The sequence below is a fragment of the Atractosteus spatula genome, chromosome 4 (assembly GCF_055471065.1).
Source record: "Atractosteus spatula isolate fAtrSpa1 chromosome 4, fAtrSpa1.hap1, whole genome shotgun sequence".
In the NCBI taxonomy this organism is placed as follows: domain Eukaryota; kingdom Metazoa; phylum Chordata; class Actinopteri; order Semionotiformes; family Lepisosteidae; genus Atractosteus; species Atractosteus spatula.
In genome coordinates this window covers 67,109,509-67,226,887 of record NC_142709.1, presented here as the reverse complement: position 1 = coordinate 67,226,887, position 117,379 = coordinate 67,109,509, and the positions used below count along the sequence as shown (strand labels likewise).

Here is a 117,379-nt window from a genome sequence, read left to right as displayed (position 1 = left end):
GACAGTGAGCGTCTTTAGCTGACTTGTGGCTCTCACTGTCAGTTGTTTATATACTTCTCCATATAATGTACATGTCAGAAAGGGGTCATTTATTCTCGCAGTACTAAGTCATAACTATGCCACTAACCTAAGATTGTTTCAGGCATTGTGGTCATTATTTCCAACTATTTTATTCAATGTTTAACCTTCTTGTTACCAGTAAGGATTTTCTTTTTTGGAAACATCTCCATTGTGCTCCATCTTTGCGGTGTGGCCATATACGATAGTACAGGTCAGCTCCAGTTTTCAAATTCCCACTCCAGCCTTGTCTAATTTTGTTTCATTTACCTGTCTTGGTAAGAATTAATTATTAAGTTACCCCATGTTTCAATTATTTCGCTGCTCTACTATGATTTCAATATTTGTCGCATCTGCTACTCATCCAGTCAGAAGGGCAACTTGTTAAAGTCCATGTGATGTAAAAAGATGATAAACATTATCAGCATTAAAAACACAAATCAATGCACATTTGCATAATCAGAAACTATACAGAGGTAGTGCTGACATGCTCTCATGGACACCATAGACATTGTATATAAAACTCAAGTTCATCATTTGGAGTATACTGGATAAAATGGCTTGTTGACTCCAGTCATCCATAAGACCAGAAATGAATTATTGATGTCTTTGCTCTGGCTTTTTAAAGCTGCTGGTGTTGTTTTGATATAGCAGGCAATTGCCTGCTTTGATTTCAGTCAGGTTTTTTTCGGCTCCAGCATGTCACAAATCACAAATGATACCGGAGTCGCGCATGTTATTGTTCTGCTTCCATGCTTATCCGACCCACAGTTCTCTTGCTGTATCTTTCTGTTTAATGCAGAGACAGAAGCAAGAATGAATGTTTGGAAATTGCTTGTGTGGGCTAACTTACATTTCCTTCAAAAGCAGCTTATTCCTTTTGCGTTGAACACATCTGTGGATAAACCTGGAATTAAATTTTGTAGTTTGAAATGTATTTCTTTAAAGGACTGGCTATACTATAGATTGAAACAAAATGTAAGGATTCTGCTGAGAAACCGAGTCTGTTCAGGAATGATTCTATGTAGTGTGTGTATTCTGTTTGGTTGTCATAGCAACTGAAATGGGTGGACACACAGGTAACCAGGCAGCACATCTTGTAGGCCTCTTTAACATGAGGATTATATTTGGAGATTAATTAACAAAGTAAACCATCATAATTAAAGCTGACAAATACGTATATCTACACAGGCCAACTATACCTGCAATAAACCTTGAAAAAAAGATTAATTTGTAAAAGATGTGAAAATGATGAGATGTAAAAACAGACATACTAAAAATTCAATTAAAAAATAACTTCCTTGCTTTTGGCATTAATTGGAAAGTAGAGAATGAAAACAGAAAATACCCTTACTGAATACACAGCGTTCCTCTGTGAATGCAGATTTCATATTTACTCTTTTTGAGCTTTTATCACCACTGTTATATTATTATATTCTAGAGAAACTCAGCAGATGAAAGGAGAGACATCAGTACATCAGGAATAAAAATAAATCAGAAAGCATACATTGTATTTTTCCTTCCTGTTCAACACTGGCAATGCACGTCTGAGATCGAGATATTTATTTACTGAATCATTCTGACTGCCATTTATTCATCTGTGTCTGAGCTGTTGAAATGCAGATTGCCCTCAGTCTCAGTATCCTGAAACAGATGTTTTCTTCCAGGAGCAGAGGGCTCTCCTTTGACTGGTACAGGACCAGGTTGTCTCAGTAGTTTTGCTAAACCCCCTGACTGTTTATGGTTGGGGCGGTGCAGTGGCTCTGTGACTCAGGATCTGCGCCTATGGCTGGAAGGTTGCTGGTTCATATCCCGTGGCTGGGAGAGGAATCCTGTTCCGTTGGGCCCCTGAGCAAGGCCCTTAACCCCAACTGCTCCAGGAGCACTGAATAAATGACTGACCCTGCGCTCTGACCCCAAGCTTCTCTCCCTGTCTGTGTGTCTCATGGAGAGTAAGCTGGGGTATGCGAAAAAAAGACATATTCCCAATACAAGAAATTGTATATGGCCAATAAAGTGATCTAAATAAAATCTAAAAATGGTGGTCCACACAGGGTTTGGAGGCCTTGGCCATTCTGTTTGTTTCACTGCTCTGGTCAAGGCCTTCTCCATGAGCTATAAGGGCAAGCTACAGGTGAACTTTCAAACAACATAAATGAATGTGGTTGATGATCCAGTTAGAGTAACGGACAAGCTTCTGTTATGGAAATGATCATCTATGATTGCAACTTTACATTTTTCAATTTGAGTGCTACTTAGAGGGTTTCCAGCCCACACTCTTGTTCTGCTTATTGTTGTTGGTCTTATGCTTGTCAACTCTTTAGATGGTGATGGATAAAATGTGAAATTACAATCTGATAGAAAATTAAAACAGTGTTTTATTTTAAAGGTACTGTATGTGCCTTTGCATTGGTAATTATTGTATATGGTTAATTTATACGAAATGGAACAATAGAATATAAATAGTTTTAATCTATGTACTAGTTACAGAGCAGTACTTCATTCATGTATGTATGAAGCATAGATAAGGATAACCACAAAGCCAGACATATTTCATATCAGGCGCTTTTGGCAATATGTGTTCAGAGCTCGAGCCACACCGGAATTATTTCCTTCAGATACAAAACAAATTGGAAAAGACATTGTTGTCTGATTTTATTACAGTACATTATGAGACTTTATTATTATGAAACCCACCACTCTTCTCTTCCTAGAGTTAGTGTAAATACATGCTTAACTGCCCTTAATGTACAGGACATATTAAAATTGAGTCAAGAAGACAAGAATAGAGATCATCCTCCGCGTCTTCCAAATATAAGTCCTGCTGTAGGGATTGACTGACACTACTCCCGCTTCAGCATTCTTTAAATCTTTATAGGTTCCAGACAGGTAAGAGAATACAGGACGTTTTTTATTTAAAGATGATCTATAGTGGCTTCCCAGAACATTCAAGATATCTTCCATTTATTATACCTGCCAAGTTAAACAATGATTGTGAAGATCAATAGGCTTTAAATTCCAGAGGCTGCAGTCCTGGATAGTACAAGTAACAGTGAAAGGCATTCCCCTGGCAGTACAGATAAGAATCTGTCAAACCAGGTTGAATGATGCCCAGGATGGAATTACTTGCCAGGACAGTGTGTAGCACTGTCCACTACAGATCACCCAGCCTCTTCTGAAGCACTGGCATGTATAGATTTTTCTATGCACAGGTTCTTGCCAGTGCATGCCAGAAAAATCCTTAATTATTAAAATTAAGAAAATCTTAATATTTTATTTCCTTTACCTCATAAATCTTTATACAAAGTCTGTAGAAATCCATTTTCTACCTGCTTTATCCAATACAGGGTCATGGGTGAGCCAAAGCCCATCCCAGCATGCAATAATAATAATAATAATAATAATAATAATAATAATAATAATAATAATAATTGCTTACACTTATGATGAATGATGCAACAACAGCCATAGTGCACCAGAATGCTCACCACACACTAGCTATCAGTGAGGAGGAGAACAGAGTGATGAAGCCATTCATAGATGGGGATTATTAGGAGGCCATGATTGGTAAGGACAAATGGGAAATTTGGCCAGGACGCCGGGGTTACACCCTTACTCTTTTCAAGAAACACCCTGGGATTTTTAATGACCACAGAGTCAGGACCTCGGGCTGCCAGTTGTGAGTTGCAAGGTGATGTGGCTGCTGGCTAAATATAGGCACAAAGCAGGACACACCCCAGTTGGGACACCAGTCCGTCTCCAGGCACACTCAGACACACACACACTTACACCAGAAGCCGATTAACCTACCAGTACGTCTTTGGACCGTGGGCGGAAAACAGAGCACCGAGAGGAATTCCATGTGAACATGGGGAGACCATACAAACTCCACACACAAATGCAGTAATTGAACCCAGGGGCACAGTGCAGCGAGGCAGCAATGCTAACAACTGCACCACCCTGCCACCCGTCCCCATCTCCACAGTGCAAATGTTTCCCAGGAGTATCACTGTTCTGTGACATAGCTGGGACCCATAGCTCCATTATTACAGGTGTCTGACTTTTGACAAGACAACCAGTATCTTCATAATAAACCTGCTAATGAGCATGACAGATCTTTCAGCTGGGTGTGAAGCTATGCTTCCCAGTCTCTCTTGTTCGGATCTATCAGACGGACTGTTTTAGACTGTTCAATTTATCCTGTATGAGCATAAATTTACGGAAACAGTACCTGTACTTCTTTCAGTTTTCCAAGGAATCTAATACTTCATGCCCTACCTACATATAAACACAAGGATAACTGTTGATTTGATGCAAATGGTATTATGGAATAAATTTGGATACTAAAGCTTGATAAAGCACTGCTTTATATCACCTGTCATCTCTCTGTATTGTATCAAAGATTAAAATCTAAAACTTCCCTATTATACATACTTCCATCCTTGCTGACAGGAATACTCTGGAATACAGGAATATTCTGTTGCTTGCTTTCAAGAGCTGTTATTATCATTGTATAAACTGGCAAAATTATTAAACCCATCAGGACAGCAAGGTGGCCACTCACAAATGTTGCATTTAAAACAGTTTTATATTCGTGACCATGGCAATATCACTGAAAATACACTGCACGTTTTTTACTGTCTTTCGATTTGATCGGCATTTTATTCATCTCTTTTTCTGAGGAGCTGTTGCTTTTAGAAAAGATACCCTATATTTTTTTCTTCCTTATTTTTTCTTTTCCTAAAAAATGGAAAAATATTGCAGTGTTGGTTTCAACTTTAAGAAAGCATTTAGTCCTAAGTGCGGAAGTAAGCTTATGAAGTCATCAGAGGTGTCATTTTGCCTACAGTTGTGGTTTCAATTACATACAGCTTTTTCTTTAGCAATAATTCTGCAAAACTTATGTTTAAAGAAATTCTGTATCAACGTGGCAAGGCATACAATCATGTTTTTTATAGGTTGTATGTTTCTGAGAGATATCATTTTGTGTCAAATGTTAATGAGTAATTGTCAAGAGTAGACCTTTGTCGATTTATTTGATTCTTGTTTCTCGCAACAATCTCTTCAGGAACAGCTACAGACAAAGTAATTGCCTCTACGAGCTTCCGTCACCATAGAAACACTCATTAGAAAACAAGACGAAGGAAGTAAGGCTTTTCATTGTTGTTACATGAAAAGCAGGCCGCCCTGCGTTCTAGAATGTACATTTTTACAAAAATCCTTATTGAAATAACGTGTTTTAAACTGACTTACCTATGTGTTTTCATGAATCAATATCAATCAAAACATACTGTAAAAGGCTGAAATGAAAGGAATTACGAATCATCGAAAAAGAGGGACCTTTTCATATCATGTATAGTAACAAAATTAGTTCATTCTGAAGTCAGCCCTGGCTTCTCATTTCTCAGTTGGCTTTTAGATTATCTACCCATAAATGCTGTCTGCTGTTAATTTACACCTAAAATGGAAACCATTGATCAGAACTGGCATTACAGTATACGAGTGAAATCAATACTTTGTTTAGGGAGCTGTTGTCATTTGTGGGGAATATACAGGAACAACAGAGCTTGCACACAATTACTATTGGCCAAGACAAACAGAAAGGGGAAGATAACCAGATTATTAAAATTGTAATGTGATTAGAATAAGAATGATGCTGCCATGTGGTTCTAGGCCTTGTGCTGGGAATGTTTCTCTCTTCCCCTGCTCCGGCTACACTGAAGCTGAGCAAACCTGGTCACCATGTTTTATTATGGCTTGAGTCTGACAGATTCATGAATATTTCATGAGAAAAAGAGCCCGTCAGTCTTTCAAGTGCTAAGAAACATCATAAACATCGTCAGTGTAATTAGTTCGCAGGCAGAGAATGACAGAATCTTTTACTGCTCTGGCAGGGCAATTAACCAGTGGTGTCTTCAACACCTACAGTGCAACAACGGGAGTCTTTTATACCTGGGTGTCATAAATCAAAAGACATTTTAGGATCCTGCAATGACAGAACATTAAAATGGGGTTGGTATATTTAACTAACTACTGATTTTTTAAAATTGTGCTGATGATATTAAAAATGACCTGGAAATGCACTTTTCCCAGGAACTCGGTTATTAGAGGGGGGATAACTTTCCTCTTGTGATTTTTTTTGCTTTGTCGATTTACATCATTTTCACAGGTCAGTTCTATGCACAGTTACATGTCTATGACTTCATGTTTTGAAAATTATTTTTAACTGTTTCATTCTAAAGAATACTGGCTACATTAGCAGCACCATGAAATACATTTTTACTAAAACAAGACCATTATTGTGGCTACAAGGAGGTTCATCCATTTTTAAAAATGATCTTTAAAAAATCTTTTTCCTTCACAACAGTAATGGCCACTCCTGTTGTCATGGAAACCCAAGGCGAAGACATGCTTTCCTTGTCTGATAAACATCCACATGTGTACACATTCTTGCCTGGACATCACTGAAGATTAAAATACAAGAGCAGTTATGATTTAAAAAGAACGTATTACTGGTATGAAACCTTGAATCAACAAGCCTGAATAGTAGTATGGCTTTATGAAAAAAATGAAACACCTGTGAGAAGACATGCTACAATACTGTTACAAATGGGGGGATACAGGAATGGAGAAAATCAGTTACTGACAGAGCGGATTAGTCAACAATAAAATGAAACTTGTGAGTTATTTCTGCTCGGATATACCAGAGCAGCTGATATAGTTAGAGCAGTGTGAATTCTTTGTTCTCTGGCACAATTTTGGTGAAAAGATTGATAATCCAGCAACATTTGGTTCAACAAATATTTATTAACGATGACAACACAAACACTACACTAAATGCAATAAACATACAGCACACAAGTTACCTACACATACAGTATGTACAAGACAAGGCATTTCAGAGGCCTACGTCTAAATCTCCCAGACAACACCAGGCTGCTAACAAGCATTATATTCTTGAATAATGCCAACAGAGGCCAAAATAAGAGATAAGCTGATTTATCAACTAAATACAATACAACCTGCAGTTAAATCCCTCTCCCTGCAAACATGGATGCCACAAAATAAATGGCAGCCTATCTCCCTATTCTCATCTATGCACCCACAAAGCAGGAAAGCCCATCTTTAACCCAGGTTTTACTCAGTAAACCCAAGCTCCCTTAAAACAGCTATATAGCAAGCTCTCTCTGGCAAAGTCCAGATAGCTCCATAAAGTAAGGGCTCTCCCCTGGTGCAAGCTTCAAGTTCGAACTCCTCCTGTCTCCTCTCTCTTGTCGTCAGACTTTCTCTTCTTTTTCTCCTGCCTGTGTGGTCTTGATCTGATATTATATGGTGTTTTTCTGGACTGCTGACACTTAATCATTTACCCAGAACTCAATTAACTAAGTTAAACCAAGGTCAACTTTATGAGTGCTTTTGATCACAGGATCTGGACCCCCTACATCTCAGCAAACATCCCCTGTGCTTTGAAGCTGGAAGTGTTTACACTGCCAGGAGTCACACACTTGATCTAAACTCTTAGAGACACTTCCTGTCTCTGTAACAAGTTTGAAATTGAAAACGGATTAAGATATCTCTATGATTTATCACTGAAAAAAATAGTTGGACTTTTCTTGTGTCAGTTAGGGGTTAAAAAGAAACTTGTCATTTCCTATGGAAAAGAGTGAAGTTAATTGCTATCTTAAATTTCAAGATACACTAAGCACCTTCTAACACCTTTCCTTAGTTGTCAAAGAGGTGACTCATTCTGTGTCATGCACTTCCTGGCTCACAAAGTTTCTCTTGTATTACAGTGTAGAGACAGGTGTGGCAATGTACACTGATGTATATTTGAATTTCATTGAATATTTATGTTTTGGATACAGCCATGGTAGTTCTCCTTATAATATAATAAGTAACCATTTCCTTCCTCGGTTCTGGATATTTTATACTGTGTCGTTCCCTTTGCATTTTGGATTGCTGAGTTTTGCTCCAAGTATGTTCACAGGAAATGTCATTATGTATGTGTTTCCTATCCAGGAAGATGCACCACATGAAGCATTCATAAGCCTTAGCTGGAAAAAATGTGTCCTTATCATGAGATTTCTTTAACCCATTTCACCACTTTCCCTTTTGGACTCTAACATGAAGAGAATGCTGCATAATACCCTATGATAAAAATACACCGCATTTTGTTGAAATGCTGCTGAGATGTCCAAGTGTCTTGGAGAAGCTTCTGGGTGACTGAAAGAATGATAAACCCATTATTTTCTCTCCTTTCTACCCAATTGTGTTTCTGAGAAAAATGTATTCCAGTCTTTCAGTCTGTATTCCAGGGCTTATGACTTCAGCACACTAAGAGATGTGAGTACAGATTTAATCATGTCTGAGAGCCTCAATAAGCTCCTTTGCCTTACTACCTATTGTACTCCTGCTCTCTAAGTGTTGATGAAAACAACATTAAAGATATACAATAATTCTGTATGTTGCTAAATTTTACTTACAGGTTCATATCCAACAGAGTTAGATATGTTAATGTTCACTATACTGTATATTTCTATACATATTCCAATGTACTTAGTTTTGACAGAACTAGCATGTTTATTTTGTGTATATTGCACATTTTGTATTTTAAGATAATTCTTTTTTTTTAAAGGAGGACTTTGATAGCTTTTCACCCTGTAATTTCACCACCAAAAGTAAGGCTTAAGAATTCACCCTGACCTTGGCGCACAGCTGAGCTGACATCACTCTGTAATACATGAATCGGTAATTGTTTGCATTCTGCTATCTTTCAATAAAGGCCCTCTTTCATTTTATTTCATTATTTTTTTATTTGCCATCAAAAGTAATTATCTCCTTCTTTGGTCTTTACACTGAGTGGGAGTCTGAAAAGTGATAATGTCTTTCAGTTTGAGGAAAAGAACATGACATTTGCAGTCAATGTCAAGCGGTTTCTTTAAACAAAAGAAAAATTATAAAGTAATTGAAAGGACATGTTGTCTCACTGATGCGTGCGGGTATAAGCCTGGATAACTACAGTATAGACCTGGAAGTGTTGTCCATCTTCCCTAGCACAGAATACCTCAAGCTTTAGAGCCTTCAGTTAGTATCTCTTAAAGTAGTTTAATTTCTGTCATAACAATGGACTGTATTGCCAAAGTATAACTCATTTACTGGCTCATTTCAACAGTACATGAAAAGGGATTCAATGCATCATTGCTGAAGCTGTGTGGTTCAAGGGCCTACAAAGCTAAAAAAGCCTTTTTATGAACAGTATTTGAGTCAGCGTCAGTGACGATAAAATCAAAAACCTCCTGCTTTCGCACGAGTGACAATGGGCAAAATACATTAGAATGCATGAGAATGTAAGTTTTAAGCAAACCTAGTCTTTCACCAGGAATATGTGTGACCTTTTTTGATATCTATATTCCTTTTACATGTTTAGATATTCCACCCTGATGTGGGCTAGGCTTGACCGATTTAGAAACGTAAGTCTTGGCATCTCTTGATTATAGAGGGAACAACAGAATGAAATGATACTTAACTATCATCCAATGATGTTTTCTACGTTTGTTACTCTACATTATTACAAATCTGCAAAAAAATAAGATTTATATTAAAATAATGGCAACTTGCCATTTAGAGAAATACACCTCTTTTTAAGAGGTGGACATTTGTATATTTTATATTTTATAGTAAATCCATGTAATCACAGGAGAATCACAGAACAGAATGGCAAGATACCGAATTTCATCTTCATTTGGTTGAGGTACTGTACCCTGGCAAACACCTGTAGACAAGAAATGTTGTAAGAAAAAAAGACCTAGAAATATATTTTGCACACAGTTGACAGTTGACATTGTGGATGGACGCCCAAACATCTGAGCTACTGTATCCTTTCAATACTTTTCAATACAATTCAACTTATTTTAGTCTGCAGTATTAAAAATTCAAGTATAAGTCATAGAAGTTTAACAAGCTCACTTTTTTTTTTCAGTGAATGCTGAATTCAAGGGAAATGGCATGTGAAAAATGAAATTCTTAACGAAGGTTGTTGGGGAGAAACAGGAAATGTAACAAAAAAGGTTTCCGGTTCTCTGGATTTTAGTACCAGTAAAATTCTTCATGATCAAATTGGTTTAACTGTAGCAGGCTAACAGATTTACAACAGTGTTGAGATGCTGCTGATTCAAAGAAACCAATATATATATTTCAAGATGGTGGCTGTCCAGGACTGGAGTTAGGAACCAATAGTTTAGGATACATTTTTGCAACAAGAAATAATGACTTTTAATTTTATCTGTACTTTGTTTGGCATCAGTGTCCAACATTTGTTCTGTTATGGCCAATGTTTGTTATGTTAGTTTTTCAGTTTCCATTCAGGGATATTTGTAACATTCTTTTTACCATCACAGTTTATTTTGTTCCACATACATTGTTTTATTTGGGAACCAAAAGGAAGCAGAACAATGCAGCTAACTTTTCAACTTCCTTGTCTATGGCATATGCTTAAAAACAAAATGTTTTTTAAACACATACAGTACAGTAGTTCACATTACAAACTTTTTCAGCACTGATGGGTGTTCCTTCAATATCACTACAACATAACACCTCAAACTGAAATTGCTTCACAATAGTTTCCCGTTTAATCGTCTCTTCCCATACAATACTTTTTTAACTTTTCTATTTATTCTGTTACAATTTTACGATCTTACATTAATTAAGGGTATGGAATGAGAAACTCTGCAAGGCTTATTTTTTATTAATAGTTATTAATAATAATATTAGTCATTTAGTGTTTGCCTAAAACTTTATCAGAACTTTAGTAAACTAACCTGAACCTACAGTACATATTCTACATATAACTAGATTATTTCCACCTGGTCCTATTCCATTTCTAACAGTGATGTTTCAAAGGATCTGAAAGCCTTTCTAAGTTCTGAACTACAACATGTATTGTATATACAGTAGAAGTGTGCTTCTAACTTCAGATTTTAAGAGCTCAAGGTAGGGAATGAATGAATCCTGGTAGACAATGGAGTGAAATCTCATCCTTAACGTTGACAATTTTAAAGACTTTCTTTGCTGACACTTATAAAACATAAGACAAGTTACAAACTAGATAAGACCATTCAACCCATCTAGCTTGTTGCGTCGTTGTAGCGAATTAATTTAGGGATCTCATCCAGCCCTTGTTGAAAGAAGCCAGGGCATCGGCTTCAACACCATGTTTGCGCAGCTTGTTCCATACTTTCGCAGCCCTGTGGGTATAGAAATGCCTCTTGTCCTGGGTTAAAAGCACTGCTGTGTAGTTTTCACTTACAACTTCTGGTTCATGTTTCACTGTTCATTCTGTGGAAGTATGTAGGGTTGACTTTTGCCAGTTGCCTTTGAGGATTGTGAATATGTAGATCAGGCTGCCTTGTACAGTGTTTTTTTCTGTTCAACAATAAAAAAGGTTCAGTTCCTTCAGCCTGTCAGGGCAGGAGTTTGTAGGTCCTGCAGGTAAGTGACTGGTACAGTGATCCGACAATTGTGTTTGTATGAAAAAGGCTGACTGACTTGTTGTGCTTCTTTGTTTGCAAAAACATATTAATGTACTAGTCAGTTCTGAAAACTATTCCTTATATAGGTTTTACTTTCCTCATAACATATTTGACAAATTGTGTAATTATATTATATTATTACTCCTAAATTGTCAGAAAGTATAGCTTCATACAGTAGCTCTTAAAGAGAACTGATGAACCTAACTTATAGCGAGCATAATCTCCTCTTGTGATACCAATGTGCAGTGAATGAAGTGAAAAAGACTATTTTGTCCTCCAGTATACAGGATCAACATTTATACATCTATTAACTATAATCATTTAATGCCAGCTAACCTAAAATGAATAAAACTCAAACTACAATTTCAAAACCTGAAGCAGCCTCTTCAGGCATAAAAACCTTAAGAAGCATTTTTAAGAATAAATGTTCAGGTGGGTAGCTGCATCAGCATGCGTAGGCTGCAAAGGAACAAGTAATAGGTTTATTCCATGCTGAAAAAAAGAAGAAAGAGAACACAACGTTTCGGCCGTGGAGCCTTCTTCAGGTGTGAGAGAGACAGCTACCCACCTGAACTACTACCGCCTACAGCTGCTGCGACACACTATGCCTTCCACCAAATCTTTTTCTAGATCTCTTCCAGCTACTTTACCTTTGCCTACTGCCCTGTCTCTCTCACACCTGAAGAAGGCTCCACGGCCGAAACGTTGTGTTCTCTTTCTTCTTTTTTTCAGCATGGAATAAACCTATTACTTGTTCCTTTAAGAATAAATGTTTAACATATTGCAACCTTATGTCTGCATTCTTAAAAAAGCTTTAAGAATATATAATACATAACTAAATTTTATAGATATTCTTTTCTTATTGGAAATGAAATTTATAGTAACTTTTAAAAAAGTTAAAACTGCACCAAATCACAAAGAGCCAATCTGCACATATTAAGGCATTTTTATATGGTTTTACTGAGATGTGTAACATCAAGCATTCAGAACTGTTTTATAAAGGTTTTTAAGTCCCTGTTTTCACTGACTTTGTGTCATTAAGCATCTCTACTTTCTGTTTTATTCTACAATAAATAAATGTGCAATTTTGATGCAATGTAGTGGATTGTCAAAGTACTGGTAGTACAAATTTGTACCTTCTCTAGTTAAATAATCTTTCTGCTTTTAATATGTTTTCAAACAGAAAGGTTAAAAGCCCTTAAAGGGGGGAATATGCAGAAAAAAGTCCGGCAATTAAAAATAAAGACCTCACACTGAATGGAAATGAAGGGTGAAGTCAAAAAAAGCAGTCAGAAAGGCCAGTCTGACTGTGCTTTCAAGTGTAAATCAGTTATATGCAAAAGGATGTAAATACACAATGCTGTTTGAAGCAAAGCAGATGACACAGGATGACTCATTCTGTTTGGCAAGGCTTTTAACTGGAAAATGTGACCATTTCTTTGACTGCAGAAGCTATCCTGTGAGAAGGAGGACAGTTAATTAATCAAGGAAAAGGGTAACCAAAAAATGAAAAGTGTAAAAATGTTTAAAATAAATAAATCTCTACAAACTATACTCTTAACACCCAAAGAGAGGCAAATGTATTTAATGCTTTGCTAAACAATAGCCCAGACTAAACTGAATGTATTGTATATCCTTTTTGTGAAAGTTAACTTTGACCTCAAAACATAATTATAGATCAGAAAATAGTACTTTGTGTATAAGATAAGCTACTATTGGATTTCAGAAAACCTAATGCCTCTAAGAAACAGGTTTAGGAAATACAACTCATAAAATGTGCATCTTGTATAAAACAAAACCAATCCTAGGAAAATGATCTAATGCAAAGATTTATGAATGTTTTTTTTAAATAACTTCTGCAACATGGTGGGAAACTCAGATATTGTAACAACATTCTTATTTTTTCACATATTGGAGAAGAAATATCTTGTGAATTTACAAACAGAAAATAAAACTTGAGATAAGAATTTGACCTTAGTATGAAGCATTTTAATATTGAAACTGGACTCAGTTTCCAAGGTAACCCCTGCAGATCCGTCAATTCCAGTTTTTATTGTGAAGTTTCTAGCAACATATTAAAAGTCTCTTGGAGACAATTTAAATAGAAATTTCAGAAAAAGATCTCCTTGTACTTTAGCTGATTCTGAGACTAGGATGTATTTCCTGTGTGTTTTTATGTTTCTGACAAAGTGAGCCCAGATCAATTACAAGTCTCCCCCAGGAGTCATAAAGCGTTTAAATGCAGTTTAACATTCCTCTCCTTGTCGTCCTCACAATACTATCATTTTCATCCATGCAAATTATTGGTGTATATGTTTGCTCTTTACTTCTCTTCATATGTTCCTCATCAGTTCAGCTCTACAGGTAATAATTTCAAAAGACCCAGGAAGACCTTACAGATCACAGCCTCTGAACGACTGGTCCATTGAGTTCAAAGGCAGAGATGTATTCTGGAGGGTAACATTCCCATGTTCCCTAAGCTTCCTGAGGTGTACATTTCTTATAGTTACTTGCTAGTTAGACAAACCATTATTTCAATTAAATAACTGAGTGCAAAGTGGGAACAATAAAACTCTTCTGACCTTGAGCAAGACCTTGAAGTCCTGAGGGTATCTGGTCACGCATTCTGTAAAAAGAGCAGCTCCCTGCATTCTTTATTCTCTCTTGTGAATGACTTTGCCCATATCTTTTGTTTGTTGCCCATTTATCAGTTGTTTCAGAATAATCCTAATTTTAACTTGACACTTGAAAATGTGATAAAATGTAGCTTTGTTCACCCTCTTAGGGCTTGCCTCCGCTCTGTGGCTCAGGATCTGCGCCTGTGGCTGGAAGGTTGCCGGTTCGTATTCCACGGCCGGGAGAGGAATCCTACTCTGCTGGGCCCCTGGGCAAGGCCCTTAACCCCAACTGCTCCAGGGGCGCCGTATAAATGCCTGACCCTGCGCTCTGACCCCCAGCTTCTCTCCCTGTCTGTGTATCTCACGGAGAGCAAGTTGGGGCATGCGAAAAAGACAAATTCCTAATACAAGAAACTGTATATGGCCAATAAAGTGATCTCTCTTATAACTCTTATAATGTTCAAACTCTTATAACCTAAAAGCAATCATTCAGCTGCCACTTGCTCTACTAGAAGAAAAGGGGAAGACTTGGTAAATTCTCATTATTCATTACAACACTTTATTCAATTCCTGCAGCTATCTAACAACTTACAGTACATGTCTTTGAGCTCTCTGCATGAGCAACTAGCGCTACAAATCTACCCCTTGTGGCGCACAAACGTTTCAGCAGTCTCTAGTAAAAGCACCGACAACACTTACAAGTTTGCATTTTCCTTAAAAAAAAGCTTTTATTTCACTTGGCAAAAGTGAAAGTAAAATACATTTTAAATAATGATTTTCAATATATATATATACACAGCCCATAATTTCAAAATATTTACACAATGAAAACAAAGTATAACTATGCGTGGACATCAGCACAGCACAATTGACACTTTTTTTTTAAATTACACTTTTTTTTATTCAAGTGATTCCAGGCTAACTGTTATGCGTTTCAACTGCTAAAAGCTACAAAGAAAACAGCGGGGTTTTCCCGAAGACGTTTATTACGCTGTCCAACGGTATCAACACCAGTTCTCTCCTGGAGCAGTCCTGCGCCTTGGTATGGGAAGGCCCGGAGTGGAGCCCTCTCACCCTGCGCCTTGGGTTTTCTTTCGAGTGCCGTTCCTAGTTACCCGGGGTATCACGAGGATTCATCGAGAATCTTCAAAGACTCGTCGCTGTTCTCCTTTTCCACCTCGGAGGCCTCCCCCTTCCCGCTGTCCGACTCCTCTTCGATGGCGAAGTGGACGTCCGCGGAGGAGCACAGGGAGCTGACGCTGCTCTGCTCCATGGAGCACGCGGCGCACGAGAACGCCGCGGCCACTCTCCTGTCCGCCAGGACGCTGAAGGGCGGCGGCACCTGGACAGCTCTCAGTCCTGAAATGGTGGGCAGCGGCAGGCTGTGCTTCTTCGCCATAGCTCCCCATTCCCTCTGCTCTTCCTCGTAGAGCAAGTGCGTGAAGACGTTGGATCTCTTCTCCCTCTTCTTCGACCTCACGTAGCCAAACATAATCCCCAGCAGGAAGATCCCGTAGAAGCACATGACGATTAAAATGTACAGATACTCGTTGCCGTCTTCCTTGGACTTGACGGCAGTGGCAGGCTCTAGCTTTCCTGGAAGGTGGGCTGTGGTGGCGTTTGCTCCGTCCATATTTAGCATTTGCTCCGGACTTCAAATATATCCCTAAAAAAGAAATGTATTTTTTTTCCCATTAGGAGAGGAGGTGCAAAGCTAACATCTGACACGAGGCTTCAAATGCAGTGCATGACTTTTTTTCCCCCCAATGAAGAAAGAATGCTTATACTTACTTGAGAGTTGTAGTAGAAAGTTAACGGTAATCTCCTGTGAAGAACGATCTCACACACTGCTGGAGCCGAGCAACTCTGTTCAAATCCAAGCTGTCTCCAGTTTAAATAGGCCCGCATCCTTGGAATGTTCTGGGTCACGTGTGGGATATGTGCCGGAAAACTTCGTCTGGAATCTTTCCAGCTGTAAGTTGATGCTTCATAGAAAACGAGAGTGCGAAACGACTTTCAGGCTTCTCTTGCTGTATCTTAAGCCAGCTGGCCATGTGCAGAAGAAAACCGCCACTTTTGAGTACTTAATTTCCCTGCGGAATGATGTACCCCGATGAAAAACTCAAATCCGAGCAAAAAAAAAACTAATTGGCAACCAGTATATTGTACTTTGGCACAGACCTTAAAGCTCTCGCGAACAGCGTCGCAGGCAGACTTAACTTTTTTTTATAATGATTGATTGAAAACGTTCGAAAGGTTTACTCGTTAATTCTAAGTTTGGTGTGGCAGTGTAAAAAACAGCTGCAATACGACTTCTTGATGCAGCAAGGCGGGACAGAAGAAACAGGTCAGTTTTATGAATGTGTGTGTGTTTGAATTTACTGGAAAAGAAACTCGCCGGTTTTGGTTAAAGCAGTACAGTTTGTAAGCTGTAGAGATTGTTCCTTTTTCGAGCAGCTTCTAACCTGCATATTAACTTACAGTAAATAGTACAGCAGCCTCACACTTCTCAGCGGGCAGCGCCAGCAAATCAAATCCAAATACGTACCAGCACTACAACGTCAAACTGTTGTGTTCTGGGTGCATTACGAGTGTAAATCAAGTGACCGAAGTACGGAGCCTCCACACAAGCTCATTGCAAAACATCGAGCTTCGTCCTCGCAATGGAAAGTGCGGTGAAATCATTTACCGCACTCCAGTTGCGCACAACCTTAACATAAACGACAACCATACAGTCTGTTTAATGTCTCCCAAATCGTGATCAAAGGCCAGCGCCAAATGTTTTTGCCAGCTTTAAGGGCAAACAGGTTTGAATCTTACAAGGCAAAACTTTTAAAATGCTATAACACGTACAGTGGCAGCGTCCCCCCCTACACCTCAGCCTAGAAGCGGCGGATGATGAATAAGGCAGGTCGCTTCAGTTTAATACCAACTTGAAACCCGTTGATGCTGGGAACAAACTAACCGGTTCTGGTGTATTCATTTTTTTAAGTTTTAGTCATCTGATTTAGTGGTTATTAGCTCAATCGCGTGTTTATGGGAATTACAGAGGTTTATGTAAAAACCATGATGTCCGAGCACATTCAGAAAGGTCTACAGCACCACTACAATTCAAAAGCCTTACACATCCCAAAAAGATGCATTCCAGCACAAACTTGTCTATGCTGAAGCAGTCTTTCCTCATAGATGCAGCTGCAGTAGTATCATATAAAAGGATTCATAAGCATTTACTGTAGGTTTAAGATGGAACACTCGTTTTTATTTTTTTTCCCCATTATCAAGGCCAATTACAAATAAATAAGTCGGATACACTTGCAATAACCTATGTTACAGATCAGTTTCCCCATAAGAAACGTGGAGGAAAACCTTAAAATGCTCATCATAACAAAGATTAAATAGATTTAAAATAGATATTATACATCTGGTCATGAACTTTGATCACTGCCCTCACTTATTTACAGTAAAAGAAAAAGAGCTTTAAACATTTCAAAGGCGCAATCTATACATTTTCCCTACATATCTTCAGTAGTTCAAATGCACATTAATATTGGAAAATGTACAACATACTTCAATTGGATCTGGCTACCCTTTTTTACACATTTGCAGTAGATTTTAATATTCCTATTAACCATTGAAAACAACATAAAAGGCAATCCAAACTCATTAACCATGTATAGCAACAGAAAGACCTCTCAACTTTTCACATCATTTGGGAAGATGTTGGTGTTGGTTTTTCTGATGGAAAAACGAAGCTCCTTCAGGGTTGGTCTTAGTTCTTTTAGTTATGGTGTGTACAGATAACATTGAACGGTTTCAAGCCATTTAAAAACTGTGAATGGAAACGGTATAAAACTGGGTTGAAAATATTCCCACAAAACATACACACTCATTGCAACATGAATATCTCTCTATAGCAGGACAATAAAACACCAGTTACATCACCAGATCAATTTTCAACCACATAACACAAAATGAATGAAAGAATTAAAGCAAAACTTAAAAAAAACTTCCAGTTTCTAAAAGACTGATCTGGATTTCTACTTTTTAAATCATGCAACATAAACTTTTAAACTTATCAAAATACAAAGTACAAATGATACCTTTTATTATTGTTACAAACACAGAATGAAAACAGTTGCAATAAATAGTTTAAACCTGTGAGTGCTAAGCATATCATTTTGCACATTTCCTTTTCAAAAACTTGCCAAGTAAACATTCATGCACTGTGGGGAAATATGTGTCCATTTCAGAATGAAGAAATGGTATATATTGCACATTCAGCTTATATTACTATTGGATCAGAAGATTACAAAACTTAAGTGTATTACAAGCACAGACTGTTTTCTTAAATGTTGATGTATTACAGAATAATGCCTTAAGATCGTTTCTGTGTAACAAGCATTTAACATCTATGCTAGGTATCTGCTTTCCCTCAGATCTCCTTATAATTATTATGGTCATCCATGTGTGGTGATGGGTTAAGTTTTTGGAAATCTGTAACAAGCAAAACTGATTTTAAAGATCTTACAATTTAACATTTTCTAAGGGACCAATCTTTTGTAACGTATACCTCAGGGAACCGGGTCAGTACCTGATTAGGTTAGAAAGTTCGAAAACTAAATCATACCAATGAACACAAGATTTTGTTTCCCAGTTGTTTCCTGTCCTGCAGGCTATGTGGATTTTGTGGAAATAAGACCAGCTTATGCAAGAATAATCAAATATTGAAAATATTTAAGAGGCAACTAACTATAGTTTCTGGACAATAGATACTGAAATTGTATGAGGTATTTGTTGCCAAATTACTTATATGAAGTACATTTAATATTTTACTTAAACCCATCACTATTGCATTATGCATTCAATCTTGCTTAGTTTTCACATCAATGCAACATAAACCAATTCAGCTAATACCTACATTACAGGTATACTATAGGGTAATTCTTTGCATTAGGCACATTAAACATTAGGGTAAAAAAAACATTATGTTGATTTTTTAAGATAGTAAACCATAAAACCTGGAGACATTATTTTGGACACACAAACCCACAACACAAAGAAACATTTATCGGGTTTTTTTTTAAATAAAAAGAATATCAGCATTCGATCTCATGGCTTAAATACTGATGTTCAAACAGACATTCAGGGAGGGGTTCAAAATGAGCTAAAACCTAATGTATAATTCACCCCTGCTAATAACCAGCACCCAAAGACTTTACAGATTGCACTATATGTCGCACGTGATCCAATTTCATGTCCTACAACAATGACGACTGTGGAAATCGTTTCGTGGGGCAAATGCAGACATGACAGCTCCTTTTCAAATTCTTGGGACCAATTATGCCTTGAACCTGCCCACCCAGGAGTGTGTGAATCTGTTTTCTCTGAAGGTTCTGTATGAAAATCCTGTGTGATGTATCTGATGTATCTGATGAGGAAAAATTGAAACACTGCCCTTGTTTTTGGTCTCAAGTGAAGGAAGGCGATTCAAGTAAATTCCTGTTTGATCTGAGCTTGTCACTGCAGGGTAAAACTTTAGGCAGTTATTTTCCACCATACATCCGCTCAATGTCATCTTGGTAGTGAGTCTTGAGCTCTTTTCTTTTCAGTTTGAAGGCATCTGTGACCAGGCCAGTCTCGGGCGTCCAAGGCTCAGCACTCAGGCGAATTTTCATTGGAATTTCAAACTTCTCCAATTTGGCTGCAAGTCAGACAAGCATATTCAGTGTTTTCTGGCTATTTGCAAATTTAGAAAACCTAATTACATAAACATTATTTATGTAATAAATTATGTAAATAATTTTGCTACAAAAAAAATATTTCTATTGACTTTAAACGGAAATTGCGATTATATTTGTAAAACATTCAAAATGTATATGCAAATATAAGTAACATTGAAATGCCATGAGGGACATAATGTTCAGAGACATTAGTTCAATTAATCAAATAACTGCTTGTCAGAAAAGTTTTGTACTTATGTCATAAATATATAGCACTACTGTACAAAGATAGTAGTTCATCCTACAATAAGACTGAACTGGGAATGGAGTACAGTAGTGATGTTTAGAGAAGGGATAAACAAAAGAAAACATTGAGTCTTAGTAATTCCTTCCAGTGCAAGCACGGATTCTTAAACATAATTTAGTAGCACACTTCTTAATCATAAAGTACTGAAAATATTGGGATTTAAAATCAAACTTGAAAATGGAAACGTTTCAAAGTATTTAGTCAAAGTTATTTGGAAAATTTGCTTGAAAGGCAGCTTACTTATTTAAAAGCCTTTTTATTACGTAACATTCATGGTTTTACATTCCAGCCACTACCTTCAAATTACTGGTTCTACTGTAAAGTGACTGGATAAGCCCTGTGCAGAGGCTGAAGAGACATGAAGTACTATATCTCACTTTCCCCAGAAACAGTTAGCTCTGATTAATTCATTTTAAAACTTCAGAATTCGCATTATCAGAATGTGCTCGTAGGTGGCATCTGAAGTTGTTTAAAGTGGCTTGTGAATTAAATTAATGTGTAATGTCAATATAACAGAGAACCAGCTTTAGAATTAAAAGTTGCTCCTTGAGATTTGCACAAGTTTGTGTTAAAATGAACGATTGCTGCATGAAAAATAAATTCCAGGGAAATAAGACTCAGCACGGAGTAGTGGTCAGGGCTCTGGACTGGAAGGTTGTGGGGTCACTTTCTTAAATTTAGATGCTGCACATTGCTAGTGGTGGAGGGGAGTCCCCATTACCTGTAAAGTGCTTTGAGTGGAGTGTGGAGAAAAGCGCTATATAAGTGTAAGCAACTATTATTATTATTAAATAAGGAACTACTGTTGCGCTTTATTCAAACTAGTTTAAAAGGCTTTGGAAAGAAGCAACAATCAAATAAGTTAATAATAATATAAAATGGTAGCTTGGAGAATCATTTTTGGTTGAACTGGGAAATCAGAGTAAAGAACTGATTCCAATAGTTAATCAAAGACTTTAAGAGTTGTGTCCTGAAGACGAGATCACTGACTCTGTGTAACGTCTAACTACAGTACCAATGCTTTCCAATATGCTACTCAGTGAGTGGTTTCTTACCTCCGCTAGCTGCTTCAGCCATAACTCTTAAGACCTCCTTTTCCATCTCTGAGTTATTGCAAATCTCCTCCCATGTTCCTCCTACTTTCTTATGTTCTGCAAGTGCCATTAGCTGCTTCTGATTGGGTACCACAAAGCCAATCACATAGGACTGATCGCTACGATGAAAAGTGGAAGAAACTCAGGACATTTACTAAAGTACACTACGCAATAACCATGTCAAAGAGAACCTTTATCCTTTAAACTTTATTTTGCTAAACCAAGTGTTTATCAAACCTTTTGCCGAGTCATTCAAGATGCATTCAAGCTAAACAGGTCACACCAACCTGACGCTGACATTTTTGACTCTTAAATGCATTTTCAGCAAAGCTGTGACAACACAGAAAACCATTAAAGTATCTATAAAACTTACAAGTCAATAAGCAAGTGGGAAACACTTAAGTAACATTTTAGAATACAACTGTCTTACATCCCTTCCTATAATGAGACAAAAGTGCAAACTTCTGTTGATAAAGTGTCTGCAGTCTTGTATGTAGGCATTAATTGGCAGGGTAGTTTACCTGTTGGCATACGCACAAATGTTATCTATTAATGGGCAGTTCTTCAAAACAGCTTCTACTTTTCCAAGAGAGACGTATTCTCCTGCTTGAAGTTTTACCAAGTCCTTCTTTCGGTCTGTGAAAGAAGTAAGAGACTAATTTAATCATACAGTTTATTTAGGAACTTCTGTCTCATAAGAGACAAAATTAATGGGGGAAAAAAACCCCAGAAAAACGCACATTTAACTTCATAACTTCACGGGTTAAAAAATATCTTTACAGTTACAGCAATCATTTTCTGATGGGTCTTTAATAAAGCAGACAGGGGGTGGCTTTTTTGCTACTTCAAAAGGCAATCATGAGTAGTGTGCCAAGGAAAAAGAACTGAAAGAATAAAACTGTTTGGGAGAAGTTCAAGAATAAAGCAGGATAAAGCAATGTGACGTTTTTCGATTTAATGGCTCTACTCCAGATGTAATAAAAAATCACATAAATGACAATTCTAAGTTGAATAAATATGAACAAAACCATAAGGTTTAATTACGGGGTAAAAGACCAGACATTCATAAATTGTATACTGACCAATAATTTTAAGGCATCCATCTGGGTGAAATTCTCCTATGTCTCCTGTGCAAAACCATCGTTGTCCTTTTTCATCCACAAAGAAATCATCTTTATTTTTGGCTTCATTCTTATAGTATCCCATTGTGACATTAGGTCCACCAACAAGAATCTCCCCTCTTGGGTTTGGTTTGTCAGTGCAATAATAGCCCCCTAAGAAAGGAAAAGGTGAGATTCAACATTCTGTAGTAATTAACAGGAAGGTTCTTTAATTACCACTGATAACAGCATTTGGGTATTAAAATCAATAAAACTTTAAATTCTCGCACTGCAGGTAGGCAGTACCGTGTTATTAAATTTCAGATTTCAGAACAGAGTCACAGGACTTCATTGGTTTTTTAAAGACTTATTTTATTTTTTAAAAAATATTTTAAGAAACATGATCGATTTTCTTGTATTTGTGTATGAGCTCTTGGATAGATGTTTCTTGATGCTTTAAAGGACTTTTCCTTCCAATAAAATAAACTGTTTATCATAAATATTAAAAACAAATGAAAAACTCAGAAAGATATCTAAACACAGCTCTGCAACACAAGCAATAAAATCATAAATGTAGACAAAAAATGGCTTTAACTTTGAATAAAAGGATTATTGGAATTTTCATGGTACATTTGACAGTATACAACAGCAGCATAGAGCTGTTGAAGTATTACATGTTAGAAAAGTTTCTGCAGCCTAGAACCTACTTGGATCCTGCATGAAGTTCTGAAAATTCCTCTTTTGTTACCATTTAAAAGGCCAAGCAGATTTAGTGAGTATTTATATAATTGCACAGCCACTGAATATTTTTAAACCAACAGCTGATGTCAAGTTCTGATTTTATTAGGAAGCCTACAGTAATGTTTAAAAAAAGCAGGTGGACTATAACATTGCTGATATGGTCTTATCAAATAAACACAGTTAGTACAGAAACCTTTAAAGCCTCCGTTTTTTCAGGAAGAATGTAGCAGAACCTTTTTAGGGAGTGCACACAAATAAACTAAATGAAAGATTTTTGTTTGACAAAAGCAACAGTCATACATCCCCTTACATGATTAGTAACGCTTCAAATAAACATGATTTGTCTTTCAATATCTGTTGAAAACTACTCATTTTTTTCAGTTTTCTTGGAACAACAAACACCTGTCCTGTTTCCGCAAACAATCCAAAAAAAGTACTGTTTCTGTTTCCATTTTTGTTGTGCCAGACATAAGGAGCAGTTAATTATTAAAAGCTCAAATCAAAGTCGAAGATTATCAAACTGCACTGCCAGATGAGTGAAAAACTAATGAACAAGTAAAAACATTCATGCACTGAATGAGAAGAACACCTGAAACAACAAAAAACACCTAATATTTAATCTGGCTTAGCTTCTAAAGACCCATATTTTATATTTTCATCATATGAATCCTAAAGGGAAAATGTGGCACAAAAGGATATATAAATGCAATTGTATGACAAGTGGATGCTTCAAAACATCTCCATATATACCATATTGCTATCTTAGAAATAAAAGGATATAAAAAGAGGAGGCACTTGAAATGACATTTTGGCATGTCGCATACATCAGCAGACACACTAAAATATCTCGGTAGTAACACTATAATAATGCTGGTCGACCAGTAGGTGGCACTCTATCCTCTGGACCGGAATTTCCATTCCAGTGTCACAGTATGGTGACCGAGGACAGTGTACTGCAGAAGGTGATGTTCTTCTGATAAAGCATTAAACTGATGTCCTGAAAACGTGGTCAGTCCAAAGGCCCTGGTTGAGAGTAGGGTTCTTAACCCTGCTGCCCTGGCTGAATTCCACTCTGGGCCTGAACATTCCTAGCTAAAGTTCTGTAACTTGATCTGTTGTGTTACAGGTCTGCTGGTCGGCTACCATTCTTCACATTATCCAGGTGGATGCTATATGTATAAACCACTTCAGGATCCTTCTGGGATGAAACTAGCCATGTGAATGCAATTCTTATTGTAAATTAAACATGGAAGTACTGTTTTTCTCCGTAAAGCTGTAAAGTAAAACTTCTTAACAGCATCTGTTGTTCTGAGATGAGATCACATTTTGGTGTATTTATGACGAAGACGAGATTCATATTGTACAATCAGATGTGTATATCTTATATTAATAGGCTATTTATTAAACTATTTTCTTAGCACTCCTCTTAACTACACTTTAATATATATTGTACCTATCCTGCTAGTTAAAGGTAGATATACAGAATTTAACAATCACGGACAAATGACCCGAGATAAAATTTATGAATGAAGAATTCTGCCAGCCACTGATTTATGAGACCAAGCTTTCAAGTTGAAAGTATTTCAATACAGACCTTTTCCCCAATCCACATAAAGTGTGGTGAGTGTGGTTGGTTTTTTTAGACCGAGAGTGTTGTATTATGGAGCTACTGTGGTTCAAACAAGTATCATACAATGACATGATACATTCTGAACTAAAGCTTGGCAGAGTTTGCACTGATTTTGCCTTTAAAAGTCATATAGCACTGTACAGCTTACCCTCTTCCCAGCTCTTTAGCTTGATTTCAGAGCACACCAGTGGAGCTCCTACACGGCCTGTACTGTAGTCCCACACTGCAAAGAAATTACAAAGAATAACAGTTACCTGGCATTGTACCAGCAAAACCAGCCAAAACATATTCAACTTTCAGTTTTCCAAGGAAACCAAACTTCAACATATTTACAAATCCTCCGAGATAAGAGTGGAAATGTACTACAAACTAAATCCGCTATGAAAAAGGAGATGTTACACAACACACTTTTTTAGAATGTCACTTTAAAATGTTACAGCAACAGCAGTTTGACGGTACCCCTATAAATACGATTATAAAAGTGAAACTCGAATATACAGACGTTAACCGAAAATGTATTTTGTCATCCAAAAAACAAATGAGATTATTATTGGGGGGAACATATTCATTGTGTCTTTTTTTTGTGCCTGACAATCAGTTCACAGGAACAAGACCCCGTACTGTCTGGTTCACAAAGCGCCGTTAGGCTGGACCAACTGCAACCTGATCTGTATGGCTACTCAGATGACCAGCACCGAGACTTATTATGAACGCTCCTCCTTCCACAGCGAGCTCACTTTCGCTGATTGTGCCTGCGCCGCAGGTCTCCGTGAGCCCGTAGCCCTGTCCCACCGGGCAGCAGAAGCAGATGTTCATGAATCGCTGGGTGGCGGCGGACAGGGGGGCGCCCCCAGAAAGGAGAACTCGGGTCCTGCCCCCCAGCAAGGACCTCACTTTTCGGAAGACAATACTGCAACACGAAGGAATTCAAAATGAGCAACAACAGGCGAAACTCGATTTCAATTTGAGTCACGGCGGTCGGATTGCCTTTTTGTTCATTCAAGGGTTTTATTAAGTGCGGATTACCTGTCACAGAGCGGAGTGCTGTAGCCTTTGGAAATCTGCTCCATTTTATAATTGTAGGCCAAGACAAACAGAGTTCGCTGTACACTATTCATCTCCTCTACTTTTCTCATAACATTTTTGTAGATGCGGTCCATGATTTCCTAGAAGGCGAGGGAAAACCTATTACGACACATATCTCAGGAAATCATGGTGAAGGGCAGTAAAGGGGAAAGTGGGATAACATCTCTTTCCTGTCATTTCCCAATATAACAGTACTAGCTGTTGGCAAAAAACACAATGTGATTATCTATTTTGTACATCTAAAAAAAAAATACAAACAGAAAGGATGTAAACATCATAGTGGATTCGTTTGCAAAACATCTCTTATGAGCCATCAGTAAAACGCTAATATAATAAATGGAATTTTACAATGTATCACAAGACTTTATTCTAGCGTTTTTCAGAAAAGGGTCCCAATTAAAGCATATACCTTCTTGCGATTGTTAATAGGAAACAGATTTTAAGAAGTATAGGATTTGTAGTTTTCGGGAAAGAGCATAACCCATGGAAAATGTGACGGTCCATTTTCCCTTGAAACACTTGCATGGCTTTTAAGCTGAAACTGTGATCCTGTGTGAGAGAATTATAACTATATCACTGAATGATAAACCAGCGCAATCCAGATTCCCCTGAAGGCACTTTTTTTGTTTTGTTTAAACAATGCTAGTTCTGTAATTGACCTGGTGCATTTTTAGGAACATCTGTTGAACACTTTTTTTTAAAAAAAATTCTAAATTCACATGAAAACCACAAAAATACAACTGAATCTTCTTACATTAATATATTACAATGGGGGTTGTTAACATTATAAAGGAGGGAGTGTGCTTATCCGCATAGCACGCTAACAGAATGCTTCTTCAAACCACAGAAAGTATTCTCACGTTAAATGACATCAGCGTATTATTGAACCAATTAAGAGTCCTGAAGAACTTTCTCAACAGGGGATTCAAAATCATTTGTGCTCATTAGAAATCCGGATTCCCACTACGAACAGAGATGACTCACAAAACTAGTCAGGACAAAACTGGGTAGAAGAAATTAAACTGCAAATATTAACATTAGATGAGCTTACTGGCACAGCTGCCATCAGCGTGGGCTTCAGTACACTGGTGTCTCCTCTGCTTCCTTTCTTGATTTTTGTAGACTACATTCAGAAAAAGTAAAAAAAAAAATTACTGATGGAAAACCGTGCAGACCGATAATCTGCAAAACTCTACCAACATAAGAGGGTTCAAAACCCAAAACCAACAAAATGAAATGCCACATACAGCTTAATTTTACACTCCTAAAGATTCTTAGGGGGCTATTTGCAAAATTGCTGTTAGAACAAACTTTTGCCATCTCTTGTGCCTTTTGCAAATTCAAATACAAAGGGTTTACTACCCTGGTAGGTGTGCTACCATGGAGAAATAGCTTTTAGCTACATGGAAATAGCATAAAACCATTCACTATACTGGTGGCAAAAATGTGGGCTTGTAAATGTTTTCACGATTGATGTGCTGGTATCTGATGCAACACTGATTGAAGAGAACTAATTCAACATATATACGTGATGTTTAGACTGAAAGACTGGAATGAAATCTGGGAGCAATTTTCATTTCTGTTGGTAATGTAAGTACAAACCATTCGAATGAACCAGTTGAGGCTGTCAGGAGAAGGGGAATTTATTATATCGTTCAATTCAGCTTTGTCAGCCTATCCCTATCAACTATAAAAATGATTTTTAACCTTTGAACCTTTGTCTGCAGCTGGGAAGAGGAAAAAGAGCAAAGCCTTGTAAAATTGTGCAGTTCAGGTCCAACATTTCCTTGCTACTGGATCATAATCGTGAAGTGGGATTATATTTGGGGATGAGCCTATTGCAAAACATTATATAAAAAATGGTATTTCTGTTTCTTTTGTGTTGGCAATTGCAGTTTGTCCATTAAGTGATCCTGCACTTGCATTTACCACTTTTTCATATTCTTGAATAGTTATTGTAATATTGCACATAACCACAACTTCCAAACACCACCTCTCATAACGAGACTCGAAGTGTTATGTTTTTCAATGCTTATTTTTAAAATAAGTGACAAGTTTTATTGTGCAGGTCATGCTGTAGTTGAACTTTTCCCCAAGTTTTTCTCTTAGAATACTGTTACTAGTTACTAACTGAGGAATTTCAGCTTTGTATCTCTGTCAGATTACTTTGAACCCCACAAGCTACAACAATAACACACTCATAGACTTAGCTCTATTGGTTGCTATAACACTAGCTTCTAATTTTTCATCTCTTAACTTCACAGAACGACATGAATGATGGTAATTAATGTTGAACGAGATAAAAAAGCCATCGGGGTTCTTATGGGGTGTTATGACCATACCATCTATTTTTATATTTATTTTCTAAGTTGCTTAGAATCTTAATTTTTTGCAACGCTATGGGAAGGATGGGGGGATAGAGAGAGAGGATTTTCAAACAATTTAATCACTTTATCATTATCTGCACTTAAAAAAAGGTGAATATTGCACTCCTTATCGGAAACATTTAAGTCTATCCAAAGAAAACATACATGTAACAGTCTTCATTAATTAAAGCAGTTCTTATCTTGACAAATGTGTTGTTGCAAGATTTTTAACGAGAGAGTATGCCCCATGTGTCTCTTGCTGGAATACAAGAACCATCATAAACACTGCCAAAAAGATCTTATTGTACCAAAATATGTAAAAGCAGATATTCAAAGCAAAACACTGTTAATGACTGTGTCTCATTTACCTGATCTGCTAACGTCTGGGGGGATGAATACCCAATTCGACAGCCATGGGACACACAGACCAGCTCAGCACTGAGTTCCAACACATGGGCCAGTGGAAGGTACCCAATGTACGTGTCATGCTCACTGGAAAATTAAAATAAATCATAGCGACCGGATACATTATTCAACAAATCCTTACACGAAATAAAGAAATGCCACAGCGCCATGGTGTTCTTTCAGTACAACTGCCTGGTTTTAAAAGCAAAAGTGGCCCAGGGAGCCATAAAGAGGAGACAGCTGGAAAACCATTTCTTTCTTCTCTCAGCGTTTTAAAAAGGAGCAAGCCTTCAAGAAAGGAAGAAACAGTCCAGAGGAGATTTCTAGGAATACTGTGACGACGCTCTAGAAGCCCATGATGTGCTCAGTATAAACACACGGATTTGCTGGCGTTGACAGGAAGTAAACATATACAAGCCATACCCGAGGTCAGGGATTCTTTCAGCCATCCCCGTTATCCCAGCAATCAGATTGCTGTGGGAGATCATCACCCCCTTCGGAATCCCTGTGGATCCACTCGTGTACATGATGACGGCAATGTCAGAGGGGGCAGGCTGGCAGCGCGGCTTCGACACTTCCACAGCAACGAGAGGGGAAAAAAACAGCCGACTTCATACAGAGTGAAAGACATAAATATACATATCGCCCTTATAAAAGAAGATGAAACAAAATAAAACTCTGCACTGGTTTTAGTCCATAAAAGTGGAACTCCAGTTTTACACCTATCATTGCACACTGATCGTAATATTTCTATGGCTTCTATGAGCCTGTTTTTTCCCCCCTTGGCTGCCTTTTCTCGTATAGCAACAGACTCTTGGCTCGTTCTCAACAGTATACTAAAAGGCTATTGACAGTTCTTGAAGAAGGAACATTATCCATTTGGCAGTCTGCATTCATTCCTTGACAAATTATACCTTTTTAAGAAAGGTTAAATGCTTTTTAATAACACATATTTAAAAGCAGGAGAAGTAGACAGCTCCTTTATACATTCCCTGTAAGCAACTGGCCCTGAGCCCAAGCGATATCTCGCGATACTGCCATTATACACTGGCACTTGTCCTTACAACTACTTTCACATTTGAAATTTACTGCTAATCATCTCGTGTATGTCACAGCCGTTGCATTGTGAAATAATTGTTCAAAATGAGGCAAATAAATTGAATATCCCAAAGCATAAGTATGGGGAAAATGTGATCATTGTTAGTCATTCTTTGACAGTTACTTGCTATATGGGAAAGAAAACAGATCAACATAAAAGCAAAAGAAAATTAACAGAAGAAATTGGATCATAATAAAATTGCATGTCATCGCCCCATTTCAAATGGGACTTGAGAAACACTGAGAGGGCACAAGTCATGTGAACACTCACTGCAGTGTTTGTAAACACAATGCTTAATAATACCAGCTCAAGCTGTTTCAGATCCCAGCAACGCAGCCCTTAAACTGTAGTGTCCAAGCAGATCAGCTGGAGAAGTGTTCTTAAGCCCTCGCTTTCAACTCCTAATCAGTCACAGATGTGCTTGATCACCCTCCTTCTTCCTTATTCACATGACCTAACGAGCAGGCCAGAGAATTTTCAAACCAGGACCTCTTAATGGATTCTTCTCAGTAACACAAGAGGGACTCACTAAGGTACTAGTGTACATTTATATTTGATCAGGATTTTAGGGATTCCTTTTGAAAATGACATGTTGATGGTAATGTTAATAGTAATCAGTCTGAAAAATGTTCTTACTGTTCTCCTCTTTGGATCCCAAAGCTTGCACTTCTGCCATATTGTGAATGGTTATACCTCGGGGGTAATCTATCCATGTACTTGATTTATCATCAACAATAATAATGTGTTGAAGCCTTGGAACCTCAAGTAAGATTGCCTGCAAGAAAAAATAAATAAATAGGTCAAAACCTCAGACAACAATTTCATCTTAATAAATATGAAGGACAATATTTCTTGGGTCCATATCATAGGAAATGGATCTTAAAGTTCTACTTGTCCTTTTAAGTTGGGTCTGAATGAATGCTTCATGCCAATTAATTACATGCCTGTTACAAGAAGTACAGTGAAACACATAGACGTTCTGAAACCGGGGTCAGCCATGTAACTGAGGGGAATACCCTCTCGTACTCTTGACCAGAAAGTGACTAACTCCATGCATGTGGTCAGCCAAGATGCTACAGGATTCTTATTTTATTTCTCAATGAAAGAGATGAATTGGTGACCTCCAAATCTAGAGTCCAGCATTAGTCTAGATGTACACGAACTGACAGTTTCATCTTCTACGGTGACAGTAGTTGACATGTGAAATGAAACATTCTTTGGATGATCACTCGAGGGAACTGTGTGATCCAAAACGTGCATTAGTTACCCACTAAATGTCTTTGCTGAGCAATGGGGGATGAAGTCCTGAGATATGATAATTGGCTTGATGTGTTGTTTTGTGTGGGAATTCTCTTTAAGGAAGGAAGCAATTATACTTCAGTGTAATGGAGTCCCTTATGCACAGAGTATCAGATTGAAAGTCCACACAGTGCTTAGAGATTAGTTTGTATTGGTTAATAGAGTGGTGTTTGCCTTTATGTAACCTCCCCTAGACCTTGGCTCTGCCATATTATAACTACAATCAAGAACTTACTGCAAGTCTGAATCACAGATAGTCCCTACAGATTCTATACTCTGTCTGCTCTTTCAGGCTTGTCGGTGTAAGACACAAAAACACGTACATTTACCAGAAGAATGAATAGAATGAATAGGCTTTGTTCTTTAATTCATAAGATGCAGTATAGTTAATTTTGGAGCTATAAAACAATTGTTACAAGAGTGTTAGCTTCAAGAATGATCATCAAGAACAAATTCACATTAAACAAGCAAATAAGCACTGTAATATTGCATACATATATATCAGACACAACGAAAGCACTGCAATGAGAAGTAAGCATATACAGTTACAATCACAAATAGTAAAAGTACACATCTTCAAACAGGAAACAATGTGCTAGCATTAAAGGCATTCTAGTTTATTGCTAGTTTCATTCAAATTTTGAACTCTTAGCTTCGCAGAGATCACCAAGGAACACAAAACTGCAAAAATACATCCTACTGTAGGTCAGTGGGATTCTTAAAGTCTCAAAATGTATCCGCAAGGACACTACTACCTACCTTCAATCTGCTTTGAAGGAGGTCCTTACTGGTGATGATGTGGGTGACTTCTGTTTCATTTAACCCGTGAACAATAGCAGGCCCTCCAAGCGTGGCATACAAGGTGACAACTGGAATAAAGACAGACGGGTGAAGACCAAAGCCCAGGACAATGAACATCTGAGCTATGGGCACAGAGGATAACACGGGTCTATGTTTCTTTCAACACATTTACCTGTTGCAAATACACACGCATGGGCGGATAACAGGGGAGCACATTTTTGAACATTTTTTTCCCCAATGGTGATGTGCATTACAATATTTTTAATGTATAAAATCTTACCTTTTCTAAGTAAATTTGACTTAAAAATCAGCACACTTATAATCACACACACAGGTAAGGTAGAATGCAACCCTACTTTACCCTCCCCCAGGAAAATGCTTCTACTGTCAAGCACCTAACTTTGGCAAGTATTGCTGGGCAGTTTAAGTTGTGGTACACACAAAATCACATCCCAGTTTTCCCACTTCAGGGGAGTCTGATGGAGCTGTCTATGTCAGAGTGGAGCTGATTGCGTCATACAGCCCATGGTAACACAACACAGCTGGCTGTGGCCCGACCTACTGTACAGTGCTGAACCCAAATGGGGGAAATCCAGATGCTGCTCCAAATCTCAGTTTACAGAAGAACACAACAGAAAATCTCTGTGGAAGATTTCTGAGGTGCTCAATCTATACTTGAAGAATTTATAGTTTTGCATGTCATCAGCTCTGCTTTTTCCCCAGCCTTGTTCTCGAATGATAATGTGAGCAGGATCAGTTATATTTTTATAAACACAGTGTGGCAACGCTGCTTCTAATCTTTGCGGGACTCCTCCGACACATTACCAGTGCGAGAATCCAAATATTTTTGACAACTGTCTGCAGAAGACTGCAGATAATTTCAGCTTCTTGATAGATGTGTTTTTCTTACAGCAAAATTAAGCCTGTCTTTCACAAAGAACTTTTTTCATAACTGCTACCTGGGATTTAAAAATGCCAGAAACAAAATGTATCATATAATTAAACAAACAACATATCTTACATGTCATTCTGAGCTAGGACTTCTAGAATATTCTGCATTTTTATTTCAGGATATTCATTCAGACAAGAAAAAAAGAACTTCTAAAAGCAGAGAATCAAACGTTTATCTTCTGTTAACAAAAATGGATGTATAAAGAATGAGTAGACAAGTTATATTGTATAAACCAAGATTCCAAAGTGTACTAGGCTACAGAACAAACTGTCCTACAAACAAATCCTTTGTGGATTTGTTTTATGTGCTCTAGTCTAGACCCAACAAAGGTCTCTGCAGCAATAAAAATAACAGATGTCTGTTTTTTCCCCACTTCCCAAAAATCTAAAAATGAAGCAGTATAAACTTTATTCTTGATGCTTTAATTACACCTGAAACTAGATTTTTATCTGTAAAAACTAAATCAGTTTATGTACTTTATGTACTTTAGCATTATTTAAGCAACATTTCATAATCCATCTTTATTTTCCCAAGCTCTCTGCTCAAGACTTAATGTTTTAAGTGTTTATTTGCCTCGTGGTCCAACTGGATTGTTTGAAACCCTGCTGCGTCTAAAGCAAAAGTTAACTTTATTCATCTGGAAGCACTATTCCAGATTGAGGGACAGGAACTGTAAAACAAAAACATTAATAACCCGTCACGACATCTGAAAAATGATCACATGTAACACCTGACAGAGATGACACACATGCTACCTCTCATCATCATAACACAGGTGATGACTGGATACAGAACTGATAAATGTGCAATATAAAAAATGATGCAATGCAGCCAAAGTGAATGCCTCCTCATCGAACGTTTTTCCGAAAGGAAACCAGAACCGTGTGACTAATCCAGGGCAATGAGCACCACTGACATTAAGCAGTGGTATTTTGTGTACCATGGGATGTTTTAAAATGGATGGCCCAGGCAGACATACAGAAATCACTTTCGAGGTTAGTTTTTAGCAGCACCAACGAACCCCAACAACCAAGCAAAAAAAACAATAGCAAGGTGGCCGAGCTGTACTTTGTCAACAATTTGATAATGTTCTTTAGAAAAACACAACCCTTAGGCTCTGGTACCATGACCAGTAATTAAAAAAACATGAAGTGGTTCCATGACCTGCCTCTAAGGAATAGCAGGCACAGGCCCTAAGCTGCTGCACCACAGATGTCCCAGCGTACTGCTGATTCCAGTTTGGTGGGAGCGGAGCAGGGGGTGGCCACTTCGCTAGTTCCCACGAGCTCTTACGGCCCAGTCCAGTGACCTCTGCATCATAAACAATATTTCAAAACCCGCGTTGCTCCCCCCTCCAGCCAGACAGGCCGGAACCCTGGAGTCAATCTGCACCACGGGTTTCCTCTAGGACAGGCGGGTTTTTTTACTCAAGGAAAATGAGGTGAATTTAACTGGATCATGTCTGTGTTCATGTGGATACACGACTGAGAGAAAATAAGGACTTGTGAATTTTGGGACTATTAGGCAATAAATATAAGACTCTTTCCCAATTCTTACCCAGTTATTTGAATTTATACCATCATATGACATTTGCTGCTTGTATTTTTTCTTTTGATGCTCTATACCAGGTACATTGACAGAGAAAATGACCTCCTGCAGCAGTGTTCCCATGGAACAAAGCAGACTAAAAAGTCTACCTTATTATCCAAAAGGTTTTGTTTATAACTGGGATTAGAAATACCCATGAACTGGCGCTATTCTTTTTTTATTGAAGCATGGAAATTCTTTGGAATCATTCTACAGGACACTTATTTTAATCTCAACGAACCCCTAAATCAACATGCCTCCTCTTAATGAAGAGAAACAGGATCTTCAGAAGTGCACTGAAAAAAACCCAACTTCACAGTCAGTCACAGACAGCAGTCCTAGAAATCTATTTTAAAAATACATTAAGACTAGAATAAAAGATCTTGTGTTGTGATAGCTGTAAATTAGAACAGGCACGGCTATTGTTGTATAGCAAAGTCATTAAATTAAACCCATAAACACACTGTCACCATTATGGAGCGGACAATAACGAAGACCAGGATTGGAAAGATAAAAAATCCTCGTCAAACGGAACTGCAGAGTGCCTTGGGATAACGGTCTTCCCAATGGACTTCTCATTCTTTCAGCAGCCGGGATTCCTAACCGTGTCCCGGCGAAGGTACAGTATGTGAAAGGGGAGAAGAGCTGCGGCAGAGGCTCGGCTGCAGTTCCGCAGGCAGCGCTGGTGTCACGCGCTGTCGGAGAGGACGCACTGACGTCACCGAGACAGCGAGAAGAGGGCAGCTGCGAATCGTGAACGCCAGCCCCGACCTGCCAGCCATCGGCGCTTGATGGAGATACTTCACACTCTCTCAGGCGAGGCGGACCGGAGTACGTGTGCAAGCTCATGCTCGCAGCCTTGCGAGAGCCAACGTCCACAGCCAGCCAGCGGCCCGTGAGGGACAGACGTGCTTACAAGGCACTTGGAGATGCAGTTATGGAGCTTGGCAGGGTGTCAGCACACTGTGAAGAGCGCCGCAGTTTCACAAGAGTGCGGACAGTGAAGAAGCTCTGGCTCATGAATGCTTCACCTCAGACGTGAGCCAGCGTTCCCAAACTTTCCAGACTCATTTCCAGTAATAGGTGCTAGCAGCAATAACATTAGATCACTCACGATGTGGTGATTTCCAACAGATTTTGATTCATATTCTGCTTCTATTATGGTAGGTGGTATAATAAATAGTTAATCACATAGAAAATAAATCAAGTGTTTTAAAGAAATAAAAGAATATCTTTTTGTTGCCAAGGAATATACAAATAGAATAACTCTCCACGTTTCAATTCCTATATGCAACAATACTGAATGCAACCTGCTGTATTTGAGAACAACTTGATTACTCATTAATACTTAGAAACCACACATCGACTGACAAATTCAAATTAAAACCACCCCTTAAGGTTTGTACAGCAACAGGAAGGTCGTGAAATGAATTACTTAGCTTTATGCCTTCTAAGAATTTAAATTAAAATGTCACTATGTGATAGATGCATGGCAACCTGAAATAAACACCTTTAAAGCATACAGAAAAGAAGAATGACATCTGATGTGAAGTAAATAAAGGGCTTCTGCCTTTTGCTTGAAAATGTAATAAAAATCACTCTTTTTATCTGCATCCATGCATTGGAAATCAAATTAGACTCTATCAAAAGATAAGGCATTATTAGTGTGACCTGTTTGCATTCAGCTTTCATGATGCATTTTAATGTGTAATTCAAGCCTGATTCGAGTCAGTTCTTTCGGTTTTTATTTCAATTAAAATAATGAAGGAGCCAAAATCCTTCCCCCTTTTTTTAATCTGGTGGTTTGCTCTTTATATGTTATTGACATCCTGATGTCAGGGGAGATCCTGGTTCATCCATCCTTCATGTTTTGATTCTTCTTCTTCATTCTTCACACAAAGGGCTTAAAACCGGTATTCGCCTGTTGTTGTTTTTTTTACACTTTTGCAATGCTTTTTGGTCGTGTGTACTCGGGCTACGTGCAGGCAGCAGCACTACGTGGGTCTTCTGCACACATGGGTCTCATAACTGAGGATCGGGATTTTCCTCACGGAGGAATGTAGCAAATTAAAACCAAAATCCCTGTTACCATGAAGAGAAGAACATGGGTGGGAAATAGGGTGTGGAACAAAGTCGACTTCTAGCGGAATTGATATAAAAGAAGAACATTAAGACTGGCTTTGGGACTAATGTGTACATTTCCACAGGAACGGTCCTAAAATCTCCTTTGGTACAGACGGCCGTGGGTTAGGACAAAGGAAGGATTCTGGACATAGAACCAATCCTATAGCACACTTGTTAATTAAATAAAGGGAGATTACAGTAGACATGAAAAAGAAAAGGCATCAAACCTATTTAGATTTCTCATTCGGTGAGCTGTTTTACTCTGACTGCATCCTTCCTCTCTCCGAAGTGAAAGATGGAGACCCTGATCTTCATTTTTTTCAGTGAATAAACTGGCTGTTAAACAATATGCTGGTGCCACCTACCGTAGCACTAGATATTAGTTGCGTTTAAACCGAGAAAAGAAGGCACTTTTTTTCCCCCATAAAGGGTCATGGGAGTACGGAACAAGCTACCCACGTTGTCAAAGCCGATATCCAGTCCCTTAAAGAGCCCAGAGTGAGACCTTCACATGACAGCAAAGGGGCGGGATAGCTCAAACGCCTCCTTTTGTCTGTGACCCTCATGTTCTTAAATTGTAAAAAGTGTTTACGGGTCAGTGTGTATATTAAATGTTTGTTTTGTGTTTGCTTTCTTACATACATTTGGCACCATTATGTCTCTTTGATATTACAGTGGCTGTGTTAGAAATCCAAATAGTGTCCAAACATGGGTGGAGCTTACAGGATAGACGCTGAACCCTTTTGAACTCAAGTCACTCTTAGCTGTTAATGTTGCACATAATGAGACCACTTAATACAAGGGGAGTTTATTCTAAGGCTTTTTGCAGTTTCTGCTCCTGGTTATTTTAGTGTTTGTCTCAACAAAACCCCACGATCTTTTAACTGCATTTTGCCCGCTGGAGAAAGATTCTAAATCTGCTTCAGTTCTGCAAGATCAACGTCACGCTTGCATTCCTGGGTTTACCGATTCTAAAATGACCAAACACAACTTCATGATAGAATAAAGTGCAAATCAAACTTTTGCGAGTTACCTATATGCAACGCATACTATAAAGCAGATTCTCAGAGTTTGCACCGAATCAAACAACACATCCTGAAACAGTCATCTAATCTAAGCCAACTGATATAACCGAAGGTGCTTTTCGAATCAAGATAGCAGGTTTATGAAATCCGATTAAAGTCTAATTTGATCAATCTTAATGAAAGAAAGTCAATCAATCAGACTTGCTCAATTTCAGTCTGCTGGTCTCCTGTGATGGACTACGTGAAGATCTGATGTTGACAGAAGCAAACTGCCTCTTGACAAGTCAGCCAAGTTCATGTGTGTTTATGCTAGGATTAAGGACATTCAGCAGTGGGCTAGAAAGTGCAATGAAGCACGTCTCAATGAAAAAAAAAAATATATTTTGCCTTCTGTCAAAAAAAGATGAACAGGACACTTGCATAACAACTTTGTCACACTGCTTCAGTTGCCAGAAGAACATGCTGACCTTCTTCTCCATATCAATTTTTCCTCTCTCAAAAATGTGCTCATATTTTTAAAGCCCACAAGAGACAAGTGTGTGCCTATACTGTTTCTAGACGTTTGAGATGGTTATGCAGATTTACATTTTTGCTAGATACTGAAGACTGTAACTCAGATTGACAGTGTGAGTGGACCTTTCAGAGGAAATGGTATACTACTGTATAAATGTACCCTGTATACTATACAGTGTTGCGATCAGCCAACGTAAACCACTGTGCATGTCAGGGATCATCAGTGAAATCCTACAGCAAACACCTTCTAAGGCTGAGGAGGGTGGCTCTGCAATAATTTAGATTATTTAGAACGAGAGCTCTATGAAGATATAATTCATGTTTTTTTTTAATAGTACATATTAGCAACAAATGCACCCGAGATGATTACCTCAGCAAAAAAAAAAATTGTAAACCTAAATTGCCTGGGAAAATGCTCTTTAAGTGAATCCCGCCCCCTACTACAGAAGAGAGGAAATGAGATAGGCGTACAGATTAATGTCAGAAAGAGTGATTTTTCACTGAGCATTCCAGACTGGCGTGAGGCTACTGTACTTCCCTTACACACTTCCTGGTTTTAAGACACTATTTTCTGCCAAACAGAAATTGAAGCAAAAAAAAAACCTCAACAGGAAATATCACAAAACATATTAAAAGTGACTAATGAAAGAAATATTTTTAACTCATTGGACTCCGTACTTTTCTATGGGACATATAGTGACACTTTTTTTTAAAGAAAACCAGAAACAAACATCTGGATTCATTATTAGAAGCCATTTCACATAAAAGGGAACACTCAATATTAATATAATATTTGTATTATAACCATAAGTGTGTTGTATGTTGTTAAAAATATGATATTCAGTTTTAAAAGAAGACAGCTTCAGTCATTCTAAACATATTAACTTGGCTATGCACACACGTAATCTACAGTACTTACTACATGATTAGATGTTTCTCCATAATATTTCACTCAAGTATGCCTAAGGCATGCAAATTAAGAACATTAAGTATCCAACTAATATACTATATATAAAACAAAACATACCGATCGATAGGCAGTTTTAAGCACACAGGGTTTGCAGGCAAACAGAATACATTCAGTGGCCATCAAAAGTATTCACTCCCTTGGCCTTTTTCACAATTTATTGTGTTACAATATGGGATCCTCATGTATTTATTTCATGTAATTTAAGAGGATCCATAGAGTTTTGTTTTCACTTTGACATTATAGAGTGTTTTGTGTTTATCAATGGCAAAAAAATCCCAAATAAATACGTTATGATTCTGTATTGTAACACAATGAAATGTGAAGAAGTCCGGGGGGGGGTTAGGGGGGTAAAAAGTTTTGATAGCCGCTGTAGATTATATGAATTGTGTTTCAGTTTTTAACTGCCAGTGCTTACTATATTCTATCTCACTTTGATAATGTAAAGTGAAACTTGAAATCTTTGTTCTTAAAAGCAGGGAAGTAAATATAATTGCTAAAATTTAAAAAAATGATTTCCACTTCCGCCGAGACTCGTACGGTGCCAGCAACTCTGTGTCACTTCGGCGTGATCGAAAGCACTTACGCGGAAAGTTGTACATGAAGCAGGCCTGTGCAGCTATCAGCCACTCTGCTCTCGTCTCGCAGAAAATGGCGATGGTGGACTTTGGCTTCTGACCCAAGGCGGCTAGACCACTACCGAACCGGGCGGCTGCGAGATGGGTCTCCTTGTAGGACAGCCACCTATACTCGCCAAGAATGACCTAGCAGGAGAAACAGCCCCGAATAACAAATAATATCACATATTTTATACGTTATAATTACAGGGTTCCCACTCACTTTTACCAACAAAATTCCAAAACTTTTCCATGACTTTCCCATAACTTCTTTTCCTTCATAATTTACATCTTGCCCTGGGTCTTCATCGTTTTGGGGCCATAGCTAGTATTTTTCATCTGCTAACCAGAGGTCCCATGAAAAAACATTTACCCAGCATTTTGACATGGGCGCTAGCCTCGCTATAAAATCCCTGCGAGAGGGTCCGACGCGACATTATAATGTGTCATGTTAGCAACGGCAACGTCGCAGCCTCTTTTTAAAAGTTTGCTAACTTATGAACAAAATGACATGATACAGCCATGATAATTTTGGGTCAATTAAAAAAAACATCCATGACTTTTCCAAAACTTAATGGATATTTGATCATTTTTCAAAACTTTTCCATGTCTGGAAAATGAAATTTCATTTGCCACAACTTTTCCAGGATTTCCAGGACCGTGGGAACCCTGTAATTAAATAGCATTAACAGCAGCCATGTTAAACCAAGTCGATGCAATGCTAGTCTGTAAACACTGTACACGCAATACTCCTCAAAAAGCCTTTAAGAGCTTTTAGCTACTTGGAAACCTTAAATGTTTTTTTTCTGGACCTTTTTGGAACTTTTAGTTTAGATTTTTAGCTACTTTTTCACATCAAGATACATTTAAAAGGGAAAAGATATAAACTAAAAAGAAAATTGGGAAAAGTATCCTAATATGTTCTGTGATGAAATGAGCTGCTACATATGATTATGCTGTTATGAATATTCTGTTCTCCATATCCCACATAGTTTTCCAATTTCCTAAGTAATTCAGCTGTGTGTGAGTGCCCTCTAGTTTCTTTGCGAAATTACTACAGTATAATTCTACTGGTGCGTTTAAAGCATGATTGCATTAACCTCAGGGATGAACACAGCAAAGCAGAAACATTATTGCAAAACCAGACCTCATACACTACAAATTTGAACCAAACCCAAATCTAATTTATAAGCAAACTGAAAATTTCAACTCACTGCCGCGACTGTGATGTTTAAAGGAGTTGGTCAACCTTGTGAATTTGATCTGTGCCGTAAGGATGCACCTCCAGAAAACACAGAATCTCAGAAACAAGGCAATTTATTATTTTATTTTTAGAAACATTATGCTGGTAGTAACGGGAAGAAATCTGTGATGGACTTGGAACCAGTTCCTTGGTGTAGGTGCATCTTTTTGGTTTAGTAAAATCTGCTGAAGTTACTTAGCTAAAGCATCATGTTCTCTGTATGCAGACACCCCAGATTTTGTGCATTTTGTAAAGACTATTAGATAAACAAGAAGGTAAACTGGGGCCAAGCAAAATTCGGGGAAAGGTTAAACTAAAGGAATTAAAATATAATAGGATCAGCATTCCAATTAGTGGTGTTTAAATGTGTTGCATGTCAAAATCACAGTTGGAGCAGCTCAGAACAGTCCTCATTACTGGATAAGCCACTAATCAAGAAAAAAAAAAACTTTCCAAGTTTCAAAATTACGCAAGACGCAAGAATGGAAAAAGATGGGAACCACTAAACATAGAGGAGGTTTGGAGTAACAGGCAAAAACGTTCTGACTTAATCATTTTTTAACCAGACTGTTCATCCAAATACCACGTGTTCTTGTCTGCAGTTCATTCTTGTACTGTGAACTGTACAAGTAGAAAGTGTAGCAATACAGTGCATCATCATAACAACACAGAAGCCTATTTGTGTATGCAACCGACATTAGAAATAGCAGACATACAGATGCTTCTTTCAGAGATCACGAGGAACGTTCCCTACATATATGTTAGGATTTCTGAGTTTTCAAAGTCTTCAGTAAATTCTGCAAGTACGCACAACTTTCTTCAAACAAATAGGTGAGCTGATGTAAAGCAGAAAAGGTTTAGTGCATCTAGTGCATGATACGTAAACTAAGTTACAAAGGAAAACCTAGTGCAAAAATGGTTGATCAAGCAACGCACCGGGTCCCAACGTTAACTGCACTGTGCTTTAAATCGTCGTGATCATGGCTCAGCGTGAACCGATTCTTAAAGGAACAGGACACAGCAATCATGTGTGGAAGCACTTACAGAAATGCATCGAAGATCGCCCCCACACTTACCCGAGAATATCCCACTGCTTCTTACAGTGGCAGCGGGACAGAGAAAACCGATGCATCCTGGTGAAGGAGCAGTTCTGAAGCTTACCTTTTTAAACACTTTCCCATTTGGCTGGACCTCATCTTCCTCACTCAGCAACTCGCGAGTTCCCAAGCAGTGTTTGGTGGAGAACTTGTTTTTGGCATATTCAAACACTTTGTCCAGAGTGTCACAGCCAGGGTACAGGGAAGAGGCCAGGCAGCTCATACTGTTCACTGAGCGGTAGGGTCCTCCGGGCTGGTTATTCACAGGTCTTGCTTTGACTCTCTTTGCTCGTTCCAGATTCTGGCTGGCCCCAGAGAGTAGGTACCATGGTAAAAATGTTATAACGGAGTAAACCCATATGATGGAGCGCAACACTTGTAAAAGCAGAGGATTGATGTCTTCCTTTAGTTTCATTTTCGGAACAGATTAAAACTTAAAAAAAATTCCCCAGGCACAACGGATCGCTACAGCTTTCACAGCGCTAGATCAGCAGGAACTGTCTTGATCTGGAAGGCAAAGAGTAAATCTTGATGAACACCAAACAAAACATTAAATACTGTCTCACATGTTACAAATATCTAAGTACAAAATTTCCCGCTGCAGAACAGCTGACTTTTATGCACTATCTGGCACAGATATTTTTTACAGTTAAACCTTCAAATGTACATTTCAGAAAAAAATGATTGATCACTTAATAAATGTCTTTGGAAAGCTATATATAACATCAAGGGATGGTAAGCCATCTTTCTTTCAGATAGTCACGCGCCACTCAAGTTGTAATTGATTTAGAACTCGATTTTAACACTCACAATGAACATTTGTGAGGCATGAGCAACACTTCACATGCGATCATTAAAAAATAAACCCCAGCAACAATCCCAAAACAAAACTTTTCAAACCTTGTCCAATCGGTAAATGTCAATAAACAAGCTGTAAATATTCTTTTCATAAATATTTCAACAATTAAACTGGTTGGAGAAAAAAAAACAACCTAGGAGAATAAACTGGTTATTCCGCCCCCCAAAAAAACTTATTATGACAAAAACCACATACTATACATACGTAAGAAAAAATGTAGAAATCAAGTACTAATATGAACACATCCAAAATAATCTACAGTTTTCGAGACAAGCCAGTTTTGACGTCTTAAATGATCTGGAATTAAAAGTGATAGTTACCGTTAATAAATCAATCGCTTACTGTTCAAAACAAAAATGTTTAAAAATGTAGCCGATGTGAAGCTCGTCATTGAAAAGGTGCCAGAAGCTAATATCAGGTAGACTTACTTTCCCTGTGTCGGTCTGCGTCCTTTAAGCACACTGGACTAATGACTTGTGGAAGCTATGCCAAGAAGTAAAGAGCAAAGCCTCACACAGCACATTAATTCAAGTGGATTTTGTGAGAAATATAAATCCTTAATTAGGTAAAAGGTTCCTGAGAGAAAAACCACTTGCCTTACAAAAAGGTAACACACACCTCCAAGTTTTGTTCACACAGAAACAGTGCTTAATGATTAATATGATTGTCTGTAAAGATGCTCGCTGATTTATAAGCAGCCATTACAGAAAAGATACACTTTCCCATCAATTCAGTATCATTCCTGAAGCAAATGGTCTGGAAAATGAAAGGATACAGTGTCTCCTGTCCCAGACTGTGCTTTATTTATGTCTCTTGTTTGTATACAAGTCCAAGTAGCGGTTATTTACAGGACAGATGTATGCAGAGTAAAATGTTGCAAAATATTTGCCAGAAAATATGGCTGTACAGAGCTATTCACATACTGCAAGGTAACGAAAAATTTGATGATGCCTCTATTGAGTGTGACTGGAGTACAAAGAGATAAAATTACACTTAAAAGAGACTAAGCATTATTAGAAACCACATCATACTTTTTTCCCCCCAAAGACTGTGAATTATTTATACACAAGTGGTAAGATATCATAATTGTGGCTACGGGTCTCAGCATTAAGTCCTACAGAACACAAGAAAAAAGTCTGGGACAGAACAATGATATAGTGTTTAATGAAAATTACACATTTTCCACTGAACTGTATACATTCCAGTTGTGAAGGAACAGAAAAGCCTTAAATAAAGGTTTTAGGAAAAGCTAGCAATGCTATATCATTCCTTGAGCAAGACCAAGTTTAAAAGGACTGCATTAATCTCTAAGGGTCTAAGGTAGTACTCACGTTTAGACTTTTCTAAACCATGGAGCCCATCACTAAGGTAGGAAATGCCAATACTGTTTCACCTATGATTACTTTGTTACATTTCAGAGCTGCATATCTTCAGACCAAAGCTGGACCTCAGTCCGACTCCAATTCTACAAGAATAAGGGTGACTTGTATAGAGTAGGAAAAGGCCTCCTCATTAATAAAAAACACGGTGACTTATATTGTTCTTATGCAGGACGGAGGTGGGCAATATAACCTTAACAACAGCATTTATCCAAGCAATTTCTTCTATTGCGTGTTCCGCGTGGCTTTAGAGAGCTTGACTGAAAATCTGAGGAGCTGGGAATAACCTGTAAAGCAGACAATGCTTATTCACCACCTATCAACTGTAACTGCACCCATTAAAAAAGTCCGGTACTTTTGTGACCTGTCCATGGTGCTGAGCTGTAGTCAAGATCACACAATCATGCGTGGCAGCAGATACAAGATTCTCATTTTTTGTTGCACGTCTTGCTTTTGGCAAAGTCTGCTATCTGGTTTGCCTGCTGGTTGAGTGAATCCAGAACACATTGTGAGCGCCTCTACACTAGCTAGGCCACTCCCACCACAGCCCATAATTTGCTGCTTACCTCTGTAAGGGTAACTGCATTTACAGAGATAGTAAGTAACAGGCAAGAGCTGATGAGTATTCAAAGGTTGATGTAGATTATATTTTTACATCTTACTAACACAAATAAGGCAACAGAGGCTCAAAACTGTAGCACTCTACTGTCTATTGTAAAAACAGATGTGTAACCGAGATCGGCAGTCTAACCAGGCCTCATCTGTTTAAAAACCTCGCTCAACCATTTTATGGCATTTAGGCAGGCAAAACTGTACAGAGTTAAGAGAACAGATCCGAACTTTGCTTTACCAAAGAGGATTTAGGCCTACATAACACTTAAATAAGCCGTGTGGTATACTGTGCCAGCTTACATCACAGTACTGCTAGTTGTTTCCATCCACTTTAAACAACAAAATGCTCCAAATGGAAAATGAAGAGAGTAACTGCTGGTCAAAGTTCACCCAATACACTCACCACCCAAAAATACTACAAGTCCATTTTATAATTATACTATTAGACACTGTCTGTCGTATTAACCAATGACTTGGCACTGTTTTTAAAGTAAGACTGACAATCACTTGAGAGATAACAGCTTATGGTGGAACAGGATATAATACTAAGATCAAGGTTTTTAAAATCTCAGAATCTCATGTAATAAAGTGTAAAGGTTTATCAGATAATTATCTAGTAACTTCCGCTAAATGTAAAACTGTCTTTCCAACCCATTTAAGTGATGATGAAATACATTTAAAATAGTTTCTGGATCACTCTGATTAAATATTAATATGCATCAGGACTAGGAGTTGGAAAATTACACTTTATAAATTCTTAATAAACCAGCTGTTAATACATGTATGAAGTACTACAGATGAAACCAGCCACTTTTTCGGGGCAAATAAACCTAAGGTTAGGGGTATGGCTCAAGCTACTGCTGGGATAAGGAATGTTACAATTAAATTTACAGTAGATATTGGTTATTATCCTATTTATGTCACCCTATTAAGTACATTCCATTTATAAACAACCTTTACAACTCCTCATCTAAAGCAGTACCATATACTTTGTCTTTAAAAAAATCTGCTTTCTGTTCTAACAGATAAATCTGTTCATCCATTTTGTTCAATATAACAACTGTTATGCTATTAAACATTTCCTATATTTGTTTCACTGCAGTGGTACAGTAGGTCTGATTGCAAATGCAAAATGTTACAGTAATTGACTTGTTTGATGTTTAAAACAGAGGTGAAAGCAAGCCGGTACAGTCCGGGCATCATGATGTTCCAAAAGAAAAAGGCAAAAAGTGCCTGTGCACACTTTTACCATTATCATGTTCCATTTCAGCTCATCAATGACTAGATTCTAGAGTTACTGCTTTCACGTCCTCGGCTTCTTTGCGTTTTCTATTACAGGTATCGTGTAGGCTGGATCAGCAGTACTGCCAGCAAGTTTGTGGTCGATCAGCGACTGCAGGGTATTAGGATCCAGTGTAGTCAGTGAAATCAGGGGGGGTTTACAGAAGTCCACCATGCGATCACCACGTAGCTGATACGGTATTCTCTCTCTCAGAGTTTGCTCACACCACAGGATGCTGTTCTTCATGCTGCTCTGCTGCAGATACAGTCTACCCCACTTATATGTGCTTTGTTTAGTGTTCGGCCCTTTAAAACACCATGGGAGAAAACTCCCTTTAAACTTCCTTCATTTCGACATTACTGGCGAGCAGGAAGAAATAATAATACCCTAGAGGTAATTAAAGCATTCGCATGCGTGCATGTAAATGAAATGATGAATCTACTTCACAGCACAGTGATGTAAATATTTTTAGTACAAAACACAAGCACACAGTGAGTGGACAAAATAACAGAAACACCTAACAATATATGAATATCAAGGACCTCATAAGGAGTAAGGACACCCTTTGCCTTTAGAACAGCTTTAATCCTTCTTGGAATGCTGTCTGTGTGGAGTGGGATATTGCACCATTCTTCAAGAAGAAAAGCCTCCAGTTCTTTGAGGGATGAAGGAGGTGGAAATCTATTTTGCACTCTGCGCTGCAGAACTTCCCATAAAGGGTCAATGATGTTCAGATCTGGTGACTGGGGAGGCCATGGAAGGCTTTTGACTTCATCCTGGTGTTCATGAAACCACTCTTGAATTTGTTGAGCAGTGTGTATGGGGGCATTATCGTCCTGGAATATGGGAACATCATGAGGGAACTGTGTTTGCACCATAGGGTGCTCCTGGTCCTGTAAAATGGCCTCATATTCCTTGACCGTTATACGACGATGCAGAGCAATCAGCGGACCTCATGATTCCCAGGAGATGGCTGCCCATACCATAACGGATCCCCCACCATGTTTAACAGCTGGCAACAGACATTGTGGGGTGAAGGCATCCTTTGGCTTTCTCCAAATGTAAACCCATCCGGATGGAGGAAACAGGGTGAACGAGACTCATCAGACCATATTGCTTTTCCCCATTGCTCAGGTGTGCTGGTTTTGTGCTCCTTACACCAGGTTATGCGTCTTTGTGCACTGGTCTTGGATACAAGCGGTTTCCGAACAGCAGCCCTGCCATAAATCCCAGCTTTGTGAAGCTCAGGACGTACAGTTTTTGTTGAGACTGGGTCACAGAGGTGCCGAGTCAATTCTGTGGTAATTTTTGAGGCTGTACTTTTGTGGCATTTAGCAACTATCCTGTGAAGTTTCCGTCTATCCCTGTCGGTGAGCTTTGACTTGCAACTGCTGTACCTCTTTGCCGATGCAGTTTGTTTTGCAGTTATTGTGACTGATGCACCTGCAATTCAGGCACCAATATTTTGCCTCTTTGGGACTCTTTGGGACTCTGTTTGTTGCCTCATGTTGCTTTGAAAACTCACATATCAAAGTGCTAATTGTCAGACCGCTTTTATAGCTGACAGATACTGCTAATTGGCAATCAACCTAATATGACTCACCTTTGCAGCTGCATTTATAGTTGTAATTTAGTTACTTCAAAGTTAAACTCTTTTTTCATGTGGTGTTTCCGTTATTTTGTCCACCCCCTGTACTTCTCTGCACCATAATCTAGGGGTTTTCCCAGAATTTCTGAAGTGCTGAAAATGGAAATACTTCATAATGTACACAAGTCTTTGCAGTCTTAGCTCCAACAGGGTGGACTTTCGACATTTCATGTTTTAATCAGGTCCCTCCCTTAATAAATGACACTGTGGAAGGAGTAAAGTAGTGATTAGTCTGGATTAGGTAACAGCGACAGGTATTTTAATTTTATCAACATGTGACAACAGAACATCCTGCAGAGAACCTTCTGGATAATCTTGACAGACTCGTTCTGTTTGTTCTTTCATTTTTTCGAGTGAACACCAGTCTCTAAGGCTCTTCCATGGACTGCACAGTAGGCTACTACAGTTAAGGGAAAGAGGCCTGCTGGAAGGATTTACAGGATTCTGATTGATGGGAACCTCCAGAGCAACAGCCTCACAGTGAGTTCAGTGGATCTGCAAGGTGTGAAGTGTGCCAAAAGAAGCCCATGTATTTGCTGGTTGAGTGCCCTCACGACAATGACTCGAAAGGAATTGGTCCGCTGTTCACATGTGCAAACTGAAAATCACTACACTGAGCAGCAGAGCCTCTGTGTCTTTATCTGTGCAAACTGCAGTTGAACTGACCTTTCACTTCAACAACAAGCAAACATACAGTTTGAGCGTGAGGAAACGGATAGAATGTGATGCGAGTAGCCCACTGATTTCTGGACAAAAAAAAAGGCCTTCTGTAAATCTGGCTTTTTTCACTTCCCTGTAAAAACATGGAACCAATCTTAAGTTACCACTTACGAGCACTGAAAGAAGTCAATTTTTTATATTGAGTTATTTTTAAATACATTTTAGCAGAAAGGCTTTTATTAGATACCTTCTGGCTTTGATCATTTCTATTTTGGGCACTGCATAATACTATTGCTCATACTTTTATTATAAAAAGTGTGATTATATTAGCAGTTCATGGCTAATGTTGGTCTTATCTGTATGAAGCTGTCACAAAGAATGTAAGCTGTTTCATTGTTGTGTTTTTTCTTTTCGGTACAGAGCTAGTAAGACAGCTTGGTCTTTCATCCAAACTACAACATTTTGCCAGGCACCATTTTCCTGTTGGCTATTTACTCAATCCTGGTCCAGGAGGCCGGCAAGTAAGAGTATGTAAATATCCCAACTTAACTGAAAACCTGAAGACACAACCTGAAACATCAGGTTCCTAACACTCTAACTGACCCATTACATACCCTACGAGCTCACTACCTGCTGTTCAACAGGGCCTAGATGTGAATGATTATGAACTCACATCCCCCACATGAAACATACTGTTTTAATCACAAGGTTACACCCTATACAAGGTAACTGGACAAGATTATGGTCACCATTTTAGACCTAAATCTAGGGCCTGGAGTGTTCTTTGACTAATTTTCGATCCTGTGTTTCAGTCCTCCAACACCAAGAGGTCAATATAGTATCGTATCGAGCCAGCAAGCCTGTGTGGCTTATTAAGCAATCATCCCATTCCGAAACATTTCAATTACTCAACAAATTAAAAATATTAGCATGCAGATTAACAGAGTCAATGGATACTATTGACAATGCATGTCTGTTTTATCCAGGAGTATTACAAACAATACTGTGATCAATTATTTTAGGAATGTGTATATAGTTAGCAATAGTTTGGCTGTTTGAAGAAATGAAAAATAACTAAAATCAGAAAATGAGTGTAGCAACATAACATACATGAAAACCATGCAAACCAAAAACCAAGAAAAGGCAGTTCACAAGCATGTAAATTCCACTTAGTTCAGTAAAAGAAACTTTTTTGTTGGTTTACCTGTTGTTCTTTCATAACTTGACTCTCTTCATTGGGGCAAGATAAGTAATACAGCTAAATATTGTTTCGCTTTTCATGTTAAGCTGGGAACTAATTTTTCATTTCATTCAGAAATTCATTCAAACACAATCACTACCATTCTGAGTAGTGTTTGCATTTGCCCACTTACAACTTACATTTACGTTCAATACCTGGAATAGAATCTAATCCACACCCAAAACACACACTAGCTTTGAGTCAAATATGTTGACTGCTTTGAAAAAATGTTCAGTTGTTTGTATGAAACAGGTTTTCAGGTATTAATTGTTATGGGATGAAGTGGACGCTGATTTTTAAAATCTAATTCTCTGAAGGTTTTAACACACAGCTTGTCTATTGTTCTATCTGCCTTGTGTATTTACTGCTGAAATGCTCAGTATGTGATTATTATTATATACTTCATGGTCTCTTTACAACTCTCAGACCACGGTATTAGATCTTGCAGTGTCATGCCAAGTGCTAGTGACAGTGTCCCACCATCAGGGTGTGGTTTCCAAACACTGAACATTCTTGAGGGCCTTCAACATCCAAGTCTTTGGTGAAATGTACACGTTTTCATAAAAACCTGGGTAAAAAACTAATGTATTTAAATGTTATTCTGCAGCAGCGAACCAAGTGCCCCATTGTGGCTACATGGTTCAAGAGGCAGCTTTAAGGGTTGAATATAGCCTTTCACTGAACACTTGCTTTCTCACAGCTGCAACAAGCTTCTTTGCTCTGAGGAAATTATTTGCCCATACATTACTTATAAAGGGCTGCTATAAGGGTAAACCATGTCAAAATGCACTGCATTTAGCAACCAGCCTTGAAGAATGTCATTGTGTGCTTTGATCATGTAACCAGCATTATCTGAGACTGATCAGTCATGTTTTTAATATCAACAATTCAAACATGTTTTGTGCAACCAATGAATAGACATAATACAATATAATATTATACAATAATAGGCACATAATCAGTATCTGCCACAGTAACTGTCAATTCCTGGTACTTGATTGTCTTTGCAAGACATGCAGTGCATGCAAAACAGAGACTTTTACTGTTGTAGATTCCTCATTAACTACATTTAACAATAACATTTTGATCAGTACAAACCAGCGGTCTGTAGTGACTACTTTCTCAGCTGACTCGCTGTAGGAACTGCCCCACCACTTATTGTACGCATGTTGAGAAAATAGCACATCTTTGAATGGTTCACTTTAACTAAGGGAATACAAGTAAAGAACAATACCTCTGTCAAACTGTAAGTCATAGCATGCCTGTGTTCCAATATGTCTTTTGTATGTTTTTACACAGGACTCCCACTCACTGCTGTCTTAGCCTTTTGCTTTGTGTTTTTTATTTTCAATATTGTTGTATTGTTATCATTTGAGTGTAACCCAATGATAAATAGCAGCTTTTGAAAAATACTTCACATAGCACTTATACAGGCAAGTAAATTATTTTTGACCCAGTTTACATATTTATACGTTTATAATTTTCTTTGCCCCTTTCCTTTAACTGCATCAATTGTTTTGCACACCAAAATTAATCATACTAATCACAATTCCTGTGCTGACTAATGACTAAAGAGATCAGAGTGTCTGGAAGATAACAACTGAACTACAACTTAAAAGCACCAAAGGTCAAGAAAACCTCCCAGACCCTATCTAAAGTTCTTATTCACCTTCAGTACAGACAGTAGATATTAAATTTAGTCACTATATTATGTATAGTTATTATATCACAGGAGATATTAGTGAAAGCCAGTCAAAGGGTATTTTTTCGCTGTGCAAAAAGCTTTACATTTTTAAATCTCCCTTAAAGCTGTTTGCATAATTATAAGTTATTAAATCATCATTTTAGTATGTTTTCAGTACATGTATACAGATGCATGGAGTACCAGTGCCCCATCAGTTCTGTGGCAAGCTTGTGCAGAAATGCAGCATAAGGTGTTTAAGGAATTAGTGTGGACTATGCTTCAGTTGATCCCCGTACTTCTCCTGTGAGCTTGAGTTACACCTGGAAAACAGAAACTACTGCAGAAGGAGAGGGACTGACTCATTAGAAACGAATGAGATGCCCATCAAAAAACGCAAAGGCAAGAAACTGACCTTGATTAAATTATGAGGCAAATCATTGCATTATGAACACATGCTGTCCTCACGAGATCAATGTTGATACAACACTGCGGTTAAAACTTATTTTGATTCAAACTGCTTCCCTGCATAACAAAACCTGTTCCTCTGATCTCACTTGGTGGATGTCCAGCCCTTTCAGCATCATTGAGTTGGCATGGACATGTGAACTCCACAACCTGGAAAACCTGCTGTAATTTATTTTTGACAAAAATGATATTCTGTACTGTGTGCTATGAAACAATGTCATCAATATTGATGAGGCTCAGCGTGGGCCTCAATACAGAAGATAATGCCACGACAAACCGGGTACACGAGGGGACACACACACAAAAACAATGTTGAATAGATATAAACATGCCGTTTTTTTTAGAAAAGGAGCATTATTATACAGTTCATCACATCCGATGAGGACCAGTGCGAACAAAAAATAACAGCACAACAGCCAATAAATACTAAGAGTGAAGGGTGTCCTAACGTGTGGTTTCACCCGGTGGTACCTACATTAATCATATTTTAGCTTCTTCCCAAAACATGACCTAAAGGCGTGGCAGCCAGGTGGGATTGCCAATTTAATAATGTGAATGAAAAAGACGGATGCAGACGGCTTTCGGATGTCTGAGAAATGTTGAATGGCTTGGCTACACAATTTGAGCCCTTCGTGATGTGGATATTGCACTCTTACGAACAGAACGCTGTCGTCTAATATCAAGGAAACACAGCATCTGTAAGATAAGAAAAGGGGTTCTTCCACGTTTTAGAGCATTCCCCGTCCACTCATATCAATTCAATTACACAACATCGCAGCACATCTGCAACACTTACAGTTCGCACCCCCAAACACAATGAGAAAACATTCCAGACGAAAAATCAACTCACCTGGCTCGGTAAGACGCTGAAACACACACCCTATTATACCCCTTAAACGTATATACAATTCTAAAACATTTAAAATACATAAAATGGAACGGATGTTACGATTTAATTGTGCTATCTGCCTCCTGACACTGGCCTGTGATCTGCCCGGAAGTGACTGGAACGTCGTTGAGTTATTATTACGCGTCGGCACACGCTGCTCTCTGATTGGACAGCGGGAGGTGGCGCGCGTCGGGGGCCGGTCTGTGACGTCCCGAGCGGAGCAGCGGGGTTACTCGCGGTTATTGTGTCTTGAGGAAGGCTGGGACTGCAACGCGGCATCTGCCACAAGGAAAAAGAGAGAAGCGGCCAGCTCTGCGTGCTAGGCAATGCGGCACATCCCTCCGAGCTGAAGTCACGATCAGCGGGACAGGGCTTGTGGGACAATGCCAGTGGAAAAACAGAGAGGAGCTCGTGGATCGCCTGTTTGGTTCAGTAAAGAAGTGAAGTAGGCAGCTGCAACCCCCATCTCAGCTCAATACAATAAGAGCACCACAGCTATCCGGGTTGTAAAACTGTGGCTCTTGCATTATAAAAGGGACCATGGCAGACTGCCACCCCTCTAGGACACAGTAACAAAACCACGAGGGTTCTTTCAAACACTGCAAGCTCTGTGAATTGGACGTGCAGCTGGACTCCATCAAGTGCAAGGCATTTTATTAATATTAAACAGTTTTGAACGTTTCAGCTGGGGCCTGGCCAGATTCATAATTTTCCAATGAAGCTCCTCTTAGACACAAATGAGCCCTGCTATCCCTTTGCATGAAGCTGAAGGAGATCCTGTCTACATATAGCGATGTGTAAAATGCCTCCCAAGCAAACTCTATCCAGCTACCCTCTTTACTGTCCTGCAGTCACATGGGGGCCCATACTGGAAGCTAAATGAAGGCCTTATATTACTGAACAGGGGTGAGACTGGATGAGCATGAGCCCATAAAAACAGACTAATCACCTCACTGTTGCGAGAAACCCGCCTCTAGGACAGGTGCTTCCAGGCTCGTGGTTACAGCCTACACGGTCTGTGTAAAACAGGGTGAAGACTGAGTACTGCTCTGCTGCCATGGCCTGACGACCCTAGAAGCAGATCAGAGAGTGAGCTCCTTGTGGGAGCAGAGGACTCACAGAAGGTGGATCAGGCTGTGGACAATAAAAAGCAGTCAGGGTGGAGGAGGAAGAGGTACAGGTGTGCCTGAAGGGGCACAATCAGGAAGAGCTGCTTCTCTTCCCCTGCAGCAGGATTGTGGGAAGGTAGGGGCAAGGGTGACGCAAGTTTCACTCTGAAAACAGGAATAAAGAGGATGACTGCTTCACTCTCCTTTTCTGACATCTTTGAGTTATGGATGGAGATCAGTGAGGAAGATGTGCAAACGAGAGCGAAACCTGCATTTGAACTCTGAACGGGATGGCAAATGGTCAGTGTTTGAACCACTGTGGGTCAAAAGGTGAAGCTCAGTAAGGTGACAGATTAACACGCTAATTCAAAATAAAGACGCTCACAGTTTCGTTTCAAAGTTGTAACATGAAGAATTTAATCTTTTTTTTAAACAATGTGCTATAGCTTTTATGAATGTCTCTTCATGTCCGCACAAAAATACATGAAGACCGTATGTTTCTTCAGTGGTGCAGGTACAAGAACAGTGTGTCCCCACTAGCCAGTGGAGTCAGACTTCCATTATTGTAGAATAATAACCCTGGTAATATTTTGAAATGGGTACTATGAAAAAATAAGTAAAAATTTGGTCTCTTTCTCGCAAGCAGCAGACAAAAAGACAATACAGTTTTCTACTATTTATTTTTACTCAAGAAGACTATGCAAAAAGTGGGCAGACAGCACTTAACATGTGTAAGGTCACACATGGGATTTGTGTTTGTCAGGCATTCCTACAGCAGCATGAAGTTTTAGTTTCATTTCCTTTAGAAAGCCATTCTGTAACAGTTACTAGTGCAACCATTAGGCAGGCAAGGCCTTCCTTGTTTTTCCAGAGATCAAGTCCTAGTTTATGTCATAAACAAACTCAGAAAAATGAGACGGATTAGCCCAGTAATAGCACAATAGAATTTAAAGTGACCTAAATTTTACCCGAATCTCACGTGACATTAAAGCCATGTTCTATTTTTAACAGTTGTGTGCTTCTCTGGAAAAGAAAATCATCTGAGAGAGAAACCTGATACCCACCAACTTTAACTCTTAAACTGCCAAGAGTTCAAAGAATTTTCCCTCTCCATGTCATAATTCCTAACCTGTAAGATTCACATTCAAAGCGATTTCTATTCCATATGTTGCTTCAGAACTGTTAATATGTAGTACATGTAGTAATTTGCGTGTATGCGTTTTCTGTATGTATACATACACACTTGTATAACCACATATTAAAATACACTAAAGATATTGATAAGGATGAGCTTAATGACAACGTGGCATACTCCACTTTCCTCAAGCAAAACTGCAACACTGCTGACATTACTGTAGTTGAAACAGTGAATTTCTTGGTTTCTCTGGACAGGTAATGGTCTCCTCTGTGAACACATATGACAGGAGTTAGTTAGACTCTCACCTCCCAAGTATAATAATATTCTCAACCCCTTTTAACTCTTAGAACAATTGCTACTCCCAACTGTTTAACCCATTGTGTGTTTGTAGGTAACACACGTACTGTATATGACAATTTCTCAGGAAAAAATGACAGGTTGCTTATAAAAGATACAGGAACATGCAGTATTTTATAAAACTTTATGAATCCCATACAGTCTAAAATAATATCTCTGTATTTAAGCCTGTACTCAAGTGAAGATCAGATGATCACGCTGGGGTATTCCATACTGGGCCTTATGTTGTTCAAACAGCTGGGTCAGCTCCTCCAGGTACTTGCTGTGCAGCTCGTCCACCTCTTCAGCTGAAGGGTTCGCATTTTGTTCCACTTCAATGGGCTTCCCTACTGCAAGTGGAAGGACAATGACAAGGGGGCGATGAGTTCAGGTCTCCTGCCCTCAATGACAACAATCCTGCAGGCTTAATAGATCACTGTCCATCATCATCCCCTGATGACACAGAGAGAATACTAAACCCTTCTTCTGAAGGTGAAAGACAGATTTAAAATAAGTTGAAATTCCATCATCATAAATTAAACATTAAACCCGAACAAGACATTTATTTAATGTGCTTTTTAATTTTAACATCTCATATATTAACATTGAATAATATTTGTAATGACAGTTTTATATTTTTAAAGGGAGAATAATAAAGGACAATGTTTCCAACTGAGTTATTTTCCTACTGGGCGAGGTTATCTTCCCGTAAAAGTCAAAGTAAGGTTTAGGAGATTAACACACAGCGTTCAAAGTGAATTGCTTTGGCCCTGTAAGATTAGATTTATTCCACAGCATGGATCTGATTTTTTTTATTCTTTGGCGACTTGCAGTTTTTGTGTAGCGTTCCAAGTTTCTCATTTGTTCATTATATAACAAACACAAACTGATTAAAAAGCAAGAGTTTTGAAAGTCCAGTGATGAAGAGTCTTGTGGTTAAGAAAAATATATTTTTTAAAAAGATAAATCACATCTATACACTTTTCCCCATTAAGCAAACATGACAAAAACACTGTGAAAAGTGCAGCAAGGGCAGAACTCTAGTAGGTCATTACTACAAATTGGTGTTTCAAGGTTCAGTTTTAATGTAGTATTTTGGTGGATGAAATGAGTAAAAACAAAAGGGTTTAAGGCAAAATTAACACCTGTCATCCCTCAACTAAAAGTGTAAATCACCTATTTAAAAGTGAAATCACTCATGTTGCCCACTTGTGGTTTAACTTCATGCATTAACATTTTTATGTCCCCTTAATGGAATTAGAAAACATACAGTCATCCTTAGACTTACCTATAGTGTAGATGGGTTTTCTGTAGGGCATGAAACCAAAGCTGTACTGAAACACCCCTCGGGCATGAAAGATTGGCAAACTGAACCCCATCATCTTCCGCAGCCTTTCCTGGATAGTCCTCACTATTGATCCCTTAGGATTCTTCAGTTGGTTAAAGAGCTCATTCTCTCCAAAGGAAAACACTGGGACCAAGTGTGCTCTAAGACATGTAAAGAATATTTACTTTCAAGAAGTTACCGATAAGATGAGCAGATACCGTTTTCTTTAAAGATCACATTCTTTGGTATACACAGGCAACCCACAGCTGGGCCCCCACAGAGAAAACTAAATTTCAAACAAAAGGCTTATTGATTTTGTTTGAAAACGTTTGCTCACTCCAACCCCCTATGGAAATCTACATACATTTTAAAACCCTCTTCTCATATGTATATATATTTCAATTATTAAAAATACCATTCTTGCAGACTTTTACTTGAGCATTTAGGAAGGAACGTGTCACATCTACACATAAAAGAAGATGGGTGGACCACTGCCTCCCCCAGTACATCTGCACATCTAAATCTGCTGGCTTTTACAGTTAGAGATAAAATAAGGCACCAATTTCTGTCACAGACCAACAAATAGCTTGATGTTCACACTGATGCCTACAGTATAATAACAGTTGTCTGGTTCATTATTTTGAAGGATGGGATGGTTTAGCTTAATTTCACAAAATCCTTTATTTACACTTTGCTCATAAACCTGTGAAACCACCTGCATTTGTGGTGTTGTTATAACATCCCAATTAAAGTCTATTTATATGATGTCCAACTTCAGTCTTAAAAAAAAAACTTCCAGCTACTTAAATGCAGCATATCTGCCTGCCTGTTGTTTATGCTCAGAATGCACAATCAAATGCTACAATCCTTAGCTGAACACCACTTGTCCAGAATAGACAAATGTGCCATATAGTATACTGTGAACAGTTTGCTGATGTGTGCACAAATAAGAAAGGTATCACTTCCTTCATCACATATCACTTTGAAGATATAAGTTGTATGCCAACAACTTAAAAGCTACTACATAAAATGTCCTAACGAAAAACTGCTGAAGAAAATCACAGCTGAAACAATACAATTTGGATTCAAACATGCATTTGGAAGGTGTTTAATTTCCATTGCTTTCCTGAAGATTTAAAAGACTAATTGTTTTGAATGTAGGCAGGCATGTCTATTATAGCCTATTATGTGCAGCTATATACAGCAGATCAAACCATGTACAATAGGAGTTTCAAACTTTGTGCAGGACCCAGTGTATTCCTACCTGAATAGTTAAACATTTAGCCTAATTATCTTCTTAGTAACACATATACAGGATTTTCCATAAGGCCTTTTACAATGGGTTAATCAAACATTCCCATCATTAAAGATACCTAGAAAACTCATATATGCAGTTAATTAAATGATGGGACTCAGTCCTCAGGTTGGAATAGAAACCAGAATTAAAATAGACACTCCAAGAAATGAGTTGGTACGACTCCCCCCCCATACAAAAAAGTCTGGGCACAGAAGACACAGCTGACATCTGCAGCAATTTGTGTGTGTACAGAATCACTGCTGACAAAAAAAAAAACTCTGTAATATCTGCTAATTTCCTTAATGGTTTAATTTGCTTCCTTGGCTGTATAACTGTATAACATTGCCAGCAGCCATCTCACTCTGCAACACAACTGAAGCTCAGCAGGTGTGAGCCTGGTCAGTACCTGGATGGGAGACCTCCTGGGAAAAACTAAGGTTGCTGCTGGAAGAGGTGTTGATGGGGCCAGCAGGGGGTGCTCACCCTGCGGTCCATGTGGGTCCTAATGCCCCAGTATAGTGAGGGGGGACATCCTTTGGATGAGGTGTAAAGCCGAGGTCCTGACTCTCTGCGGTCATTAAAAATCCCAGGGTGTTTCTTGAAAAGAGTAGGGGTGTAACCCCGACATCCTGGCCAAATTTCCCATCATGGCCTCCTAATAATCCCCATCTATTAATTGGTTTCATTACTCTACTCTCCTCCCCACTGATAGCTGATGTGGGGTGAGCGTTCTGGCGCACTATGGCTGCTGTCGCATCATCCAGGTGGGGCTGCACATTAGTGGTGGTGGAGGGGAGTCCCCATTACCTGTAAAGCGCTTTGAGTGGAGTGTCCAGAAAAGTGCTATATAAGTGTGACAAATTATTATTATTATTATTATTATTATTATAACTGGCAGCCCGCTGTGTTTGAGATCTGCGTGCATATCTGCCATGAACTGGGGTCCCGAGAGCCTTGTTGGTCACTCACCCGCACTTGAGAGCGATCCTGACGAAGCCCTTCCTGTTGAGCGCTTCCAAGATCAGACTGCCGGGCCTCGCATCCAAGGCCTCCGCGGCTCCGCCGATCACGATGACGGAGACCCTGCCTCCTCCTTCTCGACCCAGCACGTGTGTAACGGCTCTCTTGGAGCAGGAAACCACACCTGCACACGTACAGGTGGGCCACAAGGTCACTCACTGCACAGACACAACCGGGACACCAGGAGACCGCCTCCTCAAATCACCTTGAGCACGCTGCTTTGCAACAACAAAACGCATGTTCTGAACATATAAACCGCTGTGTAGCTGAACAAAACAGTTGTGAACAGTGTGGTGGCTCTTTTTTGACAAAATACTGATCTCAGTGAGATTTCTAGCTTTTCAGGTAGATTTAGATTAGGATTGTAACTGGTGTGTGTCCATCAGCCCAGGGTGAAACATATACTTTGTTTATCCATACTGTGTCCTATTTTGCAACCATGATTTAAATATTACAACAGACTGATTTATTTCACAAATGTCTGTTGAGAAACAGTACTGTCCTCACAGCTGATATTTCTTCTCAGAAACAGCAACTGTTTTCTGTATGACACAAAGTACAAGAACAATAGACACTCCTACAATACCAACAAAAGCACCGCAACACATATTTGCGTGCATTTGTACCGCTGGTTCAGCAATCAGCTTTATTACGGTTCTTTGAGAGGTGCTATTTGAGAACTGCCAGACCTGCTTGCTGTCTTGAATAGTTTAAATGCTTTACCCTCCATTACATGTTGCCATTCTTAGAATAAATATGACCTCTATGCGATAATCACATACACTAGCTATGTTTTTAACCTCGGTGTCCTGTTAGTTCTAACATCCAGATACAATCACCGTTCCTTTTATTGAAAAAGATATCCGCGAGGACATCTGTTTGGATCATATATTGCTGTAGCACTACATTCAATTCCTATTCCTGTTGTTATTTCACTTTTCAAGCAGACAGGAAACAAATTCCAACTCTTTTTAAGTAAGCGTGATAGAATAATGTTCCACCTAAATCTGGAGTTATCAGTGGTCCTGATAATGATATCTGAAGACCCAATACACATTGTGTCCAGGTGGTCACAGTTCATGGACCAAAGCATTTCAAAGCTGGAGAAGTTCCTGCTGCTGTCTCTCACCTGCAGCCATGATGTACTCTCGAAAGAAAGGGAAACGGAACCAGAAGGGAAGTACATGGAGGTATGGAGTCAGGCCAGGGAAGAGCTCCCTGAATCCCGTGTGCTCCGTGCAGAAATTCCCAAAGGCCCCAGCCACCAGAATGCCATGAGGATGAAATCCAAACAGGTAGTTTTTCCCAGGGTCCAGGTCACAGGTTTTTATAAGCTTTAGATTCAAACATGGTCATGAAAACATCACAGAAATAAAAAAAGAAAGAAAGAAAGCTCTGATGGTTTATGGTTTAATGTCTGGCAGGAAACTTAAGGCAGAAACTAAAAATTCCTGAAAACTGTCAGCCTACGGCAGAAATTCTGTCCACTGAGCCATTTCAACACAAACTATTTATAATGCATAATTACACATATACCATTCTTTCCTTTGTTTCCAGAATTATTTCTGACACATTCAAAAACCAAATGTGCAGGAATGAAGTATAAACACTTTACAAGTTGCCTTTTAGAGACTCACAAACAAGTTTCTTGGATGATTCTTTGTATTGTTACAGATCAGATGTTTTGAGCAACTTGTCAGAACAGAGGCTTATGTGTAAGGAAGATAGAAACTCCTGATTGCTCAAAGCCCCGTTACTTTATATTTCTTTTGCTTCTCGACTTACGTGGATGGGGAAGTAGTCTCTGAAATATTTCCAGATCCTCCAGTTTCTGACCCATGCGGATCTCCTGCCTCCGCACTGCGGTGTGTCCCAGTCCAAGTACAACCACAGCCCATAGAGGGCAGCACAATGCCAGTAGCCGCTGAGGACACTCAGAACGTACAGGACCATACAGCACTGAGCTGAGAAGAAAGAGCAAAAGACACTGGTTTAATCACGTGATCAAAAAGAGCTTCGACGTGTTTAATGAATACATTTGCTAACTTCATTACTCAGATCACAAACGCTCTTCTGATTCAAGCATACGCCATGTAGGCGTCGTTTGATTTTAAATGACTAGAACAATCATTTATCGCTAATCATTTATCATCATCCAGGTGGATGCTGCACATTGGTAGTGGTGGAGGGGAGTCCCCGTTACCTGTAAAGCGCTTTGAGTGGAGTGTCCAGAAAAGCGCTATATAAGTGTAAGCAATTATTATTATCATCTAAGCTGAAGTATTACGTATGCAATTCGTTGACAGGTTTTTATTTTTGAAGAAGAGTATTCTTGTATTTAAACGTTTACCTATACAGAAAATTCCTTTCGAATTCGTACCGAATTCTGTTTCGGTGTAGTGACCGACTTTCACGTCTCATTATTTCTATCACTACTACATTTTAATATTGCCTCATAGAAAGTATGAGCAAAAACTACAATAATTAACATTAAATGCGCTACAAACACCATTAAAATACACACATATAACTCTCCTGTAAGTTACTTCATTAAGAAATAGGCTCATCATGTTTCCAAAAATAAATACAGAACTTTTACACTCAAGTTGCACCGGTTCTGTTGGAAGTTAGCTGATGATAAAAAATCACTACAGGTGCTGTACCGAGGAAGAGGAAAGAGAAGACCCATTGCAGGACAGCAGCAGTTTCCAGCCTCCTGTTCAACGGAATACGTAGGGGAGCAAACTCAATCGCCACCATGGCCAAAAACAAAGTCCACGAAGTCCACAGAGCAGAACAATGATGAAGAAATGTTTAACAGACGCAGGCTCCTTTTCAATACGGCCGATTCACTTTTTTTTCCGCTTCTCTTTCATTGCGTGTCCGTTAAAACCAGTCTCCGGGAACGCTAGGTCATCCTAGTTCACTTTTTGCCAGGACAACATAGCTTTCATAGTAAGCATATCCATCATCAGTGCCATAGTTCCTATGCTTAGCGTGTCATTTTCCCCATCGAGAGGAACACTGCTATAAAAGGTTTCTTCAACAAGGTGACCAGGACGGGAGCAATATTTTATCTGGTAGTCGCATAAGGAAATAGGACAACCACGTGCAACTTTCTCGAGCCTGAAAGACTTCCCCAGCTGTAAAGGGACCCGTGTGACGTCATTCGCCACTTGTAGCTCATCAATGATTCTGATTTAATTTACGGGCAAGACTTTTTAATGTTTTTAATGGTTTAAAATGATTTATTCCGAAGTGACGATTAATATCGACCGCAAAAGTAGGGCTGTTTGGTAATGTCTGATTTTTTTTTATCGTGACGACAACGTTACTGTTTACTAGTCCCGTTTAAGAGACCACGGCGATGACGTTCAATGAACTATTCATAAGAGAGAGTACATTTGGCGGCCATGTGTAAAATGCATGCGCTGTCTGAGAGCCGGCTATCATGTCGAGGGCCGTACTGAAGCAAGTCTGAATCTGGCGCGGTTTAGAAAACACGATTGCTCTTAAGTGAAATGCGCCTGATTGACAACAGTGATTATAAACGTAGCTGTGCCTGCTGATTAAAAGTTTGGTTATCGTTGGCACAACTATGCACATATTTGCTTTTGCTGGTCAATGTTGTAATACAACACGCTAATGTTTTTTGTTCAGCGGAGCAACATCTTTTGGGAACTTCGGGTACATCACAATAAAATCCTCTTTATCATTGTAATGCTGCATACTGTACACCCATTTTAGGCAGCACGGCTAGTGTTTTTAAGCTTTTGATTTTATATCATGTAGGATTAGTAACAGCTATTATTGTTAAGACAGACAGTAATACAACATTCCGACCGTCGTACAGAAGCAGTCTTGGTTTATGTGACACAACCACATTCGACGTAGTAGGAATTTAATATTACGTTAATTCCGAAAAAGGACCCGAATCATCTCGTCTCACCTTGTGCCTAAATTGACATATTCAATATATCACATTCGACTTAAATGTTTAATTATTCTGGAGTTAGCTCTTATGATGTTGAATAAGATTATATGGTTAAACAAAAATGAGCGATAACTCTCTCAAGTGAAGTGTGACACAATCATTACAAATTTTCAGGCTTTTTCCTAGCCAGCCTACCCGGTATCACTGGGTCCCTAAGCAGAGGAAGAGAGAAAAAAAAGGGATAGCAGTGACCATGCCGACTGTCAGCGTTAAAAGAGATCTTCTTTTTGAGGCTTTGGGGAGAGATTACAGTGAGTATTTTTTAGATTAAATAGTGTACTGGATGTAATTTTAAAAAATTACGATATTTTGCAGTTCAACAGTAGTCCGAAAAACCGTCAGATCTTAAATAGCTCTATCCTGCACCCAGCTGACAGACCTCGGGGGGCTGGATGAATGAGAATGACATTTCGATCTGCTTCTCTGCCTTTTTTTTAATCGATCGCTTTATCGTCGTGTCGCGTCCCTCTTTATTATTCACCAGAACCTTATTTATTGTAGTTGTCCACAGACAAGGGATTTAAGAGTTGAACTACTCTCCTGCCGCTGGGTGGAGTACAGCATCTGATGGTTTCATTGTGATTGCATCAGCTGTGCTGCTTATGTGTCTTCTATCATGATAAATAAAAATAATATAATTGCTTTTCTAGTGCGACTTAATACACACCTACACATCAAATTTACGTGTTCCTGTACGATATTGCATTTTCAGCGGTATACCTAAAATTCAAAATAAGACCGTCGCACATTTTATTGCTGTGCTCTTTAATTTCATTGCGGTAAATGCAATTATTGAGCCATTATTGTTTAATGAGTTCATTATTAGTAAAACTGATCATTTGACATGATTTGACAGCAGTATCGCCACCTTCTAGCCTGCGCTCATGAGATCCCAAAAGCTAAGCAAAGGGGGTTCTGATCAGTGCTGGGATGGAAGGTGTCTAAAGAAAGCTTGGTTGCTTCTGTAAGTGGTGTTGGTGGACCAGTAGGTGTCAGTCTTCTCTCTGGACCAGAAGGTCCAAACACTGTGTTGTCCTTCAGGGGGAAGTAGATCCCTTCCTATACATAAAGATCTTTGGAATGAAAGTGCAAGTGAATGCAATGAATTATTGTTATTACAGTTACTATTTCAATTAATTTTATTTGTTTCCAGTATAAATATATACGTGTGTGTGTGTTTTTGTGCATTCCTCATAAGTAGGTCTTATTTTTAAGCAGTAATTGAGAAGTATTTAAAAAATAAGTATAGTCTTACATTCGAGATACACAAGGTGCAATTTGATATGTAACTTTCTGTTTCTTGAAGCCTTTTTTTCTTGTATTATAAGTTCGTTGAACAGCATTTTTACCCTCATATTTAATTACATTAAGATTTGAGTGTTCTTTTTTTCACGATTTTTTTAAAGTTATAAATTATTATTTTTTTTAAGTTTAGTACATTGCACTGGTTGTTCCTTCATGGTGTGTAATCTGTTTCGTTTGCTTTTAGCCGATGAAGAATTTGATGAGCTCTGCTTTGAGTTTGGACTGGAACTTGATGAAATTGTAAGTGGTCTTTTACCATATTCCGCTTAGACTGCTTTTGTGGTCCACTGCCATCGTGGTTCGCTCGTTTGTTTTGTAATTCTTTTCTCACAACGTGTTCACCCTGTAGAGTTAGTGTTTTGGGGGGAAAGACTTCAAACACTAGCTCTGGCCAATAACATTTCTGGGAAATGCATAACCCTGTCTTCCAGACTTCGGAGAAGGATATCATCAGCAAAGAGCAGGGAAATGTGAAAGCAGAGGGAGCCTCCGATGTCATTCTCTACAAAATCGATGTGCCCGCCAACCGTTACGACCTGCTGTGTTTGGAGGGGCTGGTCTGTGGGCTCCAGGTTTTTAAGGAAAGGTAACTCCACACACTCCACTGTGCTTCTCAGAAACCTCTCGCGGGATTCCCACTTAGTTTGTTTCTTGGGACGGCAACAACTGTGGCCGAGGTTTAAAATATAACAAAAGTGTGAAGCTCTGAATTGAGCTGAATGTATTGCTTAATCTAAAGCGCTCTTCCCATTTCCCCTTCAGGACAGAAGCTCCCAGGTACAAGCGAGTCAGCCCTTCTGGGGAGCCCCAGAGGCTGCTAATCACAGAGGAGGTAAGCTGTGGACAGAGCCCGAGGAATGTTACTCTTTACAGCAGGTTCTCGGAATTTCCCCCCAAATTCCCAGCTCTCTTAAAAAGTTAGAATCGTCCTCTATCTCGACTCCCGATTCGTTGGCAAAACATCTTCTTTTAAGACAAACGGCTGACAGATCAGTCCGCAAGGCTGACCAGTAGTTTGAAGCTCAGGAGATTGTCTGCCCTCTGCTTTTCTTCAGCGTCTGGCAGTAAAGTTTTAAAGACGAGGTTTTGAGCTCAATGCGCTGATCACATCCACCCCTGTCTACAGTTCCACATGTACAGAGAAATAATATGGGATGAGAGCAGGCCAACATCAAGGGGATGAGTAGAAAGTCTCAGTGGTAATTCATGTGTCTAAGCACAAAGAAATATCCGATGATCATTTCTCAAGGGAATGAAAGTGCCGGAGGTGGGGAAGTGGCTCCGTATTTCAGGTGATTCGGTTTGCATGTGGTAAGTTTGACGGACTGCCCACCGATCGGTTCTGTGACAGCAAGCTCGGCGAGAGAGAAGGGGCCGGGTTCACGTGTACTGCTCCCTTTCAGACGGCTCAGGTGCGCCCCCATGCTGTGGCGGCCATTCTGCGCAACATCACCTTCACCCAGGAGCGTTACGAGAGCTTCATCGAGCTGCAGGAGAAGCTGCACCAGAACGTGTGCAGGTGAGCGGAACCCGGGCTTTTCTTCTCGCAGATAAGCGTGGATCAACGAGGAAGCTTTCTGAAGCTCGCCTGCAAAACAAATGTGCCTTAAAAATGGTGAAAGCATGAAATAAGACGTTAAAGCGCTGAACGAAATGTCAGCACTTCCAGTAAAGTAGAAGGGCTTCTGTTAAAGTGGTACTTTGCATTCTGATGAGCACAAGCGTGTATCATTTCAGTGACACTTTTTAGAGTTTTTTGCGACACACACCCCTATGTTGGCTTCTGAGAAAAAAAAAGATTCTTAATTTTTGTTGCTTAATATCATTCTTTTTATCTCTTCAAGTATTTTTATATTAGGCTCAGGAGTGAAGGAGCTTCCTCATATCAGACACTCTGAGCTATGGTGCACATGTGATGTTCTGGCACTTGTTGAAGTGCTTTTTTTTCTGTCTTGAGGTGAGTTCTTTGCAAGAATAACCAAGTGTCTCATGCATGTGTGTGCATAACTAGGAAGAGAACCTTGGTGGCAATAGGCACTCATGACCTGGACACCATAACCGGGCCCTTTACATACACAGCCAAGCCTCCAGGAGAGATCAAGTTCAAGCCCTTGAACCAGACCAGAGAGTACAGCGCTCCAGAGCTCATGAGCCTTTATAAGGTAAGACCTGAAGATATGAGAGAGCTATAACCACATTTAGCAGGGTATTCAAACATCTGAGCTACATTTGACAAAAACTGTAAATTTACAATAACTGTAAACGTAAATTGTTCTCCTGACAAATATTTTAAAACTGTTTTTTTTTTGGTCTGTTGAAGGTGAATTGTTTATTTAAAAAAATACAAGATAAAGTGAGCTTAATATTAATTAAGGACTTCTGTATTTGTAGGAGAGCCTTTTTTGTAAGCAGCATAGTACAGCTAAAATGCTAAATTTGACTGAACTGAAATATTTTGGGTGTTTTGTTTCCAACTGAGCAAAGTTCTGACCAGAATGTGGAAATGAAGCTAAACAGAAAACCGCTGTTTGGATAGCTTGTTATTCTCTTTGAGCTAAAGCCAAACCAAACCGCTATTTCAGGACCATCCTGTACAACAATGTGCTGTTGAACATGGATATGAGGCAGAGTCTTTTAAATGTAATACTAACATTTTTAATTGTTTTAGACTGATGGCCATCTGCGGCACTACCTTCACATAATTGAAGACAAGCCAGTCTACCCCATTATTTATGACAGTAATGGTATAGTCCTGTCTATGCCCCCTATCATTAATGGTAAGTGTGCACATGCTAATAGACTGAAAATGGAAAGAATATGAAAAATGCATTGTCATATTAAAGCATTTTGAAAGGTTCTATTTTTTCCTTTTCATTGTTGTTAAAGGTGCAATAATACTTTTGTTGATATTAAAATGACAGCTTGTAATTTTCCTTCTTGATTACAGGAGACCATTCAAAAATCTCTGTCAACACCAAAAATGTTTTTATTGAGTGCACTGCTACAGATCTTACCAAGGCAAGTGTATCTGAGTCTGAATGATCCCAATGCTCATTTCATTTGTTTTTGTTACAAATCTGGTAGTAAGGTTTTTGTCTCTCTGCAGGCAAAAATTGTTCTGGACATGCTGGTTACCATGTTTAGTGAATATTGTGAGCAGCCTTTTACGTGAGTACATATTAATGACCTGATATCAATATTTCTGAAATCAAACTTAAAGCTTGTGTTTTAATGCCTATCTGCTAATTCCTGCTTTATTTGCAGTGTTGAGGCTGCAGAGGTTGTCTATCCTGATGGGAATACCTGTATTTATCCAGTAAGTAAATGGACTCTTTCTGCCTATGTAGCTTGCTTTTCTGTGCAGTGGTGTAGTATTTTGCATAAATGTTCTGAAGGAAAGCTTACCCACTTAATACAATCCAAACCCAAGAAAAAACATTTTCAGATTGATGTTATGTTTCTTTAAAAAATGTTGGATTTTGCATCATCATAAATTCCTCTTTGGTACTGACGTGGAGTGAAAACTGCTTAATAAAAAGAACTTTTGTGCTTGTGTTCCAAGGAGCTGGCATACAGGAAGGAGACTCTGACTGCAGATTATATCAATAATAAAGTTGGCATCAAGTAAGTTGTGGAATTCTGGCGTCGGATTGCTCTGATTTTCGACAGCCATCTCTTGATTTAATGAAAAATAATCTGAAAAGTGATTCATCTCCTGGAATGAAAACGCTTGTACTTTGTCTCCAATGGCAAAGAGCATGATATAAATTGCAGAGACCAGAACAAACGTATTTTCTGCTTAGGTATAGCACACGCAAGTTACTTTACTTTAAAATGTATGTATTATCTTGCTCTGCTGAACTGTCCTCCATTCCAAACTTGTTACGTCAGTGAGACCCCAGAGAACATTGCCAAGCTGTTGACCCGGATGTACTTGAAGTCAGAGGTTGTAGGGGAAGGAGGCGAGATAGAGGTGGAAGTCCCGCCCACCAGATCTGACATCATCCATGCGTGCGACATTGTGGAGGATGCAGCTATTGCTTACGGCTACAACAACATCAACCGGACCACACCTCGGACCTACACAGTGGCCAACCAGGTAAGGAAAGAAAGGACAGACGGAGGTGGAACTGCGGAAATGAGCGCTGGTTTGAAGCTCGTGTTCTGACTGAATCCTCCTCCTGTCTGCAGCTCCCGCTGAACAAGCTAACAGAGCTGCTCAGGCAGGATTTGGCTGCTGCTGGATTCACAGAAGCCCTCACCTTTGCCTTGGTAAGTGTCAAGCAGCTCTCTGGGTCAATTTCTGTTCAACAACTCTGTGTGTCACCTGGTGGAGCCCATGAACAAAGCCTGGATTCCAAATGGAGCTGGAGTGATTTTCTGTTTTTTCTTTCTGTCTGTTCCAAATTAAAGGATAAAGATTATTGCTCTTTTTAAATGAGGTAGAAGACACTGTTTAAATTAAGTGTTCTGCTAGTATAGAGGTCCATTGAAAACATTGTTTCTTCTTCTTCCTAGTGCTCGAAGGAAGACATAGCTGACAAGCTGGGCAAAGATATTTCTGTCACAAAAGCAGTGCACATTGCAAACCCTAAAACAGCTGAATTTCAGGTGAGAAATCATTTGGATATTATGATAATTGTATTCAACTTTATTTACTTATAAAAATAATTTATTTTGGTATATAAAGCATAATGCCAAAATTTAAGTCCCCAAACACAAACAATATGATTTGACAGTGCTCAGTTGATCTGCCTACAAAAGGTATATTACCTGTCAAGAATGTCAAAAACCGATTTAAATGAAATTGCACTCAGCGACAATAACTTTTTCCTTCCACCAGGTGGCGCGCACCACCCTTCTCTCTGGGCTTCTGAAGACCGTTGCAGCCAATAGGAAAATGCCTCTTCCCCTGAAGCTCTTCGAAATCTCTGATGTGGTGCTGAAGGATGACACACGAGGTCCGTGTCTAATTATAGTCATACAAGCAAACCACAACCTGTTGAGGAAAAAATAGTTTTTTTTAACGTTATGACTCATTTTTAAGATTTATTTTTTGCTGTTGCTTCTTATTCAGAGCTTTTGTTATAGTTCATATTGTTAATTTTGACGTTCAGCTCAGTTAAAACTCCAATAGCCTCTTCACAACAGCCTATACAATTCCCGATCTGGGACACTCCATCAGTTTAATAAAAGACACCACCCCCGACAATTTAAACCCCATTTGCTGGTACTGAAAACATGACTGGATCACGTAGCACAATGAGTGGCTTAAGGAACGAAAGGTGAGGGAGCTGCTTGCTTTACCTTATTTTTCATTTTTCACCTCCCCTTGTTCTGCCACAGATGTGGGTGCAAGGAACAACCGACGCCTGTGTGCCGTGTTCTACAACAAGAGTCCTGGGTTCGAGGTCATCCACGGGCTGCTGGACAGGATCATGCAGCTGCTGGAGGTGAAACCAGGGAGAGAGGAAGGGTACTACATCCAGGCTGCAGAGGGTAGGTGCCCTGTTTCAATACCCTGAAACTGTGACTGTTCCAGTAGCCCATCACGCACTGCATCAAGCACATGGTGATATGCCATCGCAGTCCGCTAATACACAATGTTTAAGGGATCTTTGCATATTTCTCTTCTGCATTTAAAAATACACAGATATGCATAAAGTGCATGAAACATTCAGTTCATTAGCTGTTACTGCTTTTTGAGATGGCAAAACTGAAATTGATCTCTTCTTAGCAAATGCATGTTAGATTACGTACTTGCTGTCATCGTTGAGGTACTTTGTGATAGAGGATACATCTCTTTGCAACTTCATTTGGATTTTCCTTTTTAGTTATTCGGCATTGACTCTTGGGTACTTGCAGGGCAGAAAGGAGATCCTCTTGCGCTTCTGCACTTGTGCAGTAAAGATTCATCTTTCCAAGGTCGTGGACATTGACAGGCCACTGGCTTTCTGAATGCGTTACTTGGAGGAGTCCATTAATACAATCGATAGTGCCGCTTCGCACTTAGGTGGAATTTCCTGCAGTCTTGATCTGGATGTGGTCCCAGTTAGTGCACCAGTTGCAGCGGCTGAGGCTGCCTTCAGGGCTCAATGTGTCTTTACTTCATCTCTTTTGACATCTGACAGTTTTCACTGTCTCACAGGCGGGATGGTATGAATTATCTGTTCAACGTTTTTTGCCAAACAAAAAGAGAGAAAAACAAACCCCTTTCCATCTGCAATCAAAGGTTTAGGGCTTATACCTGAATACCAGTTCTGCACAAAGTTCTTTGTGTGATCTCTGGCAATGATTCTTGCCTAATGCAGATGTCTCATGTGAAATGAATGGACCTGGCAAAGTGTTAATGTTCATTAGGGGCATTAGAACTTGTGATCCGAAAAATATTCATTGGTCAGGGACGCACTTTCAAAGTTGTTTTTTTTTTAAATTCTAATCAACTCATTGCTGTAGTTATTTTGTGTTGACACTACCTTGGCCTTGGTTATTTTATCTCAGTAGCATTTATTGAAAATATGTATTTGTTTTGCTATGACTAATAATAGTCCATCGTGTTCACTGAATTTTGCTTCTAAGCGACATGCATTTCTGTTCTATTTTTATATACAGTATACAGTATGTGACCGTTTTATAGGGGGACTGTTCTCACGCCCACATTTACAGACCAGAATCATGGGAGATGAAAAAGCTTTTGTCTTTTTAATCTTCTCTCACCAAGTGCGACCCTTCTGTCGAAGTTTACTTTGAGTAGTTGCAGGTCTTAAATGTGTGAATATCGTACTGTAGGCTCGCTATGACAAATTACAGCCAAGAGGACGAACTGATGAAGACAAGGTCAGTCATTCAGAGGAACGTGAACGTTTCAGAGGTAGACTAGAAATACAAAAATTAAGGAGGGTATTGGTATTTTAGGGGAAAGGCTTGTGAATAGCGTGTCTGTAGTTGAGGTTTGAAAACTGAAGCAGCTAACTGAACAGTAACTGGCAAAGTTTCAGGGTCCTCTCCGGCTCGGGCAAGGTTTGGAATATTGTATATTTAAAACCTTAACTACACGATCAACAGATGTTAGCAAAGCTACTGCAGAGGATAAAAGACACCCTTTCCTTGGCCCAGCGCAATGTTGTAATGCATTAAAGAAGGAGCATATCGACCAATAATTGATTTTCCAGCCAGTGCCATTAAAAATGGAGAATTCAGGCAAATGCAGAGTAATTATACAAGACTTCAGTGCAGGGTACATGATGACAGATTTCTGCTTTTGCTGTCGGGTATTCCGTAATGGGTCGGACCGTGATGCTGCATTTTGAGTTGTTGGCAAATTAAGGAACTCCAATTCCAGGAACATCCAAAGTGGGAATCCTCTTCAGTCCTGCAAAACAGGGAGTGCTGCATCCCAGCTTGACAGTCAAAGGGAAGAGCAGAGGAGCTCATCCAGGCGTGCTGACAAACTGTTGTAGAGACTGCTTTGTTCTGTGCTCTCCAGGATGTTGCTGTGTTTTCAATCAAGAACACATTGGATCCTGATTCTGACATCCACTCGTTTTTCCTCATGACTGGTGTTGTCGTGTTTAGAAAACGTGAAGAGGCATGTTGTTGGGCATCTAAAGTCATCCGTGTCATATAGTGTAAAGAGTTCCACTCGACGCGTTCGTTTTGCCAGTTAAACCTTTCTCCCTCTACCCTCGGCACCGCATTCCAACAGGACCTATAATCTGTGCCCCCCCCACTATCCACAGCCACGTCGCCTCTGATCTGAAAGTATCGCTGTTCGAGCGGCATCTGGTTTCATACTCTGCATCATGTTTTGATTTCGTGTTGACTTGTTTGTGTTTATTAAAAGGAGAGTGGAAATTCCTTGAGGTGACTAGTTTGCCTCTAATGAAATTACCCCTTTGACTGCTGTAGTCCTGAGTCTGTCTGTGGATTCTAGGAGTCTTCATTTGGCCCTACACTCCTAGTCCCGAGGCTAGTGATGGAAAAGGCTTGAGCCAGTGACTATTCGAGCCAGTGGCAAAACAACACAAAGGCACCTTTGTGGCAGAGTTCAGCTCTAGCCCTACAGTTCACAGCTAAAGCATTTTTATTGATTTTTACATTTTAACATTATGGATTTCAAGTTGTTGGGTTTTTTTTGTGAAATGGAGTTTTAATTGCATGAAGATGCATGGGAGCACATTTCGGGACTGAAATAACAGCACTGAAGTTACTCATGTGTGTCCCCAGTTTTGGCAGTCGGCTGTGTCGAGTGTAACATGTTTCAGTTGTTTCCTAAGATGCAGTATGTTAAAATAAATATGGCCCGCTGCACGTGCTATGTTTGAATTGGTGAACCCAAAAGGACAGTAATGTATTCTTGTTTGTCTGCCAGTGTAGCTTATGGGTAAAGAGCACAAAAGATGATTCTGCAGTGATGTGGTTGCATTTTATTTTATCCCCCATGTGGATTGATTTATCTGGTCTTTGAAAAATGGCTTTGTCATTTCTCGATGAAACAAACATGAGACGCCCCCTGTTTTGGCTTAAAGTATATAATTAGCCTTTACAAAGGCTGCAGTCGAAAGGAATTTAAAAACCTATTAGTCTTGCTCATTGCTCGAGACAGTGTCCAGTTATCTGCTTGTGTCCATTTAACTCTGGTCCATATGTTCTCAGGGCCCCTAATGTTACCTTTAAACACATTTGGCCAGTCAGTCCAGTCCAAGGTCCTAACCTCCAAGGCTCATAATGTCATAATGAGACACCTGTGGGAAGCTGCAGATGCTGGAACATACGGGTGAAATTGTCATGTTCCCTAGAGCCCTTACAGTTGTGTTTAGTGTAAACTGACCTGAGCTTTGTCTCGTCAAGCCTTAAAAAAAAAAAGAGGAGGAGCAAATGGACAACGTTGGTGGGCATCTGGAAGGAAGTGTGCAGTGGGAATTCTGTTGAAAGTGCAATATCTGAAAGTGAAGAGATCCTAACAGGCGTGACAGGCAAGATGCTATCTAGTGGTCTGTAATATCCCTTAGGATCTACCGACTGCGGCGTTGGTATCCATGTCAAATGTGGTAATTAAGGATGAGTGCCGTTTTGTCTTGTGTACATAATAAAGGGGGAAGGATATGAAGAGTCTTATAATTATGGAAGTACTATACCTTGGTTGTCATTTACATTCTGGTTTTGAACCAGGTATGTGTGTATTAGAATATTTTCCAATTTAAAGCAATAATCAGATTTTAAAAAAATGACCTTGTTAGCTTTATCAAATTAGACATGTTTAACAATTGTCAGTGGCATACTGTTAGTCTGGTTTTGCAATGCTACTAGTCAATTAGCAGCAAAAACATATTATGGCATTGCGGTAATTGATTAGTAAAGCATTGGAATAATTGCATACCTGATTATCCCATTCAGTACTTGATTTAAGTGATTTCGGTGTTATAATTTAGAGAACAGTTTGCTACACTGCTTACATTTTAGATTCTTTTTACAAATCATTAAAATGTAAAGCCTGCAATTTTGCATTTCAGGCAATGTTACATTACATATACGACACCAGTATGAGTCAGGTGGGACTATTTGTCAGAAGATCTCTGCTGCACCACTTCAGTACAAATACAAAGAAAACACTGGAGGCTAAATGAGGTTATCGGTAGAATGAAAGGGAAGAAGAAGGTCAGGAAGAAGCGATCAACATTACTTGTCAGCTGTGTTCCAGTTGTAAATAAAGGAGAAACGCTGAATAGTTCAATTAAGTTGAGCTTAAAAGGAAACAGTCACAGTGCAGTTTTTGTGTTTCTGACTATTAAACCAAATCATCTAACACTAAGTTTAAAGGGAGCATCCCATGATCAGATTGAATTCTAAAACCGTTGAGCCCAAAGGGTATGCAAGCAGATTTGGCTACATTTAATAGGCTACTGTAACAGTGCTATCTTTCGCATCAACTCGGGAGACAAAGGCAGAATATTTTTCAGCTCCGGAGGGAATGAATTGCTAACAGGCAAACGGATTTATAGAATTTTTCTTTACACGATAGGCGAGTGATTAGAAACTAAGCAGTGCAGTCACTCACATTTAACTTTTGTATATACGTTCTTCAACTTGTAAAAGCATTGTTTTATTTTTATTTATAAGATCTATTTGGCTTGCAGCTCTTCTGTTGATGAAAGAACAGGAAACAGAAGATGTAATGCTTGATTTGCTGTGGAGCTCTATGAAGAGCATCATTTGCTTAATCAGTTTTCTAACCAACATTAAGGAAACTTCCAAAAGCCTTATAAAATCTATTTCCCTGTCCTGTAATTTCTGGCTGTTGTATCCCAAGAGCAGTACATTTACCGTGGGATTCATCTGGATGTACTAGCTGCTATTTTACAGTGCTGTGCTTCAAATCTGGAATTGCGTTATAAAAGGTACCTATGTTTCAGTTCAGTTCAGTTTATTGTCATATGCACAAGTGCAATGAAATGCTTATTTGCATGTTTGCTCCGTTACAAGGAGATTAAGGAAACACCATAAACATTAACGCAGAACAGCAGCAGCAACAACAAGTTAAATAACATACAACTTAAAAAAAAACATCAGTGTGAGCCAGTGGTAGGGGTAGAGCTCAGTAATCTGACAGCTTGTGGGAAGAAACTGTCTCTGAGTCTGAATCTGGAGGTTCGTGTCTTTATGCTCCTATAACGCTTACCAGAAGGAAGCGGGGAGAAAAATGAGAAACCGGGCTGACTGGTATTCTTAATGATACTAATGATAAGGTTTTGCCAGCTAGAGGAGCCTTTTGGGGTTTTCAGGAACCAATGGAGCCATTTCTTGGAAGAAACCTTAGCTTGGCCTTGGACAGTATGACTAGGTGGTCTGCTCTGGTGCTCCAGACTCCCACAACCCTTTGTGTCAAGAAGCACTTCCTTTTCAAAGGTGATTCCAAGGGGCTGTGTTTCACCATTTTAACAGTAGCAACTCACTGGTATGCCAGCAGCTATACCACTCTGGCAGCCCACTGAAGCTTAGGCAGGTGTGAGCCTGGCCAGTACCTGGATGGGAGACCTCCTGGGAAAAACTAAGGCTGCTGCTGGAAGAGGTGTTAGTGGGGCCAGTAGGGGGCGCTCACACTGGGCTCTGTGTGGATTCCAATGCCCCAGTTATAGTGACGGGGACACTGTAGTGTAAAAAGGCGCCTTCCTTTCGGATGAAACGTAAAACTGAGATCCTAACTTTCTGTGGTCATTTAAAATCCCAGGGCGTTTCTTGAAAAGAGTAGGATTGTTACCCTGGTGTCCTGATCGAGTTTCCCCTCGCCTTAACCAATCACGGCTTCCTAATAATCCCCATCTATGAATTGACTTCATCACTTTGTTCTCCTCCTCACTGTTAGTTGGTATGTGGTGAGCGTACTGTTCTTTTGGGTTCTTTTGGACCACTTTGGCTGCCATTGCATCATCCAGATGAGGGCTACACATTGGTGCTGGTGGAGGGGAGTGTCCAGAAAAGTGCTCTGTAAGTGTAAGGATTATTATAATGGTAGAACAAAAAAAATAATGCAAGTCAGGGAGAATGCAGAACGTGCTCTGATGTATTTTAAAAATTAACAAGTGCTCACAGTGCTATTTTATGAGCCTTCCAGTTGAGTGACAACCTTAGTCATTAGAATATTCTAGTTTCTATCAAGTCAATAGGATTAAAAGTAATCCTGCATGGAGACATAAAAATCAAAAAACACTTGATCATTTATAAACATATCACTGAGCTGCATTATTCTGTCTTGCCAGATGCATAGTGGGCACATAACTGCTGAAGTGAATTTTATATCTGACAGTTTAATGGTTATTTTAATCTCTTATCCTAATATAAGAGAAAACATGCCATTAAACACTTTTTAAATTTAGAAAAACTTGCATTGATGGGAGATCTATATTGATTATATACTGGTTCTTGGTTTTTGTGTATTGAGGTAGTGTCTAAGTGCACATATGTCAATGGGTCTGTCAGTCGTTTTCATGCCATAACTTCTATCTCGCCTGCTTGCTTGGAATTGTGTCAGAAGGATGTGGAAGGAAGAGATTTCAAATAATAAAGAAAGTGATTATTGAGTACCCCCAACACATCAAGTCTTTGACGTTTAATTAGGCTGAAAACGTGCTAAACAGAGCCCAGTGAAGTGGATTACTGAACAAAGGGTTCCTTCATTGTCATCAAAGAGAGACTCTGGGTTCATCACGGAGACTATTTCAGGTTTTGGGAGGGCACTTTCAAAGGTATTATTTAACTTGTTCAAGCCCTGGAGTCTCATAGAAATTAAAAGTCTGACCCAGACAGTCTATTGCCTGTGTAGTTTGCCTGGAGTCTTTGTTTTTTATCAGTCTGGCATTATTTATTACCAGATAACCTAGTGAGCATCCGTTCACATCCATAGGTGTTGCCCTCCCACATCCCAGAAGGCAAATCACACAAGTCTTTTTGTTTTTCCTTTGGAAAAAAAGCTATGAAACGTCCCTCTTCATTACGTTTGTTTTGTGTTTGCAATGTTTGTTTTTTTTTAAAGAAAGCAGAACTTCACCACGGTCTTGAGCGCATCTTTTCAGTTAAACCAGACTCGGGCAGCTGTAGGATCTCTCGGGCTGCTTTTTTATAGTTGGCCTGAGGAATTCCAGACCTTTGCAGAGCTGGGATGATTTGACTTTGCGAACGTTCTCCTTTCCGGTGATGGATAACCGGAAGATGTGCTTTGTTTTGGGATCAGATTCCACCTTTTTCCCCGGTCGCTGTGCGGAGGTCTTCGCCCGAGGCCGGAGCGTTGGAAGACTGGGTGTCCTGCACCCGGACATCATCACCAGGTTTGAGCTGACGATGCCTTGCTCGGCTCTGGACCTCGACATCGAGCCCTTCCTGTGAGGCAGCAACCCCTCTGCCTCCCTCATCTCGGCACCAGGATCATCAGCTGACAGCGCCTTGGTCTCTTCTTATAAATATTTCACAGGCCTGGAGGAGTACTGTGTCTAGTGCAGCAATTACAGCCGCTCTGCCTTCCTAACCCAGCCACTTTCTGAAACCCAATAGGTTATTGCGCAGTGCAAAGCAGCAGCCAGTTGAGTGCTGCAGGATGAAAATGTCTCATCTAAACATATCCCAGGGCTGGAAATATCACTTCAGTGACGATGTTTCTTTCCCCTTGGAATGTTGCTAGCCCTTATCGTATGAAACCACGTGGCTCAAATATAAATTGAATAAAGTATTCTAGCCTTCGCATATCTCGGTCGGCATCTGTTTTGTCAAATTGACAGTTGCACACATATCACAGTCATCTTTATTAATGGGTAAGTTGCTGCACCTGTTTCTAGTTTGTGCTGTAAAACTAGGCTTGTATTAGGAGCAGTGTTGGAGAATATCACACATGTTTTGAGCCATTCACATGGACCTGTGGAAATGGAATAAAAGGAATTCCCCATGTAACGCAGACTTGGAGAATTAATGCATAATGACTATATTTGCATAATGTCAGCAGAATTATACCAACAACCTTTCGCTAATGATGGTTAAAATACATAAAAAGCTATGGGATTGGACTGTCTTTTGCAACAGATGAACTTATGTGGATTTATGTAGTTTTGTTTCTTAACTGATTGTTAAAAGTGTGGTGTAAAAATCTGGCCATGCGTAGAGTTGGAGAGCCCTCTCATTTGCTGAAAGCCAGCAAAATGGCTCCTCAGCTTCTTAAGCCTGAAAGAATAAGGGGAGAAGACGGTGTCACACTAACTAGCTGAAATACCTTGAACCCACTGTGACTGTCAACCCTGAGCACTGTGCTCCCTGGCACAATTAATTATGAGAATATTTTTATTAGAAATAATTATGGCCACACTGTGATGTGTAGCAGCCGTTGTGGACAGTCAGTCTCTGTGAGTAGCTGAGCAGGCTTCTCATTTTTTTCCCCCACTGTTAAGGGGGAACGTTAGGGAACCCACACTGTGAAAACGAGGATGGTGGGGTTAACATCATTCCTCTTTCAAAAAGTGCTGTGAGGTTTTTAATTAAGTAGCGAGGACTTCAGACCCCCCGTCACCATACTAGGGGTAATGGTTTCAAAATTCTGGCCCAGAAAGAGCAGTATCTCCTATCGGTCGATCAATGCCATTGGCAGTAGCAGCAGTTAGGTATTCCTTTGAGGTCTCTCATCCCATTATAGAAAAGGTCCCACCAGAGTTGAAAAAACAATGTTGTTTTCTCACCCTCACATACTGTGTATGTGTCTATGTGGCCCCAGTATCCCCAGTTAACTTCTACAGAGCTATGTGCCTTTTGAAATAAAACCTTTTTCCTGTGAAATAACATTTTATGTATTAGGATGTGCAACAGATTTTCCTTAGAAGTTTTTCTATGGCTCTTTTAATTTTTGTCCTTTTTTCATTAAGAGCTTTCTTGGGGGGAAAAAAAAAATCTTTCTGAACCTGGAACGTATTGGATGAGTTATTTCTTTGACAGGCAAAAAGACCCAGAGTAGCATACAAGGCACTAACAGTTAAATACAGCGTGAGCATAATTGTCCTTACAAACACAATAAGGAGAGCAGAAACGACTGCATTCAGTCTTCATGTAGAGAATTACTTTATTATTACTTGGAAAAATAGCAAAAAACAATGTATTAGGATTGATGTGGCACAAACATTTGTTACTTGAAAATATCAAAATTTTAAATTACAAGCTAATAGCAGTGCAATAGATACATATTTTTCATGGACAATTAAAGGTAAAATGAGCACATTTTCCACAATGCTGAATCTCCGTGGCAGTGATTATAATAGTTCATATTTTCAAGTATTTTGTAACATACACAAAAAAATCCCTATTATAATAAATATAATACCTTCAAGTCTAATAGAGAACAACTGAAATACTTGCTTGTACTGAACACCTGGAGGCTTGCCTGAGATCATTGTACATCCCTGTGATCCTGCACTACAGCAGGGTGTAGATCCCCCTAGTAAGGTGTTTCTGTAGATGACACGTAACCTCTTTTCATACTTAATTATATTTAATCAAATATATATTTTCATATTTATCCACTCACATTCATTACAAGTGCATTATATCAAAATATTGAAACATAAGCACAAAACGTATATTTTAATGATGTGCAATATAAAAACCTGAGTTATAAACATATTAAATTGTGGCTATTCATAGCCTTCCTAGCATTGACCAAGATGTAGTCTGTTCAGACCGATAACAGAAATTAGGGAAAGTTAAACATATCATCCTCCACCTATTACCCAGAGTTTATTGCATTAAGTGTATCTGTAAAACCAAAGGAAGGCAAAACTCACAGAAAATGTGTGGTATAAAATCGCTTCTTTCAAATATTTTTCAGCTCATTTTAAAATAACCCTAGGAAGATGAAAGCTTTATGGACTAGGACAGTATTAGTGAAGCCAATGGCAAAATAGGTCGCAAACTTGCTTGGCACTTCGATTTCTACCCTCTGCCTGGCCTCTGCATCTTTGGTTGACGCCTTCAACCAAAAACAAAGCACACGGAGGCTAAGGCTTTTCACAACCTGTCGGGTGATCACAAGAGACAGAATTCCAACCAGGAAACGGGCGAAGCTGTACACAGCCATATCCAGCGTCAGGGCTGGGATAGGGATTGGAAAGCCTCCTTCTGGCTCATATGTTTCCCCCAGCTGGTAGTTGGCCCAGTAGCCCACAGAGCAGCCTGCGCCAGCCCCGAGGATGGTGGTGGTGTCCCCCCTGGTGGTGCTGTAGTGGTCTAGCCGAGGGTAGAAGTAAGACAGGAGGAAAGGAAGCACGACTGCAACGATGGGGGAGAGGGGGCTGGTCAGCTGCAGGTGGTCAAAGGTGTCCCAGAGGGGGAAGGTCACTGTCATCAGAACAGCACTGATTAATGCTCCGCAGACCACATCCTGAAAAACACATATCAGCTGCTTTCATTTGAATCGGCAGATTCCTGGTAAAAATCACCATCGATCGATGAATCAGTACAAAAGGTGAAGCTATTTCCTGAGTTATGAATGACATGCGATCACCCCCCCCCCCCCCAAAAGAAGCTTTAGGTAGGATCGACATTATCAGCGAGAAATGTATTAAATAAGTAATAAAATGCTAGCTTTGATTGTCACAGTCTCTACTTAGAAGTGAACTTTGTGTGACGATCAAGACAGAAAAGCTGAAAAAACAGAGCTTTCTGAACGAGCGTGTGACTCACCAGTACTGTGTGCATGCCAGTATAGAGTCTGCTGAGACACACCAGAGTGGACAGAAGGCTAGCTGCCATCAGTCCAAGCTCAAATGGATACTGATAATGAGAGAAGAGATGATGCTTTAACACTGATGTTCATTGGCCATTTGTGCATTAGCATACCAATACATTAAAACCTTTGCATCTAATTTTTTGCTATTAGAATTACTGTCCATCACGGTCTATCAGCTCATCTGATTCACTTAAAATGTAGCAAACAGCCTGCCCATTGCTGAAAATAAGGATGTTCAAAATATACAACCCTCTTCGTAATCGTAACAAACAAAAATATGAGAAATATATTGTCAAATGAAAACTGACTGACAGACAGGCAACTCCATACTATACTGACTACCTTCCTTAAGCAACTTCAAACTGCTTTTGGTCTCTGGCAAAACAGGAGCTATGAACAGTATGATGTTAATTCTTAAGCTTCAAATCACTTTTTATTTTAAAATACCCTTTGTTTCAGAGGGTACACGTGAAAGCTTTAATACACTCTGAGATGAAGGTAATGACTGTGGTGAATAACCAAAGAAAGAAGGTTTAATTCTCAGACATATCATCTCTAGATAATTTTACCAATTTTGGACTCTGGAGCTATAGTCATAAGCAAGTTCCCATTGTGTGAAACCTGGTGGCAGAAATTGCTTATAGATAGCAGCGGAATAAAAGGATACATGTTTTATTAAGAAAAAACCTACTTAAAGTAGCATCCACATTCTTGCACTGACAAAAAAATACTGTCAAAAAGCAGGTTCATCTCTTTATAAAGAATAGTGTACTATTCATTCATTTAATCATCAACTCATCACCCTAGTTTTGAATTTCACTTGAGTTTCAGTGTACAGTAAATGGCTGCAGATATGATGGGTGTTAAATGCTTTGGGTCACACAGGTCTGCCAAGTTTTTGCTGAATTCACTTGTATTTCCAAAAGAAATCATTGGCCTATCTTGGAGCAAGTCATGGATTATCTCCCATGGGAATACAGACTTCATCATCTCTCCACCTGTTCTACAAAACCAACATCAATACCTGCGCTGTGGGCTGTCTCTGTGCTACAAAAGAAAATGCAGACCACATAGTTACAGTGTGCCACCGCCCAGCGATCCCAAAAGCTCCATCATATTTCTACAGGAAATATGGGCTAAACTGGGAGCAGCTTTAATTAGCTGAGTGTTTAATGGCGAATGGGCATAAAAGCTCAACTTTATAGTCTCAGCGAGGGTGTCTAGACAGCCAACACCAGCAGGAGCACCATGGTAAAGTACAATCCTTTTTTCACAAGTGGGGCTGAGGAAAAGATGCACTTCTGTGGCTGTCTGCTTCTCTCCAAGCAGGGATGCAGACAAGGTTTGTAGCAAAGAGGTGTCTTTCAATAATTAATTCACCACTATTTGCCTCTGCTCTTCTCTCCATTAAGAACTATGAACACTAAAATTATGTTTTGCCCTCATCCTACCGACTCCTAATTTTTGCACCTCAGAGACCACTCCTTGTGTGTTGTTGTTTATCATCTCTTATTAAAAATAATATGTTTATACAATATCAACTAATACCCAGTCTGCCCTTTAACTCATTATCTGCCCACACCATACTCCTTTGTGGTTGGATTTTTATAGACCAAGTGTTTAAAAGTGAGCCTGTATATATATTCTTTTACTCCCAATGCTGCTGAATGGAATGCTATTCATGCACCCTAATGAACAGAATTGAATCAAAGAGATGCACAGCTGAAAGCACAATTATTCTTCAAGTAAGGATGACTCTGTGCGTGGCAGACTGAATGAGTATTCTGACCTTTCACCTCTGGGACCTTTACTTAAATCAAGCCTTCAGAAACACATAATACAGGGAAACTTGCAAAAAGAGTCCCAGCTACCACGACTACAACAGTACTTAAAGGACCAATATTAAAACAGAGAGGAAGAAACAGAAAACCTCCATCAATATAGTCTGTACAATGTATTTCTTAAGCTAATGTGCTGAAGACACTTAATCAAGACTGGAGTGGTGATTTTCTGCTGTTTACCAAGAGCCAGCTGCTACTATTCATGTTATAATGATGCTTTACAACTTTTAACTGCTGATTTGGAGAGCTTATATAGTTTCCTCCTGAAACTAAAATAAAAAGATAATTCATTATGCCTTCAGTGACAAAAAAAAAGAATATTTATGAATTTATATCTTCAATTGACTGTTAAATCACATTAGGCTTTAATGAGTCTAATATTTAGAGATAATATTTTGACAATTATATGAGAATGCAATTTTATGTCTTATAAAGACATAGGATTTGCACATTGTATACATTCCAGCCAGTGCACATCAGTTAATGCTGTGCTTTGCTTTTATCAAGATATTTTAGAGAGAGAGACTCAACATAAAAAAGGTGAACGAGATTAGGAGTGATCTGTTGCGTCATGGTGTTTAAGATTATCGAAGGATATTAAAAAAGCTCACTTTTAGACCCTAATCAAAAAGATGAATATCAGTTCACTTAGATGAAGGATAACCTTTAAAACCAGTGTGCTCCTCTTGTGGACCAGTAGGTGGTGATTTTGCCACTGACTAGAATTTTGAAAACAATACTTTGGTATGGTGATCAGAGACTTTCCAGTGCTTTTGGAAGTATTGTCCTGAGGATGAGATGTTTACCACAAGTCCTGACCATTTGGTCTTTAAAGACCCCACAGCCCATGTTGAAAGTGTGGTGGTGTTAACACTGCTGCCCTGGTGTCTAGCCTGCCTAAAATTTCCCCTTAATTTTTTGTGGATGAAATTTTTCTCTTCTCTAGCCAATCTCCCTTATAGTAGGGCTGCTGGTGCATAATGAATCACTGGGTGCTGTGTGATGAGGTGGAAGATTTTCAGATTCCTTGGGTGGAAGAGTACTACTGTATAAATGCAAGGAATTATTAACCTCTTTACTGACCTACTGCATGATGGGGATGTTCATGCTTAAAGGGCTGTCTAGACGGTGGCTCTGTGGCTAAGGATCTGTGCCTGTGGCTGGAAAGTTGCCGGTTCGTATCCCGTGGCCGGCAGAGGAATCCTACTCCGTTGGGCACCTGAGCAAGGCCCTTCACCCCAACTGCTCCAGGGGCGCCGTATAAATGGCTGACCCTGTGCTCTGACCCCCAAGCTTCTCTCCCTGTCTGTGTGTTTAATGTTTAATGAGCAAGTTGGGGTATGCAAAAAAAGACAAATTCCTAATACAAGAAATTGTATATGGCCAATAAAGTCATCTTGTAAAGTAGGAAAAAGTTTTACCAGATGACTTGTGTGTTTCATTCCGTAATGGTGTTGAACACCGAGAGTATCCAAGGTGAACTATCTTCTAAGAAAAAAAACTGTGAGAGAAACACAAGGTTTAAATGCCTATGCAACTGAATTTTCATGAATGTTAAGAGGATGCACTGGACGTTGAAAAACATTTATCATAGACAAGACACACACAAAGAAGTGTCGAATTACTCGAACTCTTTGTTTTAGTCAGATCTGCAGGAGCATCACTGTCTGGCCCACAGCTGCCTTGGGGATCAATTTCTACTGAAGTGGCGTCACCAGCAAAAGCATGAAATGCAGTATTCCTGGAATTCTCTGTAATGCAGATCAATACAAGCTTCAAACTGAAAAAATCAATTCACCTCTTGAAATGTCTTTGTTAATTGTTAATATTTTAGGCTAATTTAAGACATTTGTCATCTAACATCTAAAGGTGATTTCTCTGTCGCACAGGTCCCCTCTGGGAATTAAAGAAGATATCGGTTAATAATAATAATAATTATAATAATAATAATAATAATAATGTTGTTGTTGTTGTTGTTATTGTTAATAGTCTGCACAGAATGCCCCCATCTGACAATCAATACTTTATATTTACTTTATATTTGGACCCCTGTCCTTCCCAAATTACAGTATCTCTTTTCCAGTTTCATCTCACTCACTAACACCCAGAGTACTACATTAAAATGGGGCCTGAGGAATCCTTTTCATCTCCTCTCTTTCATTCCATTTCCTCCTTGTGTGACAAAAATCCAAACCCAATAACTAACACCTTCAAACCACTTCTGCACAGGAAAAGATAGAATCATAAAATCATCAAATGTCCAAGAAAAAAGCATTATTCTGTAGGATTCTTTCATGGTTCCTTTGTGATTAGACAATTTTTTTTTTCTCCCCACACAACACAGTGCACGTTTAGGACTTAATCTGTGATACTTATCAACCGAGATAAAAAAAAATGGGGAATTAAAATTCACCCTGTGTAAAGTTTTAAAAGCTATAGAAATTTTAGACAGTGAGATGATCATAGAGGTCTAGTGTTCTCTAGAGCTACAGTAGTAGTTCTTTAGAATATAATCACACTCTAAATGCCAGTTGTACTGGAGACTTCCACACCAGTTCTCCTAGCTTTTCACAGAGCAGCAGCACTACTAAAGTCTGCTCCACAAGAAAGGGGAAGCAACCTCACGGCAGCTCCTTAAAGTAAAGCAGAGATTTTTTTTCAAGCAAACCGCACCGCCATAGCTGAGGCTGAATGTGAACAAAGGGAATTTCAGCCACAATTTCACTATCAGGTCAAAGCTACAGCACTGTACCCAAAGAAAATAAAACTTCAACTAGAATTAGAGTTTCCATGGCAAGAAATTTAGCAGCTGGTTCCAGCTGAATTCTGTTTTCACTTTAATAAAAAAATAATTTGTTTAGTTTAAAAATCTATTTTTCTGTTTTGCAAGAAATAACTCAATACACTGTAGTCTTATCATTTTATCTTCTTTTTGACTAGTTGTATTTATAGACGTTGATGAATCAAACATCTAAACTTATACAACACGTTTTACAGTCCTATAATTCACAATGTTGACTGTACTGAACTAACAATTGAATAATATAATTCTCTTACACCATAGACAGCTACATACCTGAACCCAAAACATATGCCAGCAGTTGTTCATGCTTTATTACATCTGCAACCATATTGTGTTTAATCAATTTACTTAAAAAATAGTTTCATAACCAACAGAACTAGATGTATATGTGAAATATGTTTAGGCATTAAGTGTAAGAATGCCTACAGATTCAGGAAATAACAAGAAGAGTCAACAGTGCCTCTTTAGGGAACAAACAAAAAACAAAAAGCAGTGACACTTTAAGACTGATGGCCCACGGGATAACACTTTCATTGATCTGGCCTTTTGTTTCAATAACATCTAAGCAGGACCTACACAATAGATAACCACAGAACATTTACATTTTAAGGCAGACAAAAGCTGGTATGTGTTAGTGTGAAACAGCTTGGTATGCTTTAGGGTTAAGTAGACATAATGTAAATCAATGCCTGTGCATTGCTGTTTATTAATGTCGAATTATAGTAAGGGCTGAGACAGCAACCTTCAATAATGTGATGAAGCCATGAGCAGCACCAAGTGAAAAATTATTTTGGAAGACTAGATGGAGTTTAAGTAACTCTAAGCTTATAAAGTTGTGGGAATCTCAGTAATCTCGTTTTTTTTCCCATTTCTGTTGACATTTCAGAAATCTTATTATTTCTCCTCATTTCCTGTTTAGACTGTATTCTCCAGTCTCCAATTGAATTGTGTCATCAGTACCATATTAGCCCTTACTAGGTTTAGCAATACAATACACACTCTGTAGTCTGCCTTAATTTTCATTCAAGTTCCAAACACTATCTGTGGACTGGCATCTCATCCAGGCTGAAGCCCTGTCGTATGATCCCAGAATAAGCTCCGGATTTTGGCAGCTCTTACCAAGAATCAGAGGTTTTCTGACAGTGTACGGAGGGATGGACATTATCTGTGTTATATCAAAGAGAATGATGAAAATTCAAAACAGAATGCAGGATGTTTTTTCATTCCAGCAAGACCAATTCCAAATGTTATTTTTGGCAACACTGGCAAGTGTGTAAGCAAAACAGAAAACAGTGCAGCAGCTGTGTATCTATTAGTGGGTGATGAAAAGTTGTTGGTTTCAGGTGTTTAAGTTGCTTTAGATGTTTTTTCGAACACAGTGATTTATAAGGTTAAACAGTAATAATAGATGTAATAATACCTTTTAAGCGGTACATCTTAACAACATATCGTAAATTAATATTTAGAAATGCAGCAGCTGTTACAAGCAGGCACCTTACTCACATGGCTCGTACCCAGTCACAGGGTGGGAACAGAATCACCTGGGTGACACACAGACACACAGACTGCTGAATTTTCCCAGCCTCCATTCCCCTCCCATCTTTACCCTTACTAAATAAATCACCTAAATGCCTTTATTGTCTTAGTTTGTACCATAACGTTCACACCGTATAAAATGTGAAAGTCAATAAAACCGTAAAGCAAAGCAAGCTGTGGTAGAAAAAGAATCTTAAAAACAAACGTCAATCAAAAGGATTTTTTAAATAAAACGTCATTGAAGTCCTTTAAAAAACAACAACAATACAAAATCCTCAGCCTAGACATTCAATCAATAAAATGATTCCATGAATCAATCATCAATTACAAACCTAAATAAGGAAAAATGATTTGCAATGTTACGTATGCGACTTTAAAGTTAATGGTATTTAAAAGGCTCACTGAAAGCAAAAGTACTGAAAATAAGTGTGCAGTTTCAGCACCCACCACTAACAGCCATCTCCCCTTCACATTCTAAGTGAAATTGATAACTTTCAGCCACCATTTACTTTGCAAATAAAGTACATGAATAAATGTGTGTAACTGGTTTTATCTGTTTGGGTGTGGAACCTATTGGCATGCATTCTCGTGGGAAATCAGTTTTGAATTCACATGTTTTCGAGGCTTAAATTTGAACAACCAAAATCTCACCTAAAGGGTGTGTCCCTAGTCGCAACTCTGGGGTGCCTGGCTTCTGAAAAATCAGTTTCGGGGGGTAAGAGGGTAGAGATGCCACTTACTGCTCCACCAACATCATGAATAGCAGCAGCCTTGTTTTTCTTACAGGTCTGCTATCCCATCCCTTACGTAGCGTCAAAGATCTGATGAGATCAGGTGAGAAGGTGGTAACACTGATTCAAGTAAAGAGACATCACCGAGATGCAGTGAAGTCGAAAGGCGTTTCCCCCAGCTGATGCAGCAGCCCTGTATACAGCCCGTGCTGAAGGCTCCTGTGATAAGTCCTTCTTACCTGGTACCTGTCCTTGGTGCTGAGGAGGAGGGTGAAGAAGATCGAGGTGGCTGCCATTGCATGTGTTGAAGGCATCCCATACTCGGCGTCCACCCTGGTCTCCAGCTTCACGACGGGTGGGGAGTATGGACGTGGCCATTTCAGGACATCCTTTGAGACCTGGCCGATGTACATGACTACCTAGGAACACCAAACCAGTTTTAATCTCTGAACATTAACAATCGAAACGTCATGTGGTTTATAGCCTTACTGCCTTGAAAAAGACTTGATACTGATGTCATTCGTATTTGGTTAAAAATACAGGCTTATGAGTAACAAAATAGCCATCTTTATTAGTAGCAACATTTCTGGGCTTTCTGACTTCAGCTGTGTCTTATACTTATTGACTGCAATTAGCTGTATGTTTAAAATATTCATGGGTGTTAACTTGTTTTCTGTTGTCTCAATCTAAATGTTCTGTATATATGTTTTATAATAATAATAATAATAATAATAATAACAACAACAACAACAACATCATATTTGTATCACAATTTAAGAGTTGTGTATTCGTACACGAGAGTGTCCAAGCAGAGTAGAGATTACAATATACATAAGATATTAACAGACAGCTCACACTTGGAAAAATTGTCATTAGAAACATCTAAAATGAAAAATATTTTTACTGCGAATTATAATACATTCAAATAGATTAAAAAATGGCCTTTGAAATAAAACAAAACTTTGGTGAAACACAATATTCCCATTGTTGTGTTATTAGTTTTTTACATGAATATTATATCAATGTATACTCTAATGGGGTAAACACTAATCATCCTTGTGATAAGTATGCTTTATTTCTGTTGTGTTTGCATAACAACAGAAAAGCTTTAAAAGACAAATGTTAAAGAGAAAACTGATGCATTTCCAGTTATTATGAATAAATAATAAAGGCCTGCAATGAATGAATACTGTGCAAAGTTTGCAGTTTGGCCAGGACTTGCTTTAAAACTGGGAGACCAAAGCTTTTAAAGGTATATTTTAAGCTTTCATGTTATATTTAATTAATCACTGCTCTAAATAGGGAATCGATTCTGGCTGTCACCATTTACCCTTTCTGGATAAAAGAAAGTCTGAAAAAAACACTTTTCAAGCCATATACATCATTAAATCAACTATAAAATAACTACTTACTCCTGTTACATATTTTAAAGGAGCACTATCTTTCCGTTTTGACAAAGTGAAAAACATCCACTTTCATCAAAGCTGTGACAACCTAAGAACACACAAATTTAAAGAAACCGCATTCCTTCATCTTTTTGGGGGTATTATACTTTTAATATTTGTTAGATGTTTTCAGAGAACACCCCCTTATTTAATATAGTTTCATCTAGTGGAATCTAATTTTCAAGTAGCAAGATTTTATAAACAGTAGTACCGTCATCTAAGAACAAACTAATGTTTTTTTTATGTTTATTAAAACCCATATTTAGAGTATACAAACTACAATGAAAGCCAGTGTCCATTATTCCTTCTCTAGCTTTCACTGTAAATCAGTTCAAAGAAAGTTAAACGAAGCAGAGTGGCTTATCAGTAGTGGTTACACTTTGGGGATTATACCCTAACAAGAAAGCTTGCATCTACCATCGCTTGATCCTGCCTTCAGCATATCTTCGACCTTTCTGTGACTCACTGTCCTCTGCTGGAAACCACATTTACAGCAAACACAGAGCTGAAAGAGACAGCTTTATTCTACAGAGCTGCACAATTTCAGTTTGCTCACAAAAGGACAGGTTAGCAGGCCATGCATCAGGATGAAGAGAATTTAGTTTCCACAGGGCAAGTGTTCATGGTGGGGGGGTTCAATTAAAAAAAAGATAAGTTATGAAGATTGAGTAAGACAAGACTATAGTTTAATGTCTGACAAAAACAGACTACACCCTCAGGCTACACTAAAATAGCTGGCTCAGGAGAACAGATCTGCCTCCAGAGGAACCAGCAGAGCTACTAGAGGACTTCTCCATATAAACCTAAAGATGGGGGCAGAAGACACACAGAAAATCAATGACAATAAGTCATTTAGTGTAATTATTTAGGAGATGTCTGAAAACCTAAATGTGTTTGGGTGTGTCTGAATCCTGGAACAGGTTTTTTTTTTAAGCGTTGCTAAATAGTCAAGTTCACAACCCTCTCTTTCCATGCAAAAACAAATCTTTTAATACTGTGTGCAAGTCCTCCTCTCACTTTGGAATGAATCATCCACAGCCATTACCATCTGCAGAGCTGTTTCTGTACAAGCCAATAACAGATTAGAAAGCAATATAATTTAAATAAAACCAATGTTTTCTTAAGATTGAGAATTCTCCATTCCTCTAACCATCTTTTATCCCAGAACGTTCCAATGAGAAACAATTGGACCTTTCAAATTAAGTAAATCTATGTGGATCTGATTTCAAATGGATATATATATATATAAATGCAATTTAGCAAAAGCAAAATGCCATTAAAACCAGATCACTAATGGTCTCCTTCTGCGAGCAATGAAAGTTATGGCCCAGATATTTAAGCCTACTGTATGCTTCTCTTTCTCTTAATGGACAAATTTAGCATGGAAGGGGAAAAGAGCCTCGAGACTAGACAAGTGTCACTTTCCTCCTCTCACGGCATGTGATCCAGAGCGAGTCATCCTCTCTCCCACTCCAGCAACCGCACTGCTTTGCAGAAACAGTGACAGAGCTTGTTTGCGTTTTGCCATGCATTTAAGACATACATAGACATACCCACCTCGCATAACATCATGAATACACAAAAGGGGGTACTGTTAGTCTGCACAAAGCTAGGCTTTGTTTGAATTCCTGATTCCAAAGAGAAGCTCCGGATTCTAATAGTAACTAAGCAACCAAGAGTTTGAGATCACGATGATTAGGTCTTTACTGAATTTCGTTTTTTGTTTCTTTTTCAATATTTAACCCTGGGTCTGTAGCATACTGTATGTACACTCAGTCTGCTTGGCATGAAGAAAAAGAACTATTTTTGAACGGTGTGTTTATCAACGAGTAATATTTTGTCACACTACATCCTACTTGCTATTGTTCATGAAAACATATTTGGAAAAACTATGATAACTTGTTTTTAATTCATTTACTTGTGCACCTACAAAGCAGTGGGCAGAGCTAAAGGCAACAGTGAAAATTATTAGAGGTCCAACAAGCTCTCAAGAAGACCAAATCGGATCTGAATGGTTTGTTTTTGGAATGTATTAAAAAAATCTGTACATTTTCTAGAATGTTTATCGTCCTCTGACAAGATCTGTGACCGATTCTTTTTTTTAGAAAAAAGCTTGCTCTGCCTCTATCTTGAGCTTGTCAGCAATGTGTGAGGTGTTCAAAAGGCAAGAGACCACCCATGTGTTAATTGCTCCTCAAAAATTAATGAAAACTTCATAGAACTAAATTATTTTGAGGTTTCTACTGCAATTTTATCAGCTCAGTACTCCCCTTGTTTCTCGGTAAGGTCAAATATTCTTCCTGATCCTCTGAACATCTCTCATGGAACCACATAAAGATCACCCAGAGACGTTTGTTCCCAGTTTTGGTTCTCTTCCCGACCACTGTTATTCCCTTCAGTCCACAAGCAGGAAAAATAAATGTCATCCTCCCCCAAAGAACCAGAATGATTTCTCTACATTTTGAACTCCTGACCTCTGTGTCCAAGGGTTCTACTTCTAAGCAGGAAAATAAAGCTACCACACCATTTAGATTACTTAAGATCTGTATTCATTTATCATACATACTCTAAAGGAGAACCTTATGTCTAGCCTCGTAAATACCTGTGGAAAATCAAATTAGAAGTGGTGGTACTTTAAAAAATGTCTGAAACCAGTGTCGAAATCCCTTAGACATCGCTAGCAGAGAGTACGCCACAGGTTAAACTATCCTAAAAGGAGAAACAGCTTTTACAGTGATGTCGGCCCTGATATATTCTTTTTTTTGAGTTTTGCTTAGGACAGTTTCAAAGGAACACTCAAACCCTTATATGCTGGAGGAAAAAAAAAAGAACTGTCTTGCTTAAAACATCTACAGATTGAGTTTTATGCTTCAAATGACCACAGATTAAGCGCATTGTCTCTTCTCAGCAGGGAATTTCCTATAATACTTTGCCACCGATCAGATCAATGGGGGGAATCAACAGAAATGAGCCTAAAATCCTGATAAGTTAAAGCAAAAACACGCTGAACAATCTAGTAATTTCACTTTTAATCCGATCAGAGAAGTTGAGCCACTGTGTGTTATTGCTTTCATGTTTCAGACTGAGAAAAGTGGAAAAGAATGGAAAGCACAGAAGTAAATTGGCTACATGGAGAAATGTGTCAGGAAAAAGGGTCAAAGACAGGAGTAACACCTTATGCAGTGCAGCTTGATTCAGTTAGATGTCTCTATTTACTACTTGGAAACATCTGCATGATCTAAAGATGACTGCACACACTAGCATTTTCATGTTTGTCCAAACACTTCTATCTCAACATCTCTTTTGGTTTCTGTTTTATTATTAGCATGATCCCACTGGCTACTGTGTTAAAAAAAACAGGACCAGAAAAGTCAGCGACATCATAACTGGAAAATGTTGCAGACAATTACAATTACTGTTTGATTTTGTAGAAGTCATCTTGCTCTTTTTAACACTACAGGCATGAAAATCAGTGGTCAGAGGACTGGAACTGATACATCTCACTCTAAACTGCAGCCAGCTAACACCACAAAAAAAAATGTCTATGCCAAATTAACATTTCCTTTTCATCTCTTCCATTTCTCCGATATGCCTTTTTTTCTAAGCTGTACATGCCAATTCTGTTGGCTTCTAGAAAAAGAATCCATCAATGGAGCAATTTGTTTTTAAGAAGCCCAGCTGTAAAAAAAAACACTGACAATAACAAAATCCATTCATATGACTGTTCTTTGGTGTCACGTGTAAATTATGTGAAAGAAGTTAATCTTTTCTGAAGAGAAGTATTATACTTAAAAATGGCCATGTGATGAGATAACCAGCTTCTTGTTTGTGTACAAGGCATTCGCCACTGACAGTAATGCTGCTGGTGACATTTTGTTTTCTAAGGCTAACAGCACAGTAACTAAGAAAAGGAAATTAAGCAGCACTCACTAGAGTCACATGAAGGAAAACAAAGGGGGCCAATGCATTTTCTACTTCAACATCTTAGCCACAGGGCTCTTCCTATAATTGTTACAGTGGACTAGTTAGTTTCTGCTCTGCAGCTACTGAAAAGAAATTAAGATAAAATCATTATGAAGATAAGCATGCAATGACATCCACTGAAAATACATTTGCCCTCTTATTGTGCAATTGTTGCGAGAGGGATTTCTTGAAGGCTTAGTGTCAGCAGGCTTTCCGAAAAATTTTGGAATGTTAGAAACCAAGGGCTTTCGATTTTGGTGCTTTTTGGTTTCTTTTTAAAGCAGATACTCAAGCTGGCTCCTAATAATTGTCCACACACTTTGCATCTTGAATTCACAACAGGTAGCAAATAGATTCCTACAATTGGAACAAAAACTCCTGTGCATTTTGGACACAAGTTCCCCAGGGGCAGTTACAAGTACGGCTAATATTTCTTTGTCTTATGACAACAACAAGGCAATCAAATAATTCATCGAAGAAACTAGTCCCTGCAACTACTCTCTATTCCTGGTAAACTTCAAATCACAGGGAAATGGGGTTTTTGAAGCACTTGTAGGTGACAGTTGAGTATGAGTCATCATATTCTCAAAGGGAATCATTTGAAATATCAGTAACTTTCACATCACTGTAATTTAATCAATGCTTGTCCCAAACAAAACAATCTGCCATTAGTGTATATGTGTGTACAGATGTCTACATTCCATACACTGTACATGGTTACTACAGTAAACTCTCGAAGATATCCTAAACACACTTTAAATTACATTGTCTAAATACTAGACAAATGATTAGAAGATTTCTTAGAGTGTTACAAAAAAATTTGAAAACCCCCAAATTGTCATTCTTTTAAGTATTTGCTGAAAGTACTGAAAACATGCATGATTTCTTAGTTCCCAGTTATGTCCACCTTGAAGATACAGGACCACAATCTTTCTTGCGCTGTATATCAAACCAGCCTTCAGGAGTTAATTCACTTCAAAGTTAAGATATATCATTGAGCTTTCACAACCACCGCTTCTAAGTAAGTCTTCAGTCTAGAGCTGAAATCACACATGATAGATTCCCTTTGAAAATCAGTAAAATCAGAAAATTTCTGTCCCGATTTTGAAAATATGCGTTTGAGAGTAATGACAGAAGGCATGTTTCTCCACATAAGGTTGTGTGTTTAGAACAAGGTTATCATCGCAGATCCCTTGTGATCTTTCAAGAAACAGCTGGATGAAATCCAACGAAGGAAGCAAGTCCCACCCAGTGGCTTGAGCTGATTTTGAACCTTTCTTATGCTCTTCTTTCCATTATGGATATGAAAGAAGAATAAAACTTGAATTAAAATATTACCTGGCTTGTCAACGTGCTGCTGGCAATTCTTGTGGACTAACTCGGGATGCCAGGATATTTCATTAAAAAAAGCTTTCCAAATTGTTATTTATATTTTAAAGAATTAAACCCATTAGTCAGTTTTGGACAGGGGATGATGACAAATAAATACATTCAACATTTTCAGGAAACACTGACCTGTAAATAAGGAACTCTTTATTAGCATGTAGATGTTTCATTAATAATTTTGATATGCTGAATTAAACTTTATAATAAAATAATGATTTTCTTCCCTTTAACGACTGCACTTCCATTAATAAGATTTCTGCAGGTTCTTTGTTAGTAGTCTCTAATTCTTGATATTTAGAACAACCCTTTTCAAAAATGTTTTAGTAACTGTTTCAGGGATTAAAGGCAGCTGTTAAAAATGGTTAGAAAGGACATTGCAGGCTACCCTGGGTTTTCTTATCAGTTTACCAATAAACCAGGTACAGATAAAGGGAATAATAATCCTTAGTTCCATAACTTTTAATACATCTCAAACATTTATGATTGTTTCATACCGTAAATGTTCATGTGTCCTAAATACCAGGGACAAAATACATTTTACTCAGAATCAAGTTCTATCAAGAGCCATTTTTAACATGTTCCTCCCTTCATTTTTTTATCTGACTTTCTATACCCAATAATACTCATTGTACAAATAATTTCAGCACATGCCTTCCATTATTACAGCAAGGGAGGAAGGTTCATTGGCTGAAAATCATGTATATCTGAAGGAATGTGAATAGAAAAAAGCAGATGTAAGCAAAACAAAAACAAAACATTCTGACAATCCAAGATAAGAACAAGCCCAAAAAACTGAAGAGGATACTTGGGCATACATATTCTTCTTCTGAAGACGTACATCAAGACCTGAAATGAAACTTTAATATAAATCACATGGAGGTGTAATAGCTTCCTAAAGATGGAAATGATAACAGAACTCCTCAGGGTACATAGGCTAGCCACATGATATCAATATGCTTGTACACTCTAAAGGGACTTATTTAAAATATAACTGCAAGATAATTTTCTTGTGAAGAGCTATATGTCACCAGAAACACTCATTACTTCAGCAGAAACTTTAATAACACCAAAGATGTGTGTTGTATAGTGATATGTACTATACTGAAGAAGATCTCTGTCAGGATGATGAACTTTTTTTAATTATCTTGAAGGCGCAGTTCCACTGCGAAAGAGCCTGATGCCTCTATACCACTACAAAGCACCAGTTGTATTTTCAAAGTGCCTCTACCTGAGGCCCACTCCTGGCAAGCTAATGTGGGCTTCACTGTTCACAGTGAAGAGTGTGCAGGTGGCAATAAATGAAAGGTACTTACTGCCCACATATTGACCAGTCTCCGGCACAAGAAGGGGTCAAGGTTCCAGTGGGTACAAGGCAGAAAGGAGATGTAGAAAACTTCTTGGCCAAGTGCAGCAGCAACGCGAAACAAGTAATAAAGGAAATAATTCTTCACAACATACTTTGGTCTTGAATTCTGCCAAGGAAGAAAAAGATTATACACCGAAACAGGCTGAATACCAAATAAGACACATGGCAAAATGTACAGAGTGATTTTAATAGACAACCTCCACAATAAAACAACTTCCTAAGTGGAAATGATGCATTCCACACAATGAAGAGTGAGAATAATACCATCAAAAACTTTTAAAAATTAGGCTTATTCACTGATTTCATATAAAAAATTGTAGCTATGCATTTTGAACTCTGGTAAAAAAAAAGTATCATGGAGAAGCCTGATTAATGTACAGTAATCTTTTATTAACTAAAAGAGTAATGTCTTTTTGTTTGCTGAGTATATGAGGAGAGTGATTTAAGGCTGTACTGTTGAGAAAAAACAAGCAGCTGAGACCCATTGACTCAGGAGGAAAATTGTTCATTTTCACAAGAAACTCCTGACTATATGTAAAAAACACAAGGGTTTGAAATAAATCTTTCAACAGGTTACAGTTACAGTTTACAATACTTAACAAACCGACGTTCCCCAGAAAATGAATACTGACAGCACATGAATTATTGGAATATAATTCAGCAAGAACAAAAGCGAACACCCTATTTGAAACAACTACAGTAATGATGAGATCCTCAGCTCCATTTGTACCTGAGTGCGTATGCATATCACACACAGTGGACAGCATGATTCCAACTGCAATGAATGTCTGGAGGGTCAGGGGAGGAATATGTTTCATCTGTCATGGGAACCATGCTCAAGGAGCGCGTGTTAGGCAAATGCACATGCTAACAAGGTTTGGAAATCCAGGAAAAATAACATCACTCATGTTAACGTGTCGGGATTACAAATGGTTTCCCATGTTGTAAAGTGCACCTGATAACAAATGCGTGCTTCCAACTGAGAGGAGGACAGTGGGAGAGCTTGGTTCTGTCCGTGGACAGAGCAAGAAGGTCATGCCACGTAGCAATGCGCTGGTGGCAACTTTGGATTTCCAGAATAAATGAGAGCATTCTCTGAAAAAACAAAATGTTGCGCTCTGCCAAAAACGGGACAGATCTCGAGCAGTTTCTGGATGGAAAAAGAAAAGGGAATGCCTCTGGAGCTGTTCTCTTCAGTCCTTGATTTGAATCAACCGGACACCCATGGGAGGAAATGAAGTGTCGTCATTGAGGTCAGCATGTCACTCGCAAGAACTCACTGAAAACCCTGATTAAAGGCGCATGGGATGAAAACAGAACCTTATGTTTGCATTAAATTTGTTGACAGTGTGCTTCAGAACAGCCAAGCGGTGATTCAGTCATGTGGCAGATATGCTCAATTTTAGAGCAATCATGCACAGTATTTGCAGATGTAAAGATCTACTAGAACGTTTTCTCTTAGCTCCTTAAAAGCACAATAGCATTCAGATCTCCCCCCTATATTAAAAAGGTAAATTGAGATGGTTCTAAATCTGAGTGTGGTGCCATACTCCATTTAAAATGCTTATTTTTAACAGTACAAGTAACCTTTGTGACAAACATCTTTGCTAATTTGTTGTTGTTGTATGAAGTATATTGTACTCTGAATGCCCTGTTAATAAACTGCACCCGAATTTACAAAAATGCTGCTGCTTAAGTTGGTGTGTGCCAATCAAAATGAGAGCAGACTAATGAATCTGAATTTCTCAGAAATGCTAAAACATACATCAATTGGTATATATACTAATGTTATACTTTTAGATATTGTTTCCTACAGCACAGTTACAGCAGTTCTTTCACATTAATGTGGAGACCCTATTGAAATAGGCTGCAGTTACCCTAAAGTCATTCCATAAATACGATATGTGCTTAGATTAAACAAAGACAAAATATCTTTCTATTAAAACTGAAGCAATATGTTTCAGATTCTCCTTCAGCATGTTTAGGTCCACATCAAGACAAATCAGGGAGTGGTTTGCTCATAAGGTATTTCAGCCAGCTTCCATCTTCCCCCCAGGAATGAATTTACACTTGTCCTACAAGTGAAAACACAAGTGTTTTTCTTGTGTGGGAGCACTGATGAAATAGTGTTACACCCCAAACTGTTCAGCATGTTCACACTAAAGAATGTATCAGCTACATCTAACCCACATTCAGAACAAATCTGTGCTTTTCTGAGTCATCCTCTTGTTGAAAACCTCCATCTTACATAACAATCCCTTTTTATGCTTCTGTGGACTCAGTTGGTAATCACATAATTGAGTGAGCAGGGTGCCCTGCCTAATTAAGGAGTGACATTAATTTGAAGTTCCCCATGGGTAAAAATGGCAACGTGAGGATTATAAAGCACCTGTATCTTATGATAGATTAATATTTGGGACTTGAAGGTACAGAACCCCCCCCCCCCCCCAAAAAAAAAAAAATCAAATGATACAAAATCGCTAACAACTCAGCTCATTTTTTGTTGCTGACTGCCTGACATCAGCACTGTAAAAACATATTCTGACCTACTGGTTCCTCAACTTCAGTCACTGAACATCAAAACACTTTGCAAAAGAATTACTGAGGAAGTAGGAAGAGAAAAACATTGAATTAGCACACATCAGGAGGGTGGAGGCAGCTTCTGTTTTACAGCTAAAAAGCAGCGTGACCTGGTTTTCTGTTAACTCCAAATCACTGTCGCTGAAGAAAATGCTGCTGTAATTTTGTAACAGCAGCTGTGCTTAGAAGTACACACGAAATTTAAAAAGTCTGCATTTGTGAACAAATTACTCTATTTTTACAGCCATCCCAGCACTCTTGAACAGCAAAGAGGATATTGTACTGTTCAGCAGAAACATTAAAAGGTAGCCTTCCGCTATGCCTTTTCTTAAGAACAAGCAGCAGATTAAAACACCATGTACTGATTTAATTTCTGGAGTTGACGCTATTTTGTTGAAAAATGTGAAAAAATAGGTCAAATATATCTTACAGATTTAGATGACCCTCACTTAAGAGGCCACCGGAAACTCCAGGGCACATTCTAGCAGACTTGATATTTATAGCCTGTTTAACCTCCTTCTTATTACTGGACAAATCACTGAGAGCCTTTTACATAGTCACGCGTATCGTAAGACACTATTCACAGCAACTTCTGGCAGGACTTTAAAGTCCAGACCGACCATTAAGGGTTAAGCACATGTACGTGTTGCAAAAAAGCCATTCCTCGGCAGAAAGCTGATAAACCTGAAGAGTTGGTTTGATTACATCATTAAAAAGTAGGGTATAGGTAGAAAGAAAGATGTCAGGTGCGCATCCTGTTTTTAGAACAGAGAAGACTGCGAGATGTTCTGTTAGACAAGTTGAAAGAAATCCATACCTACCTTTACCAAATATCCATTGACTTGCGATGTGTAATTTGAATTCCTGTCATGGTTTTCCGAAGCGGTGCTTTTGTGCCGCACATCTTGGTCTCTCCAGCTATTCGATCTTAAGCCACCTTTACCTGTGTTCTCTGGGGATGCATTATGATTCGTTATATTGTATCTGTACGGATCAATACGAGAAATGCTCTCCCCTCCGTCAATGGCGAACAGACCGCAGCTGTTTTGAAAACTTGCAACTAAGCCTGAATCCTGCAGTCGTCTTATGGTTTTTATCATTATGAATTTAGTGTAAACGCAATAAAAACCTCTTCACCTTGGCGTTTGAATTATTTGTGTTTTAGTTTCTTCCGCCCGAGTCTAACACTGAAATCAGTGTGAGGTGTGTACACAGGTAGGAGGTTAAACAGGTGTTTAGCTCCAAAGCCTGCGCGGTCCTATAGCCCTACCTTTTCACCGGTTGCTCTGGTCTTCCTGCAGTGTTTAACCAAGAAGTTGTTACTTTTTTTTTTGTTTCCAGTCTTATCTGAGGATAGCTAGTGCCTTCAATTTCGACGGTGCTGAAGTTCCTGAACTCAAAATTCGTTAGCACGTCTGTTGTTTCGATCCAATGAGCATATCCACCCATTTTTTACGAAAAACACGGAGATATAAAAATATACACTCTCACAGTTATATTTGTCTTGGACGTTCACCTTATATTTCGGCTGATATCTTGCCCTATGTATTGAAGGAAATATATACATTATTACTGCTCATACTTGTCCATTCTAGTTAAGGTAAAAATAATAATAAAAACATATTTCACATTTTTCTATACAGCACATTTTCTTCTACTTTTAGAAACAGTTTACTGTGAAATCGCTTCATCCTTCATATACATTTCAGTTTATCGATATAATACATATTTCCGTATGCGCAAAACCTAGTAATGGGTGTCCGATACGTATATTTATCATTTGTACGTTAACATTCACGTAATTATTTGTTGGGGGGAAATATTAATCTCTTTTCTTTCAAGAGTGGTCATGAGGAGTTAAGCGAGTCTCTGTGGTATAATTACTGTATGTCTTAATTACATTTCAATGTGACTTTAATTCAATTAAGAAATGAATGCCGAGAAAAAACATCAGACACCTGGAACATCTGCTTACTTTCTATTTTTCAGGGGAAAACTTTCATCAAGTTTTCAGTGGAAAGGAAAATTGTCTTTTTTCATTTCTTACATATGTCACTATTTATGTTAAGTCACTATTTTGTTTTATTTAAATAGCGGGGAAAACAGATAAAATAAATAAATTTACAAAGGACATTACAGGTTTTGGTCGGGCTCTGTAATTGACATATACAGTACAGTCCATACAGTGTGTAAGTGAAATTCCATGTATTCATGATATCTATCCACCCAAGTGAGCCCTGAGACTCGACATGACAAACTCCATAAGCAACAGACAGGGTACACCCTGACCAAGGACGCCAGTTCATCACAGGGGAGACACAGACCCAACCATGCACACACCAGGGCCAGTTCTCACAGAGCGTGTGGTAGGCCAAGAGGAAACCAGAGCACCTGGTGAAAAGCCAGGGAGAACTTACTAACTCCACCCAGATAGCACCCAGGAATTAGACCCATGACCCCAATGCTGCAGGGCAGCAATGCTAACCACTGCATTACTGTGCCTCCCTCTGCCTGGACCAGCATCAATGCCCAAGTATATCGACCAGAGACCCTGTTCTTCAGGATGTGCCACCCCTTGGTTGAGATGTTTAATGTGGCTCCTGACAATCTGCACATTAAAGATCCAGTGAGTTCTGTTTGTTCCAACTGTTCTCACTCCTCTGACTGATCTGCTGTGCAGAGGGGCTGCTGGTGCAGAATCACCCAAGTCATCACCCATGGTGAGGCTCTACAGGGGTATTTGGCTTGAAAGAGGATGTGCAATGCTCCTCTGTGTAACTGTTTTGAGATCTTTGGGGGCTGAAAAGCAGTAAAAAATGTAAGGAATTAAGATGATGACGTTGGACTTGCTGGCTATCACAGTTAATAAATGAACAAGGACGATGCCAACATCCATTCCTACAATTCCTGCTTTTCCTAACCGCTTTAAAGCGATACATGCTCGTCGGGAGCCGACCTCTATCCCGGAAAGCAACGGGCGCAAAGCGGGATACACTCTGGGCCTGAACGCCACTCTATGGCTGGGAAGACACGGACGCAGATCACTCGCACCAGGGCCGGTTTTCCCAAAAGCTAATTAACCAACCAGAATGTCTTTAGTGGGAGGAAACTGAGTAAATTATAGGCTGAACAGTACCCCTTGTGGCGAAGCTGAACAATAGCTTCCCTTTCCTCTAGGTACCTATTGTTCTATGTTCAATCTAATATTTATTGGTTTTCTGATGTTGCTCTCCAGAGCGGCCATCGATGCGACTTTAAATCCTCCTAATTGCATTTTCATAATTATATTCCTAAGCAGAAAGCAAAGCATAGCACATCACGGGAGACGGAAAATAACAGAAGCAAAGTAACATCTGATATCGGACTGATTTTTATTCAATTAAATAGATGATACGCAGTGTGCCGGATTAAAAAAAGAAAAACTATTGAATTAAAGCGTAATTGAGATGCTGAAGACACTGTGATGCTGAGAGGTCACTAGATTGAGAAACAGCAGGGCTATATTCAGGTACATATGTGTTTAACGGTTCTGTTTCGGTGTTTAGCAGGGTTTTTTTTTTTACCTAAAAGGGGGAAGCACTATGCTGTTCATGCGGAGCACCTCGTGCAACATCAATAATTTAATCTGAATCACTGAAGTCTTTGTCTGATATCCTGGTCGTGGTGGTGGTAAGGAGTCTGTGATTGCTTTTGAACGCACAATAAACTGGGATCTGCACAACCCGAGGAGACGAAGCAGCAGACTTCGTGCTGTGCCTTAACTACAGGCTCGGCTCAGCCGACTCGTATAATTCCTGCATTAAATTCACCGGCATTACATCATCGGGTTTCCATCCTGAGCGTCAAAGGAGCCTCGTTTAATATTTAACGGGACTGGAGGATCAGAACAGGAAGAGGGACAGTCAGACGGCTGGACACTGCACAAGACAATCATGGGATTTAAAACAATTGGAAGTGGCACTTAAATAAAACAAAAGACCCTTATCTGCACTGGAAGATCTTCTGGAAACAAAAAGATGATATGGCTGAGGCGAACCCAGGAGTGATCGAGGTACAGGGTGTTGCCTCTTACGAGGAGTATGAGTGCAAAATATGCTACAATTATTTCGACCTGGATCGCCGGGCGCCTAAAATACTGGAGTGCTTGCATACATTTTGCGAAGAGTGCCTGACGACGTTGCACCTCAGGGAGGACAGACCGTGGCGTATTAGCTGTCCGATATGCCGTCACAAGACGCCGGTACCGGATTACCGGATCCAGAATTTGCCCAACAACACAAAGGTGACAGAGGCTTTCCCTCTGTATATCGAAGCGGACCCTTTGCCCCAAGACACTCTGCCCCCGCAGCCGCCGCCGCAGCACCCTGCGCTAACCCCGAGGACTGAGGAAGGCAGCGCGGCGCAGACGGCGGCTGCAGCTCCCCCGGCCGCTACCCAAACCCCAGCCCGGTACGAGAGCTGCCAGAGCTGCAAGCGAGCCGCACTGACTACGGGCTGCGTGTGCGTCGTTTTCTCTTTCCTCTCCATGCTCGTGTTGCTCTTCATGGGTCTGATCTTTGTTCACAATTACAACAACCCCCCCTCGCCCATAGGCCCCATCTGTCTGTCCGTCGCCAGCATTTTAGCCATGTTTTCTGTGGTCGTCACGTGGGTGATCTGCTGGTTGAAGTACAGACCAGAGCAGGAAAACAACCGATCGTCGACATCCAATTTCAACAGGAGGAATACTTAGAACCCTTTGTGTCTGTCTGTGTACGTGCACATCTCATTCTACAGAGCAGAACTTACAATATGGCATTTTATTTAATCTTAAAATAAGAATATGACGCTGGATCTATAGCCTAGCCGATAATTTTATTAATGCCTCCAAATATTTCAGATTTCGTTGATTGTGATTTTGTTTTGCCGATACCTGCCCACAGGACGTCATTATTCCTGCTTTTATTTTCATTGTTATTTAACACTTGACCTGCAGGGCGCCGTGTCTGCGTTTTATTTTTAATTCTGTGAATCACGTGTATTGTTCTTATTCTAATAATATTTTTTTTCTAAATCTGAGGTAGAAATTCGATCATCCAGTTCTTGAACAAAACAAACAACATCCAAAGATGTGTAATGATCGCGAATCCATGCTTACTTAAAGTTCTTATTCAGTGAGCATGGGCTCAAACAGGGAAAAGAGGAAAATACCCAGCAAGCAGCTGAATTGAACATAATGTGGCAATACGGGGCAAACTTGATATATGCACATACTCTCAATCTTAACATGGTTTGGTCGACTTTCTAAACTGAAATTATTTGCGATGTATCGATGCTTGCAATGGTTTTTTCTATGTATGGTACTTGGTCTAGATGTGCTGAAATGTCTGCCCTTTGTATGCTGTTTTTTATCTGGGCTGAAGTAGTTGAAAGGATGAGGCTAATAGCACAAAGGCAAATATTTACACAAGCAAAAGACCTGCACTGAATCACGGCTTTAAAACCCACGTGTTGCTGAATGGCACGAGAACACTTTTATCATACACCCCCAAGGTGTTAATTCACTATAGCACACTGATAATTCACTATAGCACACTTGGAAATGTAATCAAATTGCAGTGTTCCTCACAAACGTGGGTTTGCAACAGAAGTACAGTGTATGCCTGCACTAAGTATGTTAATGAACTCTGAAGGCTTTTAAGATTAAAATAGTTGGCCTTAATGATTTTGAACTGGATTTCCTTTAAAAAAAACTTTAGTTAAAGGTTACTGGAGAGAAATGACTCTGCCACGATTTAAAATGTACATCTGGCCACGGGAATTACAAAGCAGTATTTTGCAAGATGGGTATACAGTGTAAATCTTAAACGCATTTCTGTTGTTATTGTTTAGAGGAATATACAATGTAGCTCCTCACATAATTGTGAACTATGTGGTGTTTATACAAAGCCAGATTTAAATAAAAATAAAGCAGCATTTTTGGTTGTTCTCCATGTGACTTAAAACAGTAGTAGTAGCAGTCGTTGCTTCACTGTAAATGATACTGCATCATGGTCTCTAGAGCAAGAATTTATTTCAAAGCCTTTTTACACAGTTGCGTCAGTGACATTAAGCTTTTATGTTCTGTGACATGATCTGTGCTGGGTACACAGCAAAGGAGGAAAGAAGAGAGAATGTTTATGGATATGTTTTAAAGTTTTTTTTGTCCTTTCTATAAATGGAGTTCTAGTAGAAATCTATTTTTTCAATCTTTTTTATTTCACAGTTTGGGCTGGATTTGTTTACTCAACTGGAATTATCTGCACAATTCTTTTGATTGTTGAATACTGTATCCAAATAAAATGAGATTTCTCGACAGGTGCTTCTGTTCTGTCAATGGTGTGGATTAACTCTTATCTTCACAAACTAGACTCTTACTGGTCCTTCAGGGAGATTGCTGCCTCGGCTTGACTATGATTTCTCAAATAACGGTTACCATCACTTCAAATAAATTAGACCATTTTTCTTGCGAAGTAAAAAAAATATCTGAAAATTAAAATCATTCATATAAGAAATCGTTTATCGTTTAATTGACTCATAAAGTGCAGAGATCACTTTTATGGTTTGATTTGATGATAAATTTAAATAGTTCTATGGCAGCACACAGTTTTTCCTGTTTGTTTCTCCGCATTAGCTTTGACCCGAATTGTGCGTTATTCTATTTTTAAGTGCCCTGCAGCTTCACACCAAGCCCCCTCTAGTGGCTGAAGAAGAGAAATGCAGTTTCTAGGCGTTGAGGCCAGCAGCATAAAACCGAACAGAATTATTGTTGAATGAAATGTATTACAGATTGAACAATATGAAGACAGAAGATAGGATTATTTAGAATATTCTTACTACCTTCTTTCTATTTTCAGTAACCACTTTATCCTTAGAGGGCCACAGTGGGCCACAGCCTAACCCAGCAGGCACAGGGCACAAGGGAACACTTCAACCTGGAGGCTCTCACAGGGCACATTTGGGGGGCAGTTTTGAGATGTAAATTAACCTCAACAGCACGTCCTAGGGCTGTGGTAAGGACCCAGTGCATCTAGAGGAAACCCAGGAGGACAACAAGCACACAAGAGGTGTCTCAGTCTAGAATCAAACCCACATCCCAACAGCAGTGATGCTTCAGCACTGATCAACATTTCACCACCCCCAGCACACCTGTTGTTGTAGTTCATTAAAAAAATCCACACTGGATACATAGCTGGGTGATACAAAGAATCCCAACTCCAAATATTCAGAAGTTAATTAAGCATGGACGTTATTTATTACATTTTCTTACATCACCGATTTACTGTTGGATTGATATCCAACTGGTATCTGTGGTTGAGTGGAATTAGTGACATTTGATTTCTGCCTGGTGCAATACTGTATGTTTTTCAGGAAGGTATAAAGCAGTGACGTGGTATTAACAGGGGATTTCAACTCCCTACACAGAAAGTGGGATATACCCATGAGGAACACTGAGGCTCAGACTGTTAACAGTTGCTTATTAACTCATTTTGTGAAGGCTCTTCCAAGGGTAGATTCTCTTATTGACCGAGTTTTTTCAAGTAACCAGGGCGGAATAAGGGGAGTAGATGTGATAAAACCAAAGAGGAGTTGAGCTGAGACCATAATTTGGCAACCTTTAATACATTAAATCTCTAAAGGCTGAGCCTAAAATTAAGTCTTACAATTTTAGAAATGCAGGCTCTGGGCTCGCTAACAGTGAATTGGAAACAGATGGATACCGAGTCAGCAGAAGGAAGATGGTTATACTTCAGGCAACATAATATTCACTTCACAAAGCAAATTCATCCCCCAAATTAGTTAATACAAATCTAGGAAAGTATGGCTTAAATGGTTTGAGAGATTAAAATGTCAAAAGGAAGGCATCTCTCTACTGATCTCGTAAAAAGACACAAGATAGTAACTAAATCTGGTGAACTTAATTTCACTAAGTGAACTAAATTTAACACTGCCATGTTCAAAATGTAACGCTGACTATGCCCATGTAGGAACATACATTGCGCACATTACATTTGTGATTCGAAGCTACACACAGAAAGTACACGTGACAGAGATCTGAAAATGTATGTAGATTCCATTACATTCTTATCAAGACAACGTGGGGAAGTAAGAAGAAGCAAACAGAATGTCTGGGTATATATCCTAAAGCACGAAATTTAAATCAAAGGATGTTATGCTTAAGCTTTACAATGCTTAGTAAGACCTAATTTACAACAGTATTCAGTTCACCACAAAACAGATTTTATAGCCTTAGAACAGCAACAAGAATGATTCCTGGTCTCAGCAGATTCTCATACACAAACAGGTTAAAGAATCTACATTTCTTCAGGCTAGAACAAAGACAACTGAGAGTATGTTTGAACCAAATACATAAAAATCCAAGGACTCCGTATCCTCTGTATCAAAACAAGGACATAGGGTCTGAACTGGAAAAAAGGAATTCATTCCGATCAGAAAATAAAAACGCTCCATTGCACAGAAAGTGGTGCTGTCCATAACCAGCTTCTAACGCAGCTGGTTGAGACCCAATTGCTAGGCTCCTTCAAGAAGTGTCTGGACAAACATGTAGATTCCCTTGGCTACTAAACTACCAAATGAGCAAGTTGGTCTGAAGTGCCTCCTTTCACTTATGCCGGTGTCACACTACAGGACCCGACCCGACCTCTAGTCGGAGAGCATGTCAAATTTAACGACTGCAGTTGCTGAATCTTGCTGCCTTTTCTGTCCTAGAGGGTGTCAAGTTATGCCAGTGTCACACTACAAGACGTTTCCTAGAATTTTCAGTTGTAGCCTTTATTTACATAATCATAAGAAAATCACAGCGAGTTGTAGAGAGTTGCAGTGCGCGCCCGTTACCATCAGTTGTGTAGTGTGACACATGCAGCAACTCAGTCATAGCGCTCTTAACAGCCCCCACGACTCTCTCTGATGTGCTATGATAATATCAGACTGGTTTGATTTTCTCGTAGCGAGTTGCAAGTCGCAAGTCGCAGGGGTGGGCTCTTGTGTCTGCGACAGTCAACAGCCAATGAGCACTCAGCCGGAAGTACAACGCATACAATGCGGCTGCAAAGAAAAGAGGAAAGCGAGTGTTTTGGACTGTGCAAATGGAAAAGAGCGCAAATGGAGCCAGCACAGATGTCCGTTCGATGTTTCGTGTTTGTCGCTTCGTGTTTGTTGTTTGTTTGCTTTCATGCGGCGCGCCTCTTGTGCTCCACGTTGATTGGCTGCCAACATGAGGCGACCTCGCGGTACTTTTGCGGCGCAATATAAAATTAGGAACCGTGCTGAAAAGTCATGAGGGAATCGTGTAATTAGTCACCCACTGCGATTCCTAGACACACTCTAGGACACAAAAGGCAGTGAGATTCAGCGCCTGCTAAATTTGACAAGCCTTCTGACTAAAAGTCGTATCGAGTCATGTAGTGTGACGCCGGCTTTTTATGACTAGGAATTGTAGGGGTTGACTAATTACATGATTCCCTCTAATTCCTCTATGACATCTTCAACACTATTCAATACTTCAATACTAGTCCCCAAGGATAGATAGATAGATATATATACGTATAGGTAACCAGGAAATCATCCATTTTTATTCACTTGGAACAATTTAATTGCGAACAATTGCAAGAAATATGTTACATTTACCAGATTATAAATCATTTAGATTTATAACTATACAGAACTCAAATAGTCAACCTAGACCCAGCTTCTTGAATTAGGTACATTACATACTTAATTGATCAAGAAATTACAAATATACACAGTCTTTAGAAACAGATGTTTTCTGGCTCCTTATGAAATGGCCTTGGTTTGGACACTCCAGGACTGGTGATGGAGACCCCTGTTCTATGAGTTCTGAGATGTCAACAAACTGAGGAGATGACATCACTCATGAGAAGAGGTCTAGTACAAAATCTGAACCAATATTTTCCTGATAGCATAAACGTTATTTAACTTTCCAAACCTCAACAATAAAAAAAGTAGGGTGTTTTATTTTCTTCAGAACATTTACTTATTTGACCATGTATCCATTTTCTAACCACTTCATCCGTTACAGGGTTGTGGGAGAGTCCGTGCCTAGCCTGGCAAGCAAGGATAAACCCTGGATGGGACACCAGCCCATCGCAAGACAGATATGGACAAACCCTCACACACTATTATTGTATTAGTTATCCAGTTGGCCCAGAAGCCAGTTAAGCTACCAGTATGTCTTTGGGCTGTGGAATGAAACCGGAGCACCTGCAGGAAACCCACACAAACACAGGGAGAACATACAAACCCCACTCAGATAGCCCCCCAGGAATTGAACCCAGGGCCCCAGTGCTGACAGGGAGCAATGCTAACTGCTGTATCACCATGTTGCCCTTACTTACCTGTGGTTTATTTTAACTTTGCTTTGTCATACTTTAATTTGGAAATTCCTTAGCAATTCTGTCCATTTGGTTATAAAAATGTATTTGAAATCATTGAACACAAATGCAGTGCGTGCTTTGGAATTAATAATAAAGACACATTACTTTGCAAACAATGATTACAAACAAATATGCTCAATAACGGTGTTGCAGATGCCCACTTTTAAAAACAAATGGTTTTCAAAGCAACTTTAAGCGGAACCCTTCGAATAGATGGTTTTGATGGGTGTTTTGCAAAACCCGAGTGTTGAGATCACAACGTCAGTGAAGCAATGTATTGAAACTGATAGGACAGAGTATGGCAGCTAAAACATCAAAAACATGAAACAAAAAAATATGAGATTTGACAGGTCTTAATGTTGATTATCTTTTTTGTGCAGTCATCTCAAGTCAACAGTCCGGGGATCAGCTTTCGTATAACCTTCTATGTTTCTCTGATGGTAGTGATCATCTTCCACATTGCAAGTTCTAATAAAAAGTTAATAGACACAAAAAAGGCTTCAGTGCCTATAAATCTGGGGATTTCTGCAATTCCTCATCTTTACAGAGATGTAGTGCTCTCTAAAACCAATGTGATCCTTTCCTCTTCTCCTTTCCTGCATAATTTGTACTTGGAGGGTTATCTCTGTATTATCTACCAATACCAATAATGCATTTTATTTCTACAGTATGTATATACAGTAGATAACTCATAGATGAGGACCTTAGCTCAGTGTAGGTCTCTTCCCTCCCTCGAGGACTAAACCTTTTCCCAAGCAGTTTGTTTGTACAACCTCAATGCTACATATTCAGGAATTTACAAACACCATTGTGAAAACCCCACAGTACATTTTGGTGAAGCCATTTTTATTTTCCCAAACAAATGTAAACACTGTTCAAAAAATACAAATATATGTTTCCCACCCCATATAAACCATCTTCAACATCCCTCTTAATGTCCCCTCCAGAATTTGACCAAACTCCCACTAAATTATGGCCAGACAGCTATTGGAACCTCCATGCAGCAAGACTTTATATTTCAATGCACATTTCCAAGGAAGGAGATCGAATGACCCTTCTAAAAGCATTGCATTGCAGTTCAGAAATAGAAGGAGAGTTTACAAACAAGTGAAAGCCATTCAGCCCATTTAGCCCAATTAGCAGATGGTAGTTAATCAATCCAAGAATCTCCTCCAGCTGTTTCCTGAAGGAAACCAGGTTATCAGCTTCAACAACATGGCTGGGTAGCTTGACCCACACTCCCACAAGCCTTTGTGTAAACAGGTGCCTGTTCTCAGTCTTAAATGTGCTTCCATTAAGTTTTTACTTGTGTTTATGCTTCAGTGTTGATTGAAGGAGTCCACTGAGTAGACTGTGTCAGTGTCTTTGAGGATTTTGAATACCTGGATCAGGTCTCCTCGTAATCTTCGCTCTTCAAGAATAAAAAAAGGTTCAGTATCTTCAGCCGGGCAATGAAGAACATTCCCTTGAACTCCAGATTGTATCCACTTGCCCCCCTCTAGGCTAATTCCACAGCAGTAATATACTTTTTATATAATTCTGTAATGTGATGACCAACACTGTGCACATTACAGTATTAAAAATGAGGTATTTCTAGAGCATTGTACAATTTTGACATAAATGCCTTGATTAGAATTTTCTGCGTTTATGTAACACCATTTCACTTGCATCTTTATTATTTCCCATGTCTTGCTAAATACTGGAAAGGCTAATGCCAATGACAAGAGAATTCTTCAGTTTACCATTACCAAACTAAAACCCACATACTCCCAGGAGGGATAATATCCAGTGATTAGCCAGGCTGTGACAGTTTGATACTCATTTTCCATGGTTTTATTTTGTATGGCTGTTGTGAATTGGAACACCAGTGTGCATTACAATATAACTTTGGTTTGACTCTCCTCTGTTTCACTGTGAAAGGCTACTAAATAATATAATTACTGGATCTTTCACTAAACCTTTAATTTAGTTGTATACCCAAATTCTAATAGCATGCTATAATAAACAAAATAATATTATATTTACAATAAAGTACCTCAACATTACTCTGAATATTACTTAAGTATCTGAAAACAGCCAGCTGTGCAAGACTTTTCATGAGCTAGTTGTATCAAAGACAGATTTTTCTGTCCACAACATTTCAATTTATTCAAGAGATACTTTTTGCTTTACAGCTATAAATATTTCTTTGCACCAAATACTAATGGTAGCACTACACAAGACATGCAAAGAAAAATAAATGTTTATTCTTTGGTATGACTGGTGAGCCAGGGAATTATAAAACTCAAACCACAGGGTTTCATAAGTTTGAATAGTAAATTGCAAAATCATAATTCTTGCTGATATCGTCTTCTATACACGACATTTAAGAGGTAAAACCAGGACAGTCCACATTGCCAAAAACGTATTAAGTATAGCATACGAATTAAAATAAAAGAAATATTGTTAGTCCAATTGGTATGCAATACTGTCTAATCTAAACCCATCATAGAAAGTTTTATTTTAAATGTCAAAACCTAAATGCTAAATGAAAACATCAACATATATTTCCTCAGTGCATAAAACTTGACATAGAAGGTTTTGAAGTGCTTATTAAAATGAGTGCTGTAATTTACTACCATAGACTACCAAAGTTAAAATTTACATTGACATTTGTTATATTATGGATGTCGTTTTACAAGTCATCCATATAAATATGGCTTTGTCTGCTTTCCATAAAATTATTTCACTACTTCATATATTATGCAGTCTACAGCAGTTGGTAGTGAAAACACGTGAACAACATTTGAACTGCAGGTCAAGTGTGTCTAAAAAGCAAAATATCTTTAAAAAAAACAAGACAAAACAAAGTTACGAGAGAAGAAAACCTACACATGCACTTATTAATCTACGGATTCCTCCACATTCTGCTGTACTTCCTGGAGACAAAACCTTACCATTTTTTAAAAATATAGTTTAAATTAAGAATTTGTTTTGAATTAAATTATTAATTGACTCTTGTCCAATGGAATGCAATGGGGTAGATTTGGCTACTAGTGAAAAAAAAGATACACCACTAATATAGTTTGGGCTTGAACGAAGACTCAAGCCTGCAAAACAGTTCTAAGTTGAGGGCCAGGACAATCAATTCTGTCTTTACAGGTTTTTGGGGGATGGTTAATTAGCAACTGATCTACAAACAGGTGGTTTGACTTCTTATCAGTTTAAGCTATTAATTAGAATTTAAGTTGTTCGGTTCAACATTGACTCTGGACATTGAGGACTGTCATGGACTTTTCCCGATCTAATGTGATGGACAATGCCTAATCTGTTTTTTAATGTAGTCATCCTAAGGGTTTATGATATAGAACGAGTGCAGGGGAACTAAAACGTCAAACTACTGTGATTTCAGCTGAAACCTGCATTGGAAATTCCAGGCTGCCCGAGGTAATCACCTCGAAAAACTGTCATTGTGAGGGGAGAGAAAGATATTTGAAAAATTCTCATTTTTTGCTGGTCAGAAGGAAAAAGGATCAAAAACAGCATTTTCGGTCGTGACCAAGGGAGAGTAGTGCGAGTTTGGGGGGAGGCAGGGGCTGTGTAATCAACTCAGCACACCAGGCATTGAAGACACGAGATGCCTGAGGATGTCATTTTTATCTTCCCTCACCCCAAGTTAAAATAAAACCACTGGGTTTGAATCACTTAAGAAGACTGTTAATCCCAGGCTGGTTGGGATGAAATATATATCCAGATGAATCGCGTGGAAATGACCGTAGGGCGTATGAACTGCCCGGGGACATTAGATTTAAACAGAATCGGTTAAGTGTGAATAGCTATGTCATCCTTGTATATGCTGCACTAGACTAGACGCTCTTTAACAGACGCCTGCTCATGGCAGACGATGTTGACGAGATAGGAAGTGTGTTGCTAATGTCTTTTAACTCTGCTCACGGGATATAAGTATAAAACGTGCTGAATTTTAAATAATACTCGTTTACACGTATGCATCGCTAGCGATACTTCTTTGTGTGTATGAAGTGAAACTGGCCTTTTTTTGCGTTGGGGCAGGAGAGGCCTAATATATGAAGCACTAACGCAATAGGCTACACTTTAATGAGCTTGGTGGATTTCAATTACTACGGTTTTACACATTTTAGAGAAGAAATATTGTGCAGTTCAGAGAAGCTGGGGTTTTTACCGTTCAAACATAACAACTATACTGTATGTGACTAAATAAAAATTCATAAGAAAAAACAGCTTCACAAACAAATTGACTAACAACAAAAATGAGACAAATTCAGTGCATATTTATTTAAAGAAACAAGACGCCGAAAAGCAAATGCTAGATGTGGATTTAATATTTAACCTACTTAAGAGACAGTACAATTGAATGCGTTTTAAATTGTAGGCACTGCTGAACAGATATAGGAATGCACTGTTGCAATAAAGAGTATAATTAATGTGTTAATTAAATGTCACTTTTAAATCGTTGAAGTGCTTAAAGTTTTTTTAAAGAGATATTATCAATCAAGGAAAATAACTACAAGGATGCCGTTATTTTAGTGACTTTGATAATTTTTCAAAATTACCTGTCTATAAAATTATGAAGTGGTTTGTTTATATGAGTTATTGAGTGAACATAGTTTTTTTCTTGTCAGCCTTTGAAGACAAAGTTAGAAGTGGTAGTTTTAATAAATACTCAAACAGGACTATTAAGAAGTGACCTTGTATAGGAAAGAATATGTCGATATTTAGATTACCGGTAGCCTAACCTAAGGCATGTTACCTCGCCTCAAAAGATACAATAAATGTATTTTATTCACATAAAACATAGGTTACATATTACGTTTGGTGTATTTCAATGCTATCTATCATACATAGAAAACATGCTTGCATATCATTATAAAAATGTATTTAATATACAGATGGGAAAAATGCTTTAGTCAATGAAAACGTATGCGTGATTTTACCTGCGTTAGGTGAAACTTCTTCGTGTAGAGAGGTGGAGAGGGAAAACTTCTCGAACTGGACAGGTTTCAGAAGTCATGTTCTTTACCTCACAGAGAATAAAATAAACTTCAATTCTCTTGGTACCTGATCCGTTTTCATCTTTCGAGATCTCCAAGTCTGAATCTGCTCTTCTCCGACGCAGTGTGTAATCAAGCCTATTTCCCAGTCCCCGGCGAAGAAGTGACGCGCATGATGGAATCCACACAACCAGTTCCAGATTTCAGGTACGCTTTCTCGCGGATTGAAGTCTGGGTTGAAGTTTTTTAAAAAGCACAATAACAAACCCCAAATCCTCTTAAAGTATAGACGGTCACACAATGACAGTGGAAGATTCTACTTCTACAGAAAGTGAACACATCCGTGCTCATAGTGTAGTTGGTTTTGATGAAATGTAGACACAGAAACGGTGAAATTGGTCCCATACAGTACCTTCGCCTGTAGGCAAAGTCAAAACTGTAAAAGACGGTTCTTGTGTCCTTGAAACAGCTAAGACATTGAAACTAACAAAATGTTTTTCTACTATATATTGAGATGATAATCATCTTGAACTTCACTAAGAAGAACATTTTGGCTAGCCGTGCAATGGAGATGAACCAGTCTTTATGTGCAAGTGTTGAGATAATGGGTTTTCTGTTTTTTTATACTGAAATTAGGTTTCTGTACATAAAGCAAACCTTAAAAACTGAGCATATCACTCCCGTTAATCAATTAGCCATGGGGATCAAATGTCACTTTTGAAAATAAGGAAAAAGTTTGTCATATGACTTTTTATTCTTAATATAGTAATATTGTGTTTCAGTAGAATCTTTTATCGGTAATACGAGTCTTTTAGCACAATATCAAAATAACATATATCTTGCGACTACAAATTCACTGTTTTCTTTTTTCACTAATATTTTAAGGAGTTTTAATAATCTAAGCGGCGCTTAGAGTTTTCCCCTTGCAAACTAACACATAATAGTTTTGCAAGAACTTTATACCTTTTAGTAGCAGTCGAGGTTTTAAGCAAACTGTGTTACTGATGACCTTCTGGCGTTTTAAAGACAAAAAACATGAATATTTTAGAAATGGACCTTTCGTGTTTATAACAGGTCTACTTTAATGAAATGATTCAAGGATTTAAAAAAATATGAAAAAAACAAGGACCGAAAACTTATTTTATTTCTAAAGAATACGACAATCTGCGACTGAGATAAATCAATGCGTTTTAAAATCACACAGGAGCTCCTAACTTCTAATTTTATTCATCAAATTGAACATTTTGTTTTCCCAGGATAAATTGTGCTACTTTAAAATAACTTAAAATGTATTATTTCGTTACATCTGTTGAATAAGGTTTCGGGTCGTTTATGAAACTATAATAGAGTTTCTTGCAACTTTAATATTTCCGTCTTTATTACACTTTGAGAGTGTTTATTTTTTCAGCAATTTATGGGCGAATTCCCAGATACTAGAAGTAGTCCTAACTACGTAAACGACATTTTCGCACTTTTTAATCCGTTAATTTAAAATCAACTTTCATTATTATTATTTGAATACAGTTGTTACGTGCTAAATTGTAAATGTCTCAGTAAAGAGAGAACTACTTTGTTAACACGTGACAGAAACCCCGTTTCTAGCTTATTGGCTCGCTTTCTTCCATTGTCTCGTGTACACAAAAAGGAAAACATTTGAAGTATCTTTTTACATTTTTAAAAGGTAAAATGTTAATTGACCTTTCTGAGGTTGAGAGTCTTTTAATCTTTCTTCATTTAGGTGTTTGGTTGTGCTCACAAGTGCCTCTCCCTGCTGTGTTTTTATAAAGTGGACAAAGCACCAAAGAAAGCCCAATTAAAGGCTAGTGTTATGCGTTTTATACAAAAAAAACGTCTGGTGTCGTTTTAACTGCAAATGTCGTGTTCCCCAGCAAAAACCTAGCCTGTAAATTCTTTTGAGCAAATACAGTATGTATATTTTATAGGCACAGCAGAGGCAGCACCTCTATATGTCATTGCAAGTAAACTCATCCTTAAGTGTCAGAAATGATCTACAGTAACTGAATTCAGGCTCAATATTATCGAAGCCCAGGCAACTACCATAAGCAAAATATGTAGTTTCCAATTATACCAATGCCAATTATATATTGGGTGTTCAGGACTCCATTATAATCAGTACATGTATGGAAATCACCTGCATCTATTCTCAATGTTCTGATCACTCTGTCTCAGATCTCTGAAAACTTCAGGACCATTTTCGTGTTTCGGTTTTCAATGTGAGAAACCCTATTACGACTGAAAGGAGGATACACAGTGCCAACCTAACTTTCTTTTTAACTTCTACGTTTATTCATGATTAAAACTTTGTTTACGTTATAACGTTTCCACAAATTAATTTCAAAACGTAATTTATAGAATATTAATTGCCATTGTTACTCCTTTGTATGAATCTATCCCCACTCGTGTAGTCGGAGTCTAAGCTTGGCCATGGTGTAATTGCTAATCCATTTAAAATGCACCTGGGTCGCCCAAAGCTCTGTAATTAGCAAAAAGACTCCACGCGCTTCTATTGCAGACCGTGAAATGCGCTGCGCTCAGTGCAAGAATAATTATACCACATTAGAATGAATGAGAATTTAATGTTTTCGATACGTTTTTTTTTTTCCCAGCACGAAAATGTTCATAGTGCCTATCGTTTTGGATGTTCTCTTCTGGAAATTTATTTAACGCACGATTGCTTTTCACCATATTGGGGTGGAGGGGGGGAAGGTTATCAGCGAGCGAAGATGTTGACTCTTCAACAAAAAAGGCCCAATAAGACAGAAGAGCAGAAACAACAAGGGGGGGAGAGATGCTGTCTAAAACTGGATATTTTAACACCTACGATGAAACATTTGGGAAAATTCGATAGTTCGGCTCGAAAAGCCTTTGTTTGGTTGAATTCAAAGGCTACAGGCTACGGTGAACGAGCCCCATCCCTTTGATTGATTAAGGCCCTGAATAAGTCGAGTTTCTTGACTGACAGAGAAGTGAATAGGCTTCTCCAAATAATGAGTACTGTGGTGAACGGGGCTGGCACGTCCCTGCCGAAGTAAAAAGGGATGAGTTTTCTGGCACTTACGAAGTTATAAATAAAGGGTCCCCACAATTGCACCTTCTTCGGGGACAGACAGCCTTTACAGCACTCCTGGCGTCGTATCCTGCTGTGGCCCTCCAGTCCCTACTCAGACATTTCGCTTCTTTTATTTTAACTAGTCCAGTGCAATCTAAATGCTACTATAAATTCCTAAGAATGGACAAACGCTAGAATATGTGTGTGTGTGCGCGCGAGTGGAGACAGACTCTAAATTACAACACATTTATTTTATGACCTCTGCGAGACCTAACCCCTGTAAGCGCCTTCTGAGCAAGCTGCAGGCATCTCTTGCTCTTTTCGTTACTAATTCGAAAACGGGGAAAACTTGGGAGTGGGAGAAGGCACGATTTATTCGCCCTTATAATAACGGCAACTCGAGGCAAAGCCCGTCCGGTGTGAAACGCACAGCTGCCCGATCATATCTGTAATTAAAGACCGGCCTTGATTACACGAAATCGGTATCTGTTCTCACCCGAATCTCACACATACCTTCTTAGACAATGCGTTGCACTGTGACTACAATACGCTCAGGACTCTGAAACCGAGTAATGGAAGAAGAAAGTTGACACATCCACCAATCACGTTGCACTTTCTCTAACCGGGACATTCCCTCTTTTAGCCAATCAGAGGCGAGAAAAACCTGATGGAGCAAGGGGTGCAACAACTATTAAATGTTTCACTATTGCCCATAGAACCATTCCCTCGATCTGTGTCAACAAC

The 117,379-nt window shown here is 38.9% G+C and overlaps 6 protein-coding genes across 6 annotated transcripts; 2 read left to right on the top strand and 4 right to left on the bottom strand.

Moving 5' to 3' along the window:
* Window positions 1-14,911: 14,911 nt before the first annotated feature.
* Window positions 14,912-16,124, bottom strand: kcne4 (potassium voltage-gated channel, Isk-related family, member 4). The gene is made up of 2 exons (XM_088914382.1): window positions 15,995-16,124; window positions 14,912-15,869 (listed from the first exon to the last, which is right to left on the bottom strand). Exon 2 carries the CDS (start codon window positions 15,843-15,845, stop codon window positions 15,327-15,329), a length of 519 nt encoding a protein of 172 aa, XP_088770508.1. The 5' UTR covers window positions 15,846-15,869; window positions 15,995-16,124; the 3' UTR covers window positions 14,912-15,326.
* Window positions 16,125-17,440: 1,316 nt separating this feature from the next.
* Window positions 17,441-52,822, bottom strand: acsl3a (acyl-CoA synthetase long chain family member 3a). The gene is made up of 15 exons (XM_088913648.1): window positions 52,656-52,822; window positions 42,041-42,483; window positions 39,606-39,783; window positions 31,810-31,919; window positions 30,388-30,526; window positions 29,076-29,226; window positions 28,616-28,739; window positions 26,933-27,004; window positions 25,822-25,961; window positions 25,533-25,705; window positions 24,944-25,018; window positions 22,407-22,598; window positions 21,846-21,960; window positions 21,286-21,443; window positions 17,441-19,904 (listed from the first exon to the last, which is right to left on the bottom strand). Exons 2-15 carry the CDS (start codon window positions 42,389-42,391, stop codon window positions 19,747-19,749), a joined length of 2,136 nt encoding a protein of 711 aa, XP_088769774.1. The 5' UTR covers window positions 42,392-42,483; window positions 52,656-52,822; the 3' UTR covers window positions 17,441-19,746.
* A 1,373-nt stretch (window positions 52,823-54,195) lies between these two features.
* Window positions 54,196-62,082, bottom strand: LOC148836924 (2-acylglycerol O-acyltransferase 1-like). Its single transcript, XM_088912754.1, has 6 exons — window positions 61,585-62,082; window positions 60,707-60,885; window positions 60,051-60,255; window positions 58,871-59,045; window positions 56,566-56,765; window positions 54,196-55,627 (listed from the first exon to the last, which is right to left on the bottom strand). The coding sequence occupies exons 1-6, from the start codon at window positions 61,679-61,681 to the stop codon at window positions 55,473-55,475; spliced, it is 1,011 nt and encodes a 336-aa protein (XP_088768880.1). The 5' UTR covers window positions 61,682-62,082; the 3' UTR covers window positions 54,196-55,472.
* Window positions 62,083-63,031: 949 nt separating this feature from the next.
* farsb (phenylalanyl-tRNA synthetase subunit beta) lies at window positions 63,032-77,657 on the top strand. The gene is made up of 17 exons (XM_088912753.1): window positions 63,032-63,166; window positions 64,405-64,460; window positions 64,652-64,806; window positions 64,983-65,052; window positions 65,624-65,739; window positions 66,232-66,382; window positions 66,889-66,997; window positions 67,168-67,238; window positions 67,327-67,388; window positions 67,485-67,536; window positions 67,783-67,844; window positions 68,112-68,319; window positions 68,412-68,492; window positions 68,739-68,831; window positions 69,064-69,181; window positions 69,567-69,719; window positions 76,948-77,657. The coding sequence occupies exons 1-17, from the start codon at window positions 63,109-63,111 to the stop codon at window positions 77,097-77,099; spliced, it is 1,767 nt and encodes a 588-aa protein (XP_088768879.1). The 5' UTR covers window positions 63,032-63,108; the 3' UTR covers window positions 77,100-77,657.
* Window positions 77,658-78,788: 1,131 nt separating this feature from the next.
* sgpp2 (sphingosine-1-phosphate phosphatase 2) lies at window positions 78,789-99,324 on the bottom strand. Its single transcript, XM_088914649.1, has 5 exons — window positions 98,945-99,324; window positions 95,491-95,649; window positions 87,623-87,802; window positions 80,427-80,516; window positions 78,789-80,124 (listed from the first exon to the last, which is right to left on the bottom strand). Exons 1-5 carry the CDS (start codon window positions 99,221-99,223, stop codon window positions 79,579-79,581), a joined length of 1,254 nt encoding a protein of 417 aa, XP_088770775.1. The 5' UTR covers window positions 99,224-99,324; the 3' UTR covers window positions 78,789-79,578.
* Window positions 99,325-101,326: 2,002 nt separating this feature from the next.
* rnf228 (ring finger protein 228) lies at window positions 101,327-104,459 on the top strand. Its single transcript, XM_088913415.1, has one exon. It carries the CDS (start codon window positions 102,145-102,147, stop codon window positions 102,853-102,855), a length of 711 nt encoding a protein of 236 aa, XP_088769541.1. The 5' UTR covers window positions 101,327-102,144; the 3' UTR covers window positions 102,856-104,459.
* Window positions 104,460-117,379: the final 12,920 nt, after the last annotated feature.

Coding starts and splice junctions, on each gene's coding strand:
- farsb (XM_088912753.1), top strand. CDS start 63,109: ATGCCGACTGTCAGCGTTAAAAGAGATCTTCTTTTTGAGGCTTTGGGG. Junction 66,383..66,888: donor AGCTCATGAGCCTTTATAAG/GTAAGACCTGAA, acceptor TAATTGTTTTAG/ACTGATGGCCATCTGCGGCA. Junction 67,845..68,111: donor AATAATAAAGTTGGCATCAA/GTAAGTTGTGGA, acceptor TTGTTACGTCAG/TGAGACCCCAGAGAACATTG.
- acsl3a (XM_088913648.1), bottom strand. CDS start 42,391: ATGAAACTAAAGGAAGACATCAATCCTCTGCTTTTACAAGTGTTGCGC. Junction 27,005..28,615: donor CCCAGACGTTAGCAGATCAG/GTAAATGAGACA, acceptor TTCTGAATGTAG/TCTACAAAAATCAAGAAAGG. Junction 21,444..21,845: donor ATTTGTGCGTATGCCAACAG/GTAAACTACCCT, acceptor TTTTCATCGTAG/CGATCAGTCCTATGTGATTG.
- LOC148836924 (XM_088912754.1), bottom strand. CDS start 61,681: ATGGTGGCGATTGAGTTTGCTCCCCTACGTATTCCGTTGAACAGGAGG. Junction 60,886..61,584: donor CTTCTCTTTCCTCTTCCTCG/GTACAGCACCTG, acceptor CTTTCTTCTCAG/CTCAGTGCTGTATGGTCCTG. Junction 55,628..56,565: donor AAAACCCATCTACACTATAG/GTAAGTCTAAGG, acceptor TTCCACTTGCAG/TAGGGAAGCCCATTGAAGTG.
- sgpp2 (XM_088914649.1), bottom strand. CDS start 99,223: ATGATAAAAACCATAAGACGACTGCAGGATTCAGGCTTAGTTGCAAGT. Junction 87,803..95,490: donor GACTGGTCAATATGTGGGCA/GTAAGTACCTTT, acceptor TGGTGTTCCTAG/GTAGTCATGTACATCGGCCA. Junction 80,125..80,426: donor CTGGCATGCACACAGTACTG/GTGAGTCACACG, acceptor TGTGTTTTTCAG/GATGTGGTCTGCGGAGCATT.
- rnf228 (XM_088913415.1), top strand. CDS start 102,145: ATGGCTGAGGCGAACCCAGGAGTGATCGAGGTACAGGGTGTTGCCTCT.
- kcne4 (XM_088914382.1), bottom strand. CDS start 15,845: ATGCTAAATATGGACGGAGCAAACGCCACCACAGCCCACCTTCCAGGA.